The sequence below is a fragment of the Chelonoidis abingdonii genome, chromosome 23 (genome assembly GCF_003597395.2).
Source record: "Chelonoidis abingdonii isolate Lonesome George chromosome 23, CheloAbing_2.0, whole genome shotgun sequence".
Taxonomy (NCBI): Eukaryota; Metazoa; Chordata; order Testudines; family Testudinidae; genus Chelonoidis; species Chelonoidis abingdonii.
Window position 1 is genome coordinate 7,003,750 of NC_133791.1, and position 122,794 is coordinate 7,126,543.

Consider the following 122,794-nt stretch of genomic DNA (forward strand, 5'->3'; position numbering starts at 1 on the left):
AGAAGGCCCCCCCCCCCCCCCCCCCCCCCCNCCCCCCAGGCCCGGGGGAGCCCGCCCGGATCCTTTCCCCCCGCCGCGGGGGGATATTCCTGCTGCCTTGTAGGGGTTGTGCACGTAGGGAGCTGCAGGTATTCAGCGTCCCCGGCTGCATGGTGCGCATACCAAGCCCAGCTGCAGTCACCCAAAAGAGAAGCGGGGCGGGCGGGCGCAGCGCAGCGAGCGGAGACTCCCCGGTCACGTTTGCTTTTGCCGGAGAAGGGGGCTCGGGCGGGCAGCGGCAGCGGATGGGGAAGGGGGTGCCTCTGGCCGGGAAGGGGATCGGTCCTTATAGCAATTGACCAGGGGGAGAAAAGCTCCAGCATGACGCTCCCCCCGGCACAGGCTTGTCCCTCGGTCTGATTCCTCCTCTCTCTGCGGCTACGGGCAGAGCTTTGCACCAATTGGTTGGTGATTTTTTTTGGAGGGGGGGTGGGGGAGGAAATGGGGGGGTAGTTTGTATTTTTTGTTTAACCCCCAGCCTTCCAAATATTGACTGATTTGGCCACGTCTGTGGCTACCCCCCTCCCCTGTTTGTTTTGCGGATCCAGTTGCTGCATGCGGGGCTGTGTTTGGGGGGGATGTGCAGGGCTGGGGGAGCAGATCGCACCTCCCTCCACTGACGGGGGGAGTGGGGAAGAAGGGAATTTTTTTTTTACCTGTCACATTTGTCCTAGAAAAAGACAGCGAGAGGGAGAGCGAGGCATTCCCAGCGCAAGGGGGACAAGAGGGGGGGTGTTGGGGGTCAGGCGCCCCCCCCCCCACACGCCCCAGGATTGCAGCTTGGAGAGAGGAGGGGGCATATGTGACCAAACCTGACCTCTGGGAATAACCGGCAGCTGCTTTTTTATCTGGGTTTGTTTTTTTTTAGGGGGGGTGGGGGGAATAGACAAAACATTTGTCAATTTCCAGTTGACGTCCATGAATGCAAACACCATGATTTTCATGATCCTGGGGGCCTCTATTGTTATGGTAAGAGATTTTGCTTATCACTTTATTTCCTTCCTCCCATCACATTAGGGTGTGTATAGTTTATTTGGTGTGTGTGTGTGTGTGTTTGTGCGTTTGCGTGTGTCTGTCTCATTAAATTTTTTTTTAAAAGCAGCATTTAATTTTTTGATGACTGCTCCAGTCTTTAGCAACCAAACTAGAGTCAATGTTTTATTCCATCATCTAGAGTTGACCAGATGCCTTGGTTGTGGGCTCTTACAGGCAATAGCTTGCTTGATGGACATGAATGCGCTGTTGGACCGGTTTCACAATTATATCTTACCGCATTTAAGAGGAGAAGATCGAGTTTGCCACTGCAACTGTGGAAGGTAAGTCACCCGCATGATATTTCTTACCCTTCCCCCCTACTCGGCTTGTTGGAAAGGCACAGGCCAGGTTTAAGGAACTCAGAAGGTGCAATTCCATTGCACTGAGCATCCAGCAAGCAGCATGCAATGGATCACTGACTCCTAGGGTTCAGCATTTCTAGGGTGACCAGACAGCAAGTGTGAAAAATCGGGACAGAGGGTGGGGGGCGGGGAAATAGGAGCCTATATAAGAAAAAGACCCCAAAATCAGGACTGTCCCTATATAATTGGGACATCTGGTCACCCTAAGCATTTGCATTCTGAATGTGCCTTGTGTGTATATTCACAGCAACCTTCTGCATGATCAGAATGAATTTTTTGGAGCAAGAATTTGCTCTGAGCCTAGCATCTCCTTTTTCTTGTGTGTGTGTCAGCCCACGAAAAGTGAGTAACTTTTGCTTCAGCACTAGCCATGATTGTTCCATTGTCCCCAGAGATCAGGGTACTTATGTGTGTGTTTGTGCAATTGGGGAGTGCTGTTTGTTCTGCTGTGGTTTCAAACAAATTCCTCTGACTTGCGAGACTCTCTGCTGAGGAAGGAATGATGCTCTCGAGGACAGGGTCACTTTGGGATTGCTGCTGCTGGTGTGTTTTAATCTTTGACTTGTTTTGAATTCTTTTTGGCTGTTCTGTTTCCAAAGGTTATTTGGGTGCTTTCTGGGACATAGTCAAGTTGTTGGTTGCAGCTGTTGTGTATCTGTTAACAAATCAAGAAAGTATGATGGACTTTTCTTTAAGTAGCCTTTTTTTGATGTAAGACTATAACTGAACAAATACATCCACTATTTATGATTGGTGGGGTGGGGGGTGTTAACCTCATAGTTACACAAAGAAAGAAACATTTCTTAAATTGTACATAGCAACTGCATAGCTAGGCTTTCTGGAGCTAGGGAAAGGCTGCTCTGTAGACATGGAGACTGGTATGTGTCTAGAGATGGATATCTGCTGTGGGACCATTTTCAGTGATTTTTTTTCCCCCAGACTTCTGTCTGATCTCCTTTTGCACTGTATTATGGGCTAGTGCGGGGTAATGGTTTTCTGCCCATGGGATCAAAAGGGTATGATCTGACGCCAGCCAAAGGCCATGTCAAGGCAGCCCACCACCGGCCTACGTACTGATTTTAAGGTGTCCTTCACTCACCGCTTTGGTCTGCTGCTGTAATCCAGCTGCAAGCCGTTCTCGGGGCATCACACATGTTCATTGTCCTAGGGGAAGATTTTAGCCCTTGAATGGGGAGGGGGACAGGGTTTAACCCAGGGAAATTCCTCTGGCCTTCCACCTTCTCCTTTCATGGCGTTATTCTACCAAGGGGACCAGTGTTGCTCCCCTCTCGTGGTCTCTCTTCAGTTCTAGCCCTCATGAGGCCACCCTTAGTCTCCAAGGCAGAAAGATACACTGGAGGGGCCCAGAGCAGGGCTGAATGCACTCCACCCGCCATCTGAAAATACTTTTGTGCACGATGCCCCTGGCCACCCCTTGCCTGATGCGCAAGGCCTGAAGGGTTTTTGGTGAGGCAGTGCATGGGCCTGGGGCTGCCAGTCTGAGGGCTATCTGAAAAGCGGATGGCTCAATGGCCCAGTAATTGGGTTCAAAACACCTCGATTCCATGGAAGCTCAGGTGTGATCCCAGGTGGTTGATGCAGCCCATACGTGGAGTGCCATGTAACTTTCTGCACTGGGGCAGATGGTCATTCAGGGTGACCTTACCATTCCCTTGGCAGTTGTCCTAAGAGGAGGAGTGTGCCCAGTAGCTATGGCTAAAACATCTCCCTGCTCACCGCAGCTGGTGGGTGAAATGAAATATAGCTTGTGACATGCTTTGGGATCCTCTAGGATGAAAGAACAATGTAATATCATCTTATTTCCGAAGTGTCCCTGCTGCTCAAATCTGATGGGTGCTCCTCTCCCTGGAATTCTGCATGGCCCCAGCAACACTGTATAAACAGACACACATGCATCCAGAACCACTCTTCCCAAATAGACACTGGTTAATTTCTTAGACAGAACCAAAAGCATCTTCACAGCCTCCTAGCCCAGTCCCGGCCCCAGGAGAAAGGGGAGCAAAATTCTGGGGAATGTCACCAATTTCCTGTCCTATGAAGAAGTAAGAGCCATTGTCAACACAAATCACACTAGACACGCACCAGTCCTGTTTGTTACTGGCTGTGTGTAATTGATGGAGTCCTTTGCATGTACACTCTGATTATCTATATGTAGGAGAGACTTCAGAAGGGCATCCCTGAGCTGTGGGAGCCAGTGTGAACTAGGGAACAGAGTAATGGACTGGAATCCTTCACCTCCAAGCTCTGCTGTTGATTCACAATGTGGCTTTGACAAGTTGTGCTTTGGCCTCATTTTACAGAGGGGGAAACCAAGGTGAACCTGCCTTGTCAGATTCATCAGCTGATGAAATGCTTTGAATGCCTGTGGTCTGATGCACAACTGGTGTCAATCGGCGAAGAGCCATTGAAGTCAATGGAGCTGGGCTGATCTGCACCAGCTGGGGATCTGGCCTGAGCCGTGCGATGTGAGTGATACTAATGATTAATTAAATGATTCTGCGTAAATGCTCTAGGATGAGCCCAAAGGAATCCTTCTAAAAGAAAAATCCTATGGCTAAGGCCGTACTCTAAGGAAAGTGAGTGACTGGCTAAGGAATGAGAAGGACAGGGGACAAGGATGAAATCTGAGTAAATTAGAGGCACATGCTAAAGGGGAAAAGTGCTGAGATCAATTTTGAGGTGTTTTTTTTTTCTCACTATCTCCCCAGCTCAGTCTATAGAGCTACGGTCTCACCAGTAATGAATCCAGGATTGTTTTTCCTCTCTTCCTTTCAGGGAGTCTGGTTGTATTATTTTCACTGTGATAGAGAGCGGGCGAGAGTGCCTTCTCCACAGGACTGGCCCTGCATGTGAAAACGTCTTCGGCTCTCAGCTCCCAGTCTGGGAGTGGCATTGCCTGGCCCCCTGAGCACGCCCCAGAAACAGGAAGGGGCACCTTTCCCACGAGTAACAAGGATCTTTATTGATCTCATGTCAGATGGGAGAGAATCAGGAGCGTCCCCTCCTCCATGAGGAGGTCGTTTGACAATGAAGAATAATTGTTGAGCTGATGTGCATCCACGAGTGGTTCCCTCCCCCGGCGCCGCCAATCCCAGGAGAAAATGGGGCAGATGATTACACAATTATGGGCCTATTCCCAAAGTTTATCATCCTGAGAAACACGTTTCAGTACAGTGGGGTCCTGCCTGCGTGCAAAGATGATATTGTGGAAGCAAGTGGTTCCAGCAGCCCCTGTCTAAACCACGCAAGGCTAGTGCTGGCCAGGCCTGGTTCCTCATCACCAGCTCTGGGAGCCACCTTTCAGAGTGTAAGCAGGAAGCTGGGGAGACTGGATGACTGGGAGGCTGGTGAGTGGATACGGAGCCTTCTGCCTCTAGGTTACTTAGCTCGGAATGGGAGTGACTGGAAACGGTTGCCATCCGATGGCCTCTTTGTGGCCAGGTTAGTGCCTCGAGGGGAAGTAGCCTCACTTCGAAACCTGCCGTCCCTGCAGAAACTCTGCCGGCGCCCTCAGCAGTGCCCGACACTACAGTGACTGATGGGGGAGGTCCTTTGAGAGAGACCAAGGACTGAATGGGCCATGGAGACGAGCTCCGCTCTGCTGCCTGGGGAGACCCTGCCAGGTCAGGACTAGGGGCCCTGGGTGATGCAGTGTGTGTATGGGAAGCAGCATGGTCAGCGCCATCCCTATTCTAGGGCAAAGCTGAGGGCTTACGGGCTGCACCATTAATATGTGAGAGTACCCGGCCCCTGGGGCGCTTGACAGAAGGACAAAAAGATGCTTGCGGGCACGGGTGGGAACTGTCAGCCTTTTCCCATCTGTATTCTCTGCTCTGACCTCACCGGTTGTGAGCTGAGGGGTGTGTGTTGGGGGGCGAGAGTGAAGTGAGCACACAGTTAAAATCCCCCGTGGTCGGTCTGTTCTCTTTTCTTCAAGCCTCCCGAGGCAGGAAGTTGTGTGTGTTGGAAATGTGGCTGTGCTTTCCGCTGTTAGCCAGTCTGGACGCTGCATTCACAACTCCCTAGGCAGGAAGTTGCATGTGGCAGCATTTGCGGTCCTTAGTCTCTCTGTACCCTGTTCTCAAGCCCTCCGCGGCAGTAAGCTGTGAGCACTGATCCAGAATCCAGGCGTCCGGGTTGGTGTCTGTCTCTGGTGTAGTGGTGGCAAGAAGCCCCGTGAGCCATTGCAGTGGATCCCCCCTGGCAGCACAAGGCTCATTAATGTCAATCAATCATGCAAAGGTACAGAACCTGGAAGCATGTTCTGCCTTTGCTCTCCGGCTCTGTGGAGGGCGCCTTACCCGGTGCGTTGGCTGTTGGTTGGAATCTGGGGGGTTTGGTAAGTCCTCTGTAAGCTCCACCTCCATCCCTCAACCCCCCAACTCCTTCAAGGTGGGACTGCACCCCTTGCGGGCTCCCTGAATGTGCACGTACCTAGGCCCTTTTCATCCTCCCCTTCAAGGCCCTTCCTCATCTCTGCTCATCTTGTCCTCCCTCGACCCCTCCCTCTTGATGTTGCGTCTCACCCTCTTTTCCCTCCGACCCCTTTGGGCTGGATCTGTTAAATCCTCTGCCCACAAAACTGCCCCGAGAGCTCTGTGCATGGTGTTTGCAGCCCTCTCCTTCCATCGCCCACCCATGGCTCCGCGCCACCTCACATGCTGCCCTGTACAGCGAGGGCAGCCACTCGCTTCCCATATGCAGAGCCACCTCCTCTCCCCCCCACCAAATCCCACATCAGTGAATCCTTGCTATGCCGCCCCCACCATGGCTGAGGTCTCTGCTCCTCAGCCTCAGCTGCTGGTCTGAGCTCATGGAGCCTGCCTTTCTTGCATGGTCTCTTCGGCATCACGTTGTTTATGGTGCTGTACGAATAATAGGGGCCATGATGGTTCCAGGGAATATCAGGCTGGGCCGGGCATGTCAGGGAATTTGAGCCAGGTTCATTGAGTGCATGGCTCAGGGGTTACCTTCCATTTGTCTCTTAACTTCCTACCAAGGTCAGGGTTTGAATGGTTGGATTTTTTCAAGCGGTGGTTAAGCAGTGCCAGGGAACTGCCACTAGAGGATGCCCAAGAGCAGCTCATACTGTGTGTTGTCCCTGGGGCTAGAAGCCCCCCCCAAGCTGCTTGTCAGCAGGATGGCAGGGGTGGCCGGAAGAAAGCTGCTGAAGGAAAAGCCTTTAGTTGGTCCTATTTCTAGGAGTGTGATAGCAGCTTCCCGATGGCGGGGTTATCGGTGGTATTTGCTGGGGCTCGCAGCCCATCTGGGGTGAGGGGCCGAGCTGTCCCACATGGCTACAATAACCTTACTTGCAAACTGTTGCGGGGGCGGAGGTGGAATCTCTGGTACAATCTCTAGGCTGTGTCTACACCGATGGGCTGTGACCACGCTAGAAAGGATGGCAAGGGTGGTTCTTCCAGCGGATAGCGCTGGGGGCCAGGCTCGAGTGGAGGGGTGGCAAATACAGTTCGACCCTGTTGTGCAGCGGAAGCCTAGAGAGGGAGCTGTTCGGTTTGGGTGTTCAGATGGGGTGTGGTGGGGGGTGTGGAAGTGGGAATAGATTTATAGCTTATATGGCCAGAAGGGACTCTTGTGATCATCTGGTCTGCCTTCCTGCGGACCAGGTAGCGTAGGGCATCCCTGAATTCATTCCGCTTCGAATGTTGAATTCTTCCCCCCCTTGATTTTAACAAGTGTCTGGGATGGAGAATGCCCCACAACACTCAGGACCTTGTTCCAGTGGTTTATTCCCCTGCCAATTAAGCATTTGCATATTCTTTCCAGTCTGAATTTGTCCATCTTCAACTTCCAGCCATTGGATCTCGTTAGACCCATGTGTACTAGGTTGAAGAGCCGTCTGTTATCGATAGCCGTTCCCTGCGTGGCTGCATACAGGCCGTGCTCAAGTCACTCCTAAACCTCCTCTTTGATCAGCTACCTGAGCTCCTTGAGTCTGTCACTGCACGGCAGGTTCCTCTAATCATTCCCAGGGGTCTTCCCTGAACCCGCTCCAATTATCAACCTCTCTCTTGAATTGTGGGCACCTGAACTGGATGCCACATTCCAGCTGCAGTCACATCAGTGCCAGATATAGGGCGGGGAATTAAAAAATCACTCCCGGATGGTTCCCTTGGACCTGCAGTGTTGCATCGGCGTGATGCACTTTAGAGAGGGGAGATGGTAGGGCTTTGGGGGTGGATTTCTAATGGTTTCTCCAGGATCCTCGGGTAACCAGCACAAACCCAGCTGGCTGCCAAGTGGGGCCGTTGCTCTAGCACAGAATTCCGAGCGGGACGGGCACAGCTGGGAGTAGGCAGGACGCTTGATTACGTTGCTGTTGGTTGTGCGCATCCAGCTTGTTGCCCCTTTCCCCTGATAGCCGAGAAGCCATGGGGAAGGGGAAAAGCCACTGATTTCTCCTGCAGCCCTGTGATGGTATCTAGTCGGCCGTGCACGATGGTGGACTGGGATCCTTGTGACCTTGGGTCATCACTGACACCTGCATGGAGTGTCTGCGATGCATTTATGGATCGGATTGGCGCCAGTCTGCACCTGCTTGGCCCAGGGATTGATGATGAGAAGGGGGAGGGAACCAGGCCGGATGGCTCCAGACCCCAGTGCAGGGCCCTCGTGACTCCGAGTGTGGCAGAGGTATGTTCAGGAGAGCGGCCTTGCCCGCTGGAGTCCCTGAGGGCCACTCAGGGCTCTGGAGAGAAGCTGCAGGTCCTGCTGCCCCAGGCAGGGCTGAAGTGGGGCTGAGGCGGTGCTCCCAATGCAGGGAGGGAAAAACCAGCCAGAGGGGGGCCCTGCCATCCTGCCTGGCACCCAGGGAGCTGGGGTAGGAGGGCTGTATGAGAAGAGTCTAGAGCAGGGGCTTTCACTCCTTACCCACCATACGCCTCGTCCCCCAAGTTCTGCACCCAAGCTCTGCAGCTTTCCGGGCACAACTTCCCTGCCTGGCATCCACTGGCCAGCCGGTGGGGCCATGGGCAGCCGGCAGGGCTGAGGATCACTGTACCGCCAGCAGGTCTCTCTCTGACCTCCCGCTCTGGGCTGTGTATGAGCAGGGCCAGGCCCACATACCCTCTCCCAGTGCTGGGCTCATGGTAGAGGAGTAATGGCTTCTGCTTATCACTCGGCTCGGTGGGGCTGGCTGGTAACACGCCGGATGCGGTCGAGAGTGTCTCTGGTAGAGCAGGTGCTGTTTGTCCATGGTCACTTCATGGCACAAAACCACGCTGTGGTAATCTAGCCGTCCAGTCCCAGACCTGGACTTTAGTGTCCACCAGTCTGGTCCTGTCCCAAACCTGGACTTTTGCGTCCAAAGTTTGGGGGCTTACCTGAAACTCCCCCAAGCTCACTACCAGCTTGGATATTCTCGCTGCCACCAGATCAGGAATTAATCTATGGGGCCTGATCCCCCCTTTCCTCCCTCTGGTGTCCCCAACCCTCCCTTGGTGGGACACCCAGATTCCCAATCCCTTGGATGCTAAAAGCAGGGAAAATAACCCCTTCCCCCTCCTTATCAGGCTTGCCTCGCGGCTAACCTGTGTGACCCAAGAAACCAGCTTTTCTGCTTCCCTCAGGACAATGGAGATGCAAAATACCCACAGCTGGGCTCTGCCACCCCCCTTGCTCCAGGAATGAGGGAAAAACTGTAACCACCAGAGAACAGAGAGAATTCTTCGTCTCTTTCCCCGTAGTCTGCTCTTTCCCTGGACCCAAATAGGAAAATAGCCCACAGCCTGGCTTTTCCCTTTGCCTCCCTAGGAAAAGAACTTTCACAAGGTTTAACAAGAAAACTTTATAGAAAAAAAGAAAGAAAATATAAAACAATCATCTTGCATTAAGAAACTCAATACAGGCTCTTGCTTATAAGAAAATATAAAGAAACAGTCTGATTTAAAAGATAGCCCAATTAAACCAGCACAACAAATTAACATACAGGTAAATACACCCCAAAGACCATCATAGCTGAATTACTTTGCGGTTCCTGGGTACTTACAGATGTTTAGAAGAAGTATTAGGAGAGAATTAGAAGAAGACTTGTTTCCTCATAGCTAAGAAAACAACAAAGACCCCGAGTATACAAATTCCCGCCCCTGACTTTAAACAATCCAGTTCTCTGATTGGTCCTCTGGTCAGGTGTTTGGTTACCCTTTCCAGGTAAAAGAAACTTAACCCTTACCTTACCTATCCATTTATGACACACGCTTCCTGGTGGCCCTCTGGAACCTGTCCCTCATCCCAGCAGGAAGCCCTTGGCTCCTGGGCCTCAGGGCAGCTCCTTTCTCATGGGCAGTGGGCACAAGGTTGGCATTGCTGATGTTGCTTTGCTCCCAGCCTTAGCTCTGTAGTTGGGAAGGACACTTAGGGCTTGTCTACATGGGGACCTTCAGGAAAATGAATCCGAATTAACTTTTCAAGTGCATTAGTTAAACTGCATTCAACCCCGGTGGGGAGGCTCTCATTCACAATTAAAATGGCCGTAATTTCAAAGTGAATTAAACTAAGCCAAAGCAAGGCCACCTTAATTCTGAACGAGAGCCTCTCCACAGGGATTGAATGTGGTTAACAAATCCACTTTGCAGTCACACCTTTAGTTAATGCGGATTAATTTTTCGGAGGGTTCCTGTGCAGACGAGCCTTTGCTGTTGTGCTCAGAATTTGGTACCTTTTCTATGGCTTGGCCAGAGCTACTAACCGGCTCCAGCTGTCCTAGGCCGGTGTCTCCAGGTTGCAGTCCTGTCCAAGCAAATCTGTAGCTTTTCAGTCCGTGTGTGCGTGGGAGGGGAGTGGTGGAAGGAACTAGGAGGCAGGGGCTTCTGGCTCTGGAAGGGAAGTATGGCCTAATGAGCAGGGCGAGCCAGCGGGAGCCAGCATTCCTGTGTTCTGTCCCGTGCTGTCGCTGGCTTGCTGTGTGCCTGTCGGTAAGTTGGGTAACCTCCCCCAGGCTGAGGCGTTGCAGCGCTGGGTGTGCATCACGGCAGCTGCGCTGGGTCTGTGGAGCAGCCATGGCAGAATGGAGGGAGCCATTGTGACAATATTAGCAGAGAGACGGTTGTGACCTGGGTACCTGCTGTGGTGCTGGGAGTCAGCAGAGGTGGGCGATGTGGCAGTGATGGGGTCTGGCGCATGCTGAGCCCTATTCAGACAAGGCCGATAACACCCTCCGGCGATGCCCTTGGGCGCCCGCTGAGAGCGTTGTCGGGGTCCTTGGCCCAGTGCAGGGTTCGCTGTGCATGTCACCGCAGGCCATGTGGCCCTGGGCGCGGTTGGGCCTGGTCTTCGCTGGCCATTTGCCCCAGAAGTGGCCAGTTTCTGGGTAGTTGTGCGAACCCCTAGCGTAGAGAGTTTCCCAGGTGTTATCCTATCGTTTGTGCTGGTGTAGCGTCCCCTGGATTGAAGCCATAATAGCTCCACCACGTGTTGTGTGACACCCCTGGGTGTGCTGGAAGCAGTGGGATCGAACCTGGGACCTTGGGATCTAAAGGCAAGACCCTCTGTGGCCAGAGCGAAAAGAACCGGCTCAATGAACCAAGGGTGTAGCGGGTTGGTCCGTCTCTGGCCCTGCCACTCCTAGAAGGAACAGAGTGCCATGCCCAGTGGGCATGGGTTAACGCCTGGACCTAGGGCCTTTTGTCTGTCTGACTGGGGTTAGCACTGGAGCAGCAGTGCCTGTGGCTGACTGTAGCAATCCCCAAAGCAGACACTGGGAAAGGAGCCTTTGGAGCCTTTAGTGCCTTCAGAAGGGAGGCCACTGTCTGCAGGGACTGAGCTGGGCTGGTGGTCGGGTGTGGGCAGCAGCAGCATCTCTCGCTGGCTGCTGGGCATGGACTCTGCTGAGACACAGCAAGTGGGTGCAGAAGGGTCGGGGACTGGGCTGTGCTTTGTTTTGCACCCCGGCAGGGTCATACTCCGTGGGGATCTTTGTCCCCCTCTAGTGGCTGATCCAGGTAAGATGCTTTTTCCCCACTGTGCCCTGCTAAAGGAGTGAGTCCTGTAGCCCAAGCAGTGTGCTTTTAGCAGCACCGGTCGCTGGTTCGAGCCCCGCTATTGGACATAGCAGGCCATGAAAATATAGGGGTTGCTTGATTCCAGAATAGAATGAAAATGTCACTAATTGGGCTTCAAAAAATAGGAAGTGTTGAAAAATCCCCCTGTCTCTTTAATATAAATCTTCAGGCCAGCCTGGTCTGAGCCCAGCTCTGAGCTCGTGCCTGGATCGAGCGTCTTAGTGCTGCTATTGGGCCCCATGGAACTGGGAAACCCGTAGGATGTGCGTCTAGACGGTGATGGAAAATGCACACATGGGCCTACCAGGCCTCTGAAGCAGAGCAGCCGCTGTGCATACGGATCACTCGTCCCACTGAAGCAGCTAGACAGCGAGACGGAGAAGGGTGTTACTGTCAGGCCTGATTCATAATAATCAGTAAGGCTGCTGGTTGCGATGAGAATTGCTGCCGTGGATGAAGTGTGGGCACCCAGGGGTTAATGGTGTGTGCCTGCTGTGCTTTGCATTGGGTAGGTCAGGATGGAGGCACATGGGCAGAGCGGTGTAGGGGGTGCGGGAGGGTCAGGACGGAGGCGCATTGGCAGAGCAGCGTGGGGGGTGCAGGGCTGGGGGCGGGGTCAGGACGGAGGTGCATTGGCAGAACGGCGTGGGGGGTGCAGGGCTAGGAGCAGGGGGTGAAGGTGGGTCAGGACGGAGGCGTATTGACAGAGCGGCATGAGGACCCCGTACTGGACCAGCAGTGCTGCTGCAGGTTGGGGCAATGGGGCTGGGATGGAGCCCTGCTCTGGGGGAGCGGGCGGTTTGCAAGGTGCCTGTTTGCACATCCTGTCTGCACAAAGCCTGGCTGTGGCCCAGGTGTGCTGTGCGCAGGTGGCGATAGGTGTTCAGATTCCCAGACAGCAGGGGAGTGGGACAACGTCCCTGGCAGAGTTTGGAAAGAAACCCTGGGAAGCGCAGCGGAGTGGGGAAGGGCTCGTCTCAGCCTCAGCCGTCGCTCAGTCTGTGCATTCCTAGACCTGCAGCGAATGGAGACGCAGCAGCTGGAATAGGCACATTGCCCTGATAATGCCAGTCCAAGAAGAAGGCGTCAGATCTGGGACAGAGAGCCTGGGGAGGGTGGAGCTGGGTCTCTGGGTGGAAGCTCCGAGTCCGACTCTAGGCATGGGAAGATGGAAAGGGGACCCTGGGAGCGGGGAAGAGAAGGGCTCTGTATCCCTGGCCCAGGGAAGCCCATGCTGGAGGAAGTGCTCACCCTCCTGCACTAGTTAACTAGTTGTGTCTCCATAGCCCCTGTGTGTGGAGGTGGAGGTGGAGCCAAGTGAGAGCTCTGGCTCCCAGCTCCCTGGATGCTGGGGATGAGTTTCCAGAATCAGAACCTGGCCCCGCATTTCTCAGCTGAGGCCATGGCTCCCCAACTGGTCAGACCTCCCCCCGACGCCGAATGCACCCAGACGCCAGGGCTTTGAAATCTGGGATCTGATGTGGTTGGACCCGTCTCTAGCCGGGTTGTGATGTTCAGGGGGCCTGGTTGGGAGATACTTGCCCAGGGAGACCCGTCTCAGGTAAGGGGCCTGGAGCTTTGGATAACAATCAAGCGGCGAGAAGTTTCAGTCACCAGCACAGACATGGCAGCTGGGCCCCATCCCCGGATACACACACAGCCTCTCCTAAGGGAGTTGACTCCTGAGCTGTGGGCAAAGAGGGCAGCTGTGCTGGGGAAATGTCTGGTGTCCTAGACTGACACTGGGCGGCTTTCCCAGGAAGGGGGTAACTGGGCAGCGTCTGCGTCCTGTTCAGCGCCCAGGCAGCGGGCAGCTCCTGGCAGGAGCGAGGTGGCTGTTCTCTTCTGATCCCAGCAGCCAGCAGGTTGCTTGGCACCAGCCAAGGCGGCAATGGGATGCAATGGCGTCTGGCTGCTGTCAAGTGCCCCAAGGGTTAATCTGGGGCTAGCAGGAGTGGGAGAAAGGGCTGGTGTGATAGTAAAGAGCACAGAGCCCTTCAGTGGGGACCCGGCTCCAGGACACCCTCCTGCTGTGGGGAGCTGGGCTGTGAGCTGCTGGATAGCCCTGGCCTGGTGTTGTGGCTCCCTGCGCAGTGGGTGTGCGGCTCAGCTGGGCTCCGCAGTGTGTGGGTTGGAGGGGGGCCCCTTGCTGGACTGGCTGCGGGGCTGTTGCTGTGCTCGGCGACACGACTAGCTCAGTGGACAGCTGGCCTTGCAAGGATTGCCTGGGGGGGCGGTGTGGTGAGATGTCCGGGGACTCTGCGACATCCTTCTGGTGTGGTTGGGGGGGCGCTGGGACTGATCGAGGCTGCGAAGGAGGAGGGTTTGCATTGCGCATCGCGGGTGGGAGATTTTGGTCAATGGTTGTCACTGCAGACACACGAGGTGAGTCGAGCCCCAGGTCCCTCTGTCAAGGTCTGTATGGGTCACCCCCTGAGGACATGCTGAGTGCAGCAGCCCTGGAATGGTCTATTATATGCGGCCTCTCTCATCAGAGGCTTTGGGGTCTGATAGTCGGGGCGGGGGAGACTGGGGCATCAGGACTCTTGGGTTCAGTCTGTGGTGGGGACTCTCTGTGGTTCATTTCCCCCCTCTGGGTTGAGGATGAGCCTGGCCTGCTTCCCAGGGCTCAGCCTCGGGGCAGAGTGCTGGGATGGCAACCCTGGGTGAGAAGTGCAGGGCAGGTGGCACCCATGACGCTGTCCCTAGAGCTGTCCCCGCTAGCCTCCAGCCCAGCGATGCAGCTGATAGCCAGGGCAGCAAGCCAGCCAATGGCTCAGGAGCAGCACCATCTTGTGACAGCTGTGAGACAGGGCAGCATATTGGTCATTGCCCGTCTGTAGCACCCGAGGCCCGTTCTGCACGAAGGGCCAGCGTCTGCCCACGCACCCTACAGTGAAAGGTCAGTAGCTCCGAAGGGCTGAGTCTGAGACGAAGGCCAGCTCTGTGACTAATGCACTGGACTGGGACACAGGAGATCAGCTCCCAGCCCAGCTACCTCACCCCGCTGTGCCCTTGGGGGAGACAAGTCCTCTGTCTCTGCCTCCATTGCCCACCTGGAAATGGGAGTGACAGCACTGCCTTGCTCCCTCGGGCCCCTGTCGGCTGTCAGTGCCAAGCCTTGTGCTGCTGAGTCTCTGTCCCCTGGGGCCCTGTGGAGCCGTGGATGGGAGATGCTACTGTTCTGGCTGGGCATGCCACGTGGCATGCTGTGAATCGCTGCCCGGGGGGAGAGGCAGCGACGTGCCAGGCCTGTTAGTTGCACACAGGGTGTGGGAGTGGGAGGGACACGAGTGACTGGCCCAAGGTCGCACAGTAAGGCAGAGCAGAGACTGGTAGTGGGGACTCCTGCCCAGTCCCCCAGCTGATCTTGGCAGCAGTTGTTTCTCAGCAGTTTGGCCGACCCTGAAGGCTAATGATGCAGATCTGCAGGGTGAGCCCTCCCGTGCCGTGATGCTGCAGGGGTGTTTTATTGCTGTTGTGGGCGTGTTTTCGTGCCACAGGATTGAAAGCTGCCAACTAAAGCCCCCGCAGCTTCCTTCTGTCCTGCTGCAGCACCGAGTCGGACAGCCCAGGTTTGGGCACGGGGACAGGCTGTCATCACACTTTCGCAGCCACTGCAGCATGGAGCCAGGGGGTGTGACGTGATTGCCACGCAGGCCTCCGAAAGGATGAGGGAGCCGAGCTGAGGCATCAGACTGCGCTAATGTCCCTGCTGGGGAGCAGAATGAAAAGACACTGACAGTTTCATGGTGTTTAAATGAACAGATCAATATGGTTTTGCTGAAGTTCTCCCCTAGCTGCATGCAGCCAGCCGCACCAGTGGGTACGGGATTGAGAGGGAGGCCCAAGTAGACAAGGTCACCGGAAGGAACCTTTGAGCTTGTCCGCAGGCTGGCTTCTCGTGCAGCTTTGAAGAGAAAACACCAGCTGCTTCGGTGAAGCTCTTCTAGTTCAGGGCTTCACTCAAGCCTCGCTGTGTCCACGTTTATCCGACACCATCTTTCACAGGGGAATCCCAGTGTGCTTCGAAAATCAGTGAGGCTGCTAGAGGATTGAGACAGTCTCAGCCGCAAAGGTGTGGGGCTGGTTTTTAGGGTTCGATTTTTTTTTTTTTTTTTTTTTTTTTGCCAATTTAGGTGATTAAATGGGAGCCAAGAATATTGGAAAATCTCCTTTTTAAACCATTTCAGAATCACCACAGCTGGCAATAATCTGACCTTTCCTGTCTATAGGACGGTCCATCCCTGAAGCATTCTACAGCTCTAAAGGGGTCTTTCACCTGCCACTGGAATGCAGCCACCTTTGGGGGTGGGATGTGGCAGCTCTTTAACAGATCACAGCAATCTACACAAGAGATGTTTAGGAAAGGTAATGGAGAAGAATCCTGCATCCAGGGGAGAGTGCAGGGCCAATGGATGGAAGCTGGATGTAATTAGCTAAGCTGGAATTTGGCCTGGATCTGTTTCAAAACTGCTAATGGATCTTTAATGACCGGGACATGGATCTTGATTTATTTTCCAAAGCTTTGTCAGTTCACCTTTTAAGAGATCTGGATGGGACCTGATGGTGTCTTTTTAAAGACCTGTTTGCTTTGCCAGGGTGGGGTCTCTTAAAGCATGGCAAAAAAAGGGATGTTTAGTTTGTGGCTCAGAAAGTTTGGATATCGGCTCCTCCAGAACAAATGACCCGTCTCCTAGACAGCATCTTATTGAAGAGACACTGCGCCGTAGCCAGGGGAAAGCAGGAGGAGACACAGTGGCCTGTCTGACCCAGAGACAGGTCACGAGGGCCATTTGTGAGCCAGCCTTTCTAATGTGTAGGTGAGGCCGCCCTCCCAGCCCCCTGGGCGAGTGAACCACTCAACAGCCCCTGCTCGCCTTTCCTCACCCCAGATGTAAAGAGTTCGAGGGGAGTGGGGCTCCCAGGCTGTATGTGAATGGGGTGCTCTGTGCCCAGGGATGTTCCCTGAGCTGTGGGAATCACATGCCAGATGCGTGTGCTCTCTCGCACATGCACAGAAGTTAGTGTCAGGAGGTGCCCAGGACGTGCCCTTGCCAAGGGAGGCATCTTGCAGCAGGAGGATGTGGGGGAGGCTGACTCCCTTATGTCTTCAGCCTGCCTACCCCCTGCTGTTGGTTCTTCTCCTGTTACGATCCCACCCCTCAGCCCATACCTTACACCCTCCAGCTCTGTCGTTTACACCTTGCTCTTAGTTTGGCCCCACCTATGAGTCACTCACCAAGCACTGTTCTCATGTCCTTAAAGCTCCTGCCCTGCACCCACTGCATGGAGAGTTTCCTTTTTAGTGGCTGCGGGGCTGTACTAGCCACGGGGCCAGCAGCTAACGGACACCAGTCCCTGGCTCTTCTGCTGCAGCCGTGTCAGTGATGCCTGTGTGCCACTGCCACTGTATGGGATGTGGGGAAAGCGAGGCACCTGTCTCGCGGCCTGAAAGCTTTGCCTTTGTGAGTGCTGGGAGAGTCCCCAGGACAGGGCCGGCTTTAGGAGGTGCGGGGCCCAATTTGAACAGTTTCGACGGGGCCCTGACAGGGATGACTGGAAAAAAAACAAAAAACCAAAACAACAACAAAAAACACCTGTAAAAAAACATGTGGGGCTTGTATTCACTGGGCGGTGCTCTGAGTCTTCGGCGGCACTTCAGCGGTGGGTCCTTTACTCGCTCCAGGTCTTTGGCGGCACTGAAGGACCCGCTGCGGAAGTGCCACTGAAGACCCAGAGCAAGCGAAGGACCTGCCGCCGAAGTGCCACTGGAGACCTGAAGCGCTGCCAGGTGAGTAAAAATTAAAAAGGCGCCTCTAGCCAGGGAAGGGATTCTCACTGGGTGCGGGGCCGCCTTAGGCGCGGGGCCTGATTCGGGGAAATTGGTGGAATTGGCCTAAAGCCGGCCCTGCCCCAGGACACGCTGCTCCAAAAGCGCAGCCTCTGCTGAGCGAGCCACTTTTCCCGGCCGACCCTCACCAAGCGGTGCCGAGCTGCTCCAAGGCACAGGTCACTCACAGGGGGCCTGGTGTGGGCTTGGCCATATCCAACCCCTCTTAAGTCCCAGGTGAGTCCAGTCTGTGAAATCTTGGGGCTGGGCACCTGCAGCTTCTAAGAATTGGATGACTTCAGAAGCCACTCTTGGAAAAATTAGGCCATGCTGCAAGTTGATGGCCAAACACAGGAGTCCTGGCTCCCAAGCCCCTTCTCTAGGCCGTCGATGATGCTGCTCCGTTCTCCAGGGGGCCGTGCTGATTGTGCCGGAAAGGGCCCAGAGTGTGACGTTGCACTCCATGTGTTTTATGGAAATATACTAATGAGTGTGAATATAATGTAACTGGAACATGCTTCGTGCAAAAGGTCTCTTGTAAGGTATCATTACAAAGCTTATAATCTACTGAGTGTGTTCATCCTATTTGTATGAATGTATCATTCTTGTATCTAAAACTAGGAATATGTAGCATAACTCTGAGGTCCTACTGTAACTTTGCAAAGCGTGGACCATTAATGGTGGCTTGGAATCTTGATGGCTCCCATTACCTAGGACAATTGGTTATGATTGGCTCTGTTTACTTGCAGAACTTCCTGAGTATGTGCCAGCCAGCCTTGGAAGAATGGAGACTAGGAGTCTCACAGGACATGTGACCATGTCACATGATAATGGAATCCATCTTAAACCTGGTGCTTTTCCATTTAGGAGGAGGGGTGGGAACCCAGACAGAGACGAAGGTTTCCCGCCTTGTGCCGAAGCTATAAAAGGGGGTGGAACAGAACAATGGGTGGCCAGTCATGAGAAATCCCTGAGTCACCTCTTGAGCTGGAACCAACCAGGGCTGTACCAGGGGAAAGGATTGAGTCCAGACTAGGATGGAGTCTAGTCTGCAAAAGAAGCTTATTGGAATATCTCTGAGGGTGAGATTTCACTTGTAAACAGGTTCTTAATGTGTTAGGCTTAGATTTCTGTGTTTCATTTTATTTTGCTTGGTAACTTACTTTGTTCTGTCTGTTATTACTTGGAACCACTTAATAAAATCACTTTTGTTTATTAAGTATAAAAAGTAGGATTTAAGTAACTCAGAATAAGTGATTGCTCCACCACATATTAAACAGCTGTGCATTTCTCTCTCAGTTTAGTCTGCAGCTTTGGGGGGATGGACAAGACCTGGGTCTGTGTTGCAGCAGGCTAGCCTGTCTGGGTCAACAAGGCAGGGTTCTGGAGTCCCAAGATGGCATGGAAAATGGGCTCAGAGGTAATCTTAACACATCAGGTGCCAGTCCCAAGGGGGTCTCTCTGACTGAACTGGTCACACAGAAGGAGTGTTAATTTGTCCCCAGGGATGTTGGAGAGATGACCCCTGGCTGTAGGTTTGAAGCACCAGTAGGTGGGATATGCCGGGTGGCGCTGTAGCTGCGTCTCCATTGCTGCATCTTTAGAGCTGGTTTCTGAGGGCAGTCGGTGCTGACTCCCCCGAGGCCCAGGCAGGGTGTCTTTGCCTGCCCTACAGGGCACCTCCCCCTGCACAGCCTGCTAACACGGGAGCCGGCTATGGGGCTGCTTCCTCCTCTGGCCAGGGCACCTCTCCCCACAGTGCTCAATGGCTAAGCGGATGCAGGGTCACCCTGTGGCCGGTGTACACCGGTGAAGCCATCGTAAAGTACGCCCAGTGTAGGAAGCCTCCCCAGCAAGCTCAGACTGCATGCCTCCTCCCACCACAGAAGCCCCTGGCACACAGGGCATGGTGGGGGCATTCCTTCCTCCCAGTTAGCCCCCACTAGCAAACCTGCCCTGGGTCCTGTTCCTATTTGTGCTGGGAGCCTGGTTAGCCCCAGCATAGGGACGAGAGAAGCCGCGATGCTCTCCGCCTCTGTATATGACTCTCCACACTTATTTCGCATCCATCACACGGGTACCAGCCTGTGGTCACTGGGCCAGATTTGGATCTGCAGGGGATGTTCTCCATCCCCCACCCCCCCTTGAGCTGTCTTGTCCCCGTTCTGTTATACAACTCCTGTTTCATTCAGCAAGGCCCCTGGACGTTTGTTCTATTAATAGCTCTCTGTGCTCATGTATCAATGTCTCGTGAGTGATGCCGCCAGAGTCCCCGACAACTGAGGCTAGAATGGAAACTTCAGCAGGTTCCCCACCCCCCACCGGGGTTCGATCCAATTTGTAATAACCCCCCCAATCTTTGAATTAGCAGTGAGACTTGGCCCTTTGTGCCGGACAAAGGGAACGTGATGGTATCTCTAGAACCGTTCCTGGCAAGGAAGTGTGGTGTAGAGCCCCGCAGGCCGGTGCGCGGCAGTAATCAATGTTATCTCCATGGCACACTGTTCCTCTGATAAACCTCCGGTGTTTAGAAAAACCTGCTTGGGTTTTAGCGATCACAATTCAAATGCCAAGCGCTGGGGATTCAAGGTGGCCTGAATTGGCACTGCAGCATGACTTTCTGGGTGCACTGGTCCTGGGTGGCTTGTCTCTCAGAGGAGACATACAACTGAGGTCCCTGCCACCTAGGATTTCTGGCACTTTAGAGGCCAGGTATTAACCCTGCTAAATTTCAAGTCCATTGTGCAATTTTGCCTCCATAAATCCTACCCCCTCCTCATACTTTTCATTGGTTCAACACTTAACACAGAGGATTCCTGATTCTGATTAGGACCCCGAGGTGCTATTATATTACAAATAATAATTGTTATGTGGTGGTGGTGAGTGCTGTTAAGCAATTTCTGTGTTCCACCCCAGAGCTGGCTGCATTTTGGTGGTGCATGAAGTGATTTCAGGTGGGTGGGGCATGTATGTAATCTTTAAAGTGCTTATGATCCCCGCGGATGACTCTCCCAATGACCGTGCAAGAGAATTCTTGTTGCGGTTTGGAGTGAGTCTCAGTGAGTGCAGTTTGCACTGGACATCTCGCCTCGCCCCTACCAGAGGGGACGTGAAAGAGGCAGCTGCTCGCTTTCCCTCTGACTAACCGTGCGGTGGGAAAATGCAGGCTCTGACCTAGGCCAGGTGGCTCTCAGGTGGCAAACGAAATGCCTGCTTTGGAGCAGCTCATGGGAGGCTGAGTCAGCTCATTCTCACCTGCAAATATATTTCTAAGCTAAGTACATATATCCTCGCCCCAGCTGTATGTGCACATGTGTGTGTCCCTTGAAGCGCTGAAAGCGTGTTTCCTCCTGAAGCAAAATCTGAAGCCCAGGCTCTTGGTGGCTATTGAAGATCTAGTGGCTCTTTCCTTGAGTGCGCTGTGTATGTGATGTCTTGGGGGCAGAGGTAGGAAGGCTTAACCCCAGAGGTAGCAGCATTTTAATGGGGCTCTGTGTACATAGGGGAATCCTGCTTCCGTTGAAGTCTAAAGACACAAGTCCCTATAGAGCAGATGACCTTATTCCCAGCTGCTGGGGGTACAATGGTAAGGAAATTGGGGGGTTCTGTGCCTGAGTTTTTCTTAGGGCGGCTGGAGGAGGAGAGGAGGAGATAAAGCTGAGCTGTGTACATCGAGAGCATCAGTGTTCCATCAGCTAATCCAGCCCCTGCCACTGGTATAGAGACCCCAGGGCCAAACAGCCACTAGTCTTATGTTTTGCCCAGAAAGGAGCCTCCTTAATGAGGGAGACCCCCGGCCCGTCACAAGTCCTCGCTGCACAGCGTCGCAGCCTTTGGGGGTTGCCCTTGTGCCCAGCGAGGGAGATTCTCGCGCTGCATTGGTGGGGTCAGAATGAAAAGCAAAGGCAAAAGATGCTCGCGAGCCGGACCTGTGGCTCGGAGGGCACGGTCACCTTGAGAGCTCCTGCTAGCTGGGCCGGCCTGTTCCCCCAACTGTGTCTGGGACCCTTCTCAGCATCAGGGAGTCCTAGAAAGGAGGTGGCAGCTTTGAGCAGCTGCAGGGGGGTAACCGGACTGGTCACTGCCTCTCACCCCGAGGTGGGGCTGATGGGAGTGAGAAGGGCTTGTAGCTGCTCCCTGGGGTTGGTCCTGGGAACAGACTGGCCCCCAGTAACCCTGATCTGCAGTACCCTGGCGCTGTTCCCCGGGGGCTGCTGGTGGGTTGGCCCCCATTCAGCGATTGCTGAGCTGACGGCTGTTTAGAGAAGGTTCCTCTGAGCCGAGGTTTGTTTGTGTAAATATTTGGACGTTTCTCAGGCGTGATTATGCAGCAGCCTGCTCCTCATGCATATTCAGAGGCCTCCAGTGACTGATTTCCCCCGGGAATATTGGCTCAGGGCTGGGGTGACGGGCCCAGAAGAAGGGAAGTGGGTCTGATGCTGGTGGGGGGTGGGTCGAGGAGAGGGGTGCCTGTGCCACAGCTGTGCCCTGCACTGGGAGCTCTGGCTGGACTGCAGTGAGCAGGTCTCTGCAAGGGCCTGCTGCAGGCTGCTGTGATGCTGATGGGCACTTGGTGGTGGTTACCAAGCACTCTTCCCAGCCACTGATTGGCTTCGTGTCGGAGCTGCTCCCCTTATCGGGGGGAAATTGAACTACACTGGGGGAATCTAGAGCTCGCCAGGCCCCCTTTCCCCATCTCTCTTGTCTTCTCATAGCTCATCCCTGGCTATCCTGCTTCTTCTCTCCAGGCCCTGCCCCGGTTACCTGGATGTAACTCTCCTGAGCCTCTGGGCTCCTTAGTCTTTCAGCAAGTTCATGTTCTAACCTTTCTCTCATGGTGCCAGGCTGTAGCATATGGGGATTCCACGCACACACCAACCAAACCCAAGCATCCCGTGCTTGCTCTGGAGCAGCAGAGAGCAAGGAGTTGGGGAGCCCCTCGTGGGGTAGGGCAGGAGGGAATGCTGGCAGGTGGAGTCTCAAGGCAGATATCAGAGGGGGAGCCGTGTTAGTCTATAAGGAGCCACAGGACCCTTTGCCACTTTTACAGATCCAGACTAACAAATGTATTGGAGCATGAGCTTTCGTGGGTGAATACCCATTTTGTTGATGCACGTCAAGGCAGGTAGAGCACTTGTGGCTTGGAAAAGCACAATTCTGGAAGGCTCTGCTGCCTGGCGGTGAGGTGGATCTGGGGGCCTGGAGCCTGTGATAACTCCCAGCCCTCGCTCCGGGGAGAGGCACTGTGCTTCCTGACTCACCGGCTCTGATACAGAAGCATCCCTGCTGGCTCTGCTGCCCGGGTTCTTGTTGGCTGGAGTCTGTGCCAGTCCCCTTGGCTGTGGAGGGGCTGGAGGGTCTGGCTGGAGCCTCGGCTCAGCTGAGTGGGGACTCGGCTCTATTGCCATCTGATGGGTTGGCATGGGGTGAGATGAGCGTGCTGGGTGTCTGGCCAGCTCCCAGGACTCCAAGTTCGAGAAAATACCTCCCCAGCTGGAGCCAACCAGCCTGTGGGCAGTCTCCGCGCAAATGGACTGTTGGGATGAGGTATCTCTTAAGGTCTCACATTTCACTGCCTGGGTAAATTGGGAGACTATGAAAAGCTTTTCTGTGCTGTGCTGCAGGAAGTGGCTTGGCTGGACTCTGAGCCTTCGCTGTGGGCCAGTGTGCTCCGGGCTAGCTGGTTCTAGGCTGGTGTGACAATTTGAGAACTCTTTCTATTCTGTTTGACACTGGGGAAGCTGGGTGTATCTGTCAGACTGCACACTCCATTTTCCATGTGGGGCTTGTCTGCTTTCTCTGGTGTCGTTTTACCTCCCTGTCTGACTGAAAGCCCAAGGGGTGGTGACACAGGACTAACAGCAGAGGGTCGTTAAACATTCATGGTCCTTGATTCACATGGAAGCCCGCTTAGAGAAAGAATTGGCTACCCTACCACCAGAAGAACCAGTCTGTCCAGGTGTGCTGGTAGCTAAGCTATGGATCACCTGATAAGGCTGATTGGGCGGTCACCTGATAACGGGACCTGGACGTTACTAAAGAGTTTCTCACTGGCCCTTTGAGAGAAAAGGCTTTACCCAGGAAGCGTGCCAGAGAGGCCAACGCTCAGTCTCAGAACGGGAACAGGAACGGGAGTTCTTGATTCCCTGTGCTCACACTACTGGACCTCCTTCCCTAAAATCCTGCCTCCGGTGATATTACAAATAAACTCTGTGAAAACACTTCTGTTCCCATGAGTGTTGGTAGAACAGCAAACAAAAAGCGCTTGACTTGCCCCCTTGCAGCATAGGGGCCAATGAATGGAGCATGTTTTCTACTATCATCTGCTGATGCTTCTCCCTTTTATGTCCCCCCCCCACACCCCCACACCCCCCCGCAACAGGCATCATGTACATTACGTTATTCCATACGACGGGGACCAGTCGGTGGTGGATTCCTCGGAGAATTACTTTGTGACTGACAATGTAACCAAGCAGGAGATTGACCTGATGCTGGGACTTTTGCTGGGCTTTTGTATAAGCTGGTTTCTGGTGTGGATGGATGGAGTTCTCCATTATGCTGTGCGAGCCTGGAGAACCAGCCGACGGTACGGTAAGTGCCTCCTTGCGAGCTCCCCACCCCTGCTCGAGTCCTGTGGCTCATCAAAGGAAGTTTGAACGGTGGTTGTTCAGGGGTTGGGGGGTTTAATATGCTTTTCAGAGGGTTTGTATGTTTGACTAATTTGTCACAGGCTTGTTTGGCTGAATTCCAGCTCTCTGCATAAAAAATGAACTTTACCTGTAAATATTTACATGAAAATCCATGGCACCATGCAGGGGGATTTGCTGGAAAGTGATATTCACTCGCGAACGCATGATGGAGCCAAGGAGTGTTTGCTGGAGAACGAAATGTATGTGGAAAGTCGTATTGTTTGCACGTGTAAATGTGTCGTATGCAGGGTTGTTATAGCTGTGTGGGTCGCAGGAGCTCAGAGATTCACGGTGGGGGAGGTAATTCATTCAATAAAAGATATTAACTTCTGTTGGTGAGAGAGACGAGCTTTTGAACTTACACTGGGCTCTTCCTGTCTCTCTCACAACAGAAGTTGGTCCAGTAAAAGATATTACTTCTCCCACCTTGGTTGGATAAATTTGTGGCATTCTGGGAATTCGATCGCAAGATTAAATGTGTGTAAACATTTCTGTGTATATATTTACAGCGAGGCATCAACTTGAGGTGGGAAGTTTGATGTTGGCGGCAGGGGGAAATTAAATGTCCATGTGTACTGGTGGTGACATGATGAGATTCTCTCACACACACCCCTCCTCTGGTCTTGAAGCTTCCCTAGTTGACCAAAATTGTTCCAGATACGGTCATTTGTGCTGTGCGTGTTGGGGAATCTCCACTTGGCAATGGCAGCAGTCAGAAGGGACTGGGTGGGTTGGATGCCACTTTTAGCCACGAGCAGGAGCAATAGGAACATAGCAGTTACCGCACTGCATCAAACTTGTGGCCCATCAAGTCTACAACCTGTCTCTGCCAGCAGCCAGCCCCAGATGCGTAGAGGGAAGGTTCAAGATCCCCTTTCTCTAGTCCCATGGTTTACCAGCACAGGCTTTCCCTGGTATTGTGACTGGAAAAGAAATGGAGAAAACGGAATAAAAATAACAAAAGGCAACTTGAAATCCTATCATCTAATCAGTGTCTGTGTAAATTACCCTCTCTAAATGCCAGTTGATGTCTGTTAAATTACAATTTTTTTTTTAAAGAAAGCTTTATGTGCAAACCTATACAAAAAAAAAAAATCCTAATTAGGGAAACTGCTTCTTTCTAAAAATTTCCATCAAAATGATATTAATTTCTCATTAGAGCTTCCAAATCCCCAGCAACCCGCTCAAGCAATTTCTGAATTGGGCTGTCTCTTGAGACGCTTGTGCTGTCTGTTCCGAAGTGGAAGGCTCGTTTTCAGAGGGGTCCTGCAAGATCTAAGGTATATAGCTAATGATGGGGCCCTCCAGCCATCCCACCTGCAGCCATCATCTCGTCAGATCTCATGAGCTAAGCTGGGGCGAGAGAGGTTAGCATGTGGGTGGGAGGAGAGAGAGATGGCTGGAGCATCCCAGCCTTTGAGAGCTGATTTCTTTAGTTATGTGTCTGGTTGAAGTATCAATAACTGGGCAGAATCTTCAAGTCCCTGTAAACAGAGTCTTCATAGACGATTGTTAGATGGGCCCTTTCCCCCTTTAAGTTACTATCTCTTTGATCTAGCTGGCTTTTCTTTCATTCCTTCTTTTCGCTTTTCTGTGTACACCTGCCCAATGAACATGGGGCGGGGGTTAAGTAGCAAGTGATTCGTTAGGTCAGTAAATTGCAGGCCAGAGATCTAAATGTTCAGGACAAAATAGGACCCAGCTGGGAAAAATAAATACCTTCCCTTCGAGCAGCCCGGCAGTGACGTGGAGCTGGGATGCGTCTGGGGAGCCAGCCCATGGCGTCCAGCACTTTGGGCACCCCTGGGTAACAGCTGCAGGGGGGGATGCAGCAGTTTTGTCACTTGGCCGGATGTGCAGAATGCAGCTGTAATGGTGGTAGTAGGGAGGGCAGCTCTTGGATACAAAGGTAGCCTGTGCTCCATTGGGGGAGGGGGGTGAGCGCCCCCCACAGAGTGTCTGGTGAATCAGCGTTTGGGCACACTCCTGCGCTTGGCTCTGTGTGTCGGCGTCTTTGTGTGTTGGTGTGGATTTGTGCACAGGTGTGTTCTTGTGTCTGTGTGCGCCCATGGTTTGGGGTGAGTGCGGGTGTGTCTAGGCATTTCCACGTGAGCGCACGTGCAAGAGTTGGTGGGCCGGTGAGCGAGCTCTGGGTGGCTGTGTGTGTTTGGGAGCGGGCGTATGCGCACACAGGCAGACAGCTGTTTGTGCCTGGGTGTGTGTCCATGTTCACTTTGCTCCCATGCTTGCATTGCTCTCCTGGGAGGTTATAGCCGAAGAAATGCAGGCTGCATTTCATAGCTGGCACCTTTATTGGGAACCCAGCATGGGGACTGGCTCCACTTGGAATAATTAAGCAGCTCCATTGCTGAGAATTATTAGCCCTTGTTGGACTGGGGTTCTGTCACTGACACGCCGGGTGTTACAGAAGAACGGCCCAATAGAAGTGAAATAAAGTGGCTGTAGCTGAGCAGGGCTGGAAATGAAATTAACACCGTGTTTGTTGCTGCAAGGACGCACTGAGGTTTTAACATATCCAGCTGCTGTTGTGTGGTGCTTTCCGGCCTCACAGCATTTTGCTAACTGATTAATCTGCTCATGAGCCAAGAGTAATTATTACCATAAGCTGCATTTTACAGAGGGGAAACCGGGGCACAAAGCAACTAAATGATCTGCCCAAAGGGGCGGGGGGGAGGCTGAGATTAGAACTGTTGTATTAATTTAGATGCAATCTACGGCCCCTAAGAGTGAAAGGTGGTAACAGGACCCTATTGCCATCCAGCATCAACCGTTTTAAACAAGGTTCAGCCTGCTTAGTACCATGGCAAACACACCACTTAAAAACCTTGTATTAAAGATCCAGAATACGAAGGAAATCGAGTTAAAACGAAAGCCAAACGTGATGCTTTACATTGCAAAGGCTTTAATAGCATTCTGGGTTCCCTTTGCCTTCAGCTGGAGAGCATTTTTAGAAGGAAAAGACCTCCTGTCTGGTAGCCTCTGAGCTGGTTTCCGAGACGGTGCCTACTGTCCTTTTTAGGGAAAAGAGGAGTTAGTTGAGATGGGCTGGAACTGTTTTTGGTTAAAGACCAATTCTATTTTCTAGAACCGTGGCTCCCAACCTTTCCGGACAACCGGCCCCCTTTCAGGAGTCTGATTTGTCCTGTGTATGGGGCCGGTGCAACCATTTAGGCGACCTTGCCTAGGGTGCTGGCATTTGGGGGGGCGCCATTTCTTCTGCAGCGACCGCGGCGGACGGATCTTCGGTCGTCCCGGTCTCCGCCAGCATTTTGGCGGAGGGAGCTGGGGCAGGGGAGTGTGGCGAGGGCCGCCTGCAGCAAGTAGTGGGGGCACTCAGGGGAATCCCGCCCCAGCTCGCCCCTGCCCGCTCCTCCTTGAGCATGCCGTGGCCGCTTCACTTCTCCGCCTCCAGGCTTGCAATGCCTAAGCGATTGCCCACAAGCCTGGGAGTGGGAGAAGTGAAGCAGCCATGGCGTGCTTGGGGAGGAGGTGGAGCAGGGGTGAGCTGGGCGGGGGTGCCTCGGGCGGAGGATGGGGAGCTGCCGCAAGGGGGCACCTGGGTGGAAGGGGAGCTGCCGCAGGGGAGGAGCGCCCCGGGGGAGGGCGGGAAGCTGCGTTGGGGTGGGGGTGGGGGGCGCAAGGTAGAAGTTTCGCCTAGGGCGCAAAACATCCTTGCACCGGCCCTGCCTGCGTACCCCCAAGTTTCACGGCCCTTAATAACGACTTGCTTACAAAATCAGACCTAGAAATACAAAAGTGGCACAGCTCCACTGTTACTGAAAAGTTGTTGACTTTCTCATTTTTACCATAGAATGATAAAATATAGCTATTGGAATATAAATAAATATTGTACTTTCAGTTCAGTGTATGGCAAGTCATTGTCTGTATGAAATTTTAGTCTGTACTGACTTCGCTAGGGCTTTTTATGTAGCTTGTTGTAAAACTAGGCAAATATCTAGGAGAGTTGATGTCCCCCCTGACAGACATTTGTGTATCCCCAGGGGGACGGGTACCCCTGCCCGCACACACAGAATTCTGCTCTTGGCTTTCAAATTTCATTTAAAAAGTTCTAGCTTTCCAATTGTGAAGAAAACCTGCCCTAAGGGTAAATTGTTTGGGGTTGTCTTCCTGAGTTTACAAACTGCTTGAAACTGCTGCTTTGAAAAGTATAAACTATCCCATTCCTCTCAATGGCTGTTGACATTTAAACTATTAGCAGTAGAGTTCAGAGTCAACAGTGTTAAACTATTTCACTGATGAGTGATTTTAGCAGAACTCTTCAGCTAATCATCATATCCCACGCTCCAGGACTGCCTCCTACGCTGCCCCAAAGAGGGAAGTCAATATCAAAATGAATACAGGGGTCACGGTGCTGATTGGAGCAAAGTCCTTGCAGCGACAATGAAATATTCTGCAGAGTGTAGGACCAACGTGGTATGGGGTCCTCTGAGCTGTGCAGGCTCCTTGCTTTAAAATAATACTTCTCATTTATATAGTGCCTGCTGTCCATGCATCTGAGAGCACTTGTGGACAAATCTATACTCAAAGAGGGTGCAGGGTTTGGGGAGACTCCTGAGGGGTTACACATGTGACATGGGGGGCTCAGGAGAGCAGGGCAGAGGTGGGCTGGGACTGCTCCACTGGAGATCGCCAGTGCTCACCTGTGTTACTACACAGCGGGAATTATGCGTCACTAATACTAGCCTCAGCTTTCAGATGGAGAAACTGAGGCATGAGGAGAGAGGACGCGACTTGCTGCCAGGCCACACAATGGGTCAGATGCTGAGCTGGGACCAGAACTTATAGGCCTGCTTCTTTCTCACCCCTAAATACGCTCCTCTGCTTTCTGATGTGCCACCTTCTAGTTACACAGCATGTGTTATGCACCGGTGCCATCTTGGCCATCATGCTGGAGCCTGACCCTGAGACCTCCCGAACTAAAAGCATCAGCTGCTGTCATCTGAGCCAAAGCTCTCCAGCTGAGGCTGTCACAGGCTCCGGGAGATGACATGTCCTGACCAATGGGTTACAGCCCGTTCAGCCCCTAACTGCTTCTTTCTCTTTTCTTTCCCCTGCCAGACAATTCTTGGTCTTGGATTCCGAAATTTTGTAACTTGAAGGAGTTCAGGAAACGTCAGCACAGGCAGTACGAGGAGGCCACGGGGAACATGGTGCACATCAAACAGAAGCTGTATCATAACGGACATCCCAGCCCCCGACACCTCTGAGAAACGCCTTCCCCTCCAGAGACTGCAAAGCGATTTTAGAACTGGGCTTTTAGGGGAACCTCTGTGAGTTCGCTCCTCTGTGGAAGACAGTGGAGGACGCCATTTTATTTGTCTAGGCGGTGTGATTCTGAGGCACACCGCGAATGCACAACTAAGCCAGTTCTGGCTGCAAGGCAGCCAAGACATTGCACTGTGTTCATCATTTTATTGTCGGACTGCTGTATATATGTAAAAGTGGGGGGGGCGGGGGAAGATTTGCATTATACTTCCAAATCCCCATCCCCACTGATTGAAGTTCTCCTGCACCTTCAGTGTACCTCTTTTGGAGTCTGTTCTAGGGATCTGCTCTCCAAAGACGTTAGCGATGCTCAGTCGAGAGCTGGAATGCCTTTCAAAGAGTTTTGCTCCATGATGCTTCCTTTCTTAGGATGTCTTATGCCGCCGCAGGTTTGGATGGAGGCTCGTGCTGGCGCGTTTCCAAGGTGCAGTGTCCCGTTTTCTTTGGTTTGGAGTTATTAATTTTTTGCGGTCAATGAAGTTCTAGAAATACACAAACGATTCATTCTTCCTGTTGGCCTACAGCGAAACCTGCCTTAAGCAAAGGCCCCCTAGAAAGCTGCAAAAAATCACCCACCAACCAATGGGATTTTAGCATTTTAAGAGGGCTGATCCTGCTCCGTCTCACACCAGTTTTATGTTGGTGTCACTCCATGTTTACACCACCAGGCGAGGAGAACTGGAGCCAGTTGCTCTGGGGGCGAGAGACGAGAATAAAACTCACTGAGATAAATGGAGTTACATCTGCGGTGTAAGCAAGGGGAAAAATCAGGCCCACCCGTTGCTATATAAATGTTAAGTCATTCACCACCCCTCTGGGAGGAAAGGAAATATCACCCCTCTGTTACAGAAGGGGAAACTGAGGCACAGAGAAGGGCTGTGCCAGTGAGTCAGTGACAGAGGTGGGAATAGGCTCTGGAGACTCTCCTCCCTACCCCCAAACTCTCAAGCAGTTGCCTCGCTCTGTATGTTAGTTCTCTGAAGGTCCTGCACTGCTTGGAACTACTTCAGGGCAGCTCTTTAAGGAGCTGTTAGTGGAGGTGAATAGATCTGAAGCTGAACCCCAGCTCCAAACTCCCTGCTGCTGGTGGTTGTATCTGTAATGGGTTCAACCAGAGCCTCGGATCAGAGGCTGCACCAGGAAGTGGGGAGCTTAGCACCTGCTTGGACTCCGCCCAGCTTTAGGCTTAAGTGCTGGTTTCAGTGGATCGAGTGAGGGTTATGAAAATGCATTCGCTGTCCGTGAATGCCCTTAACACACCGTCCGTGCTGCCTGAGCTAAGGTTACGTGACAAGAGTCCCTGTGCATCAGTACATTTCCTGCAGAGGACACAGGGAGCAAGCTCAGTCAGCTGGGCACGGATGGGTCCACTGATTTTTCAATGGGACTATTCACAGAACAAGCCTCTAACTCAGTGTGAGTAAGGGGTGAGAGGCCGGCACCAAGAACTGAAGGGCGAGCCCTCATTTCTACTGAGGTCCTATTGTATTACTTAGTGGGTTTGAGTTTAAAGGGCAGGGGGGGAAAAAACATGTAGGAAAAATGAATGTCCCTTCCATGAATTCTTGGATTCTGTGTGAACCTGCCTAGGTTTCCATTGCAATGGCTCGGTGGGGGGAAGAAAACAACCCCCAATCGCACCCAAGTCTTATTTGTAATTGGCTTCCTCTGTCTGGGACTAGTTTAATTTAGAAAACAAAATGCAGAGCCATGTTCTCTATAGCTTAGATATTTCATAGCACATCTGGCCTTTTAGTCATACCTGGTTGGAAAATAGGTGGCCAGCTGAGCCACATCGGTGCTTGTGTTCCACTGCTTGCGCGTTTGGCATCCGAGGCTTCCTGGCTGTAGGCACTTGGAAACGGGGGGGCTGGGAGCAGCTCCCTTCCAAGGCAAAGGGCGGTACAGCCGGGCTGGGTGAAATGAGCCTTGTGGGCTCAATCCTCAGCTGGTGTAAACTGGCATTGACTACAATGAGCTCTACTGCTTGACTGCAGCTCAGGAGCTGGCCCCTTGCCGTCAGTGGCTAACAAGTTGGCTTAGCCACAACAAATCCTGCATCTGGACAGAGGGTTAGAGCGGCTGACCCTGGCGGGACTTTCTAACCCTGTGATTCTATGATGCCAGTTTACCCAACCTGAGGATCTGCCTTTAATATATTAAAGCTCATTTTCTACCTCCGAGCTGTTTCATTTAGTTTAACTGCGCCTTCGACGGGTGCCTGCCGCAGCAGTGAGCAGAAAACCGGTGAGCCCAGGCTGCATTAGAACTGTAGCTCTGCTCGGTGCATTGATTTGTGTTGCTGTTTACTCGAGACGCAGCTTAAAGTGCCCCGGGACGGCTCATGCTGCTCCAGCCATGAGAGAGTTTCAGGACAGGCCCTGCCTCTCTCGCAGAGGAAGCGAAAGCCTCCACCATGCACGGGGCAGGGGGCTGTGCCCATTTTCCTTCTGGCCTCTCTTCCATCCACAGACTAGTTTAGTTCCCCCCTCCCTGAGCAATGGCAGGCTGGGGGAGTGAGGCCCAAACGTGGCTAAGCCCCACGCCGTGGAACAGAGCACATCCTCATAGCACAGGGTCTGACCACCCCCAGGCCACTGCAGGCAGTGGCAATACACAGTGAATTTAATGCACTTTGCTACAGGCATATGCAGCCGAAAGCAGCTGGGCCATAGGCACTTCTATGCAAAAAGGTCAGTGCACCCCTTATGCCCAGAGGGTGCTGGGTGCAGCCTCAGCACAGTGTGAATTCATCCCCTCCAGGGCCATTCTTATGTCTGTTACACCCGCATGACTTTGCTGGCCTGATTCTCTTCTCCCAGTGGGTTCACAGGGGTGAGCGGTTCCATGAACGTCACTAGAGCGACTCCAGATTTACCCCAGTGTAACAGAGGTCGGAATAGGGGGAAAACGTGTGCAACAGCTGGGCAATTAGTGAATACTGCGCCCTAGGAACAGAATGGTGACATTCACGCCTGCAGAGTGGCAGCACCCAGCCCAGCCTCTGGGTTTACAGGCACTCCTAACGGCATGGCCGGGCCAGGCCTTTTCCACCTTGGAAGTGCTCACAGGCCGTTACAGAGCAGCATTAGTTAAAAAAAAAAAAAACCACCAAAGAACCAGCGCTCTTAACGCTCATGGGGGTGATCCTGGGGGCTCTTAACGGGGTAGAGATTTCAAAGCCTTTTGATGGCGCAGACTCGAGGCCCACCCCCTCACTGGGCTTCCCTGGCCTGGGCTGCCAACGACTGAGGGTGCGAGCAAGTGTTCTGGTGCCCAGTTGAGCCCATTGCTGTTTCTTGCAGCTCAGCTGTTTGTGATGGCTCCCGTCCCGGCGTCCCCTTCCCCGTGCACGTGTCTGTTTTGCTTCTGCTTGGATGTTTGTGTGGGGTGTTTGCCCCCTGTTCAATTGTCTGATGTGTAATAACAGTGGCTTGTTTGTTGTGGTCTTGCCTCTGATCCAGTCTAAAAACCACAAGAGTTCAGACAGCGAGAAGTGGGGGGGCCTAGGCAGTAAGGACTAGCTGCAAAGCAGGGCTGAAGGTGGGTAAAGAGCAGCTGGGTCCTTGGGAACAGGGGAAGCCTGGGCAGCAAGCTTAGTGTGTAGCCTGTGATGGCAGCTACAGAGGGACGGGGACCTGGGTAGCGCTGCATGCGGCTTAGTGTTCAGAAAGCAGCTGCTTTGGAGGTGGTTTCAGCAGAAGGGGAATTTTCTGCAGCCTCAGGAGGGGCTATTTTTAGAGCAGACAGAGCTTAAAACTGTCTCTCTGCATTTGATCTCAAGAGCAGGGATTGGCACTGTTTTCCCCTGTAATTTCAGACCAAGAGGCCCTGTGATTTTGCCACTTTCAATAAAGAACAGAGGCATGCGGCTGTAAGGGCTGTAGCAAAGGAGACAGGCCTCCTGACGCCCCCCAAATCCTGCCAGCAGCCGCTCTTGAAAGTCAAGCCTGCTGTGCCCAGCTAGGGGCTAATCCCCAGCGCCTCAGTGAAATCCCTGCAGCTCACAATCCTGCCCAGCCCTAGGTCTGGGCTTTGTTTCTCTTACTTCTTTCTTCAGGCTTCAGAGGAGACCCATACTTGACTAAAGGCAGGTCTTTGTGCCTGACAAGCCAATCCCCTCTGACCTCCTCATCACCCTCCTTGGCTGTCATGGTTGGTGGCTGCTGAGCATGGAGGCTTGCTTACAGGTTAGGAAGAAGTGGCAGGCAATGGGTTTGATGGTAGGGAGGTCAATGGAGCTGTGCCAGGGCAATGGGGTGACTCGTTGGTTAGAGTACTCAGGAGAACAGGGTTTTATTTTCAATTCTGCTGCAGTCCAGCTGGCTGACCTAGGGCAAATCACGTCACTGCCCTGTGCCTCAGTTTCCCCATCTGTGAAATGGGGGTGATGATACTGATCTCCTTTAGAAAGTGCTTTGAGCTCTACTGTGGAACAGCACTAGGAGAATTAGCTATATTAGGGGGGTTTTGACACCTTAGTTCTATGCACAAGTCTTTAGACATTTCTTTTCCCTCAGTAGCAAAGTATCTGCTAAGAAACCAAAAGGAGGATTCGGGTCTGGGCTGAGCACCAGCAGAAGGCCCATAGCTCATAGGCATCACCGTTTTCGCAGTCGTGCTGGCCCTCGGGGGGGAGGGGGGAAGGGTGTGAGCTCATTCCCTCACAGTAGAATAGCAGGGGGCCAGCCCAGCTGAAATCAGTGCCCCATTGTGTCAGGTGCTGTACAAACAAACGCTTAGTAAGCGACGGGTCTCCCCCTAGAGGGCTCATAGTCCAAATGGCAAAAGAGAAGCAGAGGGAAGTGACTTGCCTCAAGTACCCTAGCAGCTCAAGGGCAGAGCTTGGCTATTGAGCCCAGTCGAGTACTCTATCCACTAGGCAGTGCTGCCTCTGCAGTAGCTGATTTTGGGAGGAGGGTGGGTGTCAGGGAGGCTTTCAGGATGGGAGCCTGACGATGGTGGGAGTCAGGAGCTGCTGCTTTAAAACCTTGTGTATGCTGGGGAAATTATGCAACTATTTCATAGACACGTATGGCTGGAAGCGCCCGAGAGCAGACATCCAGTCCAGCCTCCCACGCTCAGGCAGCTCAACTAAACCTAGAGCCTCCCTGAGGTGTTTGTCTGATTACAGTGATGGGGCTTCCACCCCTGCCTTTGCAGAGCTTAATTGCCCTTCTGGTTAGCAAGCTTTTCCTGCTACCTGACCTCAGTCGCACTTGCTGCAGCTTCTGCCCATTACGTCTTGTCCTATGTTCAGTGGACATGGGCTCAAAGGTGCATAGTCCTCTTTATGCCAGCCCTTAACGTACTTGAAGACCATTATCAGGTCCCTCTTCAGGCCTCAGTGTTTGACCTTTCCTCCCATGTCAGGTTTTCTAACCCTTTTGTTGCTCTCCTCTATACCCGCTTCAATTTGTCCACCTCTTTCTTAAAGCATGGCACCCAAAACTAGACAGTCTGAAGCCAGCTGAGGCCTCAGCAGGCCCCCCTCGATCTGCCATGTCTTACACACAACACTCCTGTTCATTCATGCTAGTGCCAGTGGAAGCCTATGGAGGCTATGGCTACACTGCAAAAACAAAGGTAGGGTCTAACTCGGGTTAAAATTACGGTGAAGACACAGCCACTCGGTGTTTAACTAGGGTGAACAGCTTGAGTTACAGTGGAGGTGGCAAACCAGTGTTAACAGCCAACTTGCCGTGTCTTCACTGCTATTTTTAACCCTGAGGTAAGAGCACACTTTTGTGCAGTGTAGACATCCCCTCAGTGCGGATGGGCAAGCTCTCAGCTAACCCCGCTTACAGCAGCTCTCACGAACCTGGGATGCCACATGCCAGTGGGCTCCCGTCACAGTTTAAGTCAAGTCTCACTGAAAGTCAATAGGACTTGGGCACTTTTGAAAATTGTGCACATGGAGGCCAGGTCTTGATGCTGCAGCCCCCCGCAGTTCTGAGGCAGTGAGCCAGGGCTCTGAGCTGTAGGCGCGCTATTGGCAAACGCTGGGGTGCAAAGTGCATGCATGTGGTGGCATGTTTATGGTTCAGTACCTAGGCCAGGAGCAGAGAGTGCAAAAAACAGTTGGGCAGTTGGACTTCTAATGGGCGCGGTGATTCTGCGCTGTCAGTTCACTGCGTTCTGGTGGAGTGGTCATGGTAAGATTCCAGTCGTGCTGATGTGTCTGTCTGTGGGTAGAAGCGGGCGTTAATCTCTGCCTGGGCTGGTGTGTGCATATGCGCTCCCATGTGTATCATATGCCATTTTTCCATACTACCCTCTAGTCTCTGGCCATATTCATTTTTAAGTGTGGTGGCCCATTTTGTTCCCTTCTTTAAGCAGAGCACTGTGATTTATGCTAAGAAATGATGCAGGCACTGAGTGATTAGTGTCACCCCAGAGGCCTCAAGCCTGTGAGGTGCTGAGCACCCTCTGATTCACAGTGACTAAGGCAGCAGAGCCTCTTACAGGATCCAGGCGGTTGTAATAATGCTCCACTATGGGGACACTGTAGCAAAACTTGAAGTAAAACTCTCTCCCATTTTTAGTCCCTCTCTACCTGTTTTCTAGACTCACAAACAATTTTGCACACATCAAACAGAGAAGTAGGCTCAGCGGATGGTGGTATTTCCTGAGCGACAGAGAGCGATTATACTCTTACGGATTTAATCCTGGAATAAGCTCTCTTGCGATCTGAAAAGCAATAATGGCTAATTTTCTTTTTAATGCACTTGCATAAATGAATGTCATCTGCATTTTGTATTCTGGAAGCTGGGAGCTGCGCTAAGTGAAGGGGAGGCCGAGCAGCTCCTACTGAGAGCTTCAGCAAGCTTTATGGGGCAGGGCGGGGGGCGCACACTGTGATTTGGGGGGGGGGGAGGTGTCAACGAGTGAATGTATTTCAGCCAAGCCTTCCCTTTCAATAATGTTTGTATAATAGGTGATGGATTTAGCCGCCTGAAACCAAGCCCGTCCTTTGCTGTTTGTCAGTAAAATAGTTTTTTGCATGTTTTGCATCTGATTGGTTCTTTCCAAACTTTTGCAGAATGGAATAAGCTGCTTCCTTTTAAAAAGATTCCGTAACACAGGGAGGTGGCTTCTCATCAGTATCACTCCCCTGCCCACAGGGGTGGGGATGATAGTGGTGGCGGGCATCAGTACAAAACCTCTCAGTGCCTCTGCTCTGTCTTTCTCCAGCATTATCTGTCAAGGGGTAGAGATCAAACCTCTTCCATTATTCAAATATGCTAACAGAATCCTCTGCTAATACTCATGCCCCGGCCTTAGAGTGGGTGTCTGTCACAGTATATATTTAAAGTTCCTCCTCTACCTTGATGCGTCCTGCGCTTATTGGCAGATTTGCTCACCTCAGTGATCTTCCCCACAGTCTGGATCAACTTCTCCTGTGTCTGATCAGGAGTTGGGAGGTTTGGGGGGGAACCCAGGGCCCGCCCTCTACTCTGGGTTCCAGCCCAGGGCCCTGTGGATCGCAGCTGTCTATAGTGCTTCCTGTAACAGCTGCATGATAGCTACACCGCCCTGGGCTACTTCCCCATGGCCTCCTCCAAAGGCTGCCTTTATCCTCACCACAGGACCTTCCTCCTGGTATCTGATAACCTTGTACTCCTTAGTCCCTCCAGCAGCACAGCCTCTCACTCTCAGCTCCTTGTGCCTCTGGCTCCCAGCTCCTCACACACGCTTCCTCACCTCTGGATCTCCCCCACTGCCTGGAGTGAGCTCCTTTTTAAACCCAGGTGCCCTGATTAGCCTGCGTTGCTTGGCTGCAGGGTTCTAATCAGCCTGTCTGCCTTTAACTGGGTCTAGCAGGTTCCTGATTACTCCAGTGCAGCCCCTGCTCTAGTCACTCAGGGAACAGAAAACTACTCAGCCAATGACTAGTATATTTGCTCTCTACCAGACTCCTGTACCACACTGGCCTTGGGCTGTCACAATACATATATTACCACACATCTACAACGCAATGGAGTCCTCCTTGCTGGCAGAGGATTTCTAATGGTTTCCATAAAACCATTCCATTTCACATACACAGATATGATCACTCAGCCACAGCCCAGTGATCAGGGTCAGTTGGAATAAGCAGCGGCCTCTCCCCGCCTCCACAATGAACAGTAGCTGGATTCACAATTGTTATAGTTCTCCAGGGAACACTCTACAGACCAGCTCTCTTTGTGGGCCTGAAGTTTAAGCACAGGACTAAGAGAGAGGCTGTTATAAGGGCTAGTCTGCCTCCAGGGGCACTCCTTGATGGAGCTGCTGGGGCTAAGATTTTGAAAGGAAGTTAGAAGTGCCACTGGCACTGAAAATTGCAGCCTCTTTGTCAGATGTGGAAGCAGAGGCAAATAGGTCTGATTCTCCTCTCACTTCATCCAGTGTAAATTGATTAGCGTCTCTCTTGATTTACCTGGGTGTGTGAGCCGAACCAGGCCCTCCTTTGGATTCATTAATCCATGTCTATTACGTGCTTTGACCATGAGATGGACTAGGTGTTCCTCTCCTCCTGCCCTGGAGATTTTCTCCTGTACCTGGCTTAGCTTGGCACAACTTGGAGCATGCAAGTCACGTTGAACAATTCCCCTCCCCACCCCCCATGAGGAGATGTTGGGGCATGATTTGTTATACATGCTTTGGCAGGCAGCTCGGGGCCACAGACGACTCAAGCTCAGATGAGACCAAATGTGAAATCAAAGCGCGGGGAAGAAAACCAATCTATGCAGAGAAGACATTCAGAGCCTCCAGCTCTAGCAGAAACATGGAGACGGACGGACGCTCTCTCTCTCTCTCTCTTCGTTGCTGGCACTGAAATTGACTAATAGCAGCTAGCACCTTCACTAAAGGTCACATCAGTGGTGAGGAAGAAGCCAAGAATGTGGGAAGATCTTTCCAGCTCGTTCTCCATGGAGAGGTGCATTGAAGGAGGAGGGCTACATCTGAGCTAAGTGGGCGTTAGCACCCATTGCTGATCGCACCAGAGCGCCCAGTTGCAGTATGTACTATTGGCCTTCAAGCCCCCTCCACGATGGAAGGAAGGGGACAGTTTTGCTTCACGGAGACGCTGCATCATCTGAGCCCATCCCCAGCTCTTTAGGAAACAATGCTGGTTATAGGCTCACAGTGCTAAAGACCAGGGAATTATGGGAAGGAGAGAGAAAATGAGCGCATATTCCTTTGCCCCCTGCAAAGCCCCATGCTTGCGGGCAGACGGCCATTGGCAGGCACAGCATTGTCACCCTGCAATCATGATTCAGGCCCTCTCTCCCAGCACAGCTGCCCCCGAGCTCCCATCAACATGCTAAGGACAGTTTGGGACTTTCCTTCCACAACCCCCCTATGCCCGTGGGGTTGGCAGGCCTGGAAGCGGAAGGCCCTGTGCAGCATTACATTGGGCACATGTGTCTTTGGGGGGAGGTAGGAACAGGGGGTTGCATTGGTTGATGCTAGCTCCTTGGGCTGCACTGAAAACAAAGAAAGATGTGCCAGGGCTAACCTCCTAGCCATGCCGCTCAGCGCCGTGGGAGTCTATAGCTGTTGACATTCCTCTTGCACGTGGAGCCTTGCAATAGCGCTGCTGCAAAGAATCTACCACCTGGAGGATAGTAGCAAGCAGAATGCACATTCTGCTAGGAATTGGTGTTTAACCTAGGCTGCTTCACTGCGTTGGAGCATGGGGATAGTTCGCTCTCTCTGCACAGAGCCCTTCTGCCGCTGCTGTTGGCTCTGATCTCTGGCCTCCTTCGTTAGCAAGCTGCCACGGAGCAAGACATGCTGTAAGTAACAGAGCTGCCCGTTTCCGAATGGATCCGGGTCACGCTGTGAACGATCACGGAGGTTAAGAGCTTAGCAGGATTGGACATTTATATGGACAAGCAGCATATCCAGTGACAAGAAATAAGGATTAAGAATAGAGCTTTGGAAGGTTTATAAACCCTACAGCATGAGCTGATCTCCAACAGATGAGGATGGGGAGAAATCTTTCCCTAGGGACCAGTTATTCCATCACAGCCTTCTGCAGCGTTTCTTTCAGAAGCAGCTAGGCCTGAGTATTGTCACAGACAGGACATCTCCCCCCTTCCCCCCCCCCATCTGCTGTTAATGAGCAGGAAGTGAATTGTTGTTCATATGGCGCTAGCACCTATGAGCCCCAGGCCCCGTTGTGCTAGGAGCTGTACAACTGGGCTGGTTTCTAATACCTAGGCACAGCAATGCGAGAGTCAGGACCCAGGCTGGTTGATGCTTTGCAGACGGGTGTCCCGTGAGAGGAGGAAACCCTGCCTCCTGCTAACAAGCGGCAGCCCTACATGCCTAATGAAATCAAGGCAAGGTACGTGCGGAGAGCTGCCCAATCAATAAACAAGCCCTTGGACATGGTTTTGCTATGAGATGGGGCAGCTCATGCATTAGACATTCCCCATGGTGCTGTCTTGGCCTAGTCCCTGTCCAGCTGCAAAGGATGGAACGGAACTGGAGATGCTGCAGTGGAAGGTGCCGTATGCTCCACTCTTGCCCCGTCCTAAGGGCCTGGAAGAGACGATCTTTGGTCTCACAAGCCCATGCCTTGCCTGCTTTGGTGCTCCCTTTCACCGGGAAGTTAGGCCTGTGGTTCAACTGCAAACAGCTTCTGAAACTAGGACCCCCCAGCTGGTCCCCAAGCTGTTTTCTCCCAGGGCGTTGCCCTCCGCCCAGTGAGCTGGGGAGGATTTAACAACATCCAATAAACCCACATGCGTTCCCATGCAATGCTCCGTCTCAACCCTGCAGCACTTCCCAGCTGCTTCTGGGGCTCAAGCCCCAAACCCGACTCTGGGTAGATCCAAATCCAGCCCCCTGCTGCTCAGAGCCTGGAGACAGAAGGCTGCTACTTAGCCACAGAACAGGAACAGCCCAGGCAGCAGCAGAGCAAGCAGCCCACGATAACATGGCTCAGGAGTAGAGGAGAACTACTGGAAGGGACCTCGATAGTCCTGCCTCAGTGCAACTGACCTAAGTATTATCTAGCCAGTATCTGACAGGTGTTTGTCCAGCCTGTTCTGAAAAACCTTAAATAACCTTTAAAAAAAAAACAGCTTTTTTTTTTTTAAAGGTAAGTACCTGAACATTTTCAGGTTTGTCAGTTTTCAGTGGGAACTCCGAAGTGGACTTTTTGTGAAAATTTTCAAGTTTTTTGAAAAATTCATTTCACACCAAAAAAATGTTTTGTTGTAAAATGTTTGCCCCGTTCTAATATAAACCATGGAACAGCCCCATCGCTACGGGGGTGGGGGTGTTAAGTCCACCTGAGGCTGAGTTGTGCCAAGAGATTTTTCTTGCCTTTATGGAAGAATTATCTGTACAACTGTCTTTAAAATGAACACATCAGCAGAGGTGCCAGGGATGGGATGGGGCTAAAGAGACTGAACCATCCACTTCTCTATCCAGCATGGGCATTTAGGTTAGACATTAGGAAACATGTCTAATAGTGTGGAGTTAAGTGCTGGAACAGATTACTTAGGGGGGTGTGTGGAATTTCCATCAGTTTTTAAACTGTGTCAAAAACCTGAACAATTTCTACAACAAATTTTGATGCAAACAAAAACACTTTTGTTTCCTTTGAACTTGGTTCTGCACGGGGAGGGACACCAAATTTCCTGACCAGCTCAACTTCATACCTTTTGGAGGTGTGTCTGTCTCTAAAATGCTTATGACCAGGGGAGGGCTGATGTTAGAACCAGGGCACAGAGCTCCTGATTCTCCACCGGAGTTATGGACCTTTTATCCCGGTGCATCATATTCAAAAGCAAAACACTCAACTGGCTGATGGAAGGGAATAGATAGATGACCAAATTATAAATCCATCTCGCAGATCTGATGCTATTATGCATGGGAGAAAGTTCAGACATCAGCAGCAATGGCTGGGAGTGATTGATCGCTCACTGATCCATCTGGTCCCAGATTCACCCTCTGATAGAAAATATCGTTTTAACAAAGCACCATTAGCTCATAACTCATGCTATTTCATGGATGGGAGATAACCTTAGCTGGAAATGCCATCCCTGCCCAGAGCATTACAAATTGCCAGGCAGGTGTCACCTCCCCAGGGGGCATCGCTTAGTCACCGTATTGACAGCTAACTAAACTTAACTTAATTACAAGGCAGTTTGACAACTTCCCCAGCCTTAAAGACTCTGCATTTAAATGCAGTTTGATGAGCTCAGCGGCTGAAAGCAGGCTGGCACCCCCTTTTTCCCTTTGCATTCTGGGCTGATTATGCCCTGCTGCTTGCTGAATAGCCCTGCCAGTTGCCACCACACAGTTGTTAAAGTCTCATCTCCTGGAGGCAGGGAAACAGGGTTTAAAACCCTGCTACCAGCCTTTTAATCTACTTTCCTGGAGAGGCCAACTTCAGCTTTTTGCTGGCTGGTGAAACCTGACGTGATGCTGTGTGAAAGAGGAAGAGGGGGAGAGAGGACACTAACACCCTCAACGGGGAGCTTAAACCCATGGCCCTGAGATTAAGAGTCTCATGCTGGACCAACTGCACTAGCGAGTCACTAAGGGGAAAAAAGAACCCTTCATCTTTGCATTGACCCCAAGAAGAGGGGCGATTTCTGAGATATGCCATCAGAACCCAGCACAACAACCTAAATACCCATTACAGGATTTCTACCACTTCAATAACCACCACCCACCCCCAGAACTCTCTCTAGAGCATGCCCTCACCTGCATCAACTTCCTGGACACCATGATCAGCTTCACCAATGGAACTGTACAGCCACACATCACCGCCCCTGATCCAGTAACCACCCCAAACTCACCAAGATTTCTGCTAGCTACAGCCAGGCACTCAGATATCACAGAATATGGTCCAAGAGGAAAGGCCAGGATACACACACATTTAAAACTGCTTTCACCAAACTGCCCGAGAAGTAGACTGCTTCATGGAATGGGCCACCCGGATACCCAGAAAGAACCTGCTTCGTCAGGGAAAAAACCCACTGGCCATACATCCCTTGTTGTCACCTGCCACCCCACACTGGAACCCATATGAGGTATCAAACAATTAAAACCCATACTTGATGGGGACCACAACCCCTAATCCTCGCCATGCTCATCGTCAGAAGCAAACTCCTCACAGACCAGGAAAACTCAAAGCAGCACCAGACCATGCCATGACAACAGATGCAAAACCTGCAGACATATCTCCACAGCTACCATGATCAATAACTCCCCTCCCCCAACACATCTTTCAAGAATCAGAGGTCCTACACACGCCTATCACAATGTGCTGAACCTCATCCAGCACATCAAGTGCCCCAACAAGAACTAGGTGGGTGAAACCAGACAATTGCTGCGCTCTTGCATGAACTCACACAGAAAAATGATAAAAGACAAAAAGACACTCTGTTTTGTGAAAAATGTTCACCAACCAATGACAATCACTCCACAGCTGACCTCTCAGCCCTCATCCTCAGTTGAAACCTGCACAGCACCTTCAAAAGATGAACCTAGGAGTTTAAATTCATAACTTTGCTAGATGTCTACACATGCAGTGCAGCTGCAGTGTGTCTGGTGAAGATGCTCTAAAACCACCTCTGCGAGTGGCCGTGGCTGTGTCGACAGGAGCAGCTCTCCTGTGCACCCCGGCGCTTATGTCAGTGTGATTTGTGTCACTCAGAGGGTGGTTTATTCACCCACCTCCCTGAAGGACAAAGTATGCCAACACAAGTTGTTAGGCTATAACTACACAACAGTCATGGACTCAGTGGAGACACTGGCTTAAGTCTCACTACAACAACCTGTAATCCACTAACCCTTTGTCCTACGACTGCCCACTTTGTCTCGAACAGTGTCTTCAACATGCATTAACTCCTTGGGCTTAACAATCTGTTCCACCTTGTATTTAGCAGTGATGCTCGGAGTACCTTTCTCAGACCTGATGAAGAGTGAGAAAACTTGCTTCTCCCACCACCAGAAGTTGGGCCAATAACAGATATTGTCATCACACACACCTTGTGTAGCTCTCATCTTGTGACCAACATGGCTACAGAGGGTGACCAGATGTCCCAATTTTATAGGGACAGGCCCAATATTTGGGCCTTGTTCTTAGATAGGCTCCTATTACTCCCCACCCTTAGTCCTGATTTTTCACATTTGCTGTCTGGTCATCCTATGGCTACAGCAACACTGCAAACCACTTTCTTTAAAGTCCGGATTTGTCTTTAACTGGGTGAGGCTGAAAAGTCACCGAGCCACCAGCTAATTCAGACTATTTGATTTATCACACGACGAGGGCTGGGATGGAAGTGGACAAAAGAGACCCAAGTGCGATGCTCCAGAGATTTCAGACACACAAGGCACAGTCGCGAGCAGCTGGCTAACAAGGTGTGAAAAGCACAGATGTGTGCACCCACAATGAAGACAACAGGTGCATGGTGAGATTTTGCAGGTGAGGTTCTGGAGCTACAAATTTTGCAGGAGGGTGAGAGATGTGCAGGGTACAAGCCCGCCCCTCAATAGTACGGATTTCCAGTTCTTCAGCGTAAGCCATATTGATGTGAACACCTAGAACACAAACATATGGTTAGAGCGGGTGGAGGGTTCCAGTCCCAGTCTGGGAGTGGCAGTGCTTCCTAATGGTTTAAGCAAGGGACCATGGCTACGTGTTCACTGCAGTGTTTTTACATCACAATCACTAACTCCAGCTATCTGTCTTGATAGCTAATCTCCACCAGGATTTTCCATGTGGGGTGAAAACGACAGGGGTTAATCAAGGGCAACCCTAGGTGGGCAGTATAAAGTTGACCTCAAATAGCTACATGGGAGATAAAAACCACCTGTGCCGTGTCTCCATTGGACCTCTACAGCCAGATAGCTGGTTCCATGCAAAACACACACCTTCAGGGTAGTGAAAACACAGCCCATCAGGACTCCTGGGTTCTAGTCAGGGTACACTGCAAACAGTAAAGCTGGATGCCTTCCGCTCGGGCAAAGTGATTTCAGACAGAGGTGAAAAATCCCTTCATTAGCGAAGGACAAAGAATAGTAATTCCCACCGCCCCTCAGCGCCATCAAAGGAAAGAGAGCTACTAGCACCATCCTCTTCAAGCTAAACCAAAGAAAGTTTGACCGCCACCCACCCTCACCCTCCACATACACAAAGCCAGGCGCAGTGTCGTGCAGGAGGCAGAGAGCCACCAACAATTTAGTCAAATTTCACATGGTTTTATTAAAACAAAAACCAATGGTTGAACTTCTAAAAAATTTTTTTCCCCTTCTTCCCCCTTTTCTTGGAAGTTATAATTTCCAGTTAAATTATTTGGGCAATTACAAAAGTACTGATCACAAGACCTAAAAGTTAGACCCAGAGCCTGGACAGTCACACTTAACTCACCAGAACACATGCAGAGAAGCCATCAGCTCAGTGTCACTGTATGGCATGCGAGTACATAGCCAGTGACTGCACCAATAGAGACCACAGAGACCCTGCTGTGATTCAGGAAGCAACAGGTTGCCCTCCGGGACATGGAACCTTCCTCATTCATGTGGAAATTCTGTGCAGCAGAACTCCAGGGGAAAACTAAGGGCATCTCCAATTAATACACATCTACCTCCACAGAACGCTGTCCGCGGGAGCCAAAAAATCTTACCACATTATAGGTGAAACGGTGTTATATTGAACTTGATTTGATCCGCCGGAGCGCGCAGTTCCACCCCCCCCCGGAGTGCTGCTTTACCATGTTATATCCGAATTTGTGTTATATTGGGTGGCATTATATGGAGGTAGAGATGTAGCTATCATTTAAAGGCAGTTTCTAAATCCACTGATTTAGCTGCAAAGAAAAAAAAAATTAGTGCAAAGCCTCATGCAAACTGGCTGTCGGCACCATGCATCAGGTGGGGTAGGAGTACCACCAGTCCTCCAATTCCCCACCATACCGCCTTTAACTGGCCTTCACCTCCAGCCCTGCAAAGATGACCAGCAAGGGGGGGAATGGACTGTGTCACCAGACCTTTGGCTCCTCTTGGTTTTTAAGAAGTAACTAAGGGCGGCCAGTGCGAGGCGTCGTAGGACGCACGGACCCAGCGGCTGCAGTGCTGGTTCGCACGGTTTAAGTGGTGTTCTCTCACTATTTACTGGGGTCAGCAGAAGACAGGAAAGGAAGGATCAAAAGGGATGAACAGACGGATGGAGAGCACAGTAGGAAATGGAGCATTTCTCTCTGTCTAGTAACTGGACTCCATGCACAGCATACCAAGCCAAAGCAGAGAAATACTCAGCGGTGTTCGTGCTCTTCTCTCTTACAGCTGGTAGTTTTTTCCCCAATCACATTTTTCTTCTAATTGGAATGGGAAGACTAGTGACCTGCTGCTGCCCTAATAAATCAGAGTCTATTTAATGAGCAGCTACAGACAGGATAGAGGGGCAGTAAGAGTGATGGTCCATGTTCATTTCCAGGGACTCCAAATCAAGTGGGCTCAGTTTACAGGTGAACAGAATGATCTCCTCCACCCCATCCAAGCTGCAGTGCTGTGACACCAGCTGGGATCAGTGAGCCAAGCGGTGGTTTTTCACATCAGTTATCAATAACCAAGTGTTGAACGTTAAAGACAATTCCATTGATGCATGAGGCAGAGTGGGGTCCAGACTGTTTGGCGCTGACAGAGCTAATAGGAGCAAAGACTGGGTGTGGCATCAGGGGAGGCAGGTAGATCTCAAAGCCCATTCCGAAATGGGGGCAAGGACCATCCCCCTCCCTCCGCCCCTTTCACCGACAGGGAGCCCAGAGACACTCGCTCTGATGTTCAGAGAAGCTGAGCTGCATGTGCTCAGCATCCAGGACGAAAGGGCACATGGAACTTGCCCAATGTCACTAAGCAAGTCAGAATCCAGGTCACCCCCCACCCAGCCTCATGCTCAATCCAACGGTCCCTACCACTCGGACTCATGGGGGGCAGATATGTAGAGTAAGAAGATGCCACAATTAGCATCCCCTTTCTGACCTCAGGCATCATCTCTATTCCTTGGGCAGCTCAGCTCTCCACCCTGATGTTCTCTGCTCTCCCGACCCCATGAGCTGGGCCCTGCAGCTCCCCTGGGGACCACCACTGCCGGCCCTCAACTGCAGGGCACGCAATAATACTGGCCACATGCAGAGACAACAGAGGTTGCCCCCTTTGTGGGTAATTAAACAGTTCTCAGGGCTAGCGCAGCACGAAGAAGAGATCTTCAGCTTCCCTGGCCGCCCAACGCTGACACAGCCACGCAGCCACGGGTCTTTGACACCAAGATCTAATCACGGGGACCCTGCCTGAGATGCAGGCGAGGACACCTGTAAGTGCACACACAGCACAATTACAGTAAAAAACAACAAGGAGTCCAGTGGCACCTTAAAGACTAACAGAGTTATTTGGGCATAAGCTTCCATGGAGACTCCATGCATTGGAGGAAGTGGGCTTTTATTTGGGCATAAGCTTTTGTGGGTTAAAATCTGTTTGTATCCACAAAAACAACCAGGAGTCTGGTGGCACCTTGGAGACTGACTAACACGGCTATCCCAGATACACAATACAGTAAGGCATCGGCTCCTCCCTTCCCCCCCACCCCAGCAGAAGTGTCACCGCCTGTCCAAAGGCAGTGATGAGAATGGATGGCGGGACAGCACTGACACAGCCAGGATGCCCTACACACCCCAATGTCCCGCTGCGTCAACACTTTATCCCTCCCTTCCAGCCAGCCCCCAGGGCACAGTAGCACCTGCCCCACTAGCCCAGTGTACTGGGAGTTGACCAGCAGCCTTGCACCAGGTGGTTTTCAGCCCTGGAGAGATCCAGGGAAGCAGCCTGCAGCCGCCGCTGAAAAGCATGTCGGCACTTAACAATACATCCCGGGAAAGATGCTGCAAAGGCAGCTGGATAACTGCCCTGCCCTTAGCAAGAGGAGCCGTGCCCCCCTTTGCAGTACCCTGCAGCTGGACACCAGCCCCTGAGAGAAGCTGCACCAGCCAGTTTCTGAAGCTGGATTTTTCCCAGGCAGCCAGATTCTCTCTCATCCAACCTCGTATTCAGGGACGCTGGTGGGGCTTCCAGCAGCTGTAGCAAGAGAGAACGATGGCACAAGTCAGGCGGATTTGCAGCCAAGGGTGCTGGTGCCTTCGTGATGCCCCATGAAGCTGCTTGTTTTGAGTCACTGAGAGGCCAGCCCTGCCAGTCTCTGCACAGTCACTGCGACGCCTCCCAGCCCTTGTCAGCACGCATTTCTCAAAGCTGCAAGCCAGCTCCGAGCGAACGGGACGAAGACGAGCACGCTGTCAGTTCCTGTCAGGTGACAGTGCCTCAGCAAGGTACTCCAGGGCACAGGATTAGCTCAGGCAAATGCATCTGTGGAGTGCAGGAACAGAAGGGAACTCGGAAAGCGAAGCTGCTCAGGAACCTGGAGTTCAAACCCAGTTCAGCTCAAAACCAGAGGCTGTTTCTGACCTGCCTGGAGACTCAGAGGCAGCTTCAATGTCACCAATCCACGGAGGCTGGGCTCCAGGCTCCTGCCACAGACATGCCTGTCAAGCGCTCAGCAGGCCAGGCGTGGCTCAATGGCATCTTCCATTGCTCCCACCCATGAGAAAACAGCACCTGAACTGCCACACCGTTTACTCCGACAGGTGCCGGCCGGCCGGCCAGCCCTGGAGACTGATATCCCCACAGCATGGACATTGGCCAGGCCAGTTAATCCCCATGCAGCTTTCAGCCAGGAGAGCAAGCCGTAGGGCACGAGGAGTTCTGTCAAGCGCCAGGTCAATCCTTTGCCAGTCGGGCTAGTTCTTTTTCTGCCATGGCCACCTGTTTACTAGGACCCACCAGCCCAGAAACTCTTCCCTAACCGAACAGGGCAGCAAGAGGCTGGATGGACACAGCCTCTCCTGGGAACGTGCGCTCCGGCAGCAGGGAACCAGTCAATCCCTTAGCACGGGCCGTCACCCGCGAGAGGCACTATCATTTTAGCACAGAGTCACCGCACTGTGTCCCCTCATAGGCCACATTGGCCACTTGCTCGGAGTCCAAGGGCTGCCTCTAAGATCGCTGCTCTGGGGGATGCAGGTACGTGATCCAAGCAGCCAGGGGAACTCCAAGGCAAGGCCCAGGCAGGTTTATTCTACGGTGCCACATGTGAAGGGGATAAAAGCTCAGGAGGAATTTCGTTCTACAGCTTTCGGATACTGGGGAATTCTCTGAGGTTTGCCCCAGCTGATCTCACACCCGGCGTGACACACACTGTGCATGGACGCTGCACCCAGGCTGCAACTGTTATAAAACAGCCACAGAATGGGTCCTGCCTCAGAAGAGCACAAGGTGCTGCTGCGTGTCTCTGGGTGGCTCGGAGCAAGCACAGCGTTTGCTGCGCAGCAATGCTCTGGGACAGGTAGCAGCCCCGCAGCTGTGTCCAGCCACCAGGCAGGCCAGCCGGCAAGAAACTTGGAGAGGTGCCCATGTAGAACAGGAGGGAAGCCACCAGCACCAGTGGTTTCCTCTGTTACTCGTGCTTAGTGTGAGGGAGGGAGGGAGGCCCCAGCTTTTGACCAGGGAAGTGAGAATCACTGAAGCAATTTGTTTTACCCGCAAACACCATAACCTCTGCACAGGCCTGTCCGTCACCCCTCCACCCAGCAGGGCATGCAGCCAAACCGCAGCACGCGCAGGAGTTTTCCTCCCGGAGACATGGCCCAACAACCAATGGGAGTCTGCACGTGCCCATGAGCCTGCTCTGACCCCTCCCAGCTCCACTCACACCCCTGGCAGTGGGATGGGGTCCCGGGGTGCATTCACACCAGGGGACGCCTGGGGCAAGACGTGACTGAGCTGCAGCTGAGAGATCCACACTGCCAGGGAACACCCCTCGGCACAGCCGGCAGGCACGGCTATTCCCGGGCTGCCCACAGGGCCTGGCTGCTGGCTTTCACAGGGGCTCCAATGGCAAACAGAGGGGGTTGACTTTGGTGCTCTCAGGAGAAAGGCCACAGACTATCAGCAAGGCAATGGCTTTGCGGCAAGGGGGATCCTTTAATGTGGCAGCTTCTTCAGCCTGCTTTAAAAGACATTTATTTCTGGTGTTCTGTAAAAGTATAAAATTGAGAGGGCAGGCCTGGGCAGCTCCTATCTCTGCACGGCTGGCACCACTGGGCGCCCATCTCCAGCACGTGATTCCACCCACACGGCTGGCCAACCAACTCTCCAGTGGGATTCCCCGCCACCCTCCCCACGCACACCAGTCTGCAGCTTCTCAGACAGCCGTCCCCGTGGGGAGAGGCAGCCGTTGGCTTTTGCCGGCCTCCTTGCTCGGCTCTGTGCCCTCCGCTTTCAGCCACTCCATCTTCTGCTTGTGCTGCTGCACCGCGTCGGCCACGCGGGCGTCGATCATGGCCTCGGTCAGGACGCCGTCCTCGGACGCATAGGCTGCGGCCTGCAGAGGGGAAGAGAGGGCCAGCTGGTTAGAAACGGAAGGCCCTGGCTTCCTTCCTCCCGACAATGCTCATCACCTTGGTCCCTGAGCACCCTGGTACTGGGCTTTGTCTGTCCTGCTAGCCACCAGTACAACTGCCCCAGGGCAAACCGGCAAAGCTGCTATCGGCACGGCTTCCTGAAACCAGGGTAAGATTCACTGGGCTAAAACCAGTTTGGTCTGTCTGCCGTAGAGGTTTGCACTGGGATAGCTGCACCTGGGGGCAGAAATCAGGGCAAATCCCCATCGTGGACAAGGCTGTGGCTAATTTCCACCTTAGAATGATCAGAGGCAGCAAGTCTGGTGTCACCTGGATTTGCAGGAGGGTCAGCGAGCTGCCCTGAAGCTCTCAGCCCTCACTTGAAGAGCTGGCATCACGTGCAGAGAGACCTTCCTTCCCGTTCGACGGGAGTTTGAATTAAATCAGAGTTAACATCAGACAGACCTTCCCCCTCTTTGCCTCCAGCGCTGGAGCAGCCTCACTAAAAATCCCTTTCCTTGTTCGGGTTTCCCTTGCTTCATCCTGGTGATATTGTAACCCTAATAGTTCTCCAGTTAGCCACAGGGCAGACAAGCCCACCACTTCTCATGCAGCAAACAGTAACGGCACCACACTGTAGCTTTTTGGTGGTAAAAGAAAAAAAACAACAAAAAAAACATAAAATGCTGCCAGGGCTTCTCTCCACATCATAAAGCAGCAGAGCAAAAGACAGACGCTATTTCACTCACAAATGCCGCCTTTTATTTAAAAAAAAAGTGTTTCCACTGCAAATCATTGCAACAGGAAAAAAATTAAAGCACTCCTCTTTTTGGGGAGGGGAAGCTAACTACTCACACAGCCTCTTACAAAATGCTACAGATGCAAAAAAACTGACACACAAAAGATTAGCCCAAAATGTAAGTCTGGTTATAAACCATATTGATCTCCCCGCTCCAGTAGGAACAGGGGGCTCCAGACAGCTTGAGCCTCAGAACTGAGACACAAATTATCACATGGTAACAGCCATGCTTCATCTATTGCTAATGAAAAGGTGCCAGACTGACCGCCCGAGAGACCGAAAACTTGTTTGCCCACAGATAAGGTGCGGCATGACCCTGCAAGGCCCCCCACCCTGGCCAATGTACTCCAGCTGCTGAGCTGAAGGGACAACACCAGTGGACTCAAGCCACACACACGCTAATTCCGATTCATAAAAGCACGACGTGCCATGGAAACATATGTCCCCCCTGCAGTTTTTATGCGAATACAAAATCGGATTAAACAGTTCTGTGCATGAAAGGCTGGGCAGGAGCTGAACTCACTTCCTAACAGTTTGCTCCTTCCCGGTCTGGTGCTGGTGGCTTTTGAAGTTGCTAACAGACCAGCCATTTGCCTTGTGTCCTGGCACAATGTCTTGTGTCACTTTGTCCTTACCACCCAGGAGATCTCAGTAGCACTCCTGGTGTGATTGTGTGGGGGTGGATGGGCTGACACATGGAGCAGGGAGGGTGGCCACACTGTTTCCTCTGTGCTACTCAAACTGGAGCGCCTCACCTTCCGTGCTAATTGCAATTGTGCCCCAGCCTCCACTCCCTTCTCCTGGGCCTTGATCCTGCAAAATCCTGACAGCACCCTCCACTCCCCGGGTGCCAATGGGAATGAGGGTGCTTGGCACCGTGCAGGATGGATCCCCTAGCTCATCTCCTCCCCAACGCTGGGAACAGTCCCAGACTCCTTACCACATGCCCGCTTCTCCTGACCCACTTTGTGCAAACTCAGCCAGCCCTGCTCGCCACCTGCCAGCACTGGTCCCCCGGCAGTCTGGCAGAGGGGCTTCCCCACAGATCCCAGGTGTCTGGCTGAATTAGAGTAGAAGCTCTTCAAGGCAGAGGCCGCGTCTTGCATATAAAAAGCATCACGCACAAGCACCTGGGTCCATAAATCATTAAAAGAGAGTCCAAAACTGAGGCTGCCAGGCAACAAGGTTTGCAGCATTTACGATCCAGCAGCCTATGAAATGTAACACAATGGTCTCTAGCTCCTCCAGGCTGTTATACAGGCAGACAGTAAACTAAGCCAAGAGGGAGATGCTGCACAGCACTGTACCAGCAGAGTAAGAGGATGGCCTATAGGGGGAGGCTTCACCTGTTCACGTGATTCACACCTCCCCATTACAGCAGGATTGGAAATGTTCTCTCCTAATCACAAGGTGCAAGGTTCCCAACTTGGTCCTTGCCCCCTTCCCACCTACCTCTGCCCCTCTTCTTCCGCAGACAGCTGGACAACTAGCAAGTGGAGGAAGGCTGATCTGGCCACAGCATGGCATTCCACTGGACATGCAGACAGCAGTGTCCGATTCCCAGAGGCTGCATCATCCTCTCATGTCCCCACCCCGGAGACACTGGGGTGTAACCTTGCAAATTTCTGCACTTGCCCTGGGCAAAGATTTTGTGGCAAGCAAGTTAACAATTTATCACCATCACCTTTGCAAAGGTGGGCACAGAGAGTTGAGGCAGGAGCCGGGAAGTCTGCACGACAGCTTTGCTTGGCTGCTGCAGGTCACACCCAGGGAAAGCCAAGACCACAGGGGAAGGTGAACCTTCCCAGCGCAAAGAGAGAGCAGGCACAGAGCAGAAGTGTATGGCTTTTTGACTGCAATGGGCATCTGAGCACAGGCTTCCCCTCACAAAAGCCAAGGGGACACCCCACTCTTATCCCTCCCTAAAGACACAGACCTGGAATGGGAAGCTGATTTAAGTGCGGTCAGGACACCCCTGCCTACCTACCTTCCTCCTCCTCCTGAGTAGCTGCTTGATCAGGCGCTGCTTTGCAGCCCAGCTCTCAAGCCCCAAGCTGTAGCTACTTAAAGCCTAGAGAGTGATGGGTTGGGGTAGGCAAGAGAGCTGACTGCTCACAGGAGGGTGGAGGCTGAGCGCAAGAGCCTGAGCAGGCCCATGGCAGAGCAGTTCAGCTCGCTCGCTGGTCACCTCTTCAGTAATGTTTTAGTTAAGTCCAGAAGGAAGATTCCTGCCCCCTGGGGAAGTGCGGGGGGCTGCCGATTGGAGCAGAGGGCTGGAAATTAGGACTGCTCCATTCTCTGGCCTCGAAGTTGCTGATGCACCTGGGATAAGTCTGTCCAACCTCTCTGCCGCTCATTTCCCCACCTTGGCGCAAGGGTAAATTCCCAGCTCACGGAGGCGTTTGCTAACTTTAAGGTGCACAAACTGCTTCAAGGCGCGTGGCTGAGAAATGCTGCAGGAGGTGAGGAAAGGACACCTGCCGGGGCTGCCACACACTTGTCCTCCACATTCAAGCACTTAAGCCAGGCAGGGAGGCTGCGCAGTGACACATTCTGCAGCACGCTGGCAAGGGAGCCCTTGCATCACTTACTGACCAGCCCGCCCCCATGAATGCTCATTATAAAGTGACAGGAGCCTTGGCGGCCCCTTCTCCCCCAGCACCTGCTGTGGTGAAAAGGCTGGTTTGAACATCCTTTCTTCATGGCTGGGTAGCCCTTCTCGGGATGCATCCAGCCTGCCAGGGCTGCACTCCCAAATCTGCCTGTTTTCCCCCAGGGCAGCCCCGCAGTCGGGAAGATTCGGCATTTTAAAATGGGGTAAGCACTTCCCTGTGATGTGCGTATGCACCTGTGGTGAATAGACAGGAGGCGTTCGCTTCTTCTCCGCCACTGCAGAGCCCATCAATTCCATTGTGAAAGCTTCAGCAATGCTGTGCAGTTCACGCTCTGTTGATTTTCTCAATGGACTTTCTATAAATAGAAAGCCCAGGGCCCTAGCTATCAAGAAAGCAAATGGGGAAGCAGCTATCCCTGTTGAGAGAAGCTTAAAGCAGCCCCACGCTTCATTTAGATTCAGACTTCGCTCTTCTGGGCGGACATATTTTAACCCATTTTCTCTAACGCAACTTTGCAAGCTTGAGAAAGTGGACCCAGAAACGGACCAATTCTAAGGCAAAATTAAATAATTTTGGAGCTTGGTGAGGGAGCACAGCATAAATCCCTTCAGAATTATCTCACCGATTCTCCCAAAGCCCCTCTTCAAGGAGGAGACTGTCACACTCAGCTGACAAGCTCTGATCTGTACGGCCTGGGTTGTGTTTACCAGAGATGGTGCAGCGTAGGACAGCCTGCCCCGTAACAATCTCACCTTGAACACCCTTCAGCTCAAAGCACTTCACAAACATTAATTCTCACGCCACCCAGTGAGGCAGAGATTCTATAGATGAGATGTGGACGGGGTAAGGTTACACAACTCTGTGGCAGAGAAGGGAACAGAATTCAGGAATACTGACGATAGCTCCCCTATTTCTAACTCTTGGGCAACTCTACCAATGGGACAGAACCAGGATTCCTGGGATTCTCTTACAGTGAGGTTCCGAGAATCTTCCCTAGGTTAGCGGATGGGGGCCGTACCAATGAAAACTCACTTCATTTGCTGGTATTCCAGAGCAACAAGAGCAGCCATATATCAATGAGTTTCAGTTCAAGATGTACGACTCAGGAGCTTAGATAGTACAGGAAATATTTTGGAAGAAAAGATGATCAATACTGGAAGAAAATTTAATCTTTTGCCGTTAACAGTAAGGGCCAGCTATGGAGAAGGGAAAGCCCCCGGGGCAAAGGGGAAGTCAGACAGACAGTCGTCCGTAAAAGAGGGCCTAAGCCCGAATCTGGATTTCTAGCATGCAGACTGTTAGCCGCACACTGGACAGCGGTGTAGTTTTCTAGTGCTGAAGACTAGATATGCTTACTTTCTGCACCTTAACATTTATGCATGAATCACAGAACTGGAAGGGACCTCGAGAGGTCATTTAGTCCAGTCCCCTGCACTCACGGCAGGACTAAGTATTATCTAGACCATCCCTGACAGGTGTTTGTCTAACCTGTTCTTAAAAATCCCCAACAATGGAGATTCCACCATCTACCTAGGCAATTTATTCCAGTGCTTAACCACGCTGACAGTTAGGAAGTTTTTCTTAATGTCCAACCTAAACCTCCCTTGCTGCAATTTAAGCCCATTACATCTTGTCCTATCCTCAGAGGTTAAGAACAACATTTCTCCCTCCTCCTCGTAACAAACCTTTTATGTACTTGAAAACTTATGTCCCCTCTCAGTCTTCTCTTCTCCACACTAAGCAAACCCAATTTTTTCAATCTTCTCTCACAGGTCATATCTTCTAGACCGTTAATCATTTTTGTTGCTCTTCTCTGGATTTTCTCTAGTTTGTCCACATCTTCCCTGAAATGTGGCGCCCGCAACTAGACACAATACTCCAGTCGAGGCTTAATCAGCATCTTAAAACAAGTCTTGGCAAACTAAGCCAAACGAAGAATAATTGACCATGACCCACAAGTTGGTTTGCACTAGAGGATCAGTTTTAAATCTAGTGTGATTAAGTACAATGGGATTAAAACTGTATTAGCTGTAACAACTATCCCGATCCTTATTTAGGCAGGATGGTAGAGTCAGGGGCAATGCTGTTCATACAGCATATGAATACATATTAATGTGAGGTACTGGAGGCTAAGTGACACAGTGGCTCTGTGCACCAGCCTTTCACTCCTACCAACCCTCATTCACCTTCCTATTGGTACAGAAGCAAAGTTTGATAATTTTTTACCCTAGTGCCTGGCTGGATGTTCATCCACAGCACAGAACCACAACAAGAGCTTGGTATGACTGGTAACCCCCAGACTAGAGGATCATCATTGCAGAGCTTAAGAACCCTAGTGATGGACCAGGACCCCAGCAAAGCGGGGGCAGATTGGTGGTGGTGTGGTTGCAGGCTGAGATCAAGGTACATCAGCAGAGCCGAGGGGTCCCTGGACCCAGTGGTGCCCTGGCAGATCTGTGGCATTGGACAAGCAGGAGTCTCGGCAGCTCATGAAGAGATGAGCACGTGTAGGGATGAAGGAGCGCACATGTATGGAGGAAGAGCGTGGGTTGGTGCAATTTATGCTGCAGTAACACAAACCCTGCATAGCACCCGCGTGCTGTAACCCAGCAGATCAAACCCTTCGCTTGTGACCATCCGTTTCACTCAAACGCCTTTTTGACAATGTTTTAATAGATGGGTTCTCTGCTTGCCTTTCTCCCAGGGATACTGCTGAATTGGAGGGTGGGGGAGAGAAAAAAATCAGACAGCTGATAGTACTGTGTCTGGCGTTTCATGGGTGATTTGATCAGGTTCAACTGGGTGGAAATCAGAATGGAAATCAGATGCAGCATGGCTCTGGCCTGCTTTGAGTAGGCAGAGGACAGATCTCCTGGAACGCAGCAGCATTGTGTTGCTCAAGCCTGCCATTTCACTCCTGCAGCATTCGGTGCTCCTGCCAGACACTATGCGTGGTTTTGTTTGGTTTGAGACACATGTAAGGAGATTTAACGATTACAGTCAGCAAGACTGCAAACGACTGTTGGAGAAAAAGCTAATTAAGAAAATAGATACATGAATCGGAGACAAATTAAGTGACGGGCATGTTGCAATTACGCCTGCTCTTTGGGGATTAGCTTAGAGTCACGGCGAGGGCATAATACAAAATAGCCCAAAACAAAAGACAGATGAAATGCTTCCATTGAGCATTGTGCTCTGGCATTCATAACTGACAATTTTTACTGGGGCTTTGTGCTATAATCTTCATTGGAATAGGTAAATTTTACTCTTATTTTAAATTTAATAGTCTTTAGGCATATTAGATTTTGGGAGTTGTTCTGATGAGCCCATCTTGAGAAGACTTGGAAGCTTAAATACCTATAATTGCTTCAAGGCTGCTTCCAGGACTTAAGGAGCACCTGGCTCACTGCATCTGCTGTTTCCCAGCTTTAAGGCGTAGCTGTGACTAGAAAACCAGGACTAATAATGACATCACCACATCGGCTTTGTTCATAAATTTGCCCTAACTGTTAGCAGTTAGCTCAGTTCTCCCATCCACCCCTCCCACTCCCTTCTAGCAATGTTGGGTTCACAGTGCTATCAATCACAACCTCTAAAGATTCTGGACCCCCACCCTAGTGATCCTGTGGCTGCATGAAGCAGCTGGCTGCATTCTAGGTTTTACACTGTTGCAGCACCTAAGTGCCTCAGACTGGGGGGTTAATAGAAGATTGTTACATGAGCTTCTGGAGTAAAGCTAATCACAGATGACTAAGATAAAGATGCTGTTTTGGGGAGTTATTTTCTGACCATAGCCACATATTTGTTGGTTTTGTTTGGTACAGTAGGTCCCGCATCTCCCCCCTTAACCTTGCGTATGCAGCACATTCTGTAACGAAGAATTTGGCGATGAAGGGATTAGTATGAGCAACTATGCAAGGGTATTATGGGCTGCAATGTCACCAAACATTAGAGACCTCCCTAAATGGACTGGCTTAAGGGTGTTTAATTTCTACTACGTTAGGTTGAACCACCAGGGAAAGGGAAATGCAGTCAAGGAACAGACTGTCCACAAAGGGCAGGCAAGAGAGAGTTTGGGAGCTGACATCTTATTTAGATGCAGTGGTCTGGGCTAGGTAATTTTAGCTGCATGATGGAAACTTGATTTATTATTGTGTGTCAATATAGTACACAAAGCTTGTGGGAAAGGGCATTATCCCAGCCTCGACTCGCCATCCACCATAGACTCCTCCAAGGCTGATATCGATCTACAATACTCAGACCATCCCAAAAGATCTGCTAGGTTTAGAAGACCTCCCTTTAATTAAAAACCGCTTTGGGTACAACAACAAACAACAGGCACTGATAGAGTGGTTTTTATCCATGGATCTCAAGTGTCGTATCCAAAGACAGGTTAAGCAAAAACAGAAAAAAATTAAGTAACTATCCAATGTACGTCAGTGGCGGAGCCTGAAATAAACACTTTTGTAAGGCACAACCCTCGCCTATGATAAATTGTGGCATGAAAGCCTTTTTTACGCACACACACACACTCTCTCTCTCTCTCTGAGTTGAAAGCTCCTGAAATCAATGCTCATGTGGGGTGGGGGTGGGGGGGTAGAGGGCTAGGAATCAAGGAGAAAAAGTTCAGTGCAAGAATCCCAGTCCTCGACACAGCTCTGCCAACGCACCATACCCAGACCTCTCTTCTCAAGAGACTTAAGTCTGGTCAACTTGGTAGAGATTTCGCAATGTGCACTAGGATTTTGTGAATTAGTGACCCAATCCCTGCCGCGACTGTCATCTTCACCAGAAAGACTGGGGCTTTAACTCATGCTGCCATTTATCCGTAGGACAGTCTGGACCACATTTCTCTAAATGCTACGCAGCGTTTGTACACAAATAGTTTATATCCTGCTTATTTCTCCTCCCCTTGAATCTCAGCAACCCTCGGATTTTCCAAATGCCTTGTCTGCAGATACGAATTTAACTGCTGTCATTTTGCATGACTGCTTGTTTTGTTTCAATAGCGCTATTGCCGGAATGTACATTTTACAGATGTAATTAGGATAATGGCACTAAGGAAACCAAGGTACTCTACCTTCCCTCCCTTGGTATGCTAGTTCAAGATCACTTCAAGAATAAATGATGGATGCAGAGGTCATTCCTGGGGATTACTAAAAGCTGGGAGAGTTGATGGCTTCATGAAAAGCTGAAGGCCATTAACTGCAGTCATTCATTACAGGAAATGCCTGGTCCCAAGCCGCTTCACCTGTGTTAATAGGATGGGTTTATATATATTTTTTTAAGTCAAGTAAATTTAAGAAACCTGACGCAATGAAAGGTTTGCTGTGTCTCTCCAGAACACTAAGACTTCTCCAAGACAGCTCTAGACAAGGGCTGTAAGTCTAGACTTGAGATTTCACAGTAGGTGGGCAGCAGCCCATGTCGCTGCCCTGAGAAAACTAAGTGTGAACAAGAAAACTTGCCATTTCCTGGGTGAGCGTGTGCTGCTTTCAAGCAGAGAAAATGGGGTCTAGCAGATACGGCACAGGTCTGGGACCCAGAAAATATGGGATCTATTCCCAGCTCTGCCACTGCTGTGACAGTCTCTTCCCATCCTTTGTCTGTGGAGACTGTAAATTCCTCAGGAACTGTCTATGTACAGCACCTAGCGCCATGGGGCCTCCAATCTCAGTTAGACACCACTGCAATATACATAAAAACTCACAGGTTGCTGTCCACCAGTTGCTAAATCCCATGTACAGACAAGACTTGAGAACTGAACTTACTAAGCTTCCTGATCAGAAAACTAACAGCCATAATCCAAACCACTTAAGACTGCTGGATAGGTATCTGCCCCTTCAAATAATAAGCCAACCACTTCTAGACTTGCACACATTCCTTCTTTACTAGAAAAGCACTGTCATCATAGCCAAGGTCTCAGCTTTCACTGTATTCTGTAACCATGTGAGAGCTGGCACACAGCAGGAATGAAGCATTCACCCCAGCAAATTGATTTATTGAATCCCAACAGACAGACAAAATGAAGGAAGAAGACTGTCAACAGCACTCCTGAGCAGTTGCCCCTGAGTCCAGATAATGTGTACAGCAATTCGAGTGGATCAGAAATGCTATCCGCCAGTTGAAAGGCAGCAGGAACAAGTGGATCTCAGCAGGAGTGAATTGCACATGAACTTCGCAAGTGTCTGTGCAGTTGCTAAAAAGGTGGATTCTAAAAGCAATGTGTTGTAGCAGTGTAGAGAAAGTTGACTTTAGAAGGTTGCAACCGGCTTATAGGATTCGGAGTATTATGATGAATTTTGTATTACCACAGCGCCTAGAAGTCCTAGTTACGCAGCAGGACCCCAATGCGCTAGGTGCTGTACAAATGGTTGGGAACTTGACACTACTGGCTTTCTTCTTTAAACAAAAAACCCAGTAAAAGTGCTCTCACCAATCACACGGGCAAGACAGGATAACTATAGCTCTGAACAATTACTACCAGCATAGTGATTGTGTTTATTTTTCCCCATGCAGACACACGTGTGCGTGGAAGTAAAGAGGTTTCCTTTCTTTAGATTTGGGGATTAGTGGAGGGATAACTTTTAGTGCTCACGAAGAGGCTGAAATACCTGTTGAGACAGTGTAACATGAGGCTGTGGAAGTGCCCCCTCCCCCCCCAATTCCAGCCAGATGAAATGTTCCAGATACTGCACTTGTGGGTCTCCTAAGCCAAAACGGACACGTGTGCTGAATGATGCCGATTCTGTATAAGGGCTTCTGAAATACAGCAGTTCACTAGGATAAGACTAGCTGCTTCCTGGCTTGTTTGAGTTACTCCTCCCAGGTCCAGTGTGGATCTGGTATTGTTCCGTGTATGAACAGTTCGCTTTCACCTTCCTCCTCTACCTGCACAAAAAATGCTTCAGCAGCTGTTCATGGAAGGAACAATTGTTTTTTGGGTTTACCAGTAGAATAGCAAACAGACTTGTCATCTCTTCCCCTAGCACAAACTATTATGGAACACCCCCCCAGTTCCAGCTCAAGCCCTCTCCCCTTTTTACTAAACACGGAGTTGGCTCATAGAAGTCCTAATATCCCAGTGCTGCAGCAGCTTTGCAAAATTTAACTCCCAGGGCAAGAAAGTGTTTGCTAGGTGAATAAAATACCATTCATTGCGCGAAGGGCATGCAAGTACACTGCGTGCCAGAGAGGCTTGCAAGACCATTGTGCATGTACAGGCAGCCCATCTAAAACAATGACCTTTAATCCACTTGGTAGACAGTGGAGACGAGAGTGTGAAATTCTACTTGAGGAGCTGATTTGCAGCCAAGGGGAAAAGAGAAGGCTGTAACTGTGGCTGCTACACTTCAGCCTTTAATCTTGTAAAGAAAGCCTAGCTGAGGCATTGCATAAGGCTTCCTAAGAGCACACTACACATGACTTCACAAAAAGACTCTGAAGCCCTTTTTAACTGAATGACCAACTACAGGCACTGATCACACATTTTTCAGGGGGAGGGGGAAAAATTCTTGAGTGATTTAGAAGTTACTAGCTCTGAAGAAAGCTGCTTGGCAGCTAATGAAGTAATCCCAACACCTGGCTTCCACATATAATTTATTATTGAGTGCTCTGACTGATCTGAGTTGAAACCAATTGCCGAGAGCGGGCAGTTGTGGTGATGTGTAAGAAAGTGATGGTGTTCTCAAATACGTCTCTCCCTACATGGCTGGCTGATGATCATCTGAGGCAATATGCAGTAAAGAATGCAAGCCGGAACGCTCTCCAGCCAACAGTGTTATGTCTGCAAAGCATCTTCTGTCTCTAAACCGCTCACTGGTCCATAACCAGGATTCTATATACTCTGCAGCGTGACGGCCGCGGAACTGGCTGCTGAATCAACCCCTTGCTGCAAAACTGGGCGTCACAATCTCAGCTTTAGTTTAAAAAAAAAATTTCCAGCCCTTGTGGTTTGAGAAGCCAGCCCTAAAAATAAGCACAAAAAACTCTAGATATCTTGAAACAACAGTTTGGGGAGGTGTGAACTGCCCTCTTCATATCAATGGGGCTTTCCTTCTGAAGTCTAATGACAACGACTTACCATTGCAGAATTATAAAGCTGATGTGCTGGTCCCTCAACCTGGATCAACTCTCATGCCTTTCTGGGTGCCAAAAATCCCAACCTATCTCCTGCTCACTTGCCAAACCACTTCTAGCTTACCCTCTGCTTCCACCCACACACTTCTCCAGTGCAGTTCTGCATTGTCAGTACAAAAGTCTCCAGGGAGATCAAAAACTGCAAGTGCAGGGATAGCAAAAAATAAATTGATTTACTATCACAACAGACACAGGATACTGCACTGATGGTATTTATCTTCATACTTAAAGCCTTCAAAATCTCAATACTTCATTCAAACGCAGCTCACACAGGTGCAGCCTGCTGCAGAGTGCTGCAAAACCCAGCGTTCTTGCTACAAAACTTGGGCCTGGTTTGTCATGAAGTACATGAACTGGGCCCTTATCCAAAACTGCCAGCAATCAAGACAAGAGTCAAACTTTTTGGCGGAATAAACCATGTAATTCCACTGCCCCTGTCTCTCAAGTAGACATATTCTGCTAAGCAAGGAAACTGACAAACTAGATTTGATCTGGTTTTTAATACTACTCTGATTTTAAAACCATTCACTGAGTTGTAACATCATTTAGAACCTCACCTCCTCTTTATGGGAAAGGGAGAGCAGGTGACCCAACTGTCAGAAGATCATCTTTTTAAACTCAAAGCTGCACTTTCCAGTGCTAGAGATGGAAGTCCAGAAGAGTTGTGTATATGTTAGAAAACTAACTGTACCCAAGTGTGATATGGCTCAATTTTTAACCAATGGTTTCTGCGGACAGGACAATTGACCACCAAAGTTTGTTTCTTTGATTTCATTTGGTCTGCTCACAATGTCTGAGTTTTCTGAGGAAAACACACACACTCCATGGCTTAAACTCAATCAAAGGAACAACCTTTTGATGAACTTTATACATGCCACAAAAGCCAAGGGCTCTTGACTTGCAATAAGTTCAGTTTAGGTTTGCAATATTTTGGAGTCTAACAAAGTGCACAGACTTTTGATGGAAAGTGTTAAGACACATTTTGAAGTTTACATCATTAACGGTTTAAAATGCATTGGTTTGACCCGTGAATTTCTCACTAGTCCAACTCATTAATCTGGAAAGAAGCTTTTGCAGGTACAGCATGAAATTCTTTTTCAAACACCTTGTGAAATTATAGCTGAGGCATGTCAGAAAGTAAAAGGCAAAAATTCTGCTGACGTCTTTTTTTCAGGATGTAGAATCAGCCATAAGCTTCCACTGACCTGCCCAGCTATCCCATGTATATACGTGCTGAGGCTGATTTTCAAAGCTGGGTGCACAAATGCTAGTTACAATTACTGCATTTGCCTCCACAAATTGGGTATCTGGGCATGAAGATGGACAGCAGCTGTGCATGTGAATATGCAATTTATATGTACAATTGTAGGAATTGTGAGCGCCACTCTAAACATGCAATTATGTTCACTTCTGAAAAATCAGGCTCCCCATGTCCACCACTGAGCTCATTAACATGAAGCCATAACGCACAGAGCTACACATTCCAGCTAATTTCTAAGGAACACGCTGCTGAAAGGAAAGTTAATTCAATGTTTGACTTCTGAGTTGAACTACCAGATGTTTCCTGGTAGCAGCCATAACATACAACAATATCATGGGTAACAAGTCTTCTGGAAGCTTCCTACAGTGGAATTGCAGAAGAGCTCTGCTATGGAGAAGATGCTTCATTTGATATTTTAAAAGATTAAGGAGCAGAACAGAGTAAGTAGAATCCTGGACAGAGAGCAGAATACGTAATTGCTCCGATTGCCACAGAACAAAAGGCAGGACTTGGGAAATCTACAGCTGTAAGATCCAGGAGATTGGGAAGGTGATATGCGGTCAGAGAGATGAGACACATAAGACTAACGTCATTAAAGATTAGTTATGTTTGCATCAATTAATTAGGAGCCAAGTGTTACCACATTTCAAGGAGAAAAAAGGGACACTTTGTATACACTTTATTTCTTCACAGCAATGTGAAATTGTAGCAGCGGCCAACTATTGACAAATTAACCTAGTACACCACTGGTTTGCAGCTCCCACAGTGATCCAATCAGCCAGCTTTGGGAACTCTCTTTTATGGGGGATTTCTCCAAAGAGAATGGAAAGTGACATAGGACCAGTGAAGCTAGAGCTAATAGCTTGTAACCCAGCCATGTGCCCAAATCCAGGCACTGGGGGCACGTCTGGGAGACAAAATAGCTTCAATTAGAATGGCAGCATCAGGTCGATCAGCAGGCTCCACACTCCAATCTTATTAAGTAAATTGCCAGTTTACTGCAAATTGTTATTCACTCAGTAGAAATGATCACACAGCCATTTCTGTACAAAGCCATTTCTGGTAATTTGCGAGGGGTTTGCAGGGAGATGAGTGTTATTCCTTTCAAGTACAACAACAGCCGCATCTTGCAGCTTTGCTGGTCTCCCCAGCAGCAGGAAGGTGGCAGGTGTGGGATTCTGCAGCACACGGTGTGAGTGCAAGAGGGCTCAAGTTATGTTGTCCACTAGCTATTCTATAGATTCTCTTGCGGCCTCCCAAACCCCTGAGCATCTGATCAGACATACTGAAATCTAATGCTCTATGGTACCCTTTTGTTCACATACAGTACGCTCCTCTGAATTTCCATCATTAACACCACAATATAACTTGTGTTGGAAAGTCTAGCTTGAGCTTAGCAATGCTGCATTATCCCTACACTCAGTTCTGCTCCCAAGAGCTGTCTGTATGAATTATTTCCAAAGGCACGAGGCTGAAGAGATGCATTGAGGGTTAAATAAAAGCCAACTGCACAGATTGGTGTAACTCCATTGAAGCGATGTAGATTTACATCAGTCTGGCTCATTCCACATCTAGCTTATTTCCTTTTAAAATAAAACCGATAAGAGGAAGTTGTGAAGAGAGAAGGATGTGTTAATTTCAGTTGCTTTTTTGCCAAGCTATCAGAAAAATAATTTTGAGACATGAGCTTTTGCAGGCAGACTGCTTCATCTGTGAATTTTAGCAATTCTGATGTTAGACTATATTCTGAGCCACGGTTAATATATTGGGAAGAATAAGCTCCTGATCTCTGGCCCCACAAGCCGGCAGTATAATTCTGGGAAGATTTCCCAGGAGATGGTCAAAAGCCCATTAGGCTGAGCAAGGGTTTGATCTCTGCCTCCAAGCCACAGAGAAGCAGGAAAACCCAGTATGAGAATTGCTGGATATAGACTGAGTAAAGGACAGAATGAAGGGTTAAGTGAGAGAAGAGATTTATTCCCTGACTCCCAAGATTAGGTTTCATACCTGATTCCTCAAGTACAATAATAAATAAATACACCTTGTACAGTGTTTTTCCATCAGTAGGACTCAAAGGACTTCACAGTGGAGGTTGGGATCATTATCTCCACTTCACAGATGGCAAAACAGACAGAGAAGTGAAGTGAAGTGACTTGCCGCAGGGCACCCAGCAGGCCAGTTGCAGAATAGAACCCAAGTCTCCTGAGCCCCAGTCCTGTGCTCTGGCCACTAGGCCACAAATCCTAAACCCCTAGCAGAACGGTTTAGCCAGCAGGCCTGCACTGTTCATGAAGATAGAGAGGAAGAACCTGGGAGCTGCAAGACCTGGGCAGGTCACTGTCTCTGTGCCCCAGTTCCCCCGCCCCCGGTATGATAAGCACAATACTTGCCTCATTTACGCATGCTATTACTCAACTTGTGGCTGCAAACAGCAATTGTGTACAGATTAGACATGCAATGATACACTTGAAGGCTATAAATTTGGTCTGGAAAGTTTAAAAAAAAAAAATAAAAAAAAATCAAACCCTCTCTTTTTAGGAGTTACTATAAAAATGTGTTGGCCCTATTATAAGAGTGAGCACAGGCTGACAATACCTTTATTGGAAACAGTGACACTTTGACTAATTTCTCTAACCTAAAATTACAAGATTTCCTCTTGCCATAAAATTAAAATGGTTTTCAAGTCCACCACATTTTATTCCAAAAGAGCTGTTAGCAAACATCTGCTCTTTCAGGTTAATTTCAAGGTAAATGCCCTTCAAACCGACAGGAAGATAGATCAGGTGATCGTAAGCTTATCCCAATATACAACTCAATCAACACACCTCTAGATTCTTCTTACATGGAAAGGAATGCAAATGTCCTACTAGAAAATAAAAATTAAGTTTTATTTGTATTCCAGCACTAAAAGAAATATGACAATTTTATAACAGCTCAGCGCTTTCATTTTCATCTGTGTCATGACACACATGGATAATAAAATGATTTATCGTCTGCTCTAACATCTTTTAAGAATAATTTTATACCAAGATTTCCTATTAACTTGAAATATTGTTAGAAATTAAATCCCACATGTTTCATGCAAAACAAATAATCTATTTGGAAACAATTCTGCTTCAATATTTATTACATTTCCTTTCCTTCTGTTTTAAATATGCAGGGAGGACAGGAACACGTAGGTGTAACTGGTTTTATTTTCCCTGATGCTTATTCTCAATCCAAAATCATTCATTGATTTCTCAATTTGCACACTATGCAATACCAGGAGATTAGGACTTCAGCACAAGAAGATATTCTTAAGAGCAAAGACCCTGCTTTCATGTAAGGATATCTTTAGCAACAGAAAAAAAAACAGAACATAAAAGCTATGTAAATGGCATTATTTCTGGTATATATTATTAATTTCCACCAGGCCATAAGCATGCATTTGCTTTAAAGATGCATAAAATGTACCCATAACCTTTTACAATGTAAGTGAACAACTATTCATGTGGCGTTAGCAGGCAAGATAAGAATGCAAGAATGGCCACAGTGGGACAGACCAAAGGTCCATCTAGCTCAGTATCCTATCTTCTGACAGTGGCCAATGCCAGGTGCCCCAGAGGGAATAAACAGAACAGGGAATCATCAAGTGATCCATCCTCAGTCTCCCATTCCCAGCTTCTGGCAAACAAAGGCTAAGAAAGCCATCTCTGCCCATTGTGGCTAACAGCCATTGATGGACCTATCCTGGATGAACTTATCTAGCTCTTTTTGGAACTATGTGTAACTTTCAGGGAAGTTGTATAACTCTTCTTTAGTAACTTTAAAGCTGTACATGGCATATTGACTATTAAAAGGCCAAACTCTGCTCTCGGCCATAACATTGTAAATTCTGAGTTCTCTATTGAGGTGTAAATCCATCATGACTTCAATTACCGTGCAGAATTTAGCTAGAGGAATCTGTTCAATCGTCTATACTTCAGTGTAATCCCGAGGCATCACAGGCTTCTTTTTATTATCAGTAACAGCCACAGCAATACAGCTCAGCAGCAAGAGACCAACGCTACACAGGAAAACACCCAGTTCCAATCTCTATTCCAGCAGCTCAGTAACATTTATTTATGCAGAAATCAGCAGGTGTGTATTTTGTGCTCTGCTTTGGGGCACCTGCTGTAAAAAAGCAACAGACTTTCTGCTCTGACTACTGTAATTTACACTCAGCAGAAGGTCAGGGGCGCTGCTTATGTGCAACAGGCTCTATGCCATCATCCTGGCATATGCCACTGTGGCTGCTGAAGAATTACGTTTTAATGAGAAAAGCAGTTCTGCAAGGCTTCCTTTCATGAACGCAAAGCGAGAAGAGGGCATCAAACTGAAGCCAAACCACTGTGGGGTTGTTCTTTTCTTCAGCCACAGATGTAACCCACGTCATAGCTCTGATGGAGGGAAAGGGGAGAAGGTAACGTGGCTGGCATATGTGCTTTGTGTGGGTCTGTATTCTAAAGTGTGTCTCAGGATCAGTTCTGGTTCCAGGCTAAGAAGTGCTCTGAAGAAGGTAAGAGGAGGAGTTTTATTCCTGACTAAATGAACAGGCCATCATAATACAAAGAGGTCTCACCAGAGTAGCAAACAATCTAGCTAGCACTAACACATGACATAGTACTTGGGTCTCAAATACCCCACCTTCCGGAAACACTGATCAAGACTTGAGCTTCCAGCCCACATCCACAGGGAGCACCAATGAAAAATGCACCAGCAGTGCCTCACCACAGGTTCCCAACTTTCCCGCTTGACTGAAGCGGAGAAAAATGTTAGATAACCCTCAGCTGTAAGCTTGGCGTGTGGGAGAGCACAGCCACATCATACGAGACCACTTCAGAGCGTGCCATCTTTCTGTCACTACTTTGGGTGGATCCCCAGACCCCATAAGCAGAGCTGACCAGGAAGGCAGTGCTCTGCTGGATGCCAGGAAGCACAACTGGGGTCCGAGGGAGGGGCCACAATCCACAAAGCACTTCGCTGTCTTTGTGAGCAACAGAAAACAGACAGCAGAGCTACTTTTCACATGTCAAAAATCCAGACACATGCCCAGCCCCCACTACCTGGACTCTCACGCCCCGAGGCAAGAATGTCAGAATAAGCCACCATCACTTGCCTGATAGCTGCTTATGAACTAGATATTTTCACATTTTTAACAGTGACGTAGAAATCCACTAGCAGAGACCAAAGCTGTCTTCCCAGCACGTCTTTCTGTTCTGTTCAATATGCTTCTTGTACGACACCCCAGATCCTGGATAACCACCAGCCCTCTGTACAGCATCTCAATGATCTCATATTTGGGCTCAAAGTTGCCTGAATACTGCAGTATTTGCTTTGCTTTCAGAACAGCTACCAAACATGAGGCTGATAGTTTTCAGACTCTGCCTGCTCTGTCTTGGGGACCTGTTTCCTGACTGCTGTAAGGGGTGTAATTCCAGTGAAGTCTTTGTATCTGCTTCTACCAGGTCTGAATCTGGCCCCTCAATATTTGGGTGGTTTGTCATCCCTGACAAACCTCTTCATCCACCTCTACTGAGGCCAGAGTCTGGCCAGACTTGCATCTTCGGGCCTGACTCTGCTCTGTATGGAGGGCCGTCTGGAGATCTGCCCTTTTTGCTCCCTGCCTTTGCAAGTGTGGCACTGCTCTTCTCAGCTCAGTGATCATTTATCACCATGCTGTGGTAGCCTTCCTTACTGAGCCAGCTTTCTGCAAGTCAGATATCGATAAACCAATTGCAGGGCACCCAGAACGAAGCAAGAGGGATTAAAATGTCACAAGGAAATGCAAAAGCTGACAGGCTATTGAGGTGGGAATGGCTTATTGTAAGTGTCCCCTCTGCAACTGCTGTGCAGTGTGCCGGGTACTGGCGGACTGATGCCATCCATCCCAGAGCTGGCTGCATTTCAGCCATGCTGTCTGAGTGTAGTTTGTGAAGTTCTGTGTGAAAGGCAGGATTTGAGATTTCACTAGCACAAATGTAAAACTGCCATCAGCTGATTGCTCGAGCATGGACTTGGGCTGAAAAGCCACCCAAGAACGCCAGTCATCAACTCCTAGCTTACCTGCCATGCCACAGCAAGTTGGGAGATCTCTCGGCCAGACATGCCCTCTGTCAGCTTGGCAATCTCAGAACACTTTTTCCCGTAGTCAAACTGGGCCAGCTTTAGACGCCTAAAGGTCAGAAGCACAAGGATTAGTTTCCATGTAGTAACATCAGGAGAGAAAAAAAATGGATGGTGGGATTCTGAAAAGTGCTCGTGTCCATTTAAGTCAATGGAAACAGAGTTAGGTCAGTGCAGGAGCCATTCACGTGCATGCATGCATGGGGGTGCTTGTGTGTCCAAAAAGGAGGGGATCAGGAATAGCACATGGACTAATCCTAGCCACGGCCATCTGTGTTGGGCTCCCAAAGGCAACGTGAGACTTCTGGCTTGATTTAGACTCCTGCCAAGAATCTTAATTAGGCCACGGGCATCCTGAACCGAGGGAGTGGAGTCCCAGCAAAGGGGCCAGGAACTGGCTGAAAACAAGGGAGAGGTGGCTGCTGCACTGGTCAACAATCAATACTCAAGCATTTTTATCTCCCAGCAGCAGCTCTGTTTTGGAAATTAGGAAACAAAGGCTCAAACTGCCCCCCCCAGCGAACACTTGATTGTCACAGCTTGTCTTCAGCTCTTCTCTCATTAATTAGCGTCCCCTCTCTTGCTGGCAAAATTTCCACTTCTCTTCATGAGGTCTAAGCCAAATGTTCCAGCGTTTCATAAGCAATAAGAAAAAAGGGGGGTTTGCCATGAGGCTGAATCTCTCTAGCCCATTTGTGGGCTGGGTGCCGGAAGGACAAAAGACAGCTCAATACAAAGCGCTCAGAGGACTGGGAATCAAGATACCTGGGTTCTACCCCCAGCTCTGCCACTGGCCTCCTGTGTGAGTGACTGTCTCCAAGCCCCAGTTTACCCCAGTCGGTAGCATGCTGACTCTCAACCCCATGACGGCGGTAAGAAGGGTGAAGAGGGGAGATTCTCAGAGGAACTGCTAGGAATAAGACATTGTGTAACTATCAGACGCTGAACGAGGAGTTTTCTGGAAGCAAGTTATATTCTAGGAGCAAGGCGTGCAAACTGCAATATGGGTATTTCGCATTAGGGAGTCTGCAGCTCACTATTCCCCCTGCAACTCTCAGAAGTGGATAAAGACAAAAACCCCACAGTTTAATGAAATATAAATGTTTGGCTAGCAAACGAAGACTGGAATCAACTTCTTAAGATAGCAGAGGGCACACTCGAAATAAGTCAATGCCTAGGAAATATCTCTTCTGCCTTCACTTTGCCCCATTTCCCCCTTCTATAATTATCTCCTGATTGTAGTCACCAACAAGAGAAGCTTATTCTGGGAGGAAAATAGGGAGAAGAACTGACAGATTGGGATATGCCCCAAGCCCACCAAAACTTGAAGTTATATCTTCTCGGCCTGATTTTAATATGCCTTGCGTGTCACTAAGAGCAAGTGATACTGCCAAAAATGAACTCAACAGGAGTGAGACTTGGGCATCCGTTATTATCATAGCACCTATATGTCCCAGTCATGGACCTCGTGCTAGGCGCTGTACAAACAAAACAAAATGATGATCCTACAACCCAAGTCTAAGACAAGACACAACCGATGGCTACAGACAGACAGTGGAGTACAAGGAAATGATGAGGCAATACTGGTCAGCATTTTCCCCAGTTGTGTCTGCACATCAGCAGCCTAATCACTGTCTCCAGGGTATGTGACCCGTCCCTTACCCCAATTCTTTTCAAGAGCAGGGGACACTCTTGAATGATGGCAAAGGAAGCTTAATGGTCATTACGCAGCACAAACACTGCTGAAGCCCAGAGGAATCCACCTTCAGACTAACAGACACAACTGGCTGGGAAGAGGGCTTTGGTCTCCAGTGACGATAATCAAGGAAGAGCTTTTCTGTGACAAGGACAAAACCTTCAATGACTCCACTGCTCTGAGGATGGGATACTTACTGTTTCCCCTCTGTGGCAGGCTTCAAGACGTGCTTATCAAAATACATCCTCACCAGACGCTCCCGCTCTTGTAGCTGCGGTAGATCAAAGTTCACCATTTCATCAATTCGGTCGTTGATGGCCCAGTCAAACTGCTCCGGCTGGTTACTTGCTAAAACAAGCATAAACCTGGCAGGAGGGTTGGGGGGAAGGGAGAAGAGAGGAGGTGAGATCAGCCAGAAAGACACACATGGATGCAGATCCAATACGATGACTCATGACTGCTATGGCCCAGAGATCTGCACACCACACAGAGCCCACGTGCGGTAATATTTCTTCCTCAAGCTCCCCAAGCTCATCTTCTCCCACTATCTAATGCTCCAGGGAAGGTCTACTCGCAATGCAGAAAGTGGCATTGGCATTGCTACCACAGCGATGAACGTGGGCTGGAAAGCGGCTTGTCACATCAGCACAGAAGCAGCTGGCTGGAGCAAGAGACCTCCCCCAAGATCACCACCAATATCTCCCATACGAGCCAATGCAAGAGACAGGCCCAGGTCTGGCAAGGGGACAGATTCCATCACACCTGAAAGCTCTTACCCTCTAGCAGCAGTCTAGTGGCTTCAATGAAACAAGCTGGGGGGGGGGGGGGGGCAGCCTCAGTCCAGGTCCTAGTTTGCACATGTCCACCCCACAAAAAGCCCTTGATGGCCCTTTCAGTGGAAGCCCCAAGGACTGAACAGAGCCCTCTTGGTGGTAGGAGCGCCCCCCTGAACGAGGGGAGTGACACCAGGAATGGCATAAACGGAGGCTTGCACTGCTGGGGCTGCACCCGTTTTGTGACAGGAGGATTTGAGTCTCTAGGACTCAGAAGCCGGCAGTTTGCAGGCACACTAATTCCTCTTAAAAGATGGAAACATTTAACAGCAGGGAGACTGCAAGTGGTAGGGAAATTGCTTTTGATTTAAAGCTGGGTAATGCTAGATGGTGTTTCCTTCACTGCGAACACCCTGTGAGAGCCCAGCCTTTCCAGCACACCAGCAAGCGCACCGAAGGGAAGCAGGTGTCCAAGAATGGGCAGGCTGACCTGACCTGACCCTCCTCTTGCTCCAGCACACTGGATGCTGCTCCAGCTACCTACCCGCTCTTCTTCCCTTTCTGGTGGCTTCCCAATTTGCATTTTGGAAACAGAGCGGCTGCTTTTTCGTTTGGTGATGATGCGCTCTCCTCATGCCAATTTCGCTTTAGTGCATTAATTGATGCTACTGGCTTAATGGTGCAGTATAATTTGAAATGGGCTTTTAACAGCAGCTATTGGAATATTGATCTTCTTGCTGCTTGTTGAAATCCAGGCCTGCCGGGGGTCATGTTCTTCACATTTGTTTGCAAAGATAACTTCTCTGGCCCAAAAGTCGCATTGGCTTTCCACTGAGCCACGGTGGAAGCACAGCTGGGCCTTCCTAGACAAAGGCCGTTCCTTGGCGAGGGGGAAGATTATGTGAGACAACTCGAGAGAAGGGAGTGGAGGAAGTCGCTTGGAGATGTTAGTAACAGGTACCCAACACTGAGATTTCCCAATACATCCTTTGGGGAAGCTAAGATTGGCTACATAAAACCTAGCACTCATTGAAGGCAGTTCCTGCTAAGTAAGAGAAATTCTCAGGGTCCCACTGACAGTGGTGTCTTTACATGGGCTACTAGAGTTACTTAACAAAAGCCTCCTCTATCGCTGGCAGAGAGGACTTCTCTAAAGAAGCTGCAGTGAGACTCTCTGAAAATTAAACAGTGCACAAAATCAACAGGAGATGCTCACTTTCCTAGAACGGTCACTGCAGGGGTCATGGACAAATTAAGTACTCATCAAAACGAGGAGCTGGCCATTTGGATTGGAGCAGCAAGCACTGGAAGAAGCTTCTCCAGAGCTCTGCCCAATGCACCTCAAAAAGGGAGCTAGAGCAAGGGGTTGGTATGAACCATTCCCCACCTGCCGCTGGATCGCAGTGTGATTGTGAGTGACGCCAGGCTTCAGTTTACTCTTGGACTCGTGAGCCATAAGGTTTGCAAAGCGCTTCACTCCTTGGGAGAAAAGATAGGAAATAACTACGATAAATCTTGAGCTGCACCACTCTATTAATCCTGAGTCCTGGGGCTTCTTCAGGCAGAGCTCCCTTGCTGAGATCAATTGCTTTGGCAGGGCACAGGGTAAAAGACAGTTCTGTTAAGTGACTTTATCAGTTGTCACCCTTTAAATCTTTGCAGGTTTGCTTTAAAACAACATTACACCCACTCTGTACGGGCAGTGTTCATTCTACTGCCATACCTCTGGGAAATACTGAGGTAGCCCTGGTTAATTCTTATCACTAGTTGTGCTTAAATTCTTTGCATTGCTAGAGCTTTTCAAAGTGCTTCAGAAAAGGAGGGCAAGAATCATTATCCCCATTTACAGCTGGGGAAACCGAGGCACAGGAATTGTCCAAAACCAAAGATAGCCAGGAACAGAACCCAGCTTTCACGTCTTGTGCTTCATTGCCCTATGCAGTGGGCCACATTCCCATCCTTTCAAGGCAACTGAAAAGTTTAAGGGTGACCAATCTACATAAACAAACTTGACAGACTATAGCTCCCCTTGGTGCTAATAAGAGTTCTCGGGGTGCCTCTGGGAGAAAAACTCCACCTAGTGTCCTGAACCAATCACACAGCGTTACCATAACAATGTGCACTTCGTTATCTATGTCCTTCATTACATTTTAATCACTGGGCATCTGATCTCCCCGCACTCAGAAAGGAGATGGCTATTTTTGACTTGGCTCCTTTTTAAAAGGAGAAATGTAATCTTCAAGTAGACTTGGCAAAGAACCAAGTAAAAAAAAAATTACTTTAAAGGGGGGAAAAAATTCATCTTCACGTGACCATGATGATCACAGGGAAATGATTCCCATTAGGCTAAGCAGGGCTCCCCGGGCAGGAAATGCTGACTTCACAGAAACTGGGCACAAGCTGAATGACAGCCAAGCTAATTCATATGCACACGTATTTGACAAGAACACCAAACACTAATCTGCGTTTGTGGACGTACCTGACAGGCTCGGAGAGAACAGCGCTGGGTTTCCTAAGTGTATTTACAGTACAGAGTACAAATATACTGAATCTACTAGACAGCTTCTCAGAAGTGAGAAGAGGGCCAGCGTTAGGGGCACGAGAGAGATGGCTCACCGCTCGGGACACCAACGTCCATGAATCTAGTCTGCACTGGTTTAGCAGAAATGCTAACTGCCCAGGAAGGGGAAAGGCTGTGCTGCTTCCTTCAAGGCCATCTACAGACCTATATACTGTCCTTACCCATTTCAGTGAAGGCTGCGCAACGCACCTCAAGTGCTAAAACAGAGCCATAGGAAGTATCTGAATAGATAAGGACTGCTCACTCTCTTGTACCGTATATTGCAATAAGGTCTATACAGGCTCCCTTCAAACAAACACTTTCTGGGGCACTCAAAGAGCCTCCAAGTTTGACAAACTGGAGTCTCCACTCATGCACTATACTTACGAGCTTCTCTTCTGGCTCCAAGGAAACAAAAGCAGGTGACCGAATGTTTATGTTATTTTTAAGATGCAGCAAGTCAGTTTGCTCAGCATCGATTTTTGTATCTCTTGATGGAGGAGATCAAAGGTCTAACTTCAAATGACCATTTCAACTTGTATTCCCTGGCACCAGGCAAAAATGTTAGCGAGACTTCTGCCTGCTTTCACTGAACATGAGTTACTGCACTACAGAGACTGGGTTCTTACTTGCTGCTGTGCTGTCCTGTCCTGTGCAGAAATGCATTCAATGTCGCTCTTAGGTCTTCACTGATTTTCTCCTGCAAAGATACATTTCAGAGGAGGGTCACTCACCTGGTGGTCAAGGATGGGCCGCAACCTTTGCAAATATCAATGGTGATTTTCCTGTTGTTATGGTCATGCTTAGAGGCCCTGCAAGAAGTCAGGGCCCCTTATGCTAGGCACTGTACACATACAGTGAGTGCCTGCCTTGAAGAGCTTACACTCTACCTATTCAAGACAGAGTGGGAAGGGAAAAACACAGATGTGAAGTGACTTGCTCAAGGTTACCAAGCAGACCAGTGGCAAAGCCAGGAATAGAACCCAAGTCTCCTGGCTTCCAGTACAGTGCTCTATCCACTGGACCATGCTGCCTTTGGCTCAAAAATATGTCAAAGGGAAGCTTTCACTTTTATGTCTAGGTACTTGAAAGGAAGGGAATAAAAAGCTGCAATGAGAAAAGGATTCCCTTGCATATGTATTAATATGATTTCTCCAGGGCTGGATGTGGAAACTCTTTAAACAGATCACTTGGATTCTGTGTGCTGGGCCTAGGGGCAAGATGAGATTTGCCTTCAATGCACAGCATGGGGAATTGCTCTTAAACAGGCAAAAAGGAATTGGTGGCTTTTTTTGGCGCAGCTTTGTTAGTGCTGTGGAAAACAACTCGGCTCTGACAAGAGTCCAAGCCAGCCACTTGCCAGGGTAAAACACACCTGCAGGTGCACGGCAGTGAAATGTGGAACCATGTTTCTGCTCCCTCTTGTCATTTTAATTTCTCATTTTCGCTCCTACCACCCAGCTACCAGTAAGCTGTCCAACACACAGCTCACGCTACCCACCTCCCACTGCTCGACGAAGGAAGGAACAAATTCCCAAGTCAATCTTGAGCGACACTTGCCCCACACAGCTGCAAGAAGGTAATTTCTCCTCTCCAAGTCTCTTAATGATGTAACCAGTAGGGCACCTGCCAGTTTTAATAATTTTTGCCTGTCGAGGCTAACTAGTCGGGTTAATTGAGAAAGCTGCTGGCTGAGTGACCGACCCCCGCCACACACAGATGAGGGTTGCAGGGAAAAGCACTTACTGTTGCCCTCTTCCGTAAGAATGCATCAGCTTCATCTACAAACAGCAAGAGACTGCGAAGGGAAAAAAACAAAACAAGTAGAGACATGGAGACACATACAGCAAGGGAAGAAGGCAAATGATTTCGAGCACCCTAACTGGCTTAGGGTCCTCTTTCCCCAGACCTAATCATCAGAGGTGTCTAAGCTGAAGCTCCACTAGTGTATATGGGGAGGGACTGCTGGCGGGGTCCCCTAGCTTTGGAATTTGTCCCATACTGCTCAGAAATAGCCTGAATTGGAGAACTTTCAGGGCACATTGCAAAGCTTATCTTTTTTCTCCAGATGTTTGAAAACAGGAGGGTGTGGGGAACAGCTGGTGGAGGGTCCGAGTCGCATGGTTCAGTGGGAGTGGATAATCCAAAATCGTACAGCTGCACTTGAGTTATGTTCAAGTAATTAAGTAGGGTAGGTGCTCTTTTAGCATCTGTATAGTAAGTAAATGCACAGCTCAGGGCACTAGGCAGAAACCCAAGAACACAACAGGCCCCGGTGACAGTATATTCCATATAAAAATTCCATGGCTACGGCTGCTGTTATTTTACCGATGTGACTTTCGGGTCACAGCCAAGGGCTAAAAATTTCCCCCACCAACTAGTAGTATTTTTCCCATCCCCTCTTCATTATTTCCAGCTGTATGTTCAAAAAAATTAATAGTTTTATTATTTATTCATTCCTCCAGGTAAAGCCAATGAATAATTCAGAAAAATAAATGCCTTGGTAATGCAAGATTTCTGGTCCCCGCAGGAGACACAGATATTTCAAGTGATCCAAGTGCCTTTTTGGGAAAAAACAAAACAAACAAACAAAAACACGAACAAACCTTTTACTCAACTCCAGCTTCCCTGGGAATAGTCTGAGCTGCTCTTTCCCACCAGAACAGTTTCTTAAGAGTTGCCTCTGCCCCTGCCTCCAAATACTAGCAGTTTAGCGGAGGCAACAGCTAAACTACAACTCTGAAAAGCAATGCATGTCACCTGATGGAAGCTGGTTAAAAGCTTGTGGGCGCTGCTCCAAGAACATGCACGGCTACATCTCCGTAACCTTTCCATTTACTATGTCTGGGGTGCGGCCTTGAGACAGATCAAGTGTGGAAGTTCAAATTCCAGACCAACGAGTGCTGTGAAATGTGGTGTTCTGATGGGGAGTCTGTGTTAGAGGTGGAAACCTCATCTCTCCTCTTCCCCTGACACCGCCCTTTCCAGAACAGTAGCTGCCTACTGACAGTAGGAACAATAATCCAAACCTACGGAAAGCAGCACTCTCTCAGATGGCCAGTTTTCCAGCACACTGTACGCAGTGGAATAACTTGACATCTATGCCAGTTCATTTTCTTAAAAACTGTATGCCTTGTGCCTTCTAGCTCCTCAAAATGGAGGCTGCAAACTCTTCCAAAGGAAGTTTATTTTGCAAGCTTTAAATATTAACATTTAGGGACAAATTAAAACATTTTGGTGATGAACGCAGCAGAATATCAATATGGACACTGCAAGAGAATGTCTGTCTGAACCAATAACAGGGCACATAAATCACCCATTAGCCCTCTTCATGCACAGCTTACATCCTGCAAAGTAGCATAGGAACAAAATGAGATGGCTCCCAGCCCTCTATTAGATTTTAATATGCCTGGGAGGGGACAAGGGTGCACATAGAAGAGTGGTATCAGCTTCACACCGTCCTGCAGCTCACATGAAGCAATTCACATCACCACGAATAGCTTAGCTAGGTGCTCTCTCAAGCCTTAAGAGTGGGAATTTAGTCTGAATGAAAGAACCACTCCAGAGTGTTTGTTTTAAAGGGGTCTTGAAAAGGCAGAGAGTGTACGTGCTTTGCTTTTTGATGAATGTCAGTGTGTTTGAATGGATTGTTACAAACATCAAGAATAGAAATTCCCTGTTTTTGCTGGAAGCTCATTGGAGAACTAACCAGACAAGCAGGAGGATCATGATACCTCAACAGCCTGAAACTTGAGCAACAGGAAGGGGAGGGCATTATTAGACAGACTCTTTAAAACCTGGTCATGTCTCAATTTTGTTAACATTTATTTAATTCCAACCACTGATGCACATAGGAGAAAAGCTCTCCGGGATTTACCACTCCAGCCTCTTCAACTAGGAAACGAGAGAGCTGCTACTCCAGTTCTCTGTTCCTCTGTGAAAACATCCAGCTAGGACCAGGGAAGGCAAGCACTGACACCCCTGAGAAGTCTCAGGTAAAGAGCAAGCAGAACATTCTTTTTCATGAGTAGGGGGCCAGGAGGGGAAGAACTTCTTCAGCCCTTTATACATCATTAAGCAGCCGAAGACGGCACCCCGTTGTAAGTCAGTATTAAAAGGTATGATATGAGATGGCTAATGCAACACTTGTTCCATTACAGTTTCTATCCAGAAGCATCTGTGGATACATCTATAGAGCAATGAAAGGTGTGACTGCAGCTCAAGTAGATGTATCAGAGTTAGCTTTAATCTAAACAGCTCAGGTCCTGGAGCAGCGCAGCCTCAACACAGGCTAGCCCCATGAGGAATTACCCGCGGTCCTGGGCAGGCTTGTACAGTGCTCACTGAAGCTCATGCTGCCTCAGCTTTACTGGCCTAGGATCCAAACTAGCTAGATTAAAGCTTGCTTGGGTATGTCCATTCAAGCTGCAATCACACCTTGTGACTGAAGTACAGACATACCCTATGATTCACAAATGCCTGGTCATTACGTGCTCCCATTCCACTAGGTCCCCCATGCAAGGTAAAGAATATATGCAAAGCTCAGATGCCAGAGGAACTCCTACTCACCCTCTCCTACTCGTGTTAGCCCAGTCAAAGACTTTGTGCATGGCAGTAACTCCTTCCCGCCCCATAGGGGCGACATCGCCACCTGTCATGATGGCATAATCCATGCCTGAATGCATGGCTAATTTCTGGAAAACAAAGAGGGAAGAGAAAAGAGGGTGTGAGTGGTGATTAAAATGTCCTCATTCACTATTCAAGAGCCCAGAGCAATGGAGGTGGCAAGAGGGTGTTAAATTACTGACATTTTATGGCTTGGGACGTGTCAGAGCCTCTCCACCTCATTTGCCCATCTGTAAAATCCTCAGAATACCATACCGCTCCCCCACCTGGTTGAGAGTATTAATGCTTGCAAATTACTGTGCTGGCGAAAAATGAAAGTACAAGTTGTATTAAACCACGCTCTCAAATCACAGAGGGCACATTAGCGTATTTTAAGGGGAAGGAAGGAAGACTGGATGACCTTGCAGGCAGACTCAGGACAACCAGATTCACAAATTTTAAGGCACAGAAGGGACCACTATAATCCTATAGTCTGACCTCCTTCACAGCACAGGGCAGAGAATTTCACCGAATGATTTCTGCTTCAAGTCCTTAACTTTGCTTGAGCTGGAGCACACATCTTAGAAAGACATCTCGTCTTGATTTACAGACTGAGTAACGTGGGCTGTTCCAATGGTTATTACCCCTGCCTGTTAAAAATTTACACTTTAGTTGTAGCCTGAATGTATCTAGCTTCAGCTTCCAAACCGGGGACCATGTTATGCCTTTGTCTGCTAGATTAGATACATAAAAAAATTCTTCTCATTTAAGTATTTACACATCTTGATCAAGTCATTACTCTCTCTTAGAGAAACTACATAGATTGAGCTTCTTCTGTTTCTCACTTGTAAAGCAGATTTTCCAGAATTCAAATAATTCTTGTAGCTCTTCTGAACCCTTTCCAATTTGACATCCATGTTTTTTAAAACCAGGACACCAGACTCCCTCCTTTGGGCAACTCATTTAACCTTTCTGAGCCTCAGTTTCCCACCTTCTGATTACACGCTGTATCCCTTTCTCTGCATTGTTTGTTTAGACTGTAAACTCTGCAGGGCAAGGACTGGTTCTTGCCTGTCTGTGCAACACAATGGAGCCCTAATCTCAACTAGGTCTTTTAGGGGTTAGACTGATATAAACAATAAGGGACAAAGCTCTGCATTTCTCTATTTGTTGATGGAGTTAAAAACCTGGATTGTTGTTGATTATTTAACTTCTCTGGCAATCAGCCTAAATTATGGAACTTTTCCTTCCCTTTTGGAGGCTGTTGTTAAAGCCTGAATCAAGTCATTATTCTGGTGACTGCCAAGTGAAGGGTTTCATAAAGAAGCCTTTGGAGTGGGCCAGGAATTTCTCCCATAAGCCTGAAAGTAAGAAAATCTGCTGTGCTTGTGCAGAATGCCAGCTGACCCACAGGTGGGTTTGACAGGACGCAGAGACAATGTTTATGGAGTATGGCTTCATACCAACTGGAGTTGCTCAGGACACTGTCATCACAGGGTGGAATTATAGCACCAGAAGAACATCCCTTGGTCCCTCCAGCTTTGGAGGAATAGACTTTAAAGCCAGAAGAGACCATCATGATCATCTAAGTCTGACACTGAAGGCCACAGAACCTCACCAACCACTCCTGACATAGACCCCTAACCTCTGACTGTGTTACCGAAGTCCTCAACTCATGATTTAAAGACAATGATGTTAACTCCCAATTTAAACATCCCCTCTACCTGACTACAGGATGCCAGCGGGGAATTAACCTGCAACTGTCTGTGTCAGAGACACAGAGGGCTTGGTTGAGGGTTCAATCTGCCCCAACACACAGGAACTTTGTCACAATAAACATTTTGCAGGAGGCGTAAGCATGAGTGATTGTTTCATACACACACCTCTGGCCTCAGGTGAGTGTAGGAAAGCAGCAGAGAGCCTCTTCCCCTCCTGCACCCCGCAACAGGAGGAGCAAGGAGCAGCTTGATGGAGCCCTGCCGTGGCCAGCAGGCTGGATTGAGAAAAGAACTCAAATCGCCAGCGCAGTCCTTGCCACCCAGTTCTGCCAAATCAGCTAAAGGGAAGATGTCTGAAGGTCAAAGTGAACAAACCAGTTTGCGCAGGGAGGCGACAGCTACAGCGCCATATGCCATTAACACCTTCCCGTCTCCAGTGAAACATGCTCAGCTGAACAGGACCAATTAATTGCTGGGCAGCAGGAGGTAGGGGGAAAAAGCTTTGCTTTGTCCATTAAAATCACCCAGCGCCTGCTGCTAAATGTTAAAAAAAAGTGTTCTGAAACAGGCTGACAGTGCTGGGAGCTCAGAGCCCCATCGCCGGTGTTCACATCTTGCCATCCAATACAGCTACTTAACAGACTGTTGACCCATGGAGCCCTACACTGCAAGAGGCAGAAAACCCTGTCACGTTGCTCCACGTTGCCATCCTTTAGTGTTCACTGAAGACCAAGTCCATGTAGCTGTTTTGTTTTCTGTTAAAGCCCGTGAATGCTGATGCTGTAGGACGTCAGTGGTTTTCAGCCTCTTTCCTGGTGGATCAGTAGCCACATCACAAAAGCCATCCATGCTACCACAACTGGCCAATGATTAAATGGGCTATGGAAACAGAAATCCAGTGGCCGCTAGAGGCCAGGATTGAAGGAGATCAATGAGGCAGTGTGGGCAAACATCTGCTGCTGCTGGTTGGGCTGCATCTGTTTTGTGGAGAGTGGACTTCTGTATCCAGGGCTAATTACCTCACACCTTTCAAAGACAGCCATCTTAACTGACCAGTGCCTTCCACTCTTGTTGGGGAGAATAAGGTGACCGAAATTACAAGACATTGAAACTAGAAGACTCATTTAATACCTTAAGAACTGTATCCGAATACGGGGAAAAAACGTGCACATTTCAGTATTTAAAAAAATAAATTAAAAAAAAAAAATCACAAAATCTAGGCATGATCCCACATTGACACCAGACCTGGTTTGAAGAGCACATTTCTACAACAGAAGGAACAGCCCTGAGAGTCCAGTAGCCTGCAGACTCCTCTGACTTTCCTTATTTGTCCACCAGTTTAATTACTGGAAAGCAGAAGGGGGCTCTGAATTCTCAGGGATGGTGTCTCCCTGAGTACAAGCGGGGCCTGACAGCACACACTGCCATACACACTTGCTCGAAAAAAATATGAAGGAGGGCATAATGGGGATGTGATCATCAAGGTGGGGTGCAGACTTCTCTCCCCACCTCCCATTCATGGGAGCACAGACACTTGGAATGGCAAGAGACCTACAAGAACAGGACGTATTTCCTTAGAGTAGATCACAAGAAACTGATGCTTTCCTCCCATCAAACTGTTCAATAATGCCTGTAGCCGACATCCCTTTACACTAGAGTCAAGTTTGGTCTACACTTGTTCTTCTCAGAAGTCAAGGCAGCTGATCCATAATTAGACTTTACACCAATGATGTTCAGATGAGCAGATGAATTCTACCAGTAGCTAGTTTCCTATGGTACTGGCAGCATCTCATTTTCCTGTTTAGGAAGGTTTACAAAGCCTGTGCTCCAGCTCCCCCTCTCAGTAGCTATCCACCTGTATTTTAGTTGTAGCACGCCTGTGTAAGACCTGAGCATCAGCTGTGTTCCGCACCACTGCCTAAAGGCCAAAGAATGAGTAAGTGCATGGGATCTTTGCACCCAGGGGCTGGTGAATTCTGGCTGGCAGCAGGGTGTAGATTCAATGCCATACAACATAGTGTGCTGCCACCACTGCTCTTCAAGAGAGACAGATGATCCAAACAGGAGTAATGGACTACCTGGTGGTGTAATAGGCTAATGAAAGCACAGCTCCAGCCGCGATAATGCTGTCTCTCCTTGCAACTAAATGTAATGCTCGTGAAAGGTGTTCTCTCAGGAATCCCTGAAACCTTTTATTTCTACAAGCACTCATTCAGCAAGGATGGAGACAGTTCAAGCCATAACATCTCCTTTTTTCCATCAATAGGTCAACTCCAAACCTGAGGGCTAGCCTCCAGAGGCAAGATGCTAACTCAGTCTCCATGACCATACAATGTTTTTCACAACACGGATGCTCTTAATACAAGAACACACAAATAGTCAATGAAAAAAGGTGGCAAATTCAAGACTGAAAAGGAATGACTTTTCCACACCACGACTGGCCTGTGGAACTCATTGCCACAAGAGATCACTGAGCCCAAGAGTATAGCAGGATTCAGGAAGGACTGGATGTTTATATGGATAAGAATATCCTGAATTAGAACATATTAAAAAAATTTGGGAGGTATCTAAACCTTCCTGCACTGGGTCATAAGCCAACAGCTATCAGGGCTGAGCAACAGTTTTTTCTGAGGCTTCGAGAGCAAAAGTGAAATCCATTATCTAAGCTAAACGAGGTCTTTCCACCTCTCAGAACTTCTGCGTGAAAGTTGTGTGCTGTTTCTCAGAGTCAAATCCACACTAAATCAGAGAGAAGCACATAGAACAATTCCTACTTATCTAGCCCTCCTGCTCCCTCCCCCTATGAGTTAATAAGCAACAGGATAGCCCCTACTTATGAGTCAAATATGATTAACAGAGGTGGAAATGAGATACTAGGGCTGGCATTGGCATTTCACAAGTCATGTCTGTCAAGTGGCGCACACAGGCTGTTTCATGCTGTCAGCCAATCCAGAGGGAGCAGTTTCTGTCTCTAGGCTGCACCAGAATTCAAGCCACTGGATTGTCTAACCCAAAGCACAGAGCAAAGCGCTATAAGGTAGATGCCCCTTCTTCCTCCCTCAGCACCCCAGAACCCCACTACACACACATCAGGGCTTGGCAAAGCCACAGCAGTTGCAGCCCAGAGAGGTATAGTTATAAAATTGTAGGGTATTCCTTGAAAATCCACAACAGCTGGACTGTCAGGATCTTGGCAGGGCCTTACCTTGGCAAAGAGAGTCTTCCCAGTACCAGGTGGGCCATACATAAGGATATTCCTGTACAAACTTTTGTTCTTTCTGGTATTTCTTGTTGCTATGGCAATGTCTCTTACACGCTCCTCCAGCTTGGGCTGCAAGAGGAGAAAAATAAAGTTTGGGAAACAGACAACATATCCTATACCCAGAGCTGCGTATGCTTCACACAGTAGTATAGGCAGATAGCTATCAACACTGTCTGCAGAGAGCAGGGTTGGAGTCTCAGGTCTGATGAGTTCTTAGCCTGAATTCCTGCAGCTTATTGACTTGGACTTGAGTAGTTCCTCCTTCAGGATTTATTGTATTTCAAGTTATAATTACTTCAAATTCAAGCCACAATGAGCAAAGTTTTAGCTAATAAGAATAATTTTTGGGACCGATAATGGATATGAACATTTCAGAATCTACCCTACCATGGATGCTCTAGGAGCTTATTTTCCAGGAACTACCTACAAGAAGGGATGAGAGGGAGAAGGTATGTAACAAGCCAAGTCAGAAGCAAAACTATTGGTAGTAATCAATTTTCCACGTAAGCAGGAGTGAAGGAATTTCTTATACATATTCTTACATTCTGCGAAATACAGAGGCAGATATTCCTACATTTTTTTTGGTAACAGTCTCAAAAATAAGCCCTTCAATTCACTTGATATTAAGAAATTAAATTCAGAAACAAATGTGCAAAATCAGTCGTGATGAGTGGATTGAGCCATTCAGATGGTGTTCAATATCAAAGGCATACGTTCGTTGGTTCTCTGGCCTACATGTGGGTGTCAGAGCAGTAACAGTTCACAGATTAGAGACAACATGTAGAATTCGGACAGACTATATTGCCACATTAACATGCTGACTAAGGAGAAGAAAAAAAAATCACACTGACCTAAGACTTCCAACTGCTCTGTCCAGAAGGATCAAAGTTTAGCAGGGTGTTTAACGTGTTCCATGCTGAACATGGAAGCTTATTTACACTCTGGGTGCCCCAAGAGTGCTACATTTTCAGTATTACTAAACTGTAACAGAATTTAAAATGAAAGCAAGGAGAGAACCTTTTATATTTAGACACCAAGATCTTGGACGGTTTGAGATAGCAAAAGCCGGTACTTACGCTGAGAACAACTCCTTCAAGAGCATCTTGAGCCTTGCTGGTAAGACGCTTGCCAACCTGAGAAGGAGAAATTCATTAAAAAAAAAAAAAAACAACACATTATGCAAATATGAGCACTAAGTGTGGGGTTCTTGACATCACACTGCCAGTTCCCTAGAGCAGGACTAGCACAAGCTGCACGGCGAGCCAAAGGAAAGAAGGTATTTACCTTGATGGGATGCTTGAGTGCCTCCAGCACAGTAATGCGTGAGGTCTCTCTCACCAGGGAGGGCTTGCCCAGACGAGCTTCTATGTACCGCCCTGCAACCCCAGTAGCGTTCTTGGCAGTGTATATCCCCACTGCCAGCAGAGTCAGACCTGCCACCTGGAGAAGAGGGGAAAATTCTTATCAACTTCCTTTGTAAGACAATGCTATAAGAATGAGAAGCTGGAGTCTGCAGCACTCTCCTATTGGCAGGTCACACTCAAGGCTGTATGGAGGGCTTGTCCATCTGCATCCTGGTGGAAGGGTGTTAAGCGCAGATCTATGCATCTCATACTGTAAACGGAATGGTGTTATAATGGAGGTAGATGCAAAATAATCTGTTCTGTTTCTGACTTGGTTAATCAAAATTATGACGAATGAAATTGAAAATTAAATGCATCCTCAAACTGCATTAGTTGCTAATTCTGTTTATCTTTGTGTATTCTATGAATGGTAGAGTGATGATTGGATTCATATTTACATGTTAGTGTACAGAAAGTAAAGTGTACCTCTAATAACTACCAGTATGTGATTGCTCTGTATTAAGAAGGGATTTTTCAGTGGTCATGTACCTTTGTGGTCCCTCCTTTGAATTAACGGACAGGGCATCCTTGACCATCACAAAATCACCAATTATTAATCGATGTCAAATCTGGCCCCACATGTAGGTTTAACTGAAAAACAAGCATCCACAAAACCTGAAGACCAACGGAACTGTTTCCATAAAAAGTATGCTTGGATGTTCTCTTGGGTCACCGGTAAGGTTTGCATGTACAGCAACAGTGTTAGAAACTCACTGTAAACAGAAGAGAAACAGACCTGTCTCTCTCCATTGCCCAACCTAAGAGTGCACTGGGCTGCAAGCTCTTTAGGCCAGCTTATGGGTGCCCTTCATTTGTTCCTAACACATTTTGAAAATCTTACAGCACCCAGTTTCAATAATTTAGAATGTTACTTGCAAAGAAGAGGATTTAAAAAAAAAAAAAATCTGAGCAAGTACTTTTCAATACTTTAGAAGGATTTCCATAGATGAGAAACTCTGAGCACAGCTGTGAAATCAGAGTAAATCCAAGAATGACTGAGGCTCCAATTGGCAGTAACCTCCCTTGACCAAAGGGGCAGTTGAGGCCAGCTTCAAAGCTTGGCTCTTTCACCGAGTGCTTCGTATGGATGGTGGAAAATTTGGTTAAAGGAAACAAAATGAGGTTAAAGATGAGCCAATATTTGCTAGTGGCACGAGGGCAGCTTGGTCAGCTGGAAAAAAATTCTTGATTTGTGTTATTCCTAACAGAACTCCCAGGAAAGGAAGGTGCTTTAATATTTCAGCACTTTAGCTAAAATACTGTTGGATAAACACTTTGAAGTATCCTACGGAGGCCATATCCCATTGGCACACCATACTCTGCTGTTGGTCTTTGATTGGTACTGCTTTGGTGGCAGTTGGAGAGCTGTATGGTAGAGGACAGTTCCCAGAAGCTCAGACGGAGCTTTCCAAAAGGCACATTAGAGACAAGGCTCCCAGTTTTCAAGTTAAGAAAAATTCAATTTATCGAAACAAAGGGGAAAAGCCCAAGTGCCCCATATCTCCTCTGCTATTTAGCAGCCCCAAAGCTTCGCATGGACCAACACCAGGTTGTTCCCTCATGTGAACAGGATTACCCAGAGCGGTTACCAGGGTTAAAATCAGTCAGTGAAGGGAGCGGATATGGCTTGAAATTGCACCAGAAGCAGGTAAGCATGGAATTGCCAAATTTAATGTCACTTTACCACAATTCTGAATCATTGCATGCTGAACTAAGTGAAGGCACAGCCGCAGACTATGGTTGCCAGGTTAGATCATGCACCTCTCCCCCATGGCCCTTGTAAAATAATTTTGGGATAGTCACAAAAATCCTTTCCCTTCTTCCATTCCCTTCCTTTCAAAGGGTGGGGGTTGGGGCATCTCCTTTATCTTTAGATGCAGAGGTACTCTGCTTCTGCATTCAATCTGCCAGTGTCAACAGCTGATTATTGGCCTGCTCTGAGTTTGCTATACACATCTTTAACCCCAATCTTTACAGTGACCAGCAAACTACTGTGCCAAAACCACACAGCCCTGAGTGACAGAACATTGAAGGCTCTGCATTTTATCTTTAATCCCAGTCCCCTCTGGCAACATTCCAGGGAGGCATGAGGGGGCAAACAGGATGGAGAAGTGGTGCCTGCTTCACCCTCCCCATCTCTGCCAACCAATCCCTCTTCCAACTAACTTGGCTTTATTTGCTCTAAATGAAACCAGCTTTAATTAGGATGAACTGCCCCCACCAGGAAAGCTGCCTGGAAGAAAGCTTCACTCAATAAGGTGAGTTACCCATTGGCCGTTTAAACACCATCGGCAGCTGCTTTCACAAGCAGCCTGTAAATAAAAATTTCCTTCACCAACCATTTTAGTGTCCAGCTGAACTCTTAACACCAATAATTACTACATGAATTGAGTGCAGAGAAAACCCTGCTAGTCACTGTGCAGCAAAATGCTTTGAACAGGAAAAACGACAAATTCCAAATGTCACAGGCACCAATGTGACACAAAGGGGAAGAGAGAAGGGGTCAGGGTTGTGCTGCAGAAAGCTAGTCCTATTTCTAGATTTTAAAGTCTCCTTAAATTACTCACTTATGGACCAATCTGGAAAAAGTGTCATAGCCCCATGGTGTTCCTGGAGCATTAATGAATGAGGGAACAATGGCCTTCCAGCCAACAGAATCCTTAGCTGTTTTAACAAACTATGGTTTTGAGTGTCCTGTATGATTCTCCTTAAAATGGCCTGAGTTTCAGGAAATGCTGGGCATACAGGCTGAAAATCTGGCCCCTTTCAAGTGCGTGAAGTTGGTCACCCAAAATCAAAGCCACTTTTGAAAATCTTGACCCATATACACAAACCACTTCACCCCCCACTGAAATGCAGCTACCTTGGGGTGGAACCATGTATCAAAACACAGTAACATGAAACGAAAGTCTAGGAGGTGAGCAGCGTATCCAACCAAAACTGCACAGGAATTTCGGGAAGGCAGAAATATCCACCACCATATAACCACAAGACTAATAATTCATCTACACTCCTGTAATTTCAGGGCTGAACCTTTTCAAGCCAAACCTGGTCAAATGAGTATTTCCCTCAGGGCAAGCTTGGCTCCCAGCGCTCTAGCGTATGGCAGCATCACTATACCATGGGGTGAGTTATTTTTAAGTCTCCTCTGTACAAGAATTTAACCGTGTGCTGTATTGGTGCCCCCCACCCCTAAAAAGAAACTACTTGTTGGCATGAAGAGGCTATGACAAATGTCTGAATTCTGCTTGCTACTGAGGGCTAAGGGCAGCTGTTTTCAGATGAATATACACAAGCAATTCATCACCTGTCAAAATGAGGTCAGAGATAGCACATAAAATGGTGGGAGATACCAACAATTCAGGAAAAAGGGGTGTAAGGAAAAAAGGCAAGGAGCTAGAAAGTTACATATTAGCTGCATGCCCTTCTTAGGACTGCTCTGTTTCAAGCTTCCTTGTCAGCAGGACCAGACTGCTCATCTCTATAGTGCATATAAATCTGGTAGGTGCTAAAGTCCCTAGCTCACGCCAGCTAGAATGTTTACATCAGGGATCGGCAACCTTTGGCACGCTGCTTGCCAAGGTAAGCACCCTGGCAGGCCGGGCCGGTTTGTTTACCTGCTGTGTCCGCAGGTTCGGCCGATCACGGCTCCCACTGGCCACGGTTTGCCCTCCAGGCCAATGGGGGCTGCGGGAAGCGGCCAAGGGATGTGTTGAAACCTCATTTTGCCCTTTTGTTCTCATTTTGTCCCAAGGACCAGAGAACTTTTTAAGCCTAAAACATAAGCATTGTGATTACCTGATTATATTGATTCATTCAGTGACAGCTCTTTAGATTTTCACCAGCTATGCATCACTCTAGTCCTATCACACTTAACATAGCTGAGCTCCCAATACTAAATTGCAAGACACACTCATCTACTGGTATTACTGTTCTGCAGCAGGGACCTACATCCACATTACCATGCAGTGCTGCATATCAGTGAGCTGCGATTAAGTTTGCCACTAGAGCTGTTCAGTCTAATGACCCTTATAAACGTAATCCGTTATTATCACACTACAGTAAAACCATGCACACTGAAGTAGTATTAGCATAGCATTCTGTACAGAATACAACGTTTTTAGGAAGAGCTAATACATACATGAAAAAGGCTGAAAACCCTATCCAGTACCACCTTGATTATCCAAATGCAATAGTGTGTGTGGGGAGGAGCAATCAAATTACCTGGGACAGTGGTTTCAGATAATCAAGACAATTTCCATTGTGATAAATGACACTGGAAACTCTTGGTATTACAGGGTTTACCTATAACTCTAAGGCTGCTCTTATTTCAAAAAGGACAGGAGACTCTAAACATTATTCCTAGCTGACTTTAAGTGCCTGTTCACTTTTTCATATCAAAGACTGTAAATGAATAATATATGGAGCCCTGCTATACTCCATTTATCTTTGGCATCTAAGATTTCTGGGGGAAATGCATCCAAAATGAACATGTTCGACCTGCTAGAGGGATTCACAGCAGCACTGTCTCTCTTGTGGCTCAGGGGCTTCTGCCCATTATAATCTTGTCTTAGGGCATTTTTCAGGAGCACAGGGAAATGGGGATGGCTGGCCTGAGTTTGCTTCAGCAGAAGCATTACATCCAGAGAAGCTCCGGCTCAGGCTCCAGTACAGTGCCTCTGAGCTCTGTTTAAGCAGCATCTGAAGGCTACTTCATTCCCTCTGCAACAGTCAGTTTAGATCAAGGAACATTTCCCTTAATTCTAGACAGAAGACACATACCACTGTCTGTAAATATGGGGTGTCTATCTACACTAAAACGCTCAGGGATCTAGCAGCTCAACTCATAGGAATCTGCCAAGATACCATTTCAAAGATAGTGGAAGAAAGTTTACAGCTGTAGTTCATCAGAAAGTCTCTTCTTACAGCCCTAATATAACTGAAATTGCAATTTTCAGTAGTGTTCTCTGCATCAGATTCATATCAGCCTCACCAGCCCAGTTTGCTTAGGGCCTGATTCAAATTAGCTGCCTATTCTTGCTGGGAGACCCACTCGTTGACTTCAGTGGTAGTTTGGGTGAAATAACGAAGGCTGATGTGAGGTTGAGACTGAATAGAATGTAGTTCCACATCCAACCTACACAGCCCCTTAGTAGAATGGGGCTATTACAGCACCTATAGTGCAGAAGGTGGGGAGTGATAGGCGGAATCACTGTCCATGGTCATGAACGTGGAGAAAAGTTAAAATTCTGTTTCTGCAGGCGACTCCCATATTTAATATTAAACATCTGATTTAAAAGAACAGGCTTGGTAGAAGCAAGCATGAAAATAGGAGGGGGAATTTTTGCATGGTAACAGTTCAAATACGTCCACTCCCACCTTCCCTGAAAAGAACATGAAAAAGGCGTGTGATCAGCTGAAGCAGTGCATGGGATTAGAGTGTGTGTCATAATGCATCACGGATACAACCATTTCAGAGTGCACAGCATCAGAACACGGATGTGTTACAACTATGCATGAACAGATGGGGCTGAAGATACAGGTGGCCCTGGGACTCTAAGTGTCAGTATGGGGAACTGCAACAGAGGTGGGTTGTGAGCTGCATTTTAAAAAGGACCTAGTGAGTGGAAGACTAGCAGGGAACAGATACGATGGCAGCAAAGGCTCAGCATCCAGCTGCAAACAGGGACTGGCAGAGACTACACCTGGCTGGAGGTGGAGGAAGCATAGCAGACAGAAAACAGCCACTCAGAACCTAAGACTAGCTTCAAAACTGAAACCACCTTGGAAGTTATAATCACCATATTAAAAATTACAGTTCTCAGAAAGCACAGGGCACAAAATATCCACACCAATAAGCAAGTGAAGCAGAAAGACCCAAGACTTCCCCTTGGGTTACAGCTGGTGTTCAGTTCAACAATCCTGAGGTTAACTTGTACTAAGCTGCCAGCAAGGTTGCTTAGTTACCTTGCACTAGTTGCCTGCCAGACAGAGTAAGGCAAGCTGCCTTTCAGATAACACGAAGGGCATTCTGGTAAATTGCTAAGAATAATGCTTCAAAGTGGGACAGATTAGAACAGCAATACTTCGAACAAGACTTCAATGTGCATGGGGATTTCTCCTTGTTCCCAGAGATGTAAAGTACTTGATGGCATTGAAAACCCTTTCTTTAGGTAATGTTGCTTGGCATTCCTTGTCATGTAAGCCCCAACAACTGCGCTGCCCCCAAGTTCCATCTGCCATGATACATACACTGTGGCTCTTCGGGCTGCCAAGGCTGTGCCTTGAACAGGAATCATTCCAAGGTGTATAAAGATTGCCAATTTAAGAGCTAACATTAAAGATTAACTAAGAACTCTCCACCAGATTATTACAACTTGACACTCCAATCACCTTTCAGGCCTCAAAGCCCTCTGCAAAGATGGCTACTGTCCCGCTTTCATGGAGATAGACCTTAACATGGAGTCAGTGGCCCAGTCAGAAATAGAAACCAGATCTCAGAGTTTCCTGATCTATGCACTAGACAACATCTGGCGTTGCATGTTGGATCTGCCTTTTTCCTTCTAAACTACTACAGAGCACTGATGGTTAAGAGAGACCTTGAAGGTTCATGTCTTCAGAGGGTTGACTGCACTTCATCCTGTTGAGGTAGGTAAAGTGAGTGCTACAGAGGAGAGGGAGAGGGGTGAGTGTGCACATGCCTGGACAGACAGTAATGGTTCCATGGCCATTTCTGTAAGAGCTGGAATTTGGCTCAGTGTCCCTGGCCAGAATTCCCTTCCCCTTCCATAGTTAGATAGTAAGCTGTGAACTAGGGGTTGCCACCTGCCTATGCATATAATCCATGAAGTACTTTGGGGTGGAAGGTCCTATGCAAGCAGAAGTTTAATCACCATTACATAGTGTATTTTAGGAACGGCTCACCTTAAGGTAAAAGGCACACAAATTAACAGCAATTTCTTTTTTTTTTTTTTTTTAGTGTATCAGAAGTAGAAAGCCTGTCAAATGGGCCACAGGATGATTGAGGTGCTGAAGAAGCACTCAAGGAAAAGAAGGCTGCTGCAGAAAAGCTAAATAAATTCTTTGCATCAGTCTTCACTGCAGATGATGTGAGGGAGATTCCTAAGGAGACTGGATCAGGTGTGGGTGACAAATCTGAAGAACTGTTCCAGATTGAAGCATTAACACAGAAGGATTTGGGATAAAATGAACAGTAATAAGTCACCAAGACCAGATCGTATTCACCCTAGAGTTCTGGAGGAACTGAGACATGAAATTGCAGAATTATTAACTGAGGTACATAACCTATCGCTTAAATCAGCCTCTGTACCAGATGGCTGGCAGATAGTTACTGTAATACCGATTTAAAAAAAAAAAAAAAAAGAGTAGAGGTGATCCGAGCAATTACAGGCCTGTAAGTCTAACTTCAGTACCAGGCTAACTGGTTGAAACTATAGTTAAGCACAGAATCATCACACACGTAGTTGAATACGATAAGTTGGGGAACAGTCAACATGACTTCTATAAAGGGAAATCATGCCTCACCTATCTGTCAGAGTTTTTGAGGATGTAAAAAAAGATGTGGACAAGGATGATCCAGTGGACACAGTGTACTTAGACTTTAAGAGAGACTTTGACAAGGCCTCTCACCAAAGGCTCTTACGCCTCTCATGGATCAGTCCTTATGTCCTCTCATGGATCAGTAACTGGTTAAAAGATAGAAAACAAAGAGTAAGAATAAACAGTCAGTTTTCACAATGGAGAGGGGTAAATAGCAGGGACCGTAAAGGATCTGTACTGGGACCAGTGCTATTCAACATACAGATGCCCCCCACCCCCCGCCCCCTCCGGGTTACACAAACCCGATTTATACAAATCCGCACTTACGGAAAAAGTTCTGCAAACTAGAAATAGGAGGGTTTTGGTTTTGGTTTGGTTTTTTTTTGGTCAATGGTCAGGTATACGTTTCCGACTTAGCAAAATTTGAATTATGCAAGGCATTCCGGAACAGAATGCTTGCATAAATCGAGGAGCGTCTGTATTCCTAAACTCTCGAAAAAGGGGTAAACGGTGATGTGGCGAAATTTGCAGACTATGTAAAATTACTCAAGACATTTAAGTCCAAAGCTGACAACGAAGAGTTACAAAAGGACCTCAAAAAACTGGGTGACAGGGCAACAAAATGGCAGACAAAATTCAGTGCAGATAACTGCAAAGTAATGCATATTGGAAAACAATCAAAACAAAAATGGTTTAGGGCTATGGAGCAGCTTCCATATGAGAAGCGATTACAAAGACTTGGATGGTTAAGCTTAGAAAAGAGACGACTAAGAGGGCGGGGGATATGATAGTGGTCTATAAAATCATGAACATGTGGAGAAAGTGAATAAAGAAGTGTTATTTACCCCTTCACATAACACATGAACCAGGGGTCACACAATAAAATGAATAGGCAGCAGGTTTAAAAACAAACATAAGGAAGTACTGCTTCACACAATGCACAGTCAACCATGGAACTCGTTGCCAGGGGATGTTGTGAAGGCCAAAAGTATAACTGGGTTAAAAAAAGAATTAAATACATTCATGACGAATAGGTCCATTAATGGCTATTAGCCACAATGGTTAGGGATGCAACTCTATTTCTCTGGGTCTCCCTAAACCTGACTGCCGGAAGCTGAGATTGGATGACAGGGTATGGATCACTCAATAAATGTCCCTGTTCTGTTCATTCCCTCTGAACCATCTGGCACTGGTCACTACAGGAAGACTAGATACCGAGCTAGACGGAACATTGGTCTGACTCAGTATGGCCATTCTGATGTTCTTAAAAGGTTACTGCTTTGAGTTTGGAAAGAAAGATGTTTGGAGAACAGGCAGGAGGAAAAGGCCAGTTCTGCAAAACACACCAAATAAAACTTAACAAGCTCTGTGTCCCAGAACCCAACAGCACAATTAGTTTACAGAGTAATTAGCTTAATGTTTAACTTACAGCCAGATGCTGGTGATTCAAACCAAAGCAGCTCCAATTAGAGAGGGAAAAGAAAGCAGGATGAAGCAATTGCTTTTAGAGCCAGCAAACACACTACTTTTCTCAAAGTGAATGACAAGGTCAAACCAAGGGCTCGAGGGCAAACAGAATAGGAACATAATTTAATTTTACTCAATTTAAGTGTGCAGTAATGGCCTGGTGGGCTCAAAATAACCTCAGCTTCATAAAATAGCAGGAGGACCTCAGCATTCAATTTATCTCAATTTGCAGATGTGTGGAAAGGAATTCACAAGGGAAGGCGAGAAACCTGTTGCCTTTTCCAGCAACCCCTCTGTAAAGGGACTCTACCCACAACCAATATCTAGATCATAACATGTGACCGTGGGCACAGATCTTCAGCTTTGACACATGGCAATTATTGTTAGTGCAACACAGAACCCAAGTTAAATCACTCTTACAGGCTGCAAAACTGAAAATAAGCCCTGCCAGAGAGATATCAGACTTGAATTTCACTATTACATAACTGCAATATAAGATATGCACCACCACAGCTTTGGAATGGACAGATAAAATAAAGGACCCAAACCCACAGTCCAGGCTCCCACATTTCCACTCACTAAATCCAACCCCTCCAATTCTATTCAGGGTCTTATAAAGTCGCTATCATCATGGTATCCAAATGCTTCACAAAGGTCTGAGTAAGTGACACAACCCGAAATCAACAGTCTTACTCTCTTGGACCTGCAGGGAAAGTGAATTCCAGAACAGAGATCCCTGACAATATCCTACATCCATCACTGAGTAGAAACATTGGGATTTCACATAAGGAGGGGCAGGTAGCCAGTAGGCCTCAGAACACAGGGCTACGTCAGGGAAACCTGAGATAAAAGATAGGCTGATTCTCTCTCCCAACCCACCCCAACTCCCCAAATCCTGCTACCGTAGATTTCCTAGGGGCAGAAAAGACAGGTGTGAGTGTTTGAGAGGAAATTAAAAGTTTAGCTTAAAACTCCAAGTTCACAACGCAAGAGCTTGTTCTCTTGCACAAAGGCTGCAATAAAGCAGAGGTAACTGGATCAGGAATTTGCAGAGCTGAAAGCACCAGACAGCAAGTTTAAAAAGGATGTGACGGCTCCAGATGCCCCAAGTGCAACCTACAATCTACAAAAGGATTCACTCAAAGCAAGTCTCGCTTTCACTGGGGTGGCCGTGCAATGCGTCCTTTGGATCAGCCCACGCAGGAGCCTGTGTATAAAGTGGGAGGGAGGAACAGACAGTGGAAATGGCTTTCAAGCAAGGTGTCCATTTTAACAAGCTGGGCTACTAAAAGTCTTCTCAAAGCTACAAATCAAGACGTGTTGCTCAGTTTGTAACATTCTAAAGAGGAAACTTCATGGCAACAGGAACAGGCTGCCCTGCATTCATGCTGTGTAAGTGGCACTGTGCAGCTTTAAGCCACAATTTACTTCAGCAAATGCAATGGGACTTCAAGTGCTTGACAGGCTTGCGGCTCTGTGATGGAAAGGAAAATATGGCCTCGGAAAAGCTTCTGAAAAAATTCATTCAAGAGGTTGTAACCAATTTTAAGTAGGAATTTCTTCAACAGGTGACTCCATTGATTTTGTTTCAAGCTCAACTTTAGCCTGAGCAAAATTCTTAGCATTAATAAACATACACAGGACTATATAGAGGCTTTGTGGAGGGGAAGAGGAGGAGGAAAGAGGTGGGCTGAAGGAGCTCTGAACAGAAGAATCTCAGGGTCCTTCCAGTTCCTACATAAATAGAAAATGTCCCCTATACGTATCCCTCCACCAGTTCCTACATAAATAGAAAATGTCCCCTATACGTATCCCTCCACCAGTTCCTACATAAATAGAAAATGTCCCCTATACGTATCCCTCCACCAGTTCCTACATAAATAGAAAATGTCCCCTATACATTCCACCCAATGGCTTTGTGCTAAAGCGGTGCTATTATGCTACCATATGCTGCTGCCAGGACTTCCAGGGAGAAAGTAAAAATGGTTGAGCATCATTTTGCATAACTGTATAGGAGGAAAAGCAGGGCTTCCTGATCCAGCCTTGACACTGCATTTACTAAAGTGACAGCAAAACCAGTACACAGCAGTAAGATGGGAAACTTACAGATGCCATTATTGTAATGGAAACAAGAAAATCTTCAGAGATGGTTAAGTCTTGACTCACTTCCACGCTTCAGGACTGAGCACATCCCCATGGGGTTCTCTACAGCAACTTTTCTGGACAGTTTAAGAGTGGTACCAATGAGAGCCCCACCCAGTCATCTTCAGCTGGAGGAATGGTGGCAGACACGCAAGATCTTGACAGCAAGCGGGGGGAATAAGGAGTGTAAGGGAAGCAGGACATCAGAGCTCAGAGGAAGAATGAAGAATGTCTCACAGCAGCCTTAAAAAGCAGTAGCTTAAAATAGCAAATTAAAATCAGCTTTTGTGCTGCATCTCTTGTTATTCCCAGAGATGCTGAGAGTCCCTAGAGGGCAGAGCTTACTCCCTCAGAAAGAACCTAGAAGGGAGGTACTGTCTTCATCAAGCCTCCTACCTGCTCCAGAGCTAGCAAGGAGCTAGGCAGGAAAGTGGGTTACCAATGTCTTTTCAGTTCATTATGGAACTAGGTCAGTGACTCGACTCACTCCATGCGGCCACTGGGTACTTTGAGAATTCACTAACCCAGCAAACTTGCACTTTGGAGTAGGGGGAAGGAATGCAGAACCCTTGAGTTTGGAACTCAGTGTTACAGAGGCAGAGTTCAATGACCATTAGGGTATGTCTACCAGTTAGAGAGCACACAGAGATCATGGAAAATACCACACTACCACTCCACCATGACTTAAAATAGTGGGTCTCAACCTTTTTCTTTCTGAGCTCCCCTCTCCTCCCCAACATGCTATAAAAAACTCCTGTGCCACAATAACTGGTTTTCTGCATATAAAAGCCAGGGCTGGCATTAGGGGGCAGCAAGCAGGGCAACTGCCTGGGACCCCATGCCACAGGGTCCCCCATAGAGCTACACTGCTCAGGATTTAGCTTCAGCCCCAGGTGGTGGGGCTCAGGGTCCCAGACATCAGCTCCATGCGGTGGGGCTTCAGCTTGCTGCCCTGGACCTCAGCGAGTCTAATGCTGGCCCTGCTTGGCGGACCCCTTGAAACCTGCTTGCGGACCCCCAGGGGGCCCTGGTTGAGCACCACTGACCTGAAACACTCCCCTCACCACTGACTAAAAATCAAGAAAACCCTTCTGGTCTCACATCACAGCCCTCCTTGCAGAAGATAAGGATATTCACAAAAGGTGGCCTCAAACCTAGGCAGCTGCCGAGATACCAAACAAAAATCTCATTGACAACCCAACTATGCAAGTGTCAGGCTTCTCCTCCCTACGGCGCATATGGACAGCTCTAAACCGTATCCGCACCCGACTGGAGGATGCACATACTTACTCCATAGATGGAAAGTGAGGAAATTGCCGAACTGTGACTGTGGCATGGTGTCAACTGGCAGACACATCACAGATGACTGCCCCATCCATGCTCATCTTGGAGGTGTCATGGCCATTCACATGGCTACCCCCTCTGCTCTGGGCTGGAGAAGAGACCTTAAGATGCAGCTGTGGTCATGCTGTTGCTTTCATGGTTCCACTCTCGCCATAGGAAAGAAGAAGAGTATGTCTACACTGCACGTGAAGGTGTGACTGTAGCACGGACAGGAACACCCAGACTAATTTCCATCTAGCTAGAACTGGTAACAATAGCAGTGTAGTCATGGCAGCATGGGCTTCAACATGGGCCAGCAACCTAAGTACGTATCCAGGATTCTAGCTGACTTGGAAAGCTGGGAATGAGCGACAGGGGATGGATCACTTGATTGCCTGTCCTGTTCATTCCCCCTAGGGCACCTAGTACTGTTGGAAGACAGGATACTGGGCTAGATGGACCTTTGGTCTGACCCAGAAGGGCCATTCTTATGCATATGCTGGTTGCCCATACCACTCCATCTACACTGCTATTGTTATCTGTACTAGCTAGATAAAGAGGGGCAAAGTAGATGAGAGTGGAGGCCTGATGGGCTGGGTAAGGAAGTATGTTTGATGGACAGCAGTCCTATCTTACTGGTGAGTTAACATAAAATTGTGCCTGTGCCTAAAGCAGAACACCAGTATAGTTTATAAATCAGTATCTCGTAAATATGTACCACATTTTGAAAACAGAAAAAGAACAGGCAGGTAAACATACAATAGCAAGGTTTTCAGCCAAACCTAATACAGCCTCAGTAGCTGGACCTCAGATACGGCATCTAAGTGCTGGTATCTTGTAGATCTTAGCTAATACAAAGCAATATGCATTAGACAAGATTCTGGGTAAGGCAAAAGCCGAAAGTGTCCAATATGAGATTTTCACAATGCATTAAAACGCACAAATCAGGTTTAAAGCAGGGTTTGGGTAAGTCAGAGCCAAAATCCTAAGACTAAAGGATTTTTGTTACTGTGCTTTAATATTAAACTGTTCCCACAATTTTTAAAGACTTCAGTGAAAAACTATTTTTCTGGATTTAATCACTCCCCCAGATAGTGGTATAACCCCACACGTGACAACCTGGTGCTAGTGCAGGAGGAGACCCAGAGAGACTCTGACCACTCATCTTACAGTGCAAGCCGAGTAAACGGAACAAATGGTTGATGATTAATTCAGCTTCTAAACATATTTCTGCTTCAGTAAAGTAATTGTCATCATAGCAAAGGACATCTTACAAGACTGTTAGTCTGAAAGGGTCCTTTTAATGTTAATGCCAACACACTCGGAAGAGGAACTCTGCTAAATGCTTCAGGACTGATCCAAACCTCACTGAAGTAAATAGGAATCTTTTCATCAATTTCAAGAGTCTTTGGATCAGCTCCTAGCAGCTTTTGTTTTGAAATTGTAGAAGCTGCAAGCTCATTTACTGAAGTTACTGCAATATCTAGGCATAACAGAAAAAGTAAGGATCATTAACATTAACTTGGGATTTATTTTGTGTGTAAAATTACCTCTGCATGGCAGGCATAAGGGTAATATTCAGAGGAAAACAGCTCCACCTAGTCATTTATTTGAGCAGACACACTGAGGACTTAGTCTCTGTGTCCTTGGGAACTTTAGCATACAGAGTCCTCACACAATAAGCTGCACAATGCAGCTTTCGTGCATGCAACACTAAAGGCTCAATCCTGCTTTCTGGTGCACTGCGTACATCAGCATTGATCTTGAAAATTCAGCTATTGTGTAAACCGCAGATGACTTTCCAAGATAAGCAGCAGCAATGTGTGTCGTGTCATACAACAAGGCAGGAATGAACCGAATCTGCTTCGTAAAACTCCTTTGCACAAACACACAGTTTCTTAAACATTTATCTGCAGATTTTCAGCCCAGGGTCTAACAAGGGTGTCTGCAGTGCCATGCAGAGTTAGACAGAAATACACTAAAACGCAGAAAACTGCTGAGATGACCAGAGCATCATGTACGTCCTTATGTTTTCAACATAACTCAAGTGCTAGATCAACTAAAGCCACAAGTGCTTTTTATTTTTAAAATTAAGTGTTTAAAGTTAAAGAGTCATTTGAGTTAAACAACAAACATCTGCAACTGTTAAATCCAAGGGCAAAGAAAAAAGTTTGCCGCCTGGCTGAGAGTTCATTAACAATTTTAAATCTAGAGCTTTTCTCCTCTCAACAGCCAAGTAATAAAGCCACTGCAATTAGACTGCACTATAATGGAAACAGTGACACTTCAGTATTATTCTGCCAACCGCACTGCTGTCATAAAGCTACTTCTGAGTAAACAGTACTGCATTTAGGTGGTTCTCTACCATCGTCAGTAATGCCACCCAGTGGTACAAATACAAGCCTATGTACTTTAGGAACTGAAGTAACACGTTCAATAGCCACTCTGTTGCCAGCAGACTAGACTGGGAAAATAAAAAACAAATCTCTCTTTTGTTAAGCTTTTCTCCCTCTAAATTAAGTTTTTCTGATCCGCCTTTTGCAAATCAAAGCAGGTACTTGCAGCCTAACAGCAGAACTTTCTTCTGCCCCAGTGACCTGCTGCAGATGACAGCAACACGTTCACATACAATCAAGTCGCTGTAGCAACGAAACGCTGATTATCCAAATCTGTTCAGAAAGCCACCAAAACCTGGCTGCACGCTTCACTGTGTAAATTCTATCCTCAAGTTCTTGCTCAGAGCCTGGATTGCCAGATACCAAATGTACACAAGGTGCAAGAATGCAGACAGGTGGAAGCCCTAGTAGTCTCACTAATCTCTGAGAGAGAGGAGTTTTTACTGATTTCCTTTGGTACCTGCATGGTGCACATACTGCATGATAATTCACCTGAGTCTTGCTGGATATACAGCTTGGTTTAATAGAAGAGTTTGTTTTTCAGAGCCAAAAATACATTGTGATGGAAAAGCCAAAAACCCCTCAACTGTAAAAGCCAAGGCTTCCCATAGTATTCTCCAGTGAGTGTTAGACTTGGACCCAACTGCGTCTGTGGGTCCTGATCTAAAGACTAACATAGTTTTTTGGATTAGACCACTCTTCAGTTTCACACTGTACCTGGTTTTATAAAACCAACAGGCAGAGGTGAGAAGCAGGCAGGACAAACCTAGAGGGCAGTGCAAAAATTGGTATTTTTATTTTTATTTTTTTTTTTTTTGGTAAAAGCAGGTTGGTAGCAAAACTAATGGAGCCACAATAAGGAGGAGAAGAGAGAAAGATAAGCTGTTAGCAGGTGTTTAACAGCATAATTTGTATTTGTACTGTACAATGCACAGAAAAGAAACCCTTCCTAATAAACTGCTTAGTTACCCAGAAAGCTTCTCATGATTCTCATCCACAGCTCAAATGGTAAGACCCAGTGCACCTCTAGTGATCAGTCCTTGGCATATATACGCTGATTACCCCTCCAAAGTGCTGTATGAACCTCAATTAAAGGGAAGAAAATGAAGGAAAAGATGTTTACGGTGAATCAGAATGATTCTGAACACAGATATGGTTGAAAGAGGAGCAGTGTCCCAAGAGACGAGGAGGAAGCCTTGTTGTTCAAGTCATTAACAGCCAGAAAAGGGCAGTTTTTCCCCCCATCATGTTAGTTTTCTAGGCTAAACCCCAGCCCATATTTTGAACATTAAAAAACAAGTAGAAACTCCCTTCACTCCAAAAACTCCTTTTGGATCTTTGTTGTCCAGCCTAGAGTAGAGGGCATAAGATTAACGTGTTCTCCCTATTTGCAGGTACACCGTAATACATTCATGATACTCTTCCCATCCCACCTTAAAGAGTCACTTCCAATTTTATTACAGTGCCACCGACAAGACACCAAGATAGGCTCTTCTCTTTCCGAAAAAGATTAGGACAAAACAGGAAGAATGCACTGGAGTTCTTAATCAACACTATTAAACGAATTGCAGTGTTCTGCTAAACAAAATAACAGGAGCACAATAAGTAGAGATATCTGTGATTCCATTGCAAGAGAATAAAGTGAGGGTTGCGTTTTTACTGAAAGATTGAACTCTCAGTGTCTACTGCTGATGAAAAAGCTAACAAAAAAGTCACTTTGTAATCTAGTCAATTTCAGAAAGTGAATTAGTAATATCAGATGTTCTGCTTGTCCTTGTGACTCTCTGTTAGCTTCTTCGTTTAAAGAAATAGTCTGATTTTTTAAATAATTACTCCTCTCTGCTGTTGCTGGATGAAATACCCACAAAAACCAACAGGCAGGGGAAACTGAATACAGGAGAAAAGTGAAAATGACAGTCCATAAAGTGCTGTAACATGTACAAAGTAAATGGGAAAAAAGTTTTCATTTTTGTCTACTCTTCTAATAATTAGAACCTTGCATGTTAATTGGAAGCAGACTTGCAGACAGAAATATGGTTTTAAGTTGACGTCGTTTATCTCAGAAAGTCAGCTCTTAGTTTCTAACCCACAATTTTTAACATTACCAGGGACAAGGTTTGTAAATACCTGTTGTCTATTTTCCAAAAGATATGTCCATAGCTTACCGTGGCTGTAACTTTATCCCAATCTGTTACAAAGGCACGAAATCCTTCTCCAAACAACGTACCCGCTGTCCTGCGGAAAGAGAGCAGCAGTGTAAGGAGAGTCATTGGAGTACATGGCAAGAAAGGGGGAAGGATTTTAAGTTTTAAGGACAGAATTGCAAGCAGCTTACAAAATTACTCCAGTTTCCCTGATGACTTTCTTCAGAACCAGTCAAAACTAACAGAGCTCACCCGGGTCCCGAATATACAGAGCAAATAGATTTGTAACCGTCTGGTGTATCTGGGGTTAAATCCAGAAGAGCTTCTGGACCGAAGCTAATATATTTATTTTTTACTCACTTCATTCATTCAAAGCACTTCATAAAAACCAATAAATTAAAGCTGACAACACTCTTGTGAGGTAGGTAAATTTTACTTTTGTTTTGTAGGTGGGAAACTGTCTCAGAGAAAAGGGTAAAACCTCTTTTCACCGGAGCCAATAAGAGTGTTGCCAAAGATTTTCACAGGGCCAGGATCTCACCCCAAAATGATCAGCAGGTTAAGGTCATACAGTCTGTTAGAGAACTCAGCCTAGAATGCAAGCATCCTGGCACCCAACACAGGGCTCTAACCACTGCACAATAGCTCCCCTTTCCACTACACTGTCTACCCTAATCACACCTAGAGATAGGGAAACAGCTGTGTTAAAATATGTTACTCTCGGGCAGGGAATAAAGGAACACCAGCAATAACTCTCTCTTCCTTCAAACTTGTGCAACTCTCCCTCCCCCACCTCCCCCCCAAACAATAAGGTTTTCTACACAGCTTCTGTTTGATGGGGGTAGTTTGAGGCAGTAGCAAGGTGACCAAAGGTTTGCACGTACTTGAGAGAATCTAACACTGTCTGGCGATGCTCAGCAGCTTTCAGGCGGATCTGCTCCCGAATGAGGTCTGCGTTCTCACGCTCAGCCTTTGCGCGGGCTCGCACTTCTGCTTCGATGCGCAGCATCTCATTTTTGTGCCGCAACTCCATCTCCCGCTCCACAGTGGCTTTAAAAGAAACAAGGGGGTGGGATTTTACTCTGGGCTTAATCCTAAAACACAGCTTTTGGGAGAGGGATAAATACTATCAGCTTTGCCTGTCAGGTGTGTGTGACCTGACAACAGATTTCAGTGGTGACCAGCCTGCCCCACAAAAGGAAACAAATCAATGCAACAGCATGAAAGCTAAGTCTAGGAATCTTCCCTCTAAGAATGAGGAGGTGGTCATCTCTGAAATATTTAGGCAGGACTGCACCACAAATCATCATTCTGTTCTGGGAACATGTTACCAATACACTGAATACATTTGTTCAGAGACAAACAACAAAAATAATGAGTGTGCCATCAGAGAAAAGAATAAGAAAACAGAATATAGGCTGGTAGAGATTGGCTGCGCAATGCCAAGGGGGACATGTTAACATTCAACAAACCTAAGAATGAACACGCCGAGGATGAGCAACTTGGAGTAATGAGATGAAAGGGAAAGGTCAATGTAGGTGGAGTATAAAACATCCCTCCCAAGAGTGAAATCTGCTAGACTATGGATAGAGTCGTCAGAACTCTATTTTTAATAATCAATTTTTAACTATTTTTATTTTTACAGCTCCTGGAAATTAAGGGGAGGGGGTAGGATTGAGGGTTTTTTAGGGCAGTGTTGACAGCAAGGCTGCATGCACAGTAGAGCCCAAGACACCCAGGCACAACGTGCAGGAAGGCTGTGGTCCTGGGAGGGTAGAGCATAGACCCCAACCAGGACTCTGAGGACAACAAGCCCTGGCCGTGGGGGAGGCCACCATGGTGCTGAATGGCTCTGTCCCTAGTTGGGAGCCCTCTGCTGTCACGGCAGTGAGGACACAGCCAGCGCCAGCAGTGCTGCAGAGGGATCTCTGACCTGCTGCGAGGCCACTGACATCCAATCCCTGCAGGCACCAGGGGGAGGCTGCACTCCCAACAACTGTCACCAACTGATATTTTTTCATCGATTTCAGCGTGTCAGCTGAAATTTATATGCCAACAGTTATCAATTTAAATCAAATCCCGCCAAGCCTAACTACTGAACAATCTCCCAACAAAACGCAACATTTGAGATATTTAAAAATTAGAGACAAACACTAGAGGATGCATGAGGGGACAGTACTGTGCTGGACTGCAGCAAAGGGAACCAGATGACTTTACAGATCTTTTCCACTTTGGATTTCTACCTGCCTACAGAAAAAGCCAGGTCACAAACAGTAGTACAGGCTAACAAGATACTTAAAATCGACACTGGATTTCATGTGTTAACGCTCTAGAGAAGTCCTAGATGAACACCAGATTGATTCTAATGGTTCCTGATTCAACCCTGAGGGCAGGAAAGGTAGGAGTTACTAGACCAAGAAGGGTTGGGGTATTGCAGTGTTCAGCCACTGGAGGCCACACTCGAGCGCTTTTATTCAAATGAAGGCTCCCTGTGGAAGTTCAGCCTTTCCCAGAAATGAGCTACAGGCACCAGCAACTCCAAGAGGTCTACAAGAGTAGACCATTCTCAGTAAGCTGGGGTTTAAATCTACCCTGCACTAACTGTCTGCATGGACACTGCCGACACGCCCTAACAGTTCCCTAGTGCACTTTGATCTACTTCGCTTTGAAACAGGAATAGATCAAAGTGTACTAGGGAACTGTTAATGTGTGTCAGCTGGGTCCACAAGGACAGTTTGTTCGCAGCAGGCTAGTGCAAGGAGTCACATCCCGGCTTGCTGTGAACTAAACGTTCGTGTAGACCAGGAGTGGGCAAACTATGGCCCCGGGGGTTTTAATCCAGCCCTTGAGCTCCTGCCAGGGAGCAGGGTCCAGGGCTTGCCCCACTCCGCACAGCTCCTGGAAGCAGCCACATCCTCTCTCCGGCTTCTACTCATAGGGGGAGCCAGGGGGCTCCGCACACTGCCCTGCCCCAAGCTCTGCCCCCACAGCTCCCACTGGCTGGGAACCACAGCTAATGGAGCTGCAGGGGTGGCACCTGCAGACAGGGTAGTGCGTAGAGCCACCTGGCTGCACCTCTGCGTAGGAGCCGGAGAGGGGACATGCTGCTGCTTCTGGGAGCTGCTTTAGGTAAGCACCGCACAGAGCCTGCACCCCTGACCCCTTCTGCGCTCCAAACCCCTGCCCCAGCCTTGATCCCTCGCCTGACCTCTGAACCTGTCAGTCTCAGAAAGGAGCACCCTCCCGCACCTTGAACTCCTCATTTCTGGCCCCACCCCAGAGCCCACACCTTTGTGAGCATTCAAAGCCTGCCATATGATTTCCATACCCAGATGTGGCCCTCGGGCCAAAAAGTTTGTCCACCCTGGCGTAGACAAACCCTAAAACAGCTGTGATTTAGCTGCTGCTTGCAGATCCTGCATTATGAGCCAACTGATATGTACTAGCACTCCACATACAGTTCAGAAGTTGCTCTGAATAGTCACTTAATCCCCAACCAAAAGGGGAAACTGAAATATGGCATTACCTCGCCTCATTGCTTCCTGCTTCTGCACAGATTCCTCCTGCTTCCTCAAGTTCTCTTCATTAAGGAGTTGCTAAGAAAGAGAGATCACATCAGAAGATGAATTAGTTTGGGAGAAAAGGCAAAAACATGAAGATGGAAAACTGTTTGGCGATCTTAAAACAGCTAGTGTGTGTGAAAAATGCAATCAACCTAATACACATGCAGACCTAAACATTGCAAATGCTCTGAAAAAAAACAAAAACTTAATTCTTAAGTATATTCTTCCTCCAAAAACCCACAAAGACTCAAATTCAGGATCTCATGTTCTCCCAGCTACTTCTTGCTCCTTTGTCCTATTTGCTGTCAGTTACTTTTGCATCACACACAGATCTGCTAGGCTTGGAATGCAGAAACCCTGACGTTGTGCAAAAAAAATCTAAGCCTTCCTGTCATAGCATCAGTCACTGGGTCATGAGGGTGGAGCATAATTTAGCATCACTGATCCTAGTGAAGTTAACACATATTGACTAGGTTCTCAGCAATTTTAGAAGATGGAACATCTTACCTGCTGCCGCAGCTGCTCTTCATAGCGCTGCCTTGCCAGCTTGTCCTGATATTGGGCCCTCTACAAAAAGAAAAGAGGAAATGCATGAACATTAAGTATTCAAGAAAAACTCTGCCTTAATCAGCAACAAGACTGGGGTATATGAAACAAAAGAGATCAGCCTTTGAAACATAACACAGTCAATGTGTTCCAAGGGTTCTCAGACTTTTGTATTGGTGACCCCTTTCACACAGCAAGCCCGAGTGTGATCCACCCTTAAATATATAAAGAAGTGTTTTTAATGTATAACATCATTATAAACGCCGGAGGAAAAGTGGAGTTTGGGGTGGAGGCTGACGGCTCACGACCCCCCCACCCCCATGTAATAACTTCACGACCTCCTGAGGGGTCCTGACCCCCAGTTTGAGAACCCCTGTGTTAGGCAATCAGTCCTAGACCAGAGCCAAAAGAGCTCTGCTGGCTGAAGATGTAGGACAGAGGGGGTTGATAGATGAAAAGTGAGGGCTAATGACAAATGGCAATGATGTTGAACCTTAAACATCAGTTTGTCAGCAATTAGAATGAAAACTGAACTGCATTTCCCCAATTTTAGTGTCACTGTCCCAAGAGCTATTAGAATCCATTAGTACATCCCATCAAAAAGCTGCTCAAAAGCAAGCCCCTAAGAAGAAAAATCAATTTGTCAAATTCTGGGTTAAGATGGTAATTTTCTGGGATCTCTTTCCAAAGGGTTAGATTCCAGAAGACTTAAGAGAAAGAGAGAAAATTATAGGCAACCTGACATTGCACTCCAAGTAATTTAGAGTGCATTTCATTGTCCAGCCAACAGACATGCTGTGTAAGCCAGTAGTTTTCAATTCTTTTCAAACCATGACTTATACCTGCAAGCAAAGATGCACCCCAGAAAGTTTTACACCAATTCCCTGCAGCACTTAAAGACAATTCCAAGGCAGAGCCAAGGAACTGGTCCAATTTCCTGGATTCTTTAGGGTGTCTGAGGGTCTGTTACAAGCAGCTATGAAAACCAGTGTCAATGGAACACCAGAGCTGGGGAATGAGGCAGATTCAACTAGGGATGTCCTCTCCTTAGGGACAGCAGGCCTCAGGTGGAGAATAGCTGGTGTAACTGAATACACCTATCATGGTGTGTTTCCCATTCCAGCCAGCAAAACAAGCCAGCGATCATGTCTTACCGCTTGATGCTGTCTGGTTTCTTCATTTAGTGTCTTTCTTCTCTCATCTGCTTGTACCCGGATCTGTTCATTCTTCAGCTGTTCAATGGCTGCCTCATATTCCTATAAGAAATGGGTCAGCATACGTCAATTTAACACAAAAGCCTCCAGAGGGCTACAAATTACAATCATATTCTTCAAAATAGTTTCTAATAGGTTTCGGTTCCTCAGCAGGGGAATGAAGTTCTTAAGACCAGGGACCATATCTAATTTTGTGTTTTGCAAAGTGCCATGTACACATACCGTGCTATATTAGAGGCTCAGATACCACAAATGAGGTACTGGGAAAAGAAACAAATGTATTGCCATTGTGACTAAAATGATATTCTGGGAGCTACAATACCAATACTAGCCACAAAATACCACAAGTTCTTAGGACGGACATAAACCCAGTAAGAGAGCAAAAATTAGTCCAGCTGTGTCAAGGTTTCTTTCCCTAGTTTGAACTTTAGAGTACAAAAAGTGGGGACCTGCATGAACATTTCTAAGCTTAATTACTAGCTTAGATCTGGTACACTGCCACCAGCCAGAATTCAGTGTCTGGCACACTTTCTGTCCCCCCAAAACCTTCCCTGGGGAACACAGATCCAAATCCTTTGGATCTTAAAACAAGGAGAAATTAGCCATCCCCCCTCCTTTCCCCCCACCAATCCCTGGTGAGTTCAGACCCAATCCCTTTGGATCTTAAAGCAAGGAAAATTAATCAGATTCTTAAAAAGAAAGCTTTTAATTAAAGAAAGAAAAAAGTAAAAATTCTCTCTGTAAAATCAGGATGGAAAATGCTTTATAGGGTACTTAGATTTATATAGCCCAGAGGAAACCCCCTCTAGCCTCAGGTTCAGAGTTACAGCAAAAAGAAACATTTACAAGGTGAGAAAACAAAAATAAGACTAATCCACCTTGCCTGGCTATTACTTACAATTTTGAAACATGAAAGACTGATTCAGAAAGATTTGGAGAGCCTGAGTGTACATCTGGTCCGGTCCCTCTTAGTCCCAAGAGCGAACAATGAACAAAACAAAAAGCATAAACAAAGACTGCCCTCCACCAAGATTTGAAAATATCTTGTCCCCCTATTGGTCCTCTGGTCAGGTGTCAGCCAGGTTTACTGAGCTTCTTAACCCTTTACAGGTAAAAGAGACATTAACCCTTAACCATCTGTTTATGACAAACTGCAATGCTGCATTTCCAGACTCTCTTTTTTATAAATGATATGAAGTAATGAAAATGCAAAGGCAGTGTACTAAAAGTGAACACCTCTGTGCAAGAAGAAATCAAAATATCCTAGGCAGATTGCTATCCAATGAAGTCAGCAGAGATGCAGTAGGCATGAATTTGATCCAGAGGCTTAACATACCTTAATTTTGGACTGCTGCTCCATTTGCAATGTCTGTTCCTGCAGCTGAGCAAGACTAAGAGCATCTTTTGCATAGCCTGAAATTAACAAGGTTGTTTAAGAACTTGTTTCTGTAGTATTAGATCCTAATTTTCTAGGTAAACTTGGTGCTGGTGAAAGAGGTCACACTCTTGGCTATAGAAACTGAAGTCTTCTATCCACAAAACTTTCAGTGTCTAGGCATTTTAAACACATTAGTCATATGATGACCACAAGTCAAAAGGGCATTGAGCAATTGATTGCTTGATGTAACCATGCGCAATAGCTGCCTGAAAGCAGTTGCCAAATCCAACTACTTTCCCTATGTTTAAAGAAACTACACAGCGTTGAAGGCATTAGAGAAAGGTGTTTTGTGTATTATGTTCTGAAAATTTGTTGAGCCCCCACACTCCTGGCCAGGAACCTTCATCACCCTTAAATGCTCCCAATTCTTACAATAAAGAAGATCAAAAACATTTCAGGGCTATTTTATTTCTCAAAAAGAAATATTTTAGGGCTCAAAAGTGTGTTGATTATAATTTGTTAATTTACACTTTATCATGATGAGGAGCTGAATCAAATGCATGAATGGAAACGGGGACCTACTCACAGGATATAGGGTCTGTCACTTCTAGGTCACAGATCTGAACCTGATGCAGGTCAGATGTCACACAAGGTTATTAGCAGCTAATGGCAGCTGGTTAGCCTGTGTGAATTCATTTGCTGGGGAGGCTCAGCCCAGCTTTTAATAAAACAGCTTCCATCAACAGAACTATCGTTACCACCACCAGTCTCTGCAGAAGCATGAAGAATTGATAATCACAGAGACAAAACTCCTTTCACTTCACAGAAGAAGAGGTCTCTCCAAAGTAAGGAAGAGGCACATCAACTGAGCAACCTCACAAAGCTGCCTGTGCAGTACCTGTTCTGGAACCAGACTCACAGTCTCTGTTGCTGCGATTTTAGGCTGTGTCTGCCAGGAAAGGTGGTTGCACAACCAGTGATGGGTGTCGTGCCATCAGGATAGATTTTAATGCAGGACTGGCCTGGGCACTGGGGTTTGGGCAAAGGCGCTTAGAGTAAATTCAGCTCCACGCTTCACCTGTCACCAGCCCTAAACTCATGGCAGCGGCAACTTACCCAGAACCCCCTCCCGCAGCTGGCAGGGATCCCCCAGCCGTGTACCCTCCCCCACGGATCTGCCGTGCAGCCCCCACGGGCCCAGTCCTCAGCCCCAACCCATCGTGCCACCAGCCTCGCTATGTGTCACTTGCCCTGGCAACAGCTCAGCCCCCGCCCCCGGGCCTCCCTCCATCCCGAGCAGCCCCCAGACCCCCCCACTCACGGGAGGCCTCCAGCTCCCTGGCCGCCTTGGCCGCCCGCTCCAGCCCAGTGGGGTCAAAGTTGCTCCATTTGTCCTTGGGCGCGTGCCGGTCCCCGGCTCCGTCCCCCGCTGCGGGGCCGCCGGCGGAGGGAGGGGGCGGCAGGGCCAGGCCCGCCCCGCCCTGGCCTCCGTCCCCCGTCACAGGGGGAGAGCCCCGGTTCAGGCCGAACAGCCACGACATGCTGCCCGCACCGCCGCCGGGAGCCCGCCACACGCGGAGGAGCCGCCGCTTCCACTGCGCAGGCGCGGCACCACCCTCTCTGCGCCCATTGGAGCAGACCAGCGGGGCATCACAGGCACGTGAAACTTCTCAGGAGTTCTGATTGGTAACGCTAGTAATGACGTCAACACGTCCCTACGGAGGAACGCCCTGGATCACGTGATCTCTTTCTCTACTTTCGATTGGTTTGATTCTGGAGGGTGACGCTTGGAGCCGGCTCGGAAGAGTAATCCGACTGGTTATCGAGACCGCTGAGGGGGCGGGACTTCGAGGTCAGGATGGGAGGGGAGAAGGGACAAACGGAAAGGAAACAGGGTGGTGCTTCCGCCTAGCAACGCGAGTGTTGCGGGCGTCGTTAAGGAGGGGAAGCCGCCGGTTCCGGACATGGCGGAGCGAGCGCTGGGGGTGCGGGGCCGCGGCGCCCGGATCAGGTACAGGCCCGGGGGCGAGAGGGCAGGCAGGGTGGACGAGGCTGGGGTGACTCCGCCATGGGGAAGGGCGGTAGGAAGCAGCAGGGCGTGATCCCCCTGAGGGAGGAGCGAGGAACCCCAGGGATGTGACCCCTGCGGGGCAGGGGGAAGAAGGACCCCGGAGGGAAGTGTAACCCATCCCGCAGGAGCAGGTAGGAACCCCCAAGGGGTGATCCCCTGAAGGAGGGGGGAGGAACCCAGGGGAGTGTCCTTGCCTAGGTGTTACCCACTCCCGGGTGTGTGTGAGACATGGACCTCCCAAAGGAAGGGGGCATGAACTTAGGGGAGCGCTTCCAGGAGGCAGGGGGTATTGGCCCCCTGGAATGACCCCCAGAGGGGTGGGGTATGAATCCCCAATTAAAATGTGCATGATATGAGCCCCAGGGCTCTCCTGCTTTATTATAATACTTTGCCCTTCTCTAGCTCCTTCCAGCCAAGGTGCCCAGCTCACACCCATCACCATGAGGTAGGAAAGTACAAGTCCTAGGTACAGATGATGAAGGTAGTGCAGAGAGGAAAGGTGATTTGGCCAAGATCACACAGCAGCTCAGTGGCATGGCAGGCATTGACTCTAGGAGTCTGGGTTTCCCATCCTCGGTTTTGAGGCTTACACACATTATACTGTAGAAATGGGAGGATTAACTTTACCATATTCACACTTTTTTGAGGAATTAGTGAAAATTGACCAGCAGTGATTGTTTCCAGCAACAGGTAAGCAGCATCGCTTCCCGGCAAGAGACAGCAGAGAACATACAATAAATGCACTGTGAAATAGTCAATCTCTTGTAAAAAGAAATAAATAGTTCTGCAGAATTTCTGTTCATTTATGAGAACAAAAATAAGCTAAAGAGAAAGATAGTTTAATAACAAGCAGGGTTCCTTCTAGGGTTTGCAATCCAGCCCGATAGACCAATGGTGTGTTAACGCCCATGTCCCAATTCCTGCAGCACTGGAAAAGACAGTTAATATCTAGTGACCAAAGGGAATGTTTCAGAGGAATGAAAAAATCCCTAACACAGCACCTGCTGATCAGCTCATACCTGTAAGCTTGAAAGTCTTCATAATATTTATTTTAGTTTGTATCACTAGAGGTGCTATTCCTATTTATGTGCACTGTAACAACACTTTTTAAAGTGTATCCTGGCTAAAACAGCAGAAATGATAATTGAGTGGCACAGATCAACACTAGCAGCCTTTGGAATGAGTGAAAGTATTTACAGAGTATAGACATTAAGACAATGAAGGAAAACAAACGTTTTATGTTCAGAGTGATCTGGAGTCTGCTCTCAGATAACCAGCTTTTCACCATTTCAACTCCATTGACTTAAATGAAGTTCCAAGTAATTTACATTGGTATAAGTTAGAGGAAGCAATTCAGGTCTGTTTCTGTCTTTTGATTTCCACAATAACCACCTACTTCAGAGCTGAGATACCACTGGAGCCTGCCATTGCCAGAGCCTGTGTTAAACATAGTTCACATCTAAATATAGACTACTATGCATATTTAGACTACAGTGGACACTTCCCACCAGTTTCAAGAGTAACACAAACACCCACACAACCTGTTATTAAATTTAATAAAAACAGTCAACACTAAAATGTTTTGTTTTTTCTTTAAAGAGAGAAGCCAAACAAATTCCTTAGCAGCACCCAGAAAACTACTACTACTCACCATCTGAGCCTCAAAGGACCGGAAAAGAGCCAGACACTACATAGCAACTGGGAAGGAACTTCATTATTTAAAAAACAAACTGGTAGGATATAATATAAATCATGATAAAGTCACCGCTTTGACAGCGGATGCTCTCTTTTTATGTAGTAGATCTTATCATTTGGAAAAGACTCTGGGCCCTATTCAGGTTTTAAGTTAGTGTAAATCAGGAATAAGTGCTTTGAAGCCAATGGAGCCAACCATTGTGAATGAGATCAGGATAAGGACCACTTTATTTAACTATAGCAGACTCATGTTCAAAGGATTTTTATCATAATCATACAAAATATAGATCTTTTTAATCCAAAATGAGAGCAAATATATTTTACCAAAGGATTTAAAAATTGCATTAAGTGTTAACTCACTTAATGTTTTTTGTATTTTGCATCTAGGAGAATGGTGGTGGTTTTTTACAGGAAGGAGAGGTGTGGATAGTGGTCTAAATATCAGAACTGACAAACCTAGATTCTCTAGGTCAGACTCAAACTTGGCTATATTTCATTGGTGCTGTATGTGTATAGGACCTGACTCTGCAAATGCTGACTACTGGACCTAATGCTTGCTACTATAAGTACTCCCATGGAGATCATGGCACCACTCACAGTAGTAAATGCTATAGTCAGTAGCTAGTGTTTGCATGATTTGTCCCAGAGCATATGAAGTGCTTTGAGATCCTTTGGAATGCAAATCCCTAAGAGATGTAAAATTATTGGGCCATATTCTCTGCTACTATTATTATGATAGAGATTGTACTTTAAAATGAGAATAATCCCAAACTACCAATAGTTATCCTCAAAATAACTACATCTCATCCAGATTTTTCTATGGTCAGTTCTTATATATCCAATACTAATCCCTGACTGGCTTATTTACAACACGTTGTATAATATCCACCCCTTAAGGGTAGAGCTGTGTGCCATAATACTTATAACATACAGAACAATTCTTCTATCCCTGTGGGGCTGTGAAGCTTAATTTGTAAAGTGCATTGAGATCCTTTGAGAGAAGTACCTCTATGATCAGTTATTTCTGCATTGTGCTAACAGTAGATACTGATAATGTAGAGCAGTCTACAAGTATAGTTAATAACGTTTCCTAAATAAATGCATTTTTTCCCACCTAGAAACTAGCTTGTCCCCATATATAGAGAAGAGTCCCAGCATTGATGACTTAGAAGAAAGTTTGCGGAAACTTAAAGTTCAGGTGGACAGCTTGGCCTCAAGTCTGAGTTTTGACCCTCATCAAGATTATGCCATAGACTCTGGCACTACAGTCAACTTGAGCACCTTTAATTCTGCATGGCCAAGAGTTCATAATGGGACCTATGCAGAGGCAGACATCCGAGATTCACCAAAGCCATCTGCAGAGTCCGAGTGGTTTCTGAACCCAAGACGTCTAGTCAAACCGCTGGGAGAGTATCCAGCACTAACAAGCTTGGGCCTTCCGACATTCTCCACATCACCCATCAACCGTGTGCCAGGGCTCCTGGGGAGTGAGATTGCAAGTCAGAACTATGTGCCGTCACTGGATCTTGCACATACAGAGTCTTTCCCAGTGAAGCTTGGTGCTCCTCATGTGATTGGAGTCAGGTCATTGTTGCCCCCTAAAATCCCAGTGCAGGATCACTCTCCTGAAAGGTCCCTCTCCCTTGATCGTTCTGGGACCAACCGATCCCGTTCATTCTCTCCGGCTCCCAAAAGAACCCGGTGGCTAAGATCTCGCTCACAGTCGCCTAGACCCATCTGGAGACCAAATTCTGCTAAGGCAAATGCCTGTGCCCAGCCTCCACCACACTTTGGCAGGTCTAGGTACAGCAGAAAGAAAACAGCTTCAACCAGACAATCACGATCCAGAATATACAAACCAGGAGCCCTGGCTGCCAGGTCCTGTACTCCAGCCAGGATGAATACAAGGGGACCACTGAGCTATTCCTGGAGCCCTTACACTCTGCCCTCCACTGCTGTATCCTCACCAACGGCTCAGGAGATTAATGAACGGTAAGAAAAAGCTTGTGCGGAGATTCAAGCTTTCCATGAGTTCTTCCTGGCAGTGCGAGTCCAGAACATGTTACTAGATAACTATTAGATGTAACCTGGGACCACATTACACACTGGTTTGTCCAAATAGTGTAACACACGCAAGAAAGTACATTATATTCCCAGGCTACATTGTAATTTGGTTTTTAATTTGTTACTTTAGGGCTTGATCCAAAGCCGCTGGGAGTCTTTCCATTTGATTTAAAATGGATTTTGAATCAGTCCAAGGAGCGTGTAATTTAAAACGAACCAACCAACCCAAAGTCAGAATTTTACAGTAGCTTTTAATGTAGCATCACCTCTGTAGCCTGTAGAGAGGTTGGGGCAAAGTATTTGTGTCTGACAGAATGTGTGCGTTCTGAGTGCCTTAATTACTGTTTAGGGCTAGTTTTGACTCCATTGGGAGTTTTGTTACTCCTGTAGTGATGAAATTGGTGATGTTTAGAAGTATCAGGGCAGGTCTAGGCTACCCACAGGATTGGTGGGTAATGATTGATCTTTCAGGTGTCAATTTATCACATGGGGGGAGGGATAGCTCAGTGGTTTGAGCATTGGCCTGCTAAACCCAAGGTTGTGAGTTCAATCTTTGAGGGGGCCATTTAGGGATCTGGGGCAAAAATCTGGGGCTTGGTCCTGCTTTGAGCAGGGGGTTGGATTAGATCCCTCCTGAGGGTCCCTTCCAGTCCTGATATTCTATGATTTAAAGTGAATTTACGAATGTTGTATTATACCACTGCAGGTTCAGCTCTTGTGGCTACAATTACAAGCTCAAAAGAGCAAAAGTCACCTCTTCTACTTGCTTCAGATTTAGAGCCTCTAGGTACACATAGAGGCCACACAGACATTCCCAAGTACAAGGGCTCGTCTGTTTTACAAGTTTTCTTAAAGTTACAGTTAGTTATCATTACCCATGTATATAAAAATTCTATAAAGACCTATGCACAAGTTAGAAATATAGTCATACTCACATCCTTAATGATATTCTTAGGGTCTGATGGATGTCTTACCAATTGATCATCAGTAGAGGGATGGTTCTTGATGCAGTTTTCCTGTGGGGAACTCATTTTACCCAGTCTGGGAGCCCTCTGATTCTCACTACACCTACACTCTGTGCATGTGGATGAAGGTGTCCACTCTCTTTTTCCTTATTTGTAGTATCCCTCAAGAATATTGGGGTCCCTCATTCTTCATATGTTGTTTGTAGTTCCTTTTATTCCCATTAGCAGTGATGCACATAGTGCACCCTGTAATTAGGGCCTGTGTTAGAACAATGTGACTACTGGGTATTGTGTAGTAAAAAATTACTCTTAAGGTTAAGTTTTCATACCACCACCCATTGGTACATCTTTTCCCATAATCTTGTGGCATAGGGTCATTCTTTGGTCACTTACCTATGTCAAGCATTTTTTAAGCCTGTGGCCTAGTATGGCTAAGCTGACATCTTCCAGACAGCAGCCTGTGGGCCTTGCGTGTCAGTCCTACTGTCACCAATGTCACTGGAGGTGCTAATTGTTGTTTTAAGAGAAGCAGTTAATGGATGATTACCTACATTATATGGCAGCCATTCTCTCATGATGTCTTGTGCTTTAGAGCTGTATTAGTACATAAAAACCCTACAGTATGTGTGAGTCAAGCTTGCTTTATACACAATAGGCTTACACAAAACCCTGGAAATGAAAAGTTAAAGCTTCTAACATTTTTTACTTCTTCACTGAGAGACACACCTCCCTGCTAGAATAAACAGCATGGAACACAACACACCTTTAACTCTGTCCCAGTAGGGATGTCAGTCTTCCAGCACTCCCTTCCTCAACCTCCCCTTCACCGTAAACAGCCGGATGTCCCCTACCCCTGTATCTGGAAAATCACACGTGTTTGGGAGTAAGGGGAGCTGGAACGGTCCAGTGACTTTTGGATCCCTAGCTTGAGCCACCTTAAAGGGGCCAGATTTTCAGAAAATATTGAGCACCTGTCCTTTGAAAATCCATTTGGGCACTCAAAAATTGTAGCAACTAAACTTACTAGTCACTTTGGGCCACAGTTTGTAAAATGCTTTGAATTCCCTAGCTAAGAGATTTTATAGAAATGCAAGGGCTTGTTCTTGTTGATCGATCAGGTTTTTGCAGACTCTTGCAGAAGGTGCTGTTGGGAGGTCCCTGATAGAAATGTCCCCGTATCAGAAGGAGCTGGCTCGTCTCAGGCTGGAGCGTCTGCGTGTGGAGGAGGAATGGTTATTAGAACTAAAGAGGCAGCAAGAATTGGAGCGAACTCGGGGTCCAAAACCAAAGTGGTAAGTGAAAATCCTCAACCTTGTGGGTAGCCCAAGTGGCCAGGCTGCACGCTGGGTTTCTCCAAACGAGAAAGGGTGCTTGGATCCAGGTCAGCTTAAAACTCCTTGGCTGCTACTACAAATACAGTCTGGTGGAGAAATAACTTCGCAATTCACTATAGTGCATCCAAAATGCTTCACTCTGTCACCAAAAATCAAGCCAATCGCCTCAGGACTAAGGTTTTAAACTTTGACCTCTGCAGGGCCCAGTACTCTGAGCCAAAATGGATCTGTGCATGCACACAGATTTTGTGGGTGCAGATTGGTGCTGGGTTCTGAAAATATAGGAGCAGCTATTCAACCAGCAGAGGGAGCACAAGCTAACAAACCTGTGAATCTGAAGCACTGATGATGCTAACAGTCATGGAAGTAGCCATCTCCTTCTATGCTCTGAGAAATAGCAGGAGGTGAGGGGGGTCATGGAAGGAGGAAATCAATATGCTAAAGAGTAAAGTCCCATCTTGGTGTCTGTAAAGCAGGAGAAAGTGAATTGTTTTTAATATAAGGGAAGATACTCCAGTATCTCAGCCATGAGGGCCTTATAGGTACCTGGATAGATAGTGAAAGGTATTTTATTATTGAGCCTTTTAAAGAGTTTCCTAGAGTGAGGGTCACTTGGTCCTGCATGTCAGTTAACAACTTGTGTCCTGTCTTTCATGAGGGTTCTAGAACATCCTTCTAAATTGGGCCCCACCCAAGGCAGGGTTGTAGCACATTAAGGCTGCTTGTAGACGTAATAAACTTCCTTTAACCCACTGTCACGTACGGCTCTGTCTGATCACCAGCTGGGATGATGCCACAGAGTACCTTATGCATCACACCAGGAAGTCTTAGGGCATCCAGGAGAGAAAGGTAGGGCGCTGGAGAGGCAAGATTCTCTGCACACAGATATTTGGGGTTAGGCATGAGAAAGGTTTGTGTGTTGCGTGGAGAGTCACAAATACAGAGGTAATGCTACTTTTTCATGACTTCCACACCGGCTCAGCTGAGATCAGAGCTTGGAAGATTTGGGGATAGAAGGACGAGTCCAGAGGAGAAGGCATGTTTGGGACAGAACCATTTATGTGGTGCCTGCCCCCTGTGGCTTTTATGATTATTCCCTTCTCAGAGTCCTTCCAGTACTGCTGCTTTTCTTTTCTAGGTATGAGATGAAAAACTCCCAGTTTCATTATGAAGCCCACAAGAATAATGAGTTGCTGAGGAACAGCCAGGACTTGCAGTCTGTATATAACTATAGGCAGGAACTGGCATCAATGTCCAAGGAATTCCAACAGCATTTGAAACCTGCTCACCTGCACTCTCTCTAGTAATAACAAAATTGCCTGGGAAGAGCTCTAACTAACCTGTGCTGGTAGGAGATGCAATCAGAGACTCCAGCCTGTGAATTCTGGGAGGCCTTTGTGCTGTGCTTAATGAAGAGGAAACAAGATGGTGGAGAGGGGAATTCTTTAGACCCACTAGCCTATGGGCCAGTTCCACTCCAGTGCATCTTCACTGCCTTCAGTGCTGAAGTTAGTCAGTTATTATTTACAGTAATAAGCCAAATCATTAATGCTATTATTCACCTCTGTGCCAAGAGCCAGCAGAAAAGCTACATGCTGGCCTTCCGCACGGGGGAATTTTACCTTATGAGGAACTATCCCTAATCAACTTATTTGCAGTATAAAAGAGCCTTTTACTGAAGTGGAGGGGAAAGGATTGAGGCAAGGGGAAAGTTAAGGGAACAAATCTATGGAAAGATTATAATGAGGACCTCAGAAACAGCCCTAAAGCCCTATTTGTCAGATCCTGCAGCTTGAAATGATAAATTCAGATTTATGGCATTGATGGGGTTGGACACATTGATAAATAGCATCATGGCATTTGTTCAGCCTTTCCACTTATGGTGTCCTTTCTTTTCAACACTTGCTTCCATCAAAGTGCAGTTTGAGTGACTCCTTGCTCCTTTTTGCAGTTTCCTTCATTTTTTCTTTAATCCCTTCTGTAGTTAGCTGCTGGCAAGTAGAGCATTCTAAAAGCAGCAAGCTGCCCAGGTTCAGCTGCAAACAAAAACCACAGGAGTTCCTGCAGCTATTTACAGATGTTCTGTGCTGCATGATCCCAGGGTGCAATGCAGACCGTTCTGGAAGCCAAAACAATGGCAGGTTGGTTTGTTTTAAAGATTTTAGCCTGCAGTGTCCATTATTTCCACAGTTTACAAGCAAATAGCCCAGGGACGATCCATCTCTGTTCCCTAAACAATATAACGAATTCTGCTTCAACAAATTTCTAATTCACATTTTAAATTTTCCAGCAGAGGCCTCAGAATATATTGATTGTTTTAATAAAACTCTGTTACCAGTGATCATTGCTAGCAATCACAGGGGGGCTTTGGTAGGGCTTGGTGTGGAGCACTTCAGCTATCCAGCACAGATAATCTATTTACTACACTGAAGTCAAAATATTCTGAACTATTACAGAGGGGAGCTGGGAATAGGGACTAGTTTCACAAGCGCAGAAGGACTCGAATAAAGAAAATAAAGAATGTCCTCACTCATTTTGGTCTGACATAAATAAATTGGCTAATCCTCTACTGGAGATATCAATAATAGCTATTGTTTACCTCTCCTGGGGAAGCAACTCTTTTAACTTGCCAGTGGAACACTGGGAAAGTGACAGAACTATTGAGAATACTGTTACTTTGTTAAAATCCATTCCTGTTCATTTACAACTGCATGATCTGCCCTGTATAGTACAGAAAGGTACCATGTTAGGCGACAGATCACATCCCTTTTCCCTAGATAAATGGAAATGTTTCCAATTAAATTTACTTTTCACTGTTTATCCTGGTTTAATTTGGGATTTCTGTTGGGGCATGAAGCTATCCCTGTCAGTTTCACTTTCTGCTTCTCATGCATTAGCACAACAGCTGCTGTGCTTGGTTGGTAAATATCCCTGGGAGGCTGGAGTTTAAAAAATAAAACTTTAACTGAACTAAAACTCCAAACAATTGTATTAGGTTTCATTAACCTCTCCCCCTCCTCCACTAAATCGCCCCTTCCCTCAGAACACAAAACCTAAACACTGGGCCACGCCCTCTAGCCTCTCAGAGCCTGTAACAATCACTCTAGAAAGCAAACATCTTTACCTGGTAGGCTGCATAGTCCAGTGGCTAGAACGCAGCACTAGACATCAAGAGAGTTTGTTTCTTTTCCCAGGTCTGCCACCGACTGGCTATGTGAATAGGGGTATGTCATTGTGCCTGTCTTGACAAATAAGGAAACTGAGGTTCAATATGGGTAATGATACTAACCCTCCTTTGTAAAGTGCTTTGAGATCTGTGGATAAAGAGGACTATATAAGCCGTAGGTTTTATTGCCACGTGGTTAGGTGATGGATTTGTCGCTTGGAATTTAAGCTCTAGGGATTCATACTGTACATATATAAGATTTTCTGACTTCAAGATGGGTGAAATCTTGGGCCCCAATGAAGTGAGTGGCAAACTCTTGTGACTTCAGTGAAGCCAGGATTTCACCCTGTGTGTTTTGGTAGCACGAGAAAATGATCATTGTTAGCGTATTCTCCATAGTACACATTGGCCAACTTTTTCTAACCCCTCTAGATGCCTAAATAGGGATTTTGGAGCTTAACTTTAGGCATCTGTGTTTGAAAATGTGGCTCATTACATCTTTGTTTGGAAGTGGTTCTCTCTCATCTCACTAGCTCGTAAGCCTGTTCTTCCCTTTCAAGTGATCATTGTTTTCTCGTGGGATGACTGTTTTGTAGAAAATCTGTGTAAATGAGAAATGTGAATGATTAATAAAATATTGCAGATTCTACCTCATGAATAGCCAATATTCCAAGGGTCTGGATTTTGCTGATTCTTGAAAGATGAATGAAATGAGGCAGCAAACAGCCCAAGTGACAACTACTGGGATTTTTAAAAGACTGTATGGGACTACGGTATTTCACCCCATTGAATTTCCATGCAATATGGGTGCTTAAGTCCTTTTGACACCTTTGCAATCCTAACCAACATACCATTCTTTGGAAAAGAGAACAATATATGCAACATTTATGTATTGCACTAAACCACCTAACGTGCAGTTATGGTCACAAATAACCAGCAATAGTGACCCATCATCTGCACTGGCTTTACACCTATGCATCTCCAGCAGATGCATTCGCTCAACACAGAATTTTGTCCTGTCTGTTCCAAGTCCAAGCCACAACTCAAAGCCAGAATTTTCTTCCTACCAACACTGGAAAGTGAATGCATGACTTGAAAGAAAAAGTTCAAGTGGGGTGCTGTCTGCTTTGTACATAAAACCTGTGACATCAGAAGAGGGATGGGTAGGCCTTTTTCAGGCAAGTGGTTGTGAGTTTTAAGTTTACATGCAGAGTCCAATAGTGTACCATATTTACTACTAGAGAAAATGCTGTTGCAACGTGTGTTGAAATAAAGAAGTTCTCTTCGCACATCTTTGGCTGAACCTGAGGCTCTCCTTCCAGGCTTTAGGAGACGACTTGTTATAGATTTTCTCTTCTAGTTTTCCTATGCAGATGCTGCATTTGCATTGGATTGGCCCTCGGAGGAAATGTCCATTTGAAGGCAATGCTCCCCCCAGTTATGCAGTTTGGGGGTGATGAAGGAGAGAAAGCTCCCCTAAGGCAGAGGCCAGTAAGTTAGGCAGAGCTCTCATTTTTAGGGCATGTGCAAATGTTTGTTACCTGTCAGTATGGTTCCTCTGAAGATTTTAAAGGCTGGATTTAGTAATGTCCTTTATGGCATAGTGCTGGAAGGAAGCCATCCATCCCTCTTTGGCTGTAGCACAGCCAGCTGCTCCCCCGTCAGAGCACGCAGAAGCACTGGCTTCAGCAGCTGCTTATGGTAGGGACACTGAGTGCTGCAGGAGAAAGTACAAAGGTGAGAAGAGGAGCCCGGAACAAACACCATTGTTCTTGGGAGCCTTTCATCCCACACGTTGTCAAGCACTTTCCTGGCAGGCTGAACACTTCCCCCTGGCCTGTGGGAACTGGACCAGCTTTTATACCCACAGAACTATTTTCTTCTTCTGACTAATGACAACAAACACTCCCTCCTGCAGCCCCTTACCCCACACCTTCTTCCAATAAATGGGAGAAGGTAGTGTTGCTCCACTGAAGTTAAAAGAGCAATGCTGATTGATGCCAGCTGAGTACCTGCTTCAGTAGCCCTCTGGGCACCAGTAACTTTGAGCAAACAGGACCTCCTTGCTGCTTGGAGACAATCACTCAAGCTCGTAAGCCAGAGCGCAAGTGCCCTTTGAAGTATGCTTGAGCCTGGGATGTTGTAAGCAAAAGCTGCAAGAAGAATTCACCCCAGAGCAGCAGGATTTGTTATGAGTTAAGAAAACAAAAACACCAAAGTTGAATTCTGGAGCTGGGGCCAAATACGCTGGCTTTTCCTGCAGAGAACTGCTAAGGGCATATCCCTGGGTAGACTGGGACATCAGCTTGGAAAAGAGACAACTAAGGGGGCGCTGGGGAATATGATAGAGATCTATAAAATCATGACTGGATTGGAGAAAGTAAATGAGGTGTTATTTACTCCTTCTCATAACACAAGAACTACGGGGTACCCAATAAAATTAATAGGCGGCAGTTTAAAACAAACAAAAGGAAGTATTTCTTCACACAATGCACAGTCAACCTGTGGAACTCTTTGCCAGAGGATGTTGTGAAGGCCAAGACTATAACACGGTTCAAAAAAGAACTAGATATATTCATGGAGGGTAGGTCCATCAATGGCTATTGGCCAGGATGGGCAGGGGTGGTGTCTCTAGCATCTGCCAGAAGCTGGGAATGAGTGACGGGATGGATCACTTGATGATTAGCTGTTCTGTTCATTCCCTCTGGGGTCATGGATTGGCTGCTGTCAGAAGACAGGATACTGAGCTAGATGGACCTTTTGGCTGACCCAGTATGGCCGTTCTTGTGTTTTGATAACAAGCGAACTAAACTGGAAGGTTTCACTCCCTTTCCAGGCAGAGCAGCACTTAACTGGCAGGCAATGTTCTGAAGACTCAGGAGGCCTCAACAAGAGGAGGCTGGGGCGGGTTGCCTTGCACAAGAATGTAGGCAGTCCTGTAGCAGATTCCACCAGTTGTCCTAGCTGGTGCAGTCTTCAACACTGGCCAGTACCAGGGGCTTCAAAGAAAGATGGAAGGACCCC

At 48.0% G+C, this 122,794-nt stretch overlaps 3 protein-coding genes across 4 annotated transcripts; 2 read left to right on the forward strand and 1 right to left on the reverse strand.

Moving 5' to 3' along the window:
- Window positions 1-719: 719 nt before the first annotated feature.
- On the forward strand, window positions 720-29,481 carry TMEM240 (transmembrane protein 240). 2 transcript variants are annotated; one of them, XM_032779950.1, is made up of 4 exons: window positions 720-1,008; window positions 1,214-1,355; window positions 23,692-23,900; window positions 29,099-29,481. In XM_032779950.1, the coding sequence occupies exons 2-4, from the start codon at window positions 1,264-1,266 to the stop codon at window positions 29,245-29,247; spliced, it is 450 nt and encodes a 149-aa protein (XP_032635841.1). In that variant the 5' UTR covers window positions 720-1,008; window positions 1,214-1,263; the 3' UTR covers window positions 29,248-29,481. The 2 variants fall into 2 exon arrangements, with proteins under 2 accessions (XP_032635841.1, XP_032635839.1); XM_032779948.1 differs by having other exon boundaries at window positions 1,249-1,355.
- Window positions 29,482-49,370: 19,889 nt separating this feature from the next.
- On the reverse strand, window positions 49,371-110,031 carry ATAD3A (ATPase family AAA domain containing 3A). The gene is made up of 16 exons (XM_032780028.2): window positions 109,797-110,031; window positions 108,434-108,510; window positions 107,038-107,139; window positions 105,845-105,904; window positions 105,301-105,370; window positions 102,659-102,824; window positions 101,796-101,865; window positions 84,624-84,779; window positions 84,416-84,472; window positions 83,283-83,408; window positions 78,324-78,448; window positions 75,501-75,552; window positions 74,384-74,454; window positions 70,619-70,786; window positions 68,666-68,774; window positions 49,371-49,748 (listed from the first exon to the last, which is right to left on the reverse strand). Exons 1-16 carry the CDS (start codon window positions 110,014-110,016, stop codon window positions 49,569-49,571), a joined length of 1,809 nt encoding a protein of 602 aa, XP_032635919.1. The 5' UTR covers window positions 110,017-110,031; the 3' UTR covers window positions 49,371-49,568.
- Window positions 110,032-110,366: 335 nt separating this feature from the next.
- On the forward strand, window positions 110,367-120,437 carry LOC116824619 (uncharacterized). Its single transcript, XM_032780027.2, has 5 exons — window positions 110,367-110,486; window positions 112,146-112,279; window positions 113,360-114,233; window positions 116,389-116,562; window positions 117,743-120,437. Exons 1-5 carry the CDS (start codon window positions 110,440-110,442, stop codon window positions 117,906-117,908), a joined length of 1,395 nt encoding a protein of 464 aa, XP_032635918.1. The 5' UTR covers window positions 110,367-110,439; the 3' UTR covers window positions 117,909-120,437.
- Window positions 120,438-122,794: the final 2,357 nt, after the last annotated feature.

What these genes read in the sequence shown, in the direction of transcription:
- TMEM240 (XM_032779948.1), top strand. Translation starts at nt 958, where the DNA reads ATGAATGCAAACACCATGATTTTCATGATCCTGGGGGCCTCTATTGTT. An exon ending in TGGGGGCCTCTATTGTTATG is followed by an intron (nt 1,009 to 1,248) that starts GTAAGAGATTTT and finishes GGGCTCTTACAG; the next exon opens with GCAATAGCTTGCTTGATGGA. An exon ending in GAGAACCAGCCGACGGTACG is followed by an intron (nt 23,901 to 29,098) that starts GTAAGTGCCTCC and finishes TTCCCCTGCCAG; the next exon opens with ACAATTCTTGGTCTTGGATT.
- ATAD3A (XM_032780028.2), bottom strand. Translation starts at nt 110,016, where the DNA reads ATGTCGTGGCTGTTCGGCCTGAACCGGGGCTCTCCCCCTGTGACGGGG. An exon ending in CAGGGAGCTGGAGGCCTCCC is followed by an intron (nt 108,511 to 109,796) that starts GTGAGTGGGGGG and finishes TGTTAATTTCAG; the next exon opens with GCTATGCAAAAGATGCTCTT. An exon ending in AAACCAGACAGCATCAAGCG is followed by an intron (nt 105,905 to 107,037) that starts GTAAGACATGAT and finishes TTCTTTTTGTAG; the next exon opens with AGGGCCCAATATCAGGACAA.
- LOC116824619 (XM_032780027.2), top strand. Translation starts at nt 110,440, where the DNA reads ATGGCGGAGCGAGCGCTGGGGGTGCGGGGCCGCGGCGCCCGGATCAG. An exon ending in ATTATTTAAAAAACAAACTG is followed by an intron (nt 112,280 to 113,359) that starts GTAGGATATAAT and finishes TTTCCCACCTAG; the next exon opens with AAACTAGCTTGTCCCCATAT. An exon ending in CGGGGTCCAAAACCAAAGTG is followed by an intron (nt 116,563 to 117,742) that starts GTAAGTGAAAAT and finishes TTTCTTTTCTAG; the next exon opens with GTATGAGATGAAAAACTCCC.